The following is a 141275-nucleotide window of genomic DNA, read 5'->3' on the forward strand; positions in this document are numbered from 1 at the left end:
TCGATTCTAGTGTAAGGGGGTTGAAAGGGTTAAAATCCACCCCTGTAATATTACGTTCAAAAAAATCACGAAAACACCTTCTTTAATTTATAAAAATGATTTATAATTAAATTTTTTTCAAAATTTGGGTTTTGAAGGGGTTGAAAGACCAGCTGATCGCTTTAATTTCTCGTTCGAATGAAAACTTTACAGTGGAAAATCCAGATTAAAGTCCTCTCTACGAATTCACTCGCGATACGTTCAAGGTCCACTATTAATCCGCTCAAGTATTATTCCACTTAGCTCAATTCATACGTGCCGGGTCAGAGCGTAACCCGTCCACGATCTAAAATAAATGGAGTAATATTTAAGTGGAGCATCAATGAACTGTGACCGGATCTACAATGTGAATTTGTCCTAATGAAACTGATCTACCAAAAAAAAAAAAAAAGAGAAAGAATATTTTCAAGTCTCGTTCCTCGCGTTTCTCCTCTTCCTCTTCATCTTCGTGACACACGCAACACGCATGCACACATACATACACGCAGACACACAAATAGATATATTGCGTATTTGAGCCTCGTCGGTGTCTGCCAAAATTAACCTCGAGATCCTTACATATTCTATCGATAGTTTCTTCATAATCATTAACCCTAGGAGCTTTTTTTATTCATCTTTCGTTAAATCGTAAATCTTACAAGTCTATTCGACGAAAGGAGTGATCGAACGAATCGAAAAGGCTGCACATCTTCTTCGACATACCACGTGCGTGTTTTATGTCATTCTCTTTTTTTTTTTTTTTGGAAACAAGCGAAACACACGGCAGTACAGCAAAACGTAGGTCTCTATCGAAAGAGACTCTTCGATCGTCGACAGCCTGATCGCTTTTTCTCCTTTTTTTAGCTTTATTTTTTCCTTTTTTTGGGGAGGTAATTTTTGCATGAAAAAGCTCGTCGTGATGGCCTGACAGTTTCATTATCGTTCGAGAATCTTAGAGGAATTTTGATATTTCATTTTTCATTTGGAATTTAATTGACACTTAAAATTCAGAAAAATTCGTATTGTATAATTTTTGACGAATTTAAGACGCCTCTAGGGAGCAAAGGGTTATTAAAATTAATGTGAAATCGTGAATTCTAATTTCATTCCAAATGATAAAAATATCCGTGGTTAACGGAAAATTATTTTTCTTCCTCGTTTAAAGAATACACTCAAGCTTGCACGATTCACTTTTCCACCTCGTTCAGAAGAATTTGCAGAAAAGATAGATATCGCTTGAGATACAGTCAAACATTTACCGCTAAGCTAAGACGTACTTGAACGCGAATGAGAAAGAAACCCGAAGAAGAAGAAGAAGAAGAAGAAGGATCAGGAACGCAACAGAAGGTACAGGTTGGTGGAGTTAAGAATCAAAATAGGGGGATCGTTCAGCACATTTATGATCACTCAATCATTATAGAATCACTCTCATGATTCCTCGAATCGGTCGGATATCGAAAGCGTTTCCTTTTCATTGATTCTTCCGGTTAGGATGCTTCAATCAACCACGTGACTCGAGCATAAATGGCTGAAAATCGATACGGAAACCGAGCTGCTACGTTAACCCTTTCATAAGGAAAAAAACTTATGAACAAATCTTATGACACAGTTTCAATGTTAATCCATTCGAAGAGATTAGATTTCTTCTGGAATTATTTAAAAAATTTGGATTTTTAAATTGTTAAAAAGTCTTCACTTTAAAATTTTACGTTTGATTCATATTAAAAGATGGAATAATTTTATTCGTCTCATCGACGAATTCTCAAGACTTTCAGAGGAGGCAATTATTCAGCTCGGTTTTCGTTTAACTAAAACATGTGGTTCAGTTCTCAGTCTTCAAAGTCTTGATAGGAGCGTTCGTTATCGTACGAAAATAAAGTGGCCGAAGGTGAGTGTCACACGGAAATCGTTCGATTGCATTGAGAAATCGGAAACGGATCGAGTTTTCCTTGGCCTTCGTTACCGCTAAACGCCCTTTTGAAACCTCGGACACCCTTAATTTGTACTTTTAACATGAGGATATACCTGGTTGCCATGAATGACGGGCTCGTGCAACGCGTTCGGTGCCTTGGCGAGCAATGATATGTTCCATTATTTTTATCACTTTCACGTCTACAGCTTGTTTAAGCGGCGAGAAAGTAGCCTCTCGTCTAGGAAGGATCCAGGAAGTATGTAAGAATAGCTCAACTTATTGTTAGACATTTCTTCCCCTGTACTTCCTATGGGAAACAAAGTTGCACTACAAAAAGTTAATTAAACGAAAAAAAATCAATAATTTCCTAAGGCTACATTTTCAAAAGATTAAAATTAACTTAGAAAAAATTAATACAATTTCTAGCTATTGAAAATATTACAATTTAACCCTTGAACAGCGGAGCCTGGGTCACTTATAACCCACACAAGGATATTTAAAATTAAACATATAATTTTTAAACCAAACGATTTCATATATCAAAAGAATAATTTTTAAAGAAATATTATAAAATATAGAAAATGATAATGAAGTACCAAGTTGAATTAAACTTGGGACTCTCTCCATGGTCCGCCATCCGAGGGTTAACAAAATAATACCTCTCTTCCCTACAGTGTCATTTTCTTTAGGGAAACCTTCCATGCTCGGTACTGTACTACCTTAACAATGTCAAAAATAAACATTCTAAAGTAATCAATTAATAAACAATACATTCCTTAATTAAATATACCTCCCATAGAGCTATCTAGATACCTTTAGCGCGTGTAGGAATGCTCTCAGCTGAATCGAGCGACGCGTAGCCGTAGAACGTGATGGTTTATTCAACCGGAAGTTCTTCGTTCGAGTCACGTGTCTCGCCATCAGCACGAAACGCGTTTCTCGTACAAGCCTCGTATCAGAATCAATCCGCAGCCCTCGGGGTTGTGTTCGAGCACGGATCTGCCACGCTTCGTCTGAATGCTGGCTCGAGAGACGATTCATCCTTACGTTCCCCTGAGTTTGATTTCAACGTGAACATATCACTCTCACTCCCTCATTCTCACCGTTCGCTAACTCAATCATTCGCTCGTACACACGTGCACACGCAATCTTTCTGTTTTTTTTTTGTTTCTCTCTGTACGTGTTTTTTTTCTTTTTTTTTTTTAATTTCTTTACGAATCACCGCGGGGGGAAAAAGGGAGGAGAACTGTCTGCAAAATAGACGATGCGGGAGAACGGGGAGAATGCGAGCAGGGTGTTCGAATCTCTTATCAGCCGGCGTTAGTCTAGCGAGCGGATTTCCCGAAGAGAGAAGCTTTTCCCGGAAGCTCTTTCGATGGATTAACACGCTGACTGCCTTGACTGTTGGAAGTTTCCTTAGGTGGTATCTTTATTTACCAAGAAATTCTTTGAAAATAATTTTTCACTAATTAGGCGAGTCAAAAAATGAATTTCTATGGAAATTTAAGCGTCACTTCCGCATCAGGGGTGAGACGACAGTCAACGTGTTAAATACTACCCCATTTGAAATGGGGATGGGGGGGGTAAATTGAATTTGAATCCCATTAGAAATTCCAAGATTGAACTTTCTGTATTATTCTCAAACCATTTTTCATTGCTCGTTCAAATATACTGGCTTAACGCTAAACACTAATTTACCTCTAATTTAAAATCAATTTAAGTACTCTCATAGTCTAAATAAATATTGAATTCCATCAGGAATTTCAAGATTCAATTTTCCTGTACCACTTACAAATTCAGATATTAACTTAACGCTACGTGCTAATTAAAAGGAATTATGTACTCGTTAATTCTAAACTAGATACTCCAATATTGAATTTTCTATCAATTTTCTTTCTTCCTTTTTAAATTCGAGGATTAGATTTGATGTTTAAGATCAATGAGGTAGAGAGCTCGACCCGCAAGATTGTATATTTGATAAAAGAAAATCGAAGGAAAACCTTCGTCCCCATTCATCCCCATTCACCTGTCGCTCGCAAGAGAAATACTCGCTGGCAACGAAACGAAAACCCTCGTTTATGTGCCCGTGTACACGATAGATTGTGTACGCGTACGCATATATGAGAATATATCATATACATATCATATATATTATATTTATATATATATAGATGAATGTATAAAGAAGTAAACTCGTCAGACTTATGATTTTATGCATAGGTCAGAGGTTCGTCGTCAACAAAGGAATTAGCGTCCTCTTGCCCATCGCAAAATGGCATCAGCCAATACGTCAAGGTGAGCTTTCGTCTGTAACAAAGAAAAGGAAAAAAACGTTTGCTTCTGATCCTTCGATTAAAACAGGAAAATGGCATATCACTTCTTAAACGGGTGCATCGCCCCGGGGGACCTAAAAATAACCAAAGCTCAGAAATATGTATATATATATATATATTTTTTTTTTCTCTTCAATTTTCGTCTGGATTTATTGAACTGTCAAAGGGTTGATGCAAGGTAGTCGGATAGAGGATGGCAATCGTGTTTCGACGACACCAGAGGATGGCTCGAGTGGCTGAGCCCGACCAGCCGGAAGGAAAAGAAGCGAATATCGATTTCAAAGAGGCGGTAGACCGGGTCTGGAATCAGCCGGAGAGAAAGGTCAACAGTTCGCCGGATGTGAAGAATGATAAATCCGCGAGAGGGCGAGACGGGACTCAGATTTCCCTCTAGCTGTTTCTTTTCCCTCGCTTACCTTTTTTTTTTTCTTTACTACCATCCCTTTCCTTCATATTTCCTTTTTTCTCTCTCTTTCTCTCTCACCGTGAACCGACGTTAAAGAGTGTACAAGGTATTTCTGGGAAATGGTCCCTTTAAAGGGAGGTGATAAAATCTTGCGGAAAGAGCGATATAACATGAACGAGAGGGAAATGTGTATTACCTGACGTTAAAATGTAGAGTGGAGTTATTTAAAATGCCGTTGCTGTGGTTTATACTGAGCTTATTTTAGTCAAATTTTGAGAATGAGAGTAAAATTGTGGCTCTCTTCATGGTCCGCCATCCGAGAATCCAGAAATCTTAGAAATAACTCAATTGATCTATCTTAAATTGATAGAATCTTCAATAAAATTGTGGCTTTCTCCATGGTCCGCCATCTGAGAATCAAGAAATCTTAGAAATAACTCAATTGATCTATCTTAAATTGATAGATTCTTCAATAAAGTTGTGGCTCTCTCCATGAATTAGGAAATCTTAGAAATAGCTCAATTGATCTATCTTAAATTGATAGAATCTTCAATAAAATTGTGGCTTTCTCCATGGTCCGCCATCCGAGAATCAAGAAATCATAGAAATAACTCAATTGATCTATCTTAAATTGATAGAATCTTCAATAAAATTGTGGCTCTCTCCATGGTCCGTCATTCGAGAATTCAGAAATCTTGGAAATAACTCAATTGATTTATTTTAAATTGATAGATTCTTCAATAAAATTGTGGCTCTCTCCATGATTCGCCATCCGAGAATTGAGAAATCTTAGAAATAGCTCAATTGATCTCTCTTAAATTGATAGATTCTTCAATAAAATTGTGGCTCTCTCCAAGAATTGAGAAATCTTAGAAATAGCTCAATTGATCTATCTTAAACTGATAGAATCTTCAATAAAATCGTGGCTCTCTCCATGGTCCGCCATCCGAGAATCAAGAAATCTTAGAAATAGCTCAATTAATCCGTCTCGGATTGATGAATCCTTCAATAAAGAATGATTGAAAATAAAATAAAAGATTGTATATCCTCTTATAAATCACAATGGATATTCTAAAACTCCGGCATCGTATTTTGTCGCTTTAATCTCTTCTTTCCTCTTCTCTTTGTGTCTTATTCAACAAAAGAGAGATTCTCGCGGAGGAACTGAAAGGAAATTGTTTTCACATCTCTCTTTTCGCACGCGAGAAAGTTTCTCAACGTTCTATCTTTTGGTCGTTGTTTTTCACACGATGGGAGAAACGAAAGGATTAAGGAGGCGGCAGGCTTTTTTCGAGATTTACACTCGAGTCAGACACGGCAGTGTGTAAATTGAGATTCCCAGCCCTGGAGATTAGTTCCCTGTGGCTTTCGAGTATTTGCGAGCTCGAGGGGTGGCTGAATGTCGCAGAACAGAGATAATTGAGCGTGAAATTAGGCGAACATAACGGTGAATACTTTCTTGCTCTATGTTCATCCACCATGAATTGTGTTATCTCATAGGATTCACGAGATGATACGAGTTTGATGAGGAAGAAAGTTCGTTGGGTAATCGAGCGAAGAGAAGAAGAATCTTCTGCTTAAAAATAATTAATCTTTCATAATAAAAAAAAAATATATAGATTAAAAATAAGAAAATTTTTAAATTAAATGAAATTTCTTCAATCTACTTTGAAGCTAAAAAATAAAAAAAAAAATAGAAAGGATATGGATGTGAAAATTATGGTAGATTCTAGGTTGCTGATCCGAGTTATTTATGGAATACCTACTTTATCAAAGGAAAGGATTGATTAAAGACTTACAGTTTTGTAAAACATGCAGGCTTGTCTGTCCTCGTCTTCGCCTGTAGGACAGTCTATGAAACCGTCGCACAAGGCGTGATCGTCGATGCAGTGATATCTACCCATTCTGTCTGCAGTGGGACACGCGAACCTTTCCATCCCATCTTCTGACATTGGACATTCTGTAAAAAAAGAAAAAGGAACAAAATTTGAGTAATTGGAAAATTTTTAGCCATTTAATTTACCAGAAGCATTAGATTGGCAATTGGTAGTTTCCTATCTTGAGAATTTTCTATTTTGTTATTTTATAATTTTAGATAATTTTCTATTTTGAAAATTTTTATTTTGCTATTCTATAATTTCCTATTTTGCTATTTTTCTATTTTGAGGATTTCCTAATTTAGTATTTTACTATTTTAAGAATTTCCTAATTTGCTATTTTAGTTTTCATAATTTTTTCTTTTGTTATTTTACTATTTTAGAAATTTTCTAGTTTGCTATTTTACACTTTCGATATTATTCTACTTTGCTATTTTATAATTTTGATAACTTTCTATTTTGCTATTTTCCTATTTTAGGGATTTTCTATTTTAATATTTCAGAATTCTGATACTCTGCAATATCATCAATTTCCATTTTCAACATTCTACTGTTTTAACAACCTGGATTCTTAATATTCTTCAATTTAGGTGCTTTTCAATTTCCCCGCCCTTATTCTTTCCTACATCAGCGTTCCATTATTCCTTACTGCAAGCATTTTAAAATCCTGCTACATCATTATTTTACTACATCGTTATTTTCCAACTTCATTATTTTTCTTCTATATCATTTAGAACTTCATTACCCGTTTGTCTCTCTTCTATCATGTTATTTAATACTATCGTGTATCGCCACTTTCAATCACAGTATTATTTTTATCATTATTTCTATGGCGGTCCGTGTAACTTTTCTATTACATTGTTCACACTATTGATCGTTACTATTTTTATGCAAAAATCGTCACGACCCTCCAAGGATCACTGGCACCATTTTTGACGTGAAATTTCTTACAAGGTTGCAATTTAAAAGTTGCATATTGCATGAAATTCAAAGCCATCATGAAAATATCAAGGTTCTTGTTAACATTTTTATTTTATTGATTTACACGATACCTTATTATCTTTAAAAGAATTAATTAAAAATAATTTTTAGGGTTCTAAATAAATTTATTAAAACTTAATTCCACGTCAATTAATCCAATGTGAATGCTAATCATCACAGTGTTAATTAATTGTGATTATGATAAACAATGAAAAAAATCTGCATTGTTATATTATATCAGATTTTTCGCTTTCAAATCATATTTCTTACTTCGCAATATTCATTCAAATTCATTCTCCCTCCACCCAAGCATCAGCAACTTATTTGTTCAAGATCGATTAGGGTGGAACAACCTTGAATATGACATCATACCCGAAAGCTCGAGGCTGGTGGATAAAAAAAGAAGAAAGCAGGGTGAAACTTGTAGGAAAGAAAAAACCTCTGGATCCATCAGTTTTAAGAATTCCATTAGCATTTCCTTACCAACCGATACATTCATCACCAACCAACCCCTCCGAAAGTGTAAAAGAGAATGGAAATAAACGTCACCACCCCCGCGTTTCCAACACTTTACATTCACCCGGCCACCTTTATTTCCATATCCCAATTTTTCTATTTTTTCAATACCATTATTCTATGTTTATTTATTTATAACCCTGTAAATGTACGAAAATCCCACCCTTCAATTTTAAGATAAAAATAAATGAAACATATATATTTGTTTTTCTTTAAATATTATTTTGGAATTTTTAGTATTAATTCTTTTAAAAAAGGAAAAATGTCTCCCATTGAAATTCACCCAGTTCCATTACCTAGTCGTTCCACGATCTCTCCCCAAAAAAATGCAATCCTCTCACCCCTTCTTCATCAAAATGCTAATTGACCGCGTGCATACGAGATTTCCATTAATTCTCCTCGCGCGCCCGATCGATTACTAATGAAGCTTTTGTTGGCCCTGGGACAATGGTCGAATAAAAAGGGGGTAGGTACGTCTTTCCTTTTACCTTGTCCGACGATATTTCCACCTAGTAATCCAGCAGGGTTCTAGACTACCAACAATGCACGACTATTTCCGACAGCACCCACCGGTTGCAACAGAATGCCACACCCTTCCTTTCGTGTGTGTGTTTGTACACTCGAAACGAATCGACGGAAATATCGCAGGTTACTTCGTGGCAAGGTCGTCTTTCATTCTTTCTCCGATTCCTCATTTTTATTTATTTATTTATTTTTTTTATTTATCAAATTTGGTTAACACGACTGTCGTGGTCGTTGGAGACCTGTGCCACGAATCTTTTATAAGGGGATGATTAGTAAGGGAAAAGAAAGGGTTAACAGCGTTAATTTTAGTAGAAATAATGCAAGATTAATTTGCATTTTAGCATTAATGAAAATTGCAGCTTGAATTTAGAAATTAACTTTTGAATGACGGACCATGGAGAGAGCCCCGAGACCAGGGATCAATTTTAATTTAATTTTCTAAATTTTACGCTTTCACACTTTAGGTTAATATCCTTTTATATATTCTGTAAATTTGGGTTTATATTGACCCAGGCTTTGCTATTCAAGAGTTAATCATTTCCACGATGGCAATTAACGCGTTAATCCTTTATTAATTAACGAATAAATAATTTCCAAGCTTTATTCTCTTCGCACCGAGATCTCAACAGGTGACTATCAATCTCGTTTAATTCTCAGTTTGATGGAAGGGGGTGGGTCGAAAGGGGTAGAGTTTCGATCGGGCCAATTTTAACACGTACTCTGCAATCAAACTATCCAACCCGGTGAGTCGGTTACGAAATAATAAAAGTCAGCGATAAAATCGGGGCCAATCGTGACGAGGAAATAAAAAAAGGACTTAAAACCCGGCTCCTCAAACTTTTACCCCTTTCCGGATAGAAGAACGCATACAAAATGAATAATGTAATAATTTCACTTTCGATACTGGTATTTTTCTATTTTTGCTTGACACCGATTACCAAGCTGTTGGCCCACATAGGCGTGTAAAACTGCAACAGGTGCGAGTAACATCCATCGATAATAATAACTCGGTAATCGTCATCATTTCAACCTCTACGAGTGATTACCGGCTCAATGGATCTACCTTCTGACATGGAATCACCCCACTACCGTGATAATACAAGGAAGGTTCAATATAGGACATTAAATCTCCGTTAGAAAAGGAATTATACTTTCTAAAAGACAATTACTATAATAATTAAATAATCAAAGCACACCCACATTGTAAAACTCATCGTTAAAAAAACGACATTTTATTTTGTAACATATCTTTCCTTTTTGTTCCAAATATAAAATCAATTTCTACAATTAATAAATAATCAAAGTACGACCATATTGCAAATCCCACCAATAAAAAAATGAAACGTTACTTTGAAAGTCAATCCCCACAATTAATAAATAATCAAAGTACATCGATATCAAAACACCCACTCTTAAAAAAATGACGTTTCCCTTTGTGACATATTCTTTTTTCTTTATTTCAAATATCACAGTCAAAGTCAATCCGTACAATTGATGAATAATCAAAGTACATCGATATCAAAACCCACTTTTAAAAAAAACTGACATGTTACTTTATAACATATTCTTTTTCTATTCTAAATATCACAGTAAAAATCAATCCCTACAATTAAAGAATAATCAAAGTACAGCCACATCCTAAAATTCACCCCTTAAAAAAATGACACGACAGTTTATGACGTATCTCTTTTCTTTATCCCAGATATCACAGTAAAAGTCAATTCTACTAATTAATAACTGTCAAATGTAACAGCTGGACTGAAAAAGTTAGCCAAATAAAAATCCCTCGATTCCAAACATGTGACGGGACAAACTCGCGCGCCTGGTCACATTAATTACTGTAATTAATCGCGCGACCTTTCACGCTTCGAGCACGTTTAACGTTTCTCGTTAGGAATGTTAATTAGCCCGGAACGCAAAAAGGTGGAAGGAATAAAAAATGAAAAGAAAAGGGAGAACTGATCATTTAATCACCCCCGTTTGTCGTACAGGTGGTCAAGCGGTAATTAAAAGGGAACTCGATCGAAACGGACCCTCTTTAAAGGTCACACTAAAAGGCAATTAATCTCGCCGGCGAGTTATATGGCACGTTTATCATTTCTCGATTGTTTTTCGTGGAAAATGTTGGCCTGCAACGTGTTACCGCGATTAAAACTGTTACTTCGTCGTAATCCGTCCCGAACATCAGCGGGGCGTGCCATCGTGATCAGTGAGTATGATAAAAGTCATTAAAAAGCGAGCAGAAGGCTGCCCCTCTGTCGCGGCGTTAAGAATCGATAGATGCTAATGAGCAAAAAATGTTTACGGTAATTACGCGACTACGCTGTTAATTAACGTTAATGAAGAACAACTGTCAAACCGTGTGTTCATCCCGGTACGATCTTCGGGTGTTTAAATCGTCGATGATTCGGTCTGTTAGATATATAGGGTAGAGAAAAAGAGAATTCAAAATTTCAAGGGTACTGGAACAATAGAATTCGAATTTCACCCTTAATTATTTAATTAAATAAATGAACTATCGTTGGGGTGATCAGTGCAAATTGCAAATTACACATTCTACAGTAATAAAAAAAATAAAAAATAGAAAATAATGGGAGATGGCAATCATAAAATTCGAAATTTAAAATCTGAAGTCTGGAAATCCTGTTCTAAATCATTCGATCTGGAAATGAGGTTTTGATTGCAGATCAGGGATGCCATTTATCAAGGATGTTATATATCATAATCCGAAAGCATTTGAGAAATTTTTTGCGGTGATAAGGTACACCTTAAAATTGGTCCTAGAAGGGATGACAACTAAAGGACACTCGTGGGCATCGAGAAGAAATTGCTCTCCATTTTTCCCCCGCGTCGTCTCTTTTTCAACCCCTCGATTTTTCATGCCAATGAAAAATTACTCGTTCTAGGTTCAAGGTGAGATGTCCATTCAATTAGTTGCTCCTATCAAATTCGAGAGTTCGTCAAACACAGTTCAAAATATACCTATCGATCGGGTCTTGAATTTTTAATCAAATTTGAATGGCGTTGAACGGTTATCAAACTACCCAGCGTCGAATCAGAATGAATGGATCCATGGAAATTTTAATTTTGAATAATTATTAATGAAAATATAGAAATAGATATTTGAAAAATACCAAAAAAATGGGTATCCAAAACAGAGCGTTGCAATATTTTTAGGAGAATATAAAAAATTGTTGAAGGAAAAAGAGAAACGGATACACGAGTATCCGGTTACCCATTCAAGGATTAAATAAACTGGTTCAAAGGTATACTCTCGAGAACGAGAAAGTTAAAAAAGGGCGTCGAGGAAATTGCGATCTCAGTCGCGGACTCGTGCAACGAAAACGAGGTAAATTTTATGGTGAACAGGTGAGAAGAACAGGTAAAACGCGAGTTTTCAAATTAGTTTCCCGGCAACGACGTTGAGCGAACGATGAAAATTCTCGCAATTGAACGAGGGAGGGATTTCGAGGGACAGAAGTTAAACCCTTGAGCGAGCTACCGTAATGAGGGATTATTACGCGTGTCAGAATTCACTTTTTCTAATTAGCTTTCAGATCCCTTAATCGTTACCAGAGACAAAAGCATTAATCATAACGTTATAATAAAAATGATTATTTAATGGCAAGTTGCAATTTTCGATTTTCTATTATTAATCCTTGAATAGGGTAAAATTTAGAAAATAAAAATAAGGCTTTCTCCATGGTCCGCCGTCTAATTTATAATTGATCCATTATTTATAAGTAGCCCCTGGTAAACTTATTAATTTATTTTACAGTAGACTCTCATACTGTCAAAAAGGGAGCTGTGGAAGTGGAAAATTTGTCAAACTACCAAACTCTTATTTAAAAAGAAGACAGCAGTGTATCATCTTCTTAGACTATGACAGTATAAACTGTACAATTAAATCTAATTGAAAATCCATATTGCGATATAACGAGGGTCAACCGTATTCCTAAATATTTTACACATTACAATAACATTTCACCCAATCATAATAGATTCTCTTTAAATCCCACCCTACCCGAAATAATGAAATATAAATGACATTAGCTCACCGATCTGCGGCACGTCGTACTGTATGCTACCTCTGGTCGATCTGAGCATAAGTTGAGAAGCAACGGTGTTCCCTGGGGATGACGGAGGTTGAGCTTGATGCTGGGCGGCTTCACCGGGTAGGTCGATGGAGCGTCGTCCGACCGGCATTTGGCTTCTCTTTCCAGGAAGCTTGTTGCCGTCCAACGGAAACGGTGGCCTGGCTATGAAACCCGGGCTCTGATAGTCCCTAGGTTTCTCCGTCCGTGGTATCGGATCAGTCTTCAGGTTCGCAGCAGCGTTGAATTTCTTCTGCTCGAATAGATCGTCGTAGTTGGATTGTCTGGTATCCTGGAAGGTCTTTCGTCCTGTCTCGTCGTCGCACACCCTGATAGGCAAACTGACCGTGTTCCTCGAGTGTCTGCAATCGATTCGTATCTTCTTCACGCGTTGCTGCCCTATATGGCCGTTCGGTTGATCCTCGACCGGGTGAATCAACTGTTCGCCGTTCTGCGGAACGTTGTTCATGTACTCCGAGTAGAGTACGTTCAGCATCGCCGGCGACAGAGCGAAGAAGACAGTCTGAAGCTCTCGTGGCTCTCTGATCATATCGTCGATCAATATACCGGCCGGTGTCCACGACGAGATCCGTGGCTCGTCGTTCAACAGCAACCAATTGGACAGGTCGTCCCGGTGAGACGTATCGGGAGGATATATCCTGAAGTGCAACAGGTTATTGCCAACCGACGAGCTGAGCTCGCTCTTCTTTCGTATTCCGCCGCTACCGTGACGGTAGTCCTGTTCCTGTTGCGCCCCTTGCATGACGATCACCGGTCGATTGCCCACAGCGAGATCCAAACCTTGTCCCACGTACGTGAGAAGCCAGAACATGCACACCGCCATCATATATGTGTCCTACGTTGCGTCGTCCAACCGTATATGGTTGACGACGACTGACGGAGGCTTGATACTAGTCACCCGCGCCCCTTCTGACCAGGCAGATCTACCCTTCGTTGGCGAATCGAAAGGCACGACGCACTGTTTCTTTTATTTTCCACGCGGTTTAGGCCGACTACTTCTTCACGTATCTTTGTTTACAGGCTGGACGGGGAAAGGGAACGAGCGAGCGGGGGCGCGACTCGAGGGAAGAAAACGCGGACGATGAGCGATGACCGGCGATCAATCGATAACCCTTGTCGGCAAGCAGCGTCACATGGGGAGATGACGTTTCTTAAAAGCTCGGTGTACAAGCAGCACTCTTAATACTCTTCGTGAATTAAGGAACACGAGATGATGATTCCGGATAGTCTTCTCACTCTCTACACCCGCGTGTCGAGCGTTCCTTTCCTTTTCTAACCGTAACGTTTCCTGGTCCTGAAATCATGTGGTTAAGTAAAGAACAAGCTGACGATCGGTGGCCAGAGTGGGATTTTGAATGTGGTGTCGGAGGTGCCGTGATCAGAGGTGCTGGTGCTGATGCTTTTTAAGGTGCTCGACGTTACATGGGCAACAATGAAACCCGATCGATCGGTCACAGTTACGTACTCGTAATCGAACTATCTTTCTCCTGGGTCTTCCGTTCGCTCGCTTACCCCTGCTTCTTCCGATCCTCGCTCCCATAGCTTCCAACGATTCAACGATCTTTTACTTAACTTCTTCGTTACGACAGTTCCCTCTTCCCTCTCTCGGATCCTCTACGTTTCTTTAAACGGAACTTACGACTCCGGTCCCGGTTGGTCGCTCGACTTCCGGTCTGATGGTGCTAGAGTGCCGTCGAGAACACCCGGTTTCTACGTGCTGTGACGACAACGGCGTGCAGCGACCACATCGAACTTCCCCCCCGAACGACTTTAGAGTGCGGAAAACTGGCTATGTAGGACGAGTGAGAGATCAACAGGTGCCCGAAAAATGTGCAAAACCGTGCTCCCAATATAACATAGGGGGGTGGTGGGTGTGAAGATGGGAATTAATTAGACACCAGGTAACAGGGCGAGAGTGCGTGTCGAAGAATTGGTGAAGAATAAGAGGTACAACACAGGTGTTACACACATCGATCATAACAGAGAGAACAATAAAGTGTGACACACAGAGAGAGAGAGAGAGAGATAGAGACAGATATAATTACAGGAGATAATTATCGGGCAAAAAGAGGTGCAGTTGCGATACACGCGCGCGTGTGCGTAATTGTGCGTATCTTATTTTTTTTTTTTTTTTTTTTTTTGGTTTGGTTTGTGCGAAATACTTGCTTCTGTGACTGGGTGCTCTGTCGAGGGTTCCTCTCCTTATTTCCAACCAGGAATCTTTCTCATGCGTTACGATCAACGGATAACCTTCCCTGTCAGTTCAAAGGAATCCCGTCCAGTCGCACATGCTCTTCGTCAAGGACAGAGTCGAGGCGTCGTGGGTGCTGGTAGAAGCTGGTATCCGCGGTCCAGTTTCACGGGAAAACGGGAACGTTTAGTGTCCCTCGTTCTATCACGCGAACACAAAATGGTGCGAACTAGTCGGCTAGCATTGTTGCTGGTGTTCGGTGTGCGGCTGCGACGACGGTCGGGCGAAAACAACGCTCGGGTCGATCGACGTCCAACGGCAAGGTGTGCTGCTGCTCGTATACTCCTCGAGTGTCCGAGCGTCGTGTGGTTTTCGCTTACGTAGAAGTCGGGCCACTTGCGTCGAGGTCCGGGCTTTAATCTCGCATGCTCTCGTCGTTCGAGCTTCGCGACGCGTCCGGCGTCTCTCGCTTCCGATGAAACAAGGTGTTACCCAGCGTAACGGCTGCGATCTCACTACGTCTGTGTTCCTCTTCCCCTTTCGCCACGGGGCCACGTAACTGGCGGATGAGGTGGCGTTTTCGGAAAAAAAAAAAAAAGTGAACAACGTCTACACGGAGTCGGTGTGAAAGGAGGTTGCGGCCGTGGATGTTGCTTTGCTGGCCGAAGGTCGAGGGATGGAGGATCGAAGGGTTGGGACGGGTTAGTTTAGCGAGTGAGCTGGCTGGCGCCCTCACCAGAACTAACTCCCACGCTGCGCGGCAAGAGTCACCGGGTTTAATACAACGCGCATCGTCTCCCACCATCGGCTGAGTCGCCGATGCCGTCGTCGTCGTCGTCGCCGTCGACGTTTCCCCTTTTCGCGCCCCCCGCGCCTCCGCTGCCAACCCCCGGATAGACCCTGGCCGCTACGTGCATCGTTCACGCTTCCGTTCCGCATACAACACACGCACGCACTCACACCACTCTTCTGCCAAGCACTTTTTTACTTTTTCCCATTTCTTTTTCCTTTTTTTTTTTCTTTTTCATGGTTTTTGAACGTCAGACACCCCTGCTGCACGGGGCGCGTTTGAACTACGGACAGAGAGGATTTGAGGGTTTGATGCTTGCTGAATAATGGCTGGATAGAAAGGCTGGACAATATTTTTTCGCTTTTCTTTTTTCACTTCAACCCTTCAGCAGTGAAGCCTGGGTCAATCGACGCTGGAACTAAAAGGAATAATTTTTAAATAAAAGAGTTTTATGTATTGGGGAAATAAAGGAACAGTTTGAAGTTTAGAAAATGAGAATAATATGAAATACTGAACTGAATTGAAATTAGGACTCTCTCCGTAGTCCGTCATCCGAAAGTTTAATGAGTTCACTTGCAGTGGGTGTCATCTATGGTTGGTTATTCTGTAACAAATATTTGTTACCGTTAGCGAAAACTTTTATTCCCCACGTAATATTAATGCTAGATGTAAGCTACGTTCTGTTTACATCTCGTTAATTATTTAATTCAATTAAACCCGTGACGTAGGCAAGGGTGACATGATAATCAACACGTTAACGGCTATCTTAACAAGCTTTTATAAGAATATCTTGCCCACGCATTCGTGTGTTATTGCAATTAGCTACTAATTATGATAATTATATAAATTCCATCTAAATTTTCATTACTTTCAGAAATTATTAAGCTGTTCCTTTTAGAACATACATATTGATAATTTATTGCCAATTTAAAAAGTGTCGACTGTCTTTAATTAAAGATTCTTTGATTCTAACTCGAAGCTTCAAGGAATTTTACAAATATTCTTCTCTCTTTCATAAACACCTTATTATGAATAGGTTTCTCGGTTTCTCTAGTTCACAGAAACTTTTGTACTTCACGATAGAGCACGTGTCAATGGGCTTCGAAGAACTTTCTCAATTCAATGATAATTAGAACAGTTTGATAAAGTTTCCTTATCGGTGCATCTTCGCGCTTTTCTATTATGATAGTGCTGTTAAAATGCAGAAACATGATAATTATTTGAAACTTTAACAAGCTTCTTGGAGTTCACTTTATAATCACTAGACTCTGAATATTTATACCATCCAAACATCTTCCTTTCTTTTTTCTTTTCTATCGAAGAATAACCAAAATCATTCTATCGATGAAACGTTAGAAAATATATAGAAACGTAGAACATCTTTTCTTCGCTTATACCTTGAACGCAGTTCTATGGCTGAAAGCTTATGCTAAGGTGTTCGCTCGAAAGCAATCACTTTACCTACTTTTCTTCGTTTTTTATGCTTTTCAGGTACTTTTACTTTGACACTCGACTTCCTGTCGTTTCCATATTTTATCGCAAGCTGTAAAGGTGGTTTCAATACTGCCCTCGAGTTTCTCTTTCCAAACGAAACCTGAAAAATTTTGAATAGTTTCAGAAATAAACTGTCAGTGATTCTGAAATAAATCACAGGAAATTATATAACAAAGATCGGTGAAATTCTCTCGTGTCTGACCATACGCTGACCTTTTCCCCTTAATTTCATCAAACTCCCTCTTTACCATTCTGTTTCTTTAAAATGCTTTAAATAATAACATTTGTAGCACTAAAATTATTTAATTATTTCAAAATTCATAAAACTAAAGGTTATTGTAAAGTTGAAGAAATTTATATTGATTTAGGTTCCACGTGGGTGAAATCAATACTTGCCAATCAACTTGTTAATGCAATACAACGGACAAAAAAGAATCTACGTTTTACAGAATTTTCATTCCGGTAAAACTGAAATGCCCATGATATTTTGAAACAGAATGCAATCGCGCGTGTCTTGCAGATCAAAGGTCAGAGTTTGAACGTTCACGGTGAAATTTTTCATCGAAAAGGATATTACATTTCTAATGGAAAGATTATAAATTTTCTCGTCTTTCCATCGAATCAAATTAAAGAAGCTAGCAAATTACCTCCACTTAGACAAGACTCGTATATTTTCTTGAAAGATTATTAGTTTATGCGATACATAGTTATATATATTTCAAGGTAAATTCGGATCAAACACGTATCTGATTAAATGCAAACTTAATCAGAAAATTGTTTCGTACACATCTCATTACAGATTCAACGACATTTCAAAATTCAATCCACTGTCGTTATTTATTTACCATCGAATCGTACAGAGAGCATATTTTATACAAATAATCCCCTGTTTGCCAATGTTTCACGCAAATTATTATTGCACGAACCTCTGCTCGTTTAAATGCACTTTGCACTCTGCGAAATGTTCGGTTAAAAAAATTTGCAAAAATATTGTATTGCTCCAAAATTTCAAGAAGATTAAATAAAAAAAAAAAAAAATATACTCTATGCAATATTTTTCACCCGCCCTGTACATTAACGAGTACATAATTTACACGTCTAACAACTTTTCCGTCGTTTGGAAGCTCATTTACGAAAGATCCCTGATAAAATAAACCGGCAGCTTCGCGAATCATAAAACGTGCGTGTAAAAAAAGGACAAGTTCAACACGTGGAAAGTAAAATCGTATCGGAACACGGGTTCTTACCTATCGATTCCACCAAGACATTCGCTCTGAAAGTGGCCTCCATAACCATAAAGATGGTGTCCAGTAAAAAAAAGAGAGAGAGAGAAAGAAGAAAGAAAAAACGCAGACCGCATCGACAACGTCATTAAAGCTGTTTTATAGCGTGCCAGGCTGTTGAATGTCACTTCCTGTTGCCACCGGGTGAAAACAAATTTCGAGATTAACCGAAACAACCTTCGCGTTCAGCCACGATCGTCATCGATCGCGTCATCACGGGTAAGTGGGCGTTTTATGGCGTTCAACGTTACCCTTAAACACCGCCCTTTCACCATAACGTGGAACGGAAAGCAAGTTACACGCGATGGATGAGGTATGGCTTTTGTACCCACGTTTCAACACTCGATACTGGGTCAATGGTGAGAGCCTGTTATGCTTGTAAATTGGAGGTGGAATAATTAAAAAATTATGTCAGGGTGAATTATTTAAAGAAAGTTTTGGGTTTTTCAATCGTGAACCAGACATACAAATCGAAGGTGTAATAATTAAAATTGCAGCGATATAATTTGCGAAAGGAAAGTTTTGCAGTGGAAGAGGGTGGTAATTTGGGGCGGTTTTTCTAGGTTTCTAGTTAATACTTGAATGATGGGGTCTGGGCAATCGTGACTCGGACAAATTGTGGGTGTAATAATTAAAATTACAGTGATCTAAATTATGAGACGAAAGTTTTAGAGTGAAAAGGGGTAGTTTTTAGAGATTTAGGGTTAACCCTTGAATAGTAGGATCCTGGGTCAATAATGACTTACAAATAAGTGTAATAATTAAAATTACAATCATCTAAATTACGAAACAAAAATTCTGGAGTGAAAGGGGTGATTTGTCTAGGCTTGGAATTAGCCTTTAAATGGTGAATCCAGGGTCAATAATGACTTAAACTTACAATTAGGTGCAATAATTAAAATTACAATAATCTAAGTTACGAAACAAAAATCCTGGAGTGGAAGGATAGCTTCTCTTGATTTAGGATTAACCCTTGAATGCTGAAGCCTGGGTCAATAATGACTTGGACTTACAAACAGGTATAATAATTAAAATTACAATAATCCAAATTACAAACCAGTTTTGAAGTGGAAAAGGTGGTAATTATGATTGGTCTTCCTAGGTTTCAGATTAACCCTTGAATGATAGGGAATCAATCGTGACCCGGCCTTACAAAACGTATGCAATAGTTGCTAAATTACAATAACAATATAACACTTAATCAAGTGTCCCTCCCTTCTTTCCTGAATATTCATTCTCCCCCTGAATTTTCGGCAAAGAACATTATCCACTGTTATTAATTAAGCTCGGAGTGACAGAGAATGTCGTTAACTAATCAATCGACTTCACAGACGCCACTAATGTTCAATAGCACAATTGATTGATCCTTTGTTTCGCGTATAATTGGTCGATTAAGGAGCAACACGAGCCACGACAATCGTTTCTCATTAGTCCTGTTGGAATTTTCGGATTAAATTCCGGTAAGTGACGCAACTGATATCCTCGTATTGTCTTTTCTTCTTCCCCTGTTATTATTAATATCTCATTATTTTGAAGGAAAGAAAATTTCCTTTTTATTTTTTTTTAGGTTGCAATCTGTGCTCCGCGTGAAATATTAGAAGACACTTGTTGCTCGAAACAAACAACTACAATCTTTCCGATCATAAAACCAGCTGAATCATCGCGTCTTTAAACATAACACCGTTTACATAACACAATGCCTCGACAACGAACTCACTGATCCGATTGTTCGATGTCTTTAAATGGAATCGAGCTGGTTATCGAATACTCCCGAGCGAACCAAGGAACTACTGTTTATTGTGACTTATGGAAATTCAAAACATTGTCGGAAAGAAGATGAAATTCTATAACTCGAACAGATGAATTTGACGGTCAGAGAATGTTATTATTACAGCTAGTAAATTCCTCAATTTCATATGAATTTTACTTAAATACCGTCTGAATTTTATCTCGAGATAGCTAAGGATTGTTTCGATGAATAATCTCTTTCTTATATTTCTGGCAATGCAGAACGTTTATGGAATGATTTTCACAGAACCTTTGGAAATTAATTCCGGCGTCTGTATTTCATATGATTTATTCCTGAATCCAGTTTGCAAAAATTAATCATTGTCTTTCCTTACAATTAGTCAATTACGCGTGAATGCTAGGAAGCGGAGGGAACATTTTACATAAGCCGGATGTCTGACATATAACGGACATATTCTACTGCGCGCAAGGAATTCGTTTATTTTCGCGACATCGTCTGTATTAGCTCTCGAATCGAGAAGCCCGGGACAATCGTGATCCAAATTTACCGAACATACGCAAGGATACTAATTTAAACAGTGAAAAATGTTTTCACGAATTAAATTAAACCTGCGGCTCTCTCCGTGGTCCGCCGTCTTGAGCCTCTCTCCATGGTCCGTCATCCGAATGTAAAAATCTCGTTTGAAGCTTTCAACTACATTTCAACTATCTTTTTCATTTGTACAAAGGAAAATGCAACCATTTAAACCTTCCCGGAAACAAAATATTTCTGTAGCCTTTTTCAACGTGCTCCAGTTTGAAAAGGTTTGAAAAAAGAAAAAACTATCACGACCATTATTTCCAGGAAGGCATTAATCTAACGCGAAGGTGCAAAGTGAAAAATCATCAACTTCCTCCGGAATATTTCAAGGCGATGAATGGTGACGTAATCTTTCACCTCCTATCGATAAAAAAAAAAACGTGTGCAAACTCTTGAAATGGATTTTAAAAAAAAGGGGAAGAAGAAAGAAGTAAGAAGAAGCAGAGGGCGAAGGAAACCGTCAGACCGATCCTTCGACGTGCAACACGAGGCCAGGCTACAGTATGGCCGCGTCTGCGATCGATTCAGCTTCCAGAATATTTCGCAGAGAAGCGGCGTCACGAGCACATAATCCACGAGAGCGTCATTATGCACGGAAACCGCACACGAACGCTGCTCAGCCGCCACTTCCGTGCAACAGATTACACTCTACATACACTGGTCGAGACGACCGAAACTTTTCCCTCGACGATCCATCATCCCCGAATTGTATAAACCTTCCCAAACAATTTTCTTTCGAAAATTCTATCGAAAAACGACTTCTTTCTGAGGAATTATTTGTAAGTATATCGTGTCCGAAGGATTGCGGTTGTTTCTTTAATAACCGAGCAGACACGTGCGAGGAACCTACAGGGCGTGGCTCCAGGGTGCTCCAAGGTGTTCTGCAGCTGTACCTGCTGGTAATTTTGAATTATTACCATTCTTTTCCATTGTCAATTATGTATTCATGATTTTGTCGGCCTTCGAATAAAATGCATACTACTGGAAGTATACTGGAAGTCCGGAGGTCTTTATTATTCTATACTATTCACAATATATAATAATTACTTTTTTTTTCATAAATTGTCACCTCTAATATATAATATTAATAAAAGATTACTTGTTTAACACTAGAATTACCAAAGAGGTCAAAATGACAGGTTTCAAATTTGTTAAAATATTTTTGTTTAGACAAAGAATTATTGTATATTCTAATTTAGCTTTTAGTATTTTTCCATTTTATTTTCAATTTAAAATTCAATACATATTGCACGCCAGTAATTCTGGTGTTAATCAGAAAACCTGTTTAGTTGCATGTTTCCCAACTCGCCCCAAGCAGTTAATAATAAAAACTTTTAATGATTTTCAATTTTCAATTATTTTCAATGATAGATTTCAATTAATAATTAAAATTTTCTAAACAAGACTTTTAAGAATCTATGGATAAAAGAAAATCTACCAGTATATGCAGTTAATACTTAAACGACCTTTGACATTAATTACATAATTACCCCTAAGCCACCAATTCTGTGTTCAATGTAAAAACACGAGCTCGACATGTTTCTGATCTTACTAAATCCAGTCTCGTCATTCGCTAACCACAAGTTCGTACTCCTTTTTTTTTTTTTTTTCATTTAACTTAAACCACCTTCATTTCTGCCACGTTATCAGTGTGGGTGAACGGGTCTTCCTAAGACTGCGGTGATAACGAAGGCAAGCTCTTTTCAGAGTCTACGGAGATTGTTGTTGTTTGCATTTTTATGGACCTTGAGTAGATAAGGTGGGTGTGTAATCGGACCTGCTGATCGTCGTTGCTAATACTCGAAATCGTGCACACGTGTCTGAACTTCTTCTTTAAGGAAGAAAAAAAGGGGTGATTTCTTTTGGAAGGTAATTGCAAAAAGTTTATTGGATCTTATTTTTAGGCAAAATCAAGAATTTAGAAACCTACGGGAGGAGAGGGGAAGACCAGGAAGGGGGCATTGCTATACTCTTTGGAAGAGCCTACCTATATAAATATAATAATTAACATTTTTGGTTAATTATAATTTCATCATTGGAATTCGTATTTCGAGCTTAGGAATAATTCTTTCATAAATGGCCTTATGAATTTTTAAACGTTCATTTAAAGAATCACTGTAATGCTTTTCGTTTTGACGCGAGAATAATACACGCAAATATTTGCAAAAGCGTAAAGAATAATACCAGCAAGGTTGGATGCTTCGTTTTCTTTCTCGTTAGAATGCTCCTTTGTGAATTTTTCCTCTTACACGGTCGTTTTTCGAGGAGGGTAAATAAAATAGAGCGGGGGCTTCTCTTTGAGCGAACTTGATCATAATTACTTTCGTGGGAAATTCCTCGTTCTCGAGCAGAATTTTAACGCGAATATTACCGAGCTTGTGTTGCAAAAATCTATTATGCTGTGTTGTACAATTTAAGCACAACACTTTGTATTTCCATTCCTCTGAATACCGGTCTTTATATAATGATTAACCCTTTTCTTAAAAAAGTAAGAAATATAATATAAACGCCTTTCTTAATCCTCGGACGACGGACCATGGAGAGAGCCCGGAGACGACGGACCATGAAGAAAGCCACAATTTTAATTACCCTACTGTAATAAAGTAAAACTTGAGTAAGAAAGATGTTAAAACGAAAAAATTCAATTTTAATGATATTTTCCTTTCGTTTCTACTGTTTTTTTTTCTCCAACAATTTTACCTTCGAATTTTTCCTCCCCTTCTCGCCCCGCGTTATTGAGATAATAATGAATAATAGTCTCGCTGAAACTCCCACGGGGAAAATATCATCGAAAGTTTACAGAGACCCCTCTCGTTTCAGAGCAGAGTATTACGGAGATAATTTTTGCCTGGAAATGAACAGCTTGGCCGGATCTTAAATCAACGCATAACCCGGCAACCTTTCCTCCCTCGATAATAGAGTACACGCGTTATCGAAACGGTGTACTCACAATTCTAACGAAAATTATCGACGAACTGATCGATAGAGAAGCGAGCACGAACCGATGTGGTATAAAATACTTGTTCGCTCGAAACTCCAGCGTCGTGGATCCCGAAAAGTTTTCTCATGAAACTCCCGGGTTTAAATAAGATTCTTCCTCGGTTGGAAGTCTCCCGTTTCGTCAACTTTCGTCTCTATAATTAATATACGAATGTTTATACGCTCGAGACACATGTGAAAATACGCAAGAGCGAATATGTGAAATATGCAAATATAATGCATGTAGAAACACAACGAGATACGCGAATGGTGTTAGATCGTTGCATATCAAGTAGCGGATTTTTAAGGGTAGAAAGTCCGCCTGGATTTCATGACATAAAAGTACCATCAAACACCACTTACGGCACATCGATTTAAAGTTTAAGATTTATTGAAAATTACTATAAAATCGTTCCATCAATTTGTGAGACTTTTATGTCATCAAATTATACTTATACTTCAATGCTTCAAAACCTGTCATTGCTTGCTATAAATTACAATCCCCTATTTTGTATAAAGAATATTTTTACAGTTATTTTTATTAGACTTTAAACTTTAAATTGATGTGTCATAAGTTCCGTTTCGCGATGCTTTTATGTCATGAAATTTCGCTAAAAGCTGTCTTTGCTTTCTTTTCCTCGAAAGTCCTGCGTTCGAAGTTTCGATATGACAACGTGGGCGTTTTAGCACCGTATGCTTGTTTTTCTTCAATTCTCTTCTTCTTTGTCGGTGCATCAAGCTTTCGAGAGCCGTTTGCATAGCGCGAAGTGATTGAAAAAAGAAAAATACACAATCGATGTCCTGACCGCCTTCGCAACAACCTCTGACATTTCAGGATTGTTTAAAGCAAGAACGCAGGATACGCGTACTTAATAACATAAATCGTCATTTATAATAATTAATCCCATCGGCGATCATGATTTTCAGCCGTAGGGAAGTGTTAAACAGGTTCGCTGTAACAGCTGCCACAATTTCGTTGCACTGATACATCCTGAAGATCAAATGTCCAGGAAATTCGCGTTAAACGATCATCGGGTTTGCGTGTTCTGATTACGATACGCGGTGTCAGCCGCACGACATTCGAATCACCGTTGGAAATTAATTGTTAGATACATCGGGAGCTGCGAAACGATTCAATTTTAGCAAATGTTTGACGAGTCCGTGGAATGTGGTCGTCGGGTATAATTGAATGGTTAATATTTAACGAGGGTGGACTTTAATGGCAAAGTTCCCTCGATCTCCAACGCTTTTCTATTTTCATTAAATAGAAGGAAAATTTTGACTTCCCCAAACAACGAACCGTTAATCCCTCGATGGAGAATTCTGGATCGTTCGAGACCCAAAAGTTTTGCAATTAAGACATTGACAATAAAATAAGATTTTTATTCCAAGGAGAATAGTGTTATAGATGGTAGTTTTTGATTAGGAATACTAATGGGGGAGTAATAATGAAAATAATAGAATAGTAATAATAATAGCAGTAACAGTAATAATAACAGAGTAGTACTAATTAAAATAATAGAATAGTATTAGTAAAAATAGAAGGATAGTACTTAATAGAAATAGAATAGTACTAGTTAAAATAGTAGAATAGTGATAGTAATAGAGGAGAACTAGCAAAAATAGTAGAATAGTAATAGTAATAAAATAGTATTAGTAAAAATAGTAGGATAGTAAAAGTAATAGAGTAGTGATAGTAATAGAGAAGAACTAGCAAAAATAGTAGAATAGTAATAGTAATAGAATAGTACTAGTAAAAATAGTAGGATAGTACTTGATAGAAATAGAAGAGTAATAATAACAGTAATAATTCCAAATAGTACAATTATCTTGGAGTTTTAATTTTGAAAAAATTTCGTTCAATCGAAGGTGTATTGATTTAATATATAATTGCAAATGAAACAATTGTTAAAGGCACTTCTATGAAATCGATGAATGTGTATTGTGAAACGACTGAGATTTATGCAAATTTTCCTTCTATGTTGATTTTAATTTAAAGCTCCAGGGTTTCGAGGACGAAAGTTGAAGGGTATCAATATTTCCCAAAGCCTAAGGAGCTTAAGGATTAAGAGAGAAAAGGATTTGACGGTTGAAAAACTTAAAAGCATCTTTGTGCATTGTGTTATCTCTGTAGATAATAAGTAAGAAACAATTGAAGAAATAATAGAATATAGGGTATACGTCAGAAAGAAATTTTCCAAACGACCGCATTACGTTTCATTGCACCAATAATAGTCAGACATTCAGATAAATAAAACTTATTACAATAATTATTGATAAACGGCACGCTTGCTTTGCAACCGATCCCCCTTCGCACGTGTTCCACTCGTTAGATCTTATCAAACGTTTTCCTTCCCTTCTTTGTCATTACATATACTGACCGTTCACGATACAAATAACCTTTGTGTTGACAATTACTTTTATGCAATTGAACTATACCATGTTAAGATATTCCCGGCAAGTGTATAGTTCGATTAAATAAAAGGCTATTTATTGCGTTTGCTCTTGTTCATTTTCTTAGTCACTCGATCGATCTTAGTCATTCTCTAATTAGTCAGTCAATGTTATCGGTTGTTACGATTGTTCCGAGAAATAATAAAAATAAGACATTTGTTTCAGGGAGAATAGTATTATAAATACTTGTTTTTGAAAGGAACCCTAATTGGATAATATAGTAGAAATAATAATATTAGAGTAGTAATAATGAAAGTAATAGAATAAGAATTATAATATTAATAGCAATAGAGTAGTAATAGTAAAAATAATAAAATATAAATAATAATATTAATAGTAATAGAGTAGTAATAGTAAAAATAATAAAATAGAAATAATAATATTAGCAGTAATAGAGTAGTAATAATAAAAGTGATAGAATAGAAATAATAACAGTAAAAATAACAAAATAGTAATACTAATAGTAATAGTACAAATAATAAAATAGTGATACTAAAAGTAATAGTAACATTTTTCAAACTGAATACTAATAGCATTACTCTAAGAAAATAAAACTTATCTCTGAATTTCTTTCTTTTATCCTACAGATCTTTTATTCTTTAACGTTTGATTATTTGCATAACGAAAATACTGTTGCTTTGTACAACTCACAGCTGAAAAGGGGGAAACATTATTTGAGAAAGAATATAGCTGTTTTCCTTACATTTTACCACTACAAAGGAATTCTACGAGAACGGAAACGAGTCGATACTTTTTATTAAAAGAAGTGTCCTTTTAACAGCGGAGATATGTACTCAACAGGTGGAAACAGGACGTTTCTTTTCAGCCATAGCTTATTTCTACATACAGTTAGAGAATTGCTTTTCCTCGAGAAAGGTGAAACGCTTTTAAACGGACAAACACTAAAGTTGTATTCGAAATTTACTTATCCAACAAGATAAATGAAATTTCACTTGGAGAATCGTTTGAAAGAATATTAACTGGAGGGAAAAGAGCATTACTTTAATTCGAGGAGATGAAATATGTATTTTAAAATCTGAAATAGAGTAACGTATACAGTTATCAACCCTTATATAACGATACCCTTTTCCAAAAAAAGTAGAAAATGCATTTCTTACATAACAAACTATAATTCTATTCGGAACAAAAAATATTCAGGCTAAGAAAGATAATTATATTTTATTATTTAACCCTTTAACTTAAAATTAAATGTATCATTATCAAACGAAAGAATTTCATATACTGGAACAGTGATTTTTAAAGAAACAGTGGAAAATTTAGAAAATAAAAATAATATGAAGTAGAGAATTAAATTAGAACTGTGGCTCTCTCCATGGTCCGCCGTCCGAGGGTTTAGAAATGCCTTATTATATTATATTTTTTACTTTTTTAGGAAAAGGGTAAATAACTGTATCACTCCAGAAATTTTTCCAACAAAATATTCGGAAATCTAAATTAATATTATCAGAATTATTGTCGCAATATGAAAAGTTTATTCGCGAATAGTTTACTCGATTTAATATCCAAAATATTCATCGTTAGTTGGATGAGCACGTACATAGGTAGATACAAAACGCTTGATATTTCAGAGAAATATTCGTATCACGAATGTTCGATTACGTCACACTTTGATATCGTTCATATAGATTTATGCGAGCAATGACGTCAGTTCGTATATCGTGACTGGAATACGTTTCGGAACGAAATCATACGAATTTTAAGGATACCCTCTAGGACAGTCGTATTCCATCTATGGGACACCTTTATCCTCAAAGAACGAAAAAGTATTATATCCTCTTTTACTTTCCCCCCGAATCAAATTCGAAATAATAATAAAAGAATAATAAAGAATATTCCACGTATTACAATCTAAAGTGGGACAATTAATCCCTAATTATTACCTGAAATATTCTCCTCAAATTAGCATCGATCGATGATAATTAATATTCAAAAGGACATAAAGCATGGAGGATCAGTTTGAATTAATGAAGATCGACGATAATTAGTTTCCTACAATTAGTAATTAAAGGAAGTTTAATTTTACAAATGGTAATTCGAAAGGGTCATAAAATTCGATTGCGTTAGTAGATGACCATAATTAGCTTTCTACAGATGATAATACGATAGATTTCAGTCGATGAAGTCATCTGTTCTACAGAATTAATAAATAAATCATTTTCTTCGTAGAATTAATAAACAAAATGCTGTGCAGAACAGTGAATTAAAGGATTGCATAATTATCTACTGATGCACGTGACAAATTAATGCAACACGAAAGCAGAATAATTTCTTTTAATAAAATAAATTTTCAAATTCATAATTTGGTATAAAAAAAATGTAATAAAATAGAGTAAATTTAAGACTGCAACGAACAGAAAATTCCAAAATTTGTTACATGTTAAATTAAATAAAATACAGTTCAAAAGGTTGAATGATTCGATCAATTTTTAATTCGAATTATAATAGAAAATTGTAAAATTCAAACAAGGTAAGTTAAACATTGAAAATTAATTAAGGATAGAAGTACTATTATTAGTTAATTAAAAAAAAAAAAGAATGTAATGATGTAACGAGAGCAATGTAAACGATGCTCGTGTACTCAGTAACTTGCAACATATCAGAAGTGATGATATCCGATACGCGATGAAAATTTCCGTGTTCCAGGACTGTTACTTGATCAATATAAATTGCTGACTGAAAATGTCGCGACATATTACGTAAAGCTGCACTATTTACAGGACGAAATATGCACATGCAGCATTTTCGAGTCTCTCGTTAAACAGAGACCATCGAATTACAGATGATGTTTCCCCGAATAAAATGGAATTAATCCTTCGTAGTTCGGATCGTTTACGGTATCAAATGAAATTGAACCTTCCCTTGAATTTCGATTCTTAAAACGTTTTAAACATTGTATAAAATATTTTGATAAATAGCTTAGAATTTTATTAAACTTTTTTGGAAAAGGAACGATACGAACAACCCAGTTTTTCTGTAAAAAATTAAGTCAGGATAAAACGACGAAACGAATCATAAAGGGAACTGAATTGAAAAGCATTTAAATTTCCTCTTTTTTCATCCACCACGCTGGACAACTTTTCGTTTATCCATAAATGCGACTGACAAATTGAATTCCAATTTCTTTTTATATATGAAGCCATTAATCAGGACAAACCTGTTGCTTTCGAATGAAAAAATAAATATAAAGACAATAACGATAAATTCAATTGGTGGAACTTTTACTTTGTTTCAAGGGATGGAAAAATGGATTGTGTTAAATGGGAAATATCTTTAAAATTTTGCAAAAATAAATAGGGGAAGGTATAGTTGGTTGCAATGAAGATTTTTTGATTTGCTTTTAATTTGGAGTTTTAAGGAAAACCTGGGGAGAACCTAGGGAGAATTTGAAGATAACTGTAGGAGAATCTAAAGAGAACTTAGGAAGTACTATGGGGGAATCTAGGGAAAACTTAGGGAGAACTTAGGGGGGACCTAGGGAGAATTTAAAGATAACTTTGGGGGAACTTAGGGAGAACCTACAGATAACCCTGGGGAAATCTAGAGAAAAGCTAAGGGGAAGCTAGGGAAAACTTAAAAATAACTCTGGTGGAACCTAATGATAACCTAGGTAAATCCTAGGGGGACCTTAGGGAGCACTCTTGGCAAATCTAAAGAGAAGTTAGGAGGAACCTATGCAGAGCCTAGAGAGAACTTAGGGAACCCTAACACAGAACTTCCTCTCTTCGTAAATAAACGTTACCGCATTTTTCTTCAAGAAGGATCATTCCCTTTATTATACTAGGAAATATAATACACCTTACAATACAGCTTATAATAAATATAGTACAGTTGTTCCAATAATCGGTTCCCCTATAAGGGACATTTCCAACCACCCTAAGAATCCATTATTCCACAAAATATAGAGAAACGCGTACGTGCCAAATTGAAGAAAAAGGGGAGACTGTACCTTGGATCACTTTAAATTGCTCATACTTCTTTAGAGATCCTCTGGTCAAAACATTTGATAAGCTTTTGTTTTATAATTTTTTAATGTAAACCACAGATGGTTTTATTTATTTTTAGATTAGTTTCCTTATAATGAATAAACTTTAAGCTTCGATTATGCTACCACTTCGTTACTTTTTCATGTGCAGTTTATTTTGAAACAGTTCGTTTCTTCAAACAGCGATCGTGGACTTCGTCCATTCATAGTCATTTGTTTGTTTGTAACGTTGGCCGATAGTGGAAGGACCCCGGTTAAGTTCGATTAACGATCGTCTTGTTCCAATTAACGACCGCTTATCAGAAATCAACTGCATTTTGTTAAAATAGAAACAATGTGACGGAAATTCGCGTGGATAAATTCAGAAAATTTAATTTTTTTCAAATTTTGAATAAAACTTTTCTAAACAAAAAGAGATGAAATGAAAAGTAAATAAAACACTTTACTTGTTCTTGTATCATGAAAGTTATAGAGGAACTGCAATTTCTGCTGATTGCATTAAAAGAATAAGTATGTTCGATAAGATTTTTCCTCGAATCAAGGATAACCAGCGCAACGATGCGACATTTTCTCGAAGTTTGCACTGTATTGTTTGCGATTCGTTAATCAATCGGAAGAAACGATGAATCGGATAGGAATATATTGAAATGGAGAAGAATAAAAATCGGGTCGGCATTTTCCTTTGCCGATAAGTCTGACACAACGCGACGATTGTTTAGCAATCTTTGTTTAACAAAGCTTCATCGTTCCCAAGTTTAATTGTTGTTCGATCGTAGATGACAATGGTATTTATTTGCAGATAGAGGAAAAAGAAGAAAGAAAATTTTTTTATAAATTCCATACGTAGTGATATAAAAATATTGGAATATTCTATTTTATTTAAAAAATGATATAGCAAAATCGTAAAAGCTAGCCATGAAAGTTTCTTTTATTTATTCTGTTTGTTAATTAATCTTTTAGTGTCAACCGTATTATCTGCTGTTACCTAACAGCATCGTAATGTTGCTACAATGTTTACAAGAATTCATAACTTTTGGAAGATAACGCACAACGAGGTTAAAAGGAAAGCGAGAATACGAATTTAGCGAAAAATAGCACGCGTTAGAATTTATCTACGCAAGAAAATTAAAAAAGTAATAGAAAAATTGTAGATCCTAACAATCTTTAGCTGTAACAACTGTAGAAGCATTCGTAAAGTGTACAGACATTGGAAATATATCCTTGCTTACAATACTCTGGAAACACCACAGTGTCCCTTTTCTTTCGTCCTTTTAAAGTTGACACAAGGATAACCGAGTTACTATGTGGACGCGTATAAAGTAATCAAAGGTACAAAGGAGGAGCACCTTGTTTGTTTTGTCCTCCTCTCGAAAACACACAGGACCTGTAACAGGATTTTGAACGATACATCCCATGCAATCCTTTGATCTCCAAAACAAGCTGCACGCTATGAACATCCACATGGGTGGCAGCACGTTCGACCTCCCATGGAAGGATTATCAAACTTAACATCTAGTAGAATTCGAGAAGTTTTTGGACTAAACAATGTCATGAAATGACATATTTAGGAACCTGTACTTTTGATTAAATGACCTGGTGAAAAGGATTGATTTTTTTTGAAGAAAATTAATTCTAAAGGAGGATGCCCCATTATACCCAAGATCCAATATCGAAATTTGAATAATTCTGAATCTAAATAATTTCTATGAGAATGATTTTCATTGGAAATTATATCTGGGTGTCTGTATCCTTGATTTAATGATGTTTTAGTAAAGAAGGTTGATTTTTCCCAAAGAAATTTAATTCCAAAGGAAGATGCCCCGTCAGATTCAAGATCCAAGATCAAAATTTGAATAATTCTGAATCTAAATAATTTCTATGAGAATAATTTTAATTGGAAATAATATCTAGAAACCTGTACTATCGATTAAATGATCTTTTAGCGAAAAGGATTGATTTTTTCCAAAGAAATTTAATTCTAAAGGGGCACACCCTATCAGACTCAAGACCCCCCATAGAAATTTGAACAATTCTTGATCCAAATAATTTCTATGAGAATGATTTTCATTGGAAATGATATCTAGGAACCTGTACCCTCAATTAAATAACATTTTAACAAAAAGGGTTGATTTTTCCCAAAGAAATTTGAACAATTCTTGATCCAAATAATTTCTATGAGAATGATTTTCATTGGAAATGATATCTAGAAACCTATATTCTTGATTAAATAATATTTTAACAAAAAGGGTTGATTTTTCCCAAAGAAATTTAATTTCAAAAGAGACCACCCCATGATATTCGAGACCCACCATAGAAATTTGAATAATTCTTGATTCAAATAATTTCTATGGGAATGATTTTCATTAGAAATGATATCTAGAAACCTATATTCTTGATTAAATAATATTTTAACAAAGAAGATTGATTTTTCTCAAAGAAATTTAATTTCAAAAGAGAACACCCCATGATATTCGAGACCCACCATAGAAATTTGAATAATCCTTTTCCAAATAATATCTACGAGAATAATTTTCATTGGAAATGATATCTAAGAACCTGTACCCTCAATTAAATAACATTTTTCAAGAAGAAAATAATTTTTTCCAAAGAAATCCAACGAAGAGCGAACCAAGTATGGTCGCTTCGCTATGCCTGGACTCTCGACTCGATGATTTTTTACTTTTTCCATGGAGCAACGGTCACGGTGTTATCGCGACCGTGCTGCTTGGCTACAAGACTCGTCGATGACGTTCTGGTCGAATATCGCTGCTTCCATTGATTTTCATATTCCATCGTGCCCGCCTACTACGTAAACACCCACTTGCGACAGCAATGTTTGGGAACACGGTTGTTTCGTGTCGAAGCGAAAAATGAATGGCCATCTGTTAATTTATCTATCGATATGCGTTCCCGATTAGACAAAACAATTATTTTCTTTTGTATTTACCGACCATTCAATGGCGAATCTGCTAAACTGGCGTTATCAAAACAATATTCTGAATAACAGCGAGGGTCGAGTCGGGACGAGATGCGGCACACGATCCGTTTCCGGTACGGACCCCCTATCCGCTAGCCGGAATATGTTAATAACGCGTCGACCGGCTAAGGAATCCACCGACCGTACACGGTACCATTTCTTGAATGGGCTATAAAAAATGGACCGTATATCATCCAATTTAAACAGATACCGCTATGTAATATTTTTCCTCATACAAAAAGTCACCAAGTGATATCACGATGTGTTTGCCAGTTAAAGTCCGTGTTACTTTCCACACTGCACTAGTCGCCATTGTAAACAGATGATTAATCCATTGCCGTACAATTTTCCATTCAAATCTCTCTTATCTGACTCGACCAATTCGTCGTGATTGTCGCGACTAATTGCGGGAACTGATTTTCAATTGTTCCTCGAGATAACACGTTGTATCCTAAGACAATACCAGATGACATATCACTTCTTCAATTCAGAAGGAAAAGAAAAGAATGTATTTTTCAGGACTTATCTACGCATGTTTTATTTATTGTTATTTTATGAAATATGTAGTTTCGTGCAAAATCAATGTTGTACTGATAAGAGATATCGATATGCTCCTTCAAATTATAATTAGTATGAATGGATACCAAGTGTCAGGCATGTGATGTTAATAAACAAATGAGATAAAGTGTAAATCGGTGGGGGATTTGTAATGCATAAACACTTTTGATATCTAAACGGATATGATAATTCATTAGAAATCCGAGGTTATCAAGAGCTATAGTTTTGCTTTGGTCGCGTGTACAAGGTATTTTTAAATTTATAGTTTCCTTTAGCAACTGCAACCGAGACCTCTGTGTTTCAATCACGTTTCAAAGTGTCAAATAAATAAGAAAACATGAAGATAAAGTGTATAAATTAATACAGTAATTTTTATACTTTAAAATAAGATAGAGGAATTTTTTTTTTTATTTTATAATGAATGAGGGCAAGGTAGCTTCGCCCAGAAAATGTACAACTCGTGAGCGAAAGCCCACTTACTAACAAAAGAAAGTATGGTGGCATTACCTACATGAAATAATGATTGAGGATGAAATTTTCACAGAAAAATAAATAAGATAGAGGAAAGTTCTAATGTTAAGAAACTTAACCCTCGGCGGACCATGGAGAGCGCCCCAACTTTAATTTAATTTCAATCTATTTTCACAAGGAATTTTAAATTATTCATACTCCACAAAGTTTAATGAGAAATTAATTTCGATGGAGTTCCCCTTTATAATTTTCTAAATATTTACTTTACCTAAAAAAAAAAAAAAAGAGGTCAATTCGAAATTATCAGAATACTTTAAAACACGAACCTAGCCTCTCAAGCTTCGGACTAATCTATTTTTTTTCCGGTATGCAGTAATTAAAGCGTCACGGTTCGAGCGAAGCCACGAAGGAAAAAAAAGGAGAAACAGCACGGAAGAGGAAAAAAAAATCGCTTGGCCCGATAAGCCGCGTAGAGAAATAAAAGACGGATCATGATTGCACGCGACACAGGAGCGCCATAAATCGATTTATCTTTAATTCTCGACTAAAAACTACGAAATTCGGTATATTGCGTCTCTTTAAAAAATAATCCCGAATTATATCGACCTCGCAATTCAGAGCTGGAGCTTCCGGGAATCCTCTTTTTTCCGGAACTTTAACTTGCCTCTCCATCATGTCTATGTTATCGTTTTAATTCCTCGGAAGAATGAAAAACATAGTGAAACATAATCAAAGTTAAATCAACTTCCTTTTCTCTCTCTTCTGAGCATAATTGAGAATAAAAATGATAAATGATAAAACTGAAACGCTATGGACTATTAACATTTACCATCTTTACTAATTTAGAAATGAAAATGAACATTTATTAAAATATTAATTAATAATCATGCGATTGACTTACTTTCAAGTTTAAGCTTTCAATTTTGCATCATATATTATTAGTACAATAGCAATTCCACCTGATTTATTTATTTCCTTCCCTTTTATCATTTTTTCAATCACGTCACATTTGAAGAATGGCAATCAACGTGGTAAATTAATTTTGTTTTCCATTATTTTTTGGAGCTTTCTAACTTTATATAAAATTTTGAGAAAATCCATGAATTAGCCAACAGCTAAAATAAATTATATTTCAGCATCGTATTCCTCGAAAGATTCGCTTTCATTTCTTATCATTTCGGCACTTACATCGGTCACCATTTGAACTCTTCAATTAATGAAATCATCAATTGGACGAATGCAAGGAACGAAGAAGAGATAATTAATGAAAATATCAAGAAAAATTGTAATTGATCGATCGAGAGGAATAACGAGAAGCAGAAATGTATGGCGAAGGAAGAGATTGAATTTTATTCGAGTTCATTAGACATTCATTGTACGGTGAACGCACGGAAAACGAGCTGTTTCAAGAGAAATGATAATACTCACTATCGGTGCTACAATTAATCATGCAGCTTGAAATAAATCGGTTGTCCGTGGACAACTGTAACGCCATTCAACTCGACAGAATGTTTCTAACCGCATCAATTATTTACTACGAGACTTGAACTAAGTGAAGCATAGAAATGAAATTTTCTTTCTAAATTTCCAAAATCAGGAATAGAAGAATTTTCTAAGAAAAAAAATTTCAAAAAATCAACAGGGACTTTTATAAGATATAATCGTTTACAGGACCGAAGAAGAAATACTCTTAGCGAAAGACAGGATAAATACAAGTTAGGTGCTTTCTTTCCCCATCTTTTTTCCAGTTCATTTAAGTAGCAACGCACCGTGAATATCTTCCTGCTGGAAAAGGAAGAGAGAATGGAAACAGTTAAACAGAGTCGCTGGTAAATTAAATTAATTAAAGTCGAATTGTGTGAAAAGGTTCGTTTGCTGGGCGAAAGTTAACGAGGTTCCTTCGACAATTCCCTGCCTTTTCCAGCCCATTGCAATGCAATTACACGTTCGAAGTTGGATGGAACTCGCTAGAGAATTGTCACCTTACAACATTTTGGTTAGTTTCGTGGGGGGAAAAAAAAACAGAGAAAAAAGAAGAGTCGTACACGAAAGCAGCATTACAGGAAACGTCGTTACGTCAAGGGAAAAGGTCAAAGAAAATATATGTTGCTCTACGGGTCAGTGTCATGTCAGTGGACTGTGAAATTAAACAATTGCACGTGCTCTGGCTATAATTGGACACGGTAAAAATAGAGTAAATTTGAAAGAAAATTTATCGTTGATACAATATTACATTAATTAGTAAGGTAGTAAGAGGGGAATTTATGTTGCAAAATGGCACTGTTATATTCTTTAAATTTTTTAATTACTAATTAGGTAATTAAAAAGTTCCTGAAAATATAGATGATGGATTTATACACGAAATTCAAGTGCCTCTTAGATATTAATTCTGTGATTTTGGAAATTTCTGAATGCCAAATTTCTATTATACAAGATTTCAAGTGCTCTAATTAGATGATTAGGTAATTAAAAGAATTCCTAATGATATGGGTGGTGGACTTTTAACAAAATTCAAGTGGACCCCAAATTTTAATTCAAAATTTCAAGTATCCTAGATAGGTAATTAAAGAATGAAGAAAAGTAATTAGGCAATTAAAATAATTCCTATTAATATGAGCAATGATCTTCATAAAATTCAAGTGCCAAATATTAATTCTCCAATTTTTGAAAATTCCTATTATCAAATTTGCGAGTACCCATATTAAATAATTAAAAAATAAGGCAAAGTAATTAAGTAATTAACAGAATACCTATTAATATGAGCAATGGACCTTCATAAAATTCAAGTGCCAAATATTAATTCTCCAATTTTTGAAAATTCCTATTATCAAACTTGCAAGTATCCAAATTAATTAATTAAAAAATAAGGCAAAGTAATTAAGTAATTAACAGAATTCCTATTAATATGAGCAATGGACCTTTATAAAATTCAAGTGCCAAATATTAATTCTCCAATTTTTGAAAATTCTTATTATCAAATTTGCAAGTACCCAAATTAATTAATTAAAAAATAAGACTAACTAATTAAGTAATTAAAAGAATTCCTATCAATATAAATATTGGACCTTTACAAAAATCCAAATACCCCCCAAATCTAATGTTATTTCTTTTCCTTCGAACAAAAGCGTGAACAGCAAGTGCTCGTAATCAAAATCACGAGCAAACCAGTGACGAATGAATGACGAACGAAACGTGCCAAGTATCTTTGAATCGGGAAAGGTATCTCGGTAATCAGCTGGTAGGTAAACGTTCAAGGAGAGTTCCTGGATGGTCCGCGTACCCTGATTGTCTCGTTGTTTCCCTCTGTTCTTTTCTATGGCTCGCGATCTGTCTCGTTATCTCAGCGTCAGCGTGATGAATAGAGTACACAAGAACCGTATGCCAATGTCCAGCAGCCATGAGGACAGGCTGATGACGAGTCGAAAGAGGGGGTCCACGAGAGCATAAAAGCAGCCACGAAGAAAAGCATCGGTGCTTTTGTGGTGTTTCTCTCGTGGTCGCATCGTGTTCCAGCTGATATTATAATTTATTGTGCGGCAAGTGTTTAAGAAAACCCAAGACTTCTGGCTATAAGGGGTCGCCATGGGGCATCCACCTCGACTGTCGAGGACCACCCTCGCCTGTCTATTACTTTTATTCGTCACCGTTGAATCAGCCAGTAAGTACTTTCTTACTTTATATTAAAAAAATAAAAACAGTGACGAGTCATTCACGGTTCCACGTGAATTACATTTGACCCAGAAACAAATGGGATACATGGGTCCAAAATATTTCTCATCTTCTGTCGAGAAGAAAAATATTCGTTCGAGGATTTGATGCTAGGAAAAATGAAATGTCATCTTTCTACGAGACAAACGATAAGAGGATAAATGGTTAAAGGAATGACAGATTTGCGTCACCGGAAGTTTCTAATGGTTTTCACGTCAAAAGGAAAGGAACAACGTTTCCTCTTACGTTTCATAGATGAAATACAAAAAAGAAAACACACATCTCGCTTTTTTAAAGCATTAAAGCTTCTTCTTCTCGGGCTAGATTATTTTTTGCAAAGTGAAATAAATAAAGAAATAATAACGTGTCTACGAACAAAAAGTCCAAGAGGTCGTTTTATACATTTTTTACGTGGCCGACCTTTTTTCATTTCTGTGAACCTTCGAGAGGGATAAACTGTGTCTTATTCGGGAAAAATATTTTTTTTTTTTTTCGTGGGGGAAAAAAGGAACTGAAGGACAGAATATTCTTATTCTCTGGAGACACTTGCGGTGTTCGCGTGTATTAGGGTAATAGTATAATAAAATTTCGTGGAATTCAGATATACCCAGTATTTCTTTCTCTTATGTAAAGTAGTTTTAATTAAAATAAAAATCGTTTCGTTCAAAAGATAAAAAATCGAAGAGAAGACAATTTTTCGATCATCCAATTACAACACTTGCGAAATAATTTGTGAAAAGTTTCGTAACTTTTATCTCCTTCGAAGATTAAAAACATTTGGAAACTTCTTCTGATTCTCTTTAACAAAAGTGAAAGAATAGAATTTTAATTGAAAAAAGATCTAAAAATTTTCTTACCATTAATAATTATATCGATAATTAAAATCAAAATTAATTAATTACGAAACTGTTATCGAAATTTCTGAAACAATTTACATACACTGGGTCAAAATCACCCCCGATTCCTGATAGAAGGATTTCAGTGAAGGGGTTGACAAATTCTTTTTTAATTAAAATAAGAAGTCTCGCGGTGACGATACAACGAAGAAAACTTGCCGCTCGATTTTGAAAGTTTCTAAGCCGTCAACGCGAAGGAAATATATTTTTAACGGGCTGATAAATTCAATTTTCCACGGGAAAAGCATCGAGCAAGCACAATGGGGCGAGAAGTAACCCCACGCAGCAACAAATTTTCCTTCAAGTTTCTTCAGCCTGTGTAAAATGCATGGAACTACCCCTTTCGCAGTCTCCCAGGGATTCTGTGTGTGGACCGAGTAAATAACTTCCACCCCCGCAGATACGTACGCCGTAGAAAAATTTTCGTATATCGCTTCTTCGAGACTCTATCAAGAGGTCAATGCTGAGATACCTTCTATTCGTTGTCAATTGAAAAAAAAAAAAAAAAAAGGCGGAATGTTTATTAACACTTTGACAGCCATCGTGTATTTGTGACTCTGATATATGATTTTTTTTTGTTACAATATCCTGAAATTTATTTCTGTTTAATCTATTATATAATAATTCCATATTAAAAGCTCGATAATTCAGTGACGTTAATTGTGAAAATTCTTTGATATAATTCATTTCAGTAATCTGTTTATAAATAATAAAAATAAAATAACGTGAGCCTTCATTTCATACGGTATCTTGCTTGATTATTGAAATAAAAAGTATGAAACATTGATAAAAGGAAATATAAAGTCATTGATTCCATAAATTATGCGAGTTACAAAAGTGTTTTAATATAAATTGTTGCACATCAACGTGGCTTATTTCGAAATGCAAAAAAAAACTCTGACACGATTTGATAATATAAAAGTATCGTAAAATGAGGCTTATGTCACATCGATTTTTTGCTTAAATCTCGTTGAAAATAATTACACGAATTATTTGTTGATGTTTTTAACAGAAAATTGCTGATGGTCAATTATAACTAACAATAGTCCAGAATGAGATTCGTGTATTGTGTTGCATTTCAAGATTTCAATCAAGGATATTTCGTAACAGGAGGTTACTGGTAATTTAATTAGGATATTACAGAAATAATACGAAGTTGATTTAAGAAATTTCAATTTCGACTAATCAAATGTGTACCTACAATATTTCAGGATTTCTTGATTTTTAAAAATAGAGATTTATTTGAGACACGTTTTGATCGATAAATATTATTTCTCATTGAAATATAGCTACTGAACATTCTGGGAATTTGAAAGAAATTTATATTTAACAATTTATGCTTTTCGATCTCTATGTTAATATTTTCTCTAGAAATTTTTCTAATGAGAATATTTTAGTTATATTTTCTCTTTTAAACATAGCTTATGCCTGAATGCTTTGAATAATAATAATAATAATAGTAATAGTGATAGTAAACATAATAGAATACTAATAACAACAGTAGTAGTAGGAATAGTAATAGAAACAGGAATCGAGTAATGATAGTAAATATAATAGAATAGTAATAATAATAGTAAAATGATAAATTGGTAAAATGGTAAATTGCAATTTTTCCTAAAACTTCCAAATATTTTTCACAAAGAATTTATCAGGAAAGCGCACACTTGTTGCAAAACGAGAATTCTCGTTTCCCGATGCGAATGGGTTGATAAAAATTTCTTCTTTTCTACCAACGTGTACCTCGTCGTTTGTTCAAACGAGCAGTACAAACGAATTCGACGGATTATTATCGTTCATTTAACGCGAATTTCTCGCTCAACAACAGTGTGCATGATAGAAAGGGTCAACGAGCCCGGGTCTGGATGGTTCTTCGTGTCAAAAGGTTATTCCTCGTGTCAAGGATGAAGAGATTAGACGACGCGACGGACGGATGTCGAAATCAGAGATTAATTCCTCATGATACGATTGGCAGCGATTGTTACTAAAAAATTTCTCCCAATTAATTTTTCCTCTCTTTTCTTCATTCTTTAACGCGCGACATTATTTCAAGTTCAAAGCTTGAATTATTTTCCTTATCCCTTGAAGAGCGAAGCCTGGGGTCAATCTTGACCCGAACTTACAGAAAATATACAAGGATATTAACCTAAGGTTAAATGTATAAATTTAAGAAGAAAGAATTTCATATTTCGGAGGAATAATTTTTAAAGGAATAGATGAAACATAAAATTGAATTAAAATTGGGGCTCTCTCCATGGTCCGCCGTCCGAACGGATGCACAAGAGAGTATAATTCTAAAAGCAGCAGAAGATAGCTGCTCGATTCGTTGACGATTATCTTTGACCCTCGTTAACTCGCGACTTGTTTCTTCCTTGGATACACAGTACGAATCATTGAGATCACATGTGAACTTTGTAATCTAATTCCTTCTTGGAAAGAAAAGTAGAAACGCAAGTAAACAGCTAGTGTTTCATACGAAGAAAATAGATAATTCAGGAATGACAGAATAAATTTGTTAAAAAACACCCCTGCAATATTTTTTAACAAAGCTTATTTGTTTCGAATAAAAAGAAATTCCTTTATTTAAAGATATATTATAATTTTTAACATTTCTTTTTCTGGTTTAGTTAGATTTTAAAATTCTAAATTAAATTGTTCTTATGACATTTAATACACAATCGTGTTCCGTGTAAACGTTCGTCTGGCAAACATTAAGAGATCATTAGAGAACATCAAGGAGGAAAAAATAAACTGTTCCAGTGTGTTTTCGCTCAGTCATGAATCATCAACGTTGCGTGTTCGTTATCTTCAACCCCCCCGTTGGTCAGAAAACAGTGCATAAACCAATTTATCAGATGGTAGTATCGGAAATGAAGTCAATAATTCCCAGTCGTAGCTCTAAAATAACGGCTAACTTGTGTTTAATTAACCCTTCGTGGATAATTGCATGGAATAACGAGCATACTGCATTTGACTATTATTACTAAACGAATTACAATGCTACTAATTGCTCTTTAATAATTAAAAGAGGATTCGTTGGATTTATAAAATAATAATCAAACATTATTTATTACGTTAAGAAAATTGATAAAGAAGAAGAAATCTAGAAATTATTTTCTTCTAAGCTATTGAATTTTTTTTCCAAAAAAGAATTGCTCATTTTTTGAAACAATCAAGTTTGAATTTCTTGCAAAAGAAAAAGAGGAATCGGTATAACAAAATTTTCAATGAATTTCTAAGTAGAACAATAATTTCCAAGGCCGCCTACATTTTCTGTCTCGCGAAGAAAATGAAAAAGAAGAAAGTGTAGCCTCGATTTTGAATGAATTTTACGAAGGTCCACATAAAAAATTACTAGGAAATGGGTTGAATCTCAAAGGACCCATGTAACTCGATTCGCGTTCGATAAGAGCCGAAGGTTATCGTTTATTCGAAAAATAAACAATTTTCTCCAAAATTGAAGGAATAAAAATTTGTTCGATAGTAAAACTGTTACGACGGAACAACGAGATCAATGATCCACCGAGACTTCCTCCACTTTGCAGGCACCCATTGTCGACGGAGTTAGATGGACGATGATGGACAATGATTAGCTCGCGAGTTCTACGAATCATTATAAACCATCAGTCTCCGTTATTGTTGTCCCACTTCCGCGAGCTAGACGCAATGTTTAGAACTCATTCGTAGTTTCAAAATAATGCAACGATAACTAAAATATTTTTGCAAAACTACTTCCTTTCTTTAATTGAACCAATTAACCGCGAAAAGCATTAAAAGGAAATATTTCACAGCGCGATATTTCTGGAATTAGAATCTTGCATAGTTGAAATATTTTTTGACATATTGCTGAGGAAAGGGTTGCAGCCGACTACAGGGGTGGAAATTTGTCAAGCTTCCAAACTTTCAGTTGGAAGGGAAAAGGAAGATAAAAATGTATCATTTCCACAGGCTACTGTTATAAACATTTTCATAGTATTTAGCCTTTTATTTTAAGTTTTAATATTTTCAAATTTAAATAGCACGAAAATATGATAATAAGAATTATTTAAATAATTGGAGCTATCGTGGCTTTAAAAAAATAAAAGGCACAGAATTAATTTGCACGCCTCTCGCAGCCAAAGGGTAAAATAAAATAGAAAAAGAGAAAATTTCATGAATTTCTTTGAATAATTATTCCAGCTCCTAAAAAATTTTAAATGAATTTCACTGAACAGCTATCTCATATTTTCTTCTTTTCCCTTCGAAGCTGCGCAAGACGGTGTGCAGATGAAATTCGAGTTAATCAGAATTTCATTTTCCTCCTACGAGGTGTAGCTGTGGAAAATTAGAAAGATCAGTTTCGAAGCAATTCCAGATAAAAATTGAACGCTATTGTTTGAACGCCGGTCGAGATTAGCCTAGCTTACCCATGTTGATCCTACAAGATTTATCGTTGAACAATGAAAATACTCTTCTTATCGCTCGTTAGGGGCAGATACACTTAGAATCACTTGGTAAACAATGTTCGTTCATCTGTCATGTATCGCTAACTTCGTTGCACACGATATCCAAGTTCAGGGAAATTCTGGTAAAGGGTTTTTCTTTTTCGATAACAGGAATCTTCTCAAATTTAAAATCGCAGTTAAGAATATTACACTCGATTTTCTACCTTCTATTATTACCCAAAGAAATATTTAACACTGAAATACTAAACGCAAGACCGAGGGTTCCTTGGGAAAATGAACATTTAATTTATGGGACACTAGGGGTTGCAAAAGTTTTCGACATCGAGCAAACGAAAAAATATACAGCATTACAGGACATTACATAGATCCTTGTTTGTTTAATTCAATGTTATAGTGTGATAAAAAAAAAACTCTGCTTCTAAATATACTTCTAACCCTTGAAAAGCAGAGCTTAGGTCAATCGTGACCCAAAGTTAAATATATAATTTCTAAACGAAGGAATTTTATATATTAAGAAAAAATAATTTTTAAAGGACTACTGTAAAAATTAAAAAATTAAAATAGTTATATGATATGCGAAATTAAATTAGAATCGGGGATCTCTCCATGGTCCGCCGTTTTGGGACACTCCATAATTCGCCGTCCAAGGGTTAAAGACGATAAAATGTATAATCTTTATTACACAAAGAAACTGTTCCTTTTTAATTAACGTCTACACGAACTTGGAGCAAAGTTTCTTTCGTTTCCATCGTTTTCAAAGGAATCATTAAAGAACAACAAGGAAATCAACTGAAAGGTTGAATAATTGCCGAAGAGCAACGCGAACAAGCGGGGAAAATGAATTTTCAATGGAACTACAGACAAGTAACAAATCTGGGATAATTAGTGCCGTGATAAACGAACGTGCACCCGTGTAGTTTTCCACGCGATCAGCACGCAAAAAGCTCGCTGCTCGAAACAATGCATCACGGTGAAATATAAGCTTTGCTTTCGAACGACTATAATTCCGGTAATGAAGACATATCGCAGGGAATAGGGAATCGATAATGCGGCCAGCCTCGAAAATGATAACCCCAAGTAGATTTCATATACGGATGAATATAAATGGTTACTCCTATGGAGATTGAAGAAACTTTACGTTAAAATTTTATTATTCCTTGAAACGACATTAAAATTACTCGAAATTCTTTTCGTCCCTTTAATACACGTATATCTTATGGTACATAACCAGCTGGAACAAGGTCTGTATCATTGAAATGATTACAGGTCCCCCATGTTAAACCGGACATTTGGTAAATTGATCTAACGTCCCTACTTCCCAATAAAATAGATCAGATACGATACTCTGGTCGTTGCATATATTTTTTTGCTCCCAATTTTCAGATTTTGAATATCAAACTTCAAATAAAAAATTCGTATTGAGGCAGGGAATTTGAAAATTGAAAATGAAATTTCTTAAAGAACCAGAAGTGTTAGAATAAAAAAATTGCAAATTTCTAATTAATACAAAAAATTTGGAATATCAAACTTCAAGTACAAAATTAGCATTAAGACAGAGAACTTTTTTAAAGTTAAGAAAATTAAATTTCTCAAAGAACTAGAAGGGTTAGAATAAAACAATTGCAAATTTCTAATTAATACAAAAAATTTGGAATATCAAACTTCAAGTACAAAATTAGCATTAAGACAGAGAACTTTTTTAAAGTTAAGAAAATTAAATTTCTCAAAGAACTAGAAGGGTTAGAATAAAGAAATTGCAAATTTCTATTTGGTACAAAAAGATGTGAAAAATAACACTTTAGATACTTTTATGCTCTATCAATGATACAGCTGTGAACAGATTTATCTGATTCTTAAATTTCATCGCAGTGACATTTTCGATGCAATCGTCAAGAAATTCGTGAAACGAGTGAAATTTCAAACGAGATTGTGATTTTCACGCGTAACCCTGCACCGATTACGCGTCGCGACGCTGCAGCGAATCTCTGATAATCGGATAATGGAAGGGTGGAGATGCTAGAATTGCGGTCGAAGCTATTAATTTCTCGCTTCATCCTGCAATCCCTTGAATCTGTGTTACTCCATTGTTAACGAGACACTTTGAAGGATTGCAGGAAATGGAATTTATCAACACTGAAGATCGTTCTAATAATAAATAAGAAAGCAAATGAGAAATTCGTAAAATTTCCAAACTATTCTCTGTAATTCTATTTTCATACAAAACTGAGAGATAATTATTATTGAAGGAAAAAAATTTTATTTGCCAATTTTCTGCCTTTTTTTACCGTTTAGACGATGCCTTGAAATCGGTAATAATTTCAATTTCCTACGACCAGCGATCACCATTCTGGGTAAATCCAATCTGGATCCAGTAAAACGGAAAAATGGCACAAGCGTACGTGACAGGAAATACATCGAATTCCCGGCGACTCTTTTATTATAATTTATCATGACCTTTCTTACAAAAGAGTGCGGACATTGCGGTATTTCGCTTCGTGACTATTCTTACCGCATTCTGCTATTAAAATGATCTCTCAAAAGGATTTTAATAAAATGGAAAACATTTACTTCCAGATTACTCTTGTCCACTTTTATTGCGATTATGTTTCAATTTAAATTTTCCTTTCGCTTCCTACTTCAAAAGTGAATATAACATTACCCTTTATAAAGAACGAAAGTAATATGAAATAGAAGATTAAACTAAAATTGGGTCTCTCTCCATGGTCCGTCATCCAAAAGTTAATACTACTTAGCACGTTCCGAATTTCTTTCTTCTTTAAATTATTTAATTACGTTAAATTATCAACAATTTTCGAATTTTTCCAAAGAAATGGCTCGAGAAATTTTCCTTACAATTTTCTGAAACGCCGAATTTCGCGTTCGAGCACGCTCGAGAATCGATCGACTAAAAATAAGCGTTTCAAGATCGAGGGTCAACCGAGTCAGCGATTATCGCGTTATCGATGCGACCTTACTTTACGAGGTTCAGCCTCCCTTGCACAAATATGCCTCTTCTTTCTCTCTTTTTCTCCCTTTCTCTACGGCCGGTAATCAACGCGGTGAATAAAAATGTAATCGATTACAACGGGGAGTCAATAAGATTTTGTATCGTATTTTTGTTTGGTGGATTTACCCGGTGCATATCGTGCACCATTGCTGGAATAAACGATTAATCCGTACGTTGTTATCGCGGTGTTCGAGTGGTTGGAAACAAACGACAACTGTTCGATCGTTGTTTAATATTCTAGCGACTGATTGAACGAGAAAACGTCTTGATTATAAAAAACGCTCTTCAGGATTTTGCAATCGTTTCGCGACAACACTTTAATCGTTCCTGTATTATTAACACGTTGAATATCATCTCACCCATATTTGAGTGACACTTGAATTGTCAAAAGAAACCATTATCTATATTATTAGAAATTTGGAAACAATGGAAATAACAAAATATCCGGAAAATAATAAATAAGATTTTTAAAAAATAAAAATATCTAATGAAAGTTTCAATAGCGTTTGCTTGGCAGTCAACGTGTTAAACTATTCAATTAATTATTGGGACCATTTCACCTAAATTATATTCTATAAAAATATAAATGATGCGTTACCCTTTCACGAAAGAAATAAATAAATCATGCCGTGGGAGGTGAGAAAGATTTTCTCGAGGACACTGATATTCCGGTGAAAAGGCAAAAATATTCGATCCTCTAGGAATAATGCCGAGCAAACACTGAATTTCGAGCGCGTGATTGCCCTACGGGTGAAAACGTGGACCATTTTCCTTTTCTTCTTTTTTTTTTCGCGGTCAATTTATCAAAGGCCATTCGAAAAAGGGGATCACGGTTTCCAGTCACGTCGAGAAATCCTTCAACGACGGGAAACTTTCATTCTGTACGGGGTCGGAAAGGAACGAAGGTATCTCGAGGGAGTCTCGTGACGATTAAATACCGACGGAACGAAACGGATTAACACCCACACTGTCCCGCATTGCTGCCATTTATATACCTGGGCGAAATTAATATATTTTTCTGCGCCGATTATTTCGAGATATTTATACGTACTCGTCTGTTAATTGAATGTAAAAGACAGACGTGAAAAGTTTCCTCTCGACCGGTCGAAAGATGACAACGTCATCCATAAGGCTTTTGTTGTCTTCGTTATCATATTGCCGTCGATTACGATACGATTAGCGTGGTTATTATGTTGTTACAACGTCGTTGACAATGATTCTCTCGGTTATTATGCTGTTACACATTATCATGGGACGTTGAAACAAATCTCGATGGGGACCAACTATCGGGCCCCCTTAATGACGAATTCAAGTGGCCGATTTAAGGACTCGGTCCCCGTCCCTCGCTCCATTCACAGTAAATTGTTACCAAAATTGATGGCAGGTCGAATAATCGGTCAACGAGACGAGTTGGAGTAATTAATGTTAAAAAGAAACATTATTCACTGCGACTTAATTATCTTTAAAATTAATGACGCACCGTGTGCGTCTTATGTTAAGCTAAAATTAATATATCTATTCCTTGATTTCTATGCTTTTGTGATATTAATTCTTGTTTCTATTGTTTCAGGCAAATGCACAGTCGGCTGTCATGGAAGTAAGTGTCCAATTTTTATTTTTTTTTTTTCTATTAATCTTTGCTTCTGATTTCGATCGACCGATGTGTAATACTGTTTTTCTCTTACCTTTTCCTCAGTGCACCCGAGCAAAGCATACCAAGAAGGTCACACGTACGTCTACGATCTGCATGGTATGTCGGTGACGTCCGTCACCGAAGCAGAAGGGGATGCCACCCTTAAATTGTCCGCCACCGTGGAACTGTCTGTCAAACCAAACTGCGTCCATCAGTTGCGGCTGAAGAACGTCCGGTTCAATGGAGCGGTAAATACGTTTCTTTGATCTTCGAACTGAAAGTTGATAGAGATAGAAGATAAAATAAAGTATCGAATTCGATTCAACGATAGAAAAACCAAGTCGGATTTCAGATTTTCTATTAAGTTCCTATGGACTTCGAATGGGATTTGATCGAAAAATTGATGGAAATGTACGTACGCGATATTGGTTGTCGAAGGAATGTCTTTTTTCAGCCTGCATCCACGCCGGACGTTGAACAGTACGCGGTTCAATTCAATTATCACGATGGACACATTGACACGGAGCTGTGCACCGAGCCAGGTGACTCCCAAGGATCTCTTAACATCAAAAGAGCAGTTGTCTCGCTGTTCCAGTCGGCTGTTATGCAAGAAAGTGGTACGACGACTCACCACGAGGTTGGTATACCTGAAACAGAATAATTAATTGGTCAGATCAAATGTAATAATGAGTTCAAATTTACTTAATTTATTTAAATTGTCATTGCAAAATAATAGATAATAAATGTTTAAGTTATAGGGTAATATATATAGTTGTTAACCCTTATACAATAATTGGTCCTTTTCTTGAAAAGTTTCTGTTCAATTTGTGGAATTGGTGGTCGGAAAGGCGTTTGGTCTAAGGACTGTGTGCCAGACTCATTAGTAGGGTTGACGACACATCCCTGCCCCAGACGCCTACGATACTGATTTTTGGATCACATGCCGGTCGACCGCCAGCGAGAAAGAAGCAGTCTCGTAGCCACCTGGCGGCCGCCGGCCGAACTTTAGGCGTCCAGGGAGAAGAGCGCACCTCCCTTCCCCACTAGCCGCCTACAAATGTGTTAATTTTCCAGACCGACGTGATGGGAGCTTGCCCGACCGACTTCTCCTTCCACAAGGAGGGTGACACCATGGTGGTCCGGAAGAACAGGAACCTTGTACAGTGCGCCTACCGCGAGAACATCAATCAGGGTCTGATTTCAGCCAGCGTCGACACGGCGGCGGGGATCAAGTCATCTCCTCTGCTCGCGTCTCAGCAAGGTGTCGTTCAACGCTTCAAACGCGGTGTTCTGACCGAGGCAGTGTCCAAAGAGGCCTACGAATTAAGGCCATTCAGTAATGGTAACGCGGGTGCCAAGACCGCCATGGAGACCAGACTAGCCCTGAAGAGCGAGAAGGCTGACAACCCGACCGCGGCAGTGTCCCAACCTAAATCTCTGATCTTCGAAGCGCCTCATCCGGTGTTGCAATCATCCGCAGATGCCATCAGTAACGCGCTAAAAGCTGCTAAGGCTGAAGTGGCCGCAGGAGTGAAACCAGAAGCAGCTAGCAAATTCACTGAGCTGGTCAAGGTTCTCAGACTGAGCAACAAAAATGACATTCTATCGGTTTACCAAAAGATGAAACAAGGCGCTGGTTTCAACAAGGAGGACCAGAAGCTGTTCCTGAACACTCTGTTCCGAGCTGGAAGCGGCGAAGCAGCGGAGGTTGGAGTGGAACTGGTGAAGAACAAGGAGATCTCCGGCATCGATGAGCTCTTCTTCTACGCGAGTTTGGCTTTGGTACATCACGTGAATCTGCCTTCGGTGACGGCCGTCTCTACTCTGTTGGACCAACCTAATCTACCTCGACTCGGCTACCTGGGAATTGGACAGCTGATAGGCAAGTACTGTCAGGACCACTCGTGCGAGAACGTACCCGAAGTGAAGGAGGCTGTGCACAAGATTCGCGAGAAGGTGGGCAACGGCAAGGCTAAGACCAGGGAGCAGGAGAACCTCGTCGTATCCGCCCTGAAGGCACTGGGTAACACTCGCTTCCTGGATGACGCTACGCTGCAGAAGTTGGCCAACATCGCAGCCGACAAGAACGTCCGCAATCGCGTCCGAGTGGCTGCCCTAGACGCTCTGCCCAATAGATGCTCGATGAAATGGAAGAATACCGTGTTCAAGGTACTGGCCGATCGCGAGGAGGACAGCGAGGTCAGGATCAGGACGTATCTTGCTCTAGTCGCCTGTCCTTGTCCCCACGTAGCTAATCACCTTAAAGAGGTGCTGGACAAAGAGACAGTTAACCAAGTGGGATCCTTCATCCAGACTCACCTAAGGAACCTAAGAGCTTCCACCGATCCCAACAAACAGGAAGCTAAGAATCAACTAGGACTGATCAAACCACGAACCAAGTTCCCTGAAGATTTCCGGAAATACTCCTTCAACAATGAACTCTCCTACAAGATCGACGCCTTTGGTGTTGGATCCAGCCTGGAGAGCAACGTGATCTACAGTCAGAACAGCTTCGTGCCACGCTCGACGAACTTGAACATGACGATGGAACTGTTCGGACGCAGCTTCAACTTCCTGGAGCTGGAGACTCGTGTGGAGAACCTGGACCGAGTGCTCGAACGTTACCTGGGACCTAAGGGAAAGCTCTGGGAGAAGGACCTGGAGGATCTGAAGGCCAGCGGCACCGACACGGTCAAAGACCTTGGAAAATACATCAAGGAACGATTCGCGAAGACCGTGCGAGGAAAGCGAGAGGTGAAACAAGGAGAATTGGACAAATTCGCGAAGAACGTTCACCTGAGAGGCAACGAGGTCGACCAGGACTTGGATCTTGATCTCTCGGTTAAGTTATTCGGCGTTGAGCTCGCTTATCTTAGCTACCAAGGCGACAGCAACAAGTTGAACCCAGAAGTTATCGTCGACAAGGTCTTCGAACGCTTGGAGAAGGGTTTCGACATCGCCAAGAACTTGAACTACGACCTTGAAAACTATATGCAGTTCCTGGACGCCGAATTGGTATATCCAACTGGTTTGGGAACTCCCTTGAACCTTGGTGTAACCGGAAGCAGTGTGGTCCGCATGAAGACCAACGGAAAGCTCGACATCCCAGCTATCCTGAAGGACCCGAAGAACGCCAACTTCAGAATCGCCCTCGACCCCAGCGTGTCCGTCAACATCGTTGGAAACATGATCGTCCAAGGTCTAGGAGCTGAAGCTGGAATGAAAATCGTCAGCACCCTTCACACGGCCAGCAGCACGGACGTAACCGTCTCCGTACTGGACGGCAAGGGCGTCGACGTCAACTTTGGCATACCAAAGAGGAAGCAGGAACTCATCAGCGTCAGCAGCGAGGTGTTGCTCAGTTCTGGAGCGAAAGGTGACAAATACGTGGCTCCCAAATTTGGAAAGGGTAAATCGCACTCGGACTGCTTCGATCAATTCTCCACCATCCTTGGTCTTACGGTCTGTGGACAGATCTCCTACCCGTATGAAGATCTCGCCACCATCCAACAGAAACCATTCTTCCCATTGAGCGGACCAGCTAAATTCGCAGTCACCGTTGAAAACAACGATGTGAACAGCTACCACTTCAAGGTCTACCTGAATACTCAGGATCCGAAGAAAAAATCCTTCGAGATCCTCCTGGATACACCCAACAGCAAGACCAACAGACACGTGTCACTGAACCTGGAGGCTGGTCTCGAACCCCACAAGTACGTCAAGGTCTCCGTCGACTCGCCCATCAAGAAGGCTTCCTTGGAACTGATACACAAGGACACACCTCAGGAACGCAGCCTCACCCTTACCGCGTTCCACGATCAGATGGAATACTACGCTCGCATTGGAGTGTTGGCCTCCGGAAGCAAATACAAACCGGTGCTGGAGTACAGAGTACCCGAACACATCGAGAAACTGGCCAGCGCGAAGACTGGTCTGAAGTCGGGACAACATTACAACGTCGAAGGTACGGTAGATGTTTCCGACTACCAAGGTGGTCAGAAATACGTTCTCGACAAGGTCGCCCTGGTGGTCGGCGGTCAGAAATTGATCGTCATCGACGGTTCAGCTATAATGACACCCACAGCTGTCAACGTCGACACGAATCTTGGCTACGGCGATAAGAATCTAGCTCTGAAACTGGACGGAAAGAAGGTGGCTGACAACAACTACGCTCTGTCCGTGTCTGCCATGCCATCGACCGACCCCAACATAGGATTCAACTTGAACTGGGAATTCAAGAGGGGAAAGAACGACCTGACGAACAAGTTGGTCTTCGTCCATGGGGCTGATCCAAACTCCCAGACCAATCGTTTGTCGTTGAACCAGAACGCCGTTTACAAGCTGGACCCTAAGAACCTACTTCTGTCCACGTCCAACGAGCTCACTTATCCAGCGCTGAACATGAAGCTGAAGTTGGATGGCAAATTATCTCGTAAATCGATCAGCACCGATATCGAGGTCAAATACGAGACTTTCAAATTTGGCACTGAGCTATCTGCCAAGAAGGACATGGAGAAACCAGGTGACTACGAGATCGAGCTGGAGGCTGAGTTGATGCAGAACGCTGTGGAGCTAAAGTCCAAGCGTACCGTCCTCGATCCCCAGAAGAGCAAATTCACGAACTCTCTGGAGCTGAAACCAGGTGGTAAATACGAAGCTGACGTGACGGTGACCCACGACGTGAGCAAGAACAACGTGAACGTCCAACTGGACGGCGACGTGAACCTGAACGGGAAGAAGGTGAAGGTCGACACTGGCCTGGAAACTAATCGTGAATCCATCAACTCTCGCGTCTTCGTGAAAGTGGATGGCGTTAAGTACGTGGAATTCTTGTTGAAGACCAGACGATCGCCGCATCCTCACGGTACCTTGACCTTGAATCTGAAGAACTACCTGACCGCCAGTGGTCAGTACGTCTTACAGAACCATAAAGGAAACGCCAACCTGAACATCGACATCCCTAAGATCAATCGCAAGATCAAGGTCAACAGTGACCTTGCCATATCCGGCTCCGAACACGTGGCCAACTTTGAGGTCCTCTATGACGCCGAGAAGGACCCAACGAAACGCGTCAAACTCTCCACCATCTCTGACATCTCTGTTGTCACGAGCTCGAATAGATACTCGATAGATACTAAGAACGTTTTAGAAGTCCTCACTTACAAACTGGAACTGAACGCTAAAGGCAAGCTACAGGGAACCGTGTCCGATGGTCACCTGCAGTTGGACGTGGACACCACCCTGCCGAATGGACGTTACCTGGTCTACAAGCTCAAACGGAATTCCGCGAAGAAGAACAACAAATACGACATCCAAGTGGACTCAGAGCTGATAGACAGCGAGAAAAAAGGTGGACAGTCGAGGAAACTCGCTTACATAGCTGACGTCAAGGACCTGAATTTCCAAGATCTTACCCACGGGAAGAGCTCCGCTCAACTGAAGTACGTGAACACGGAGGGTAAGGATACGCAGATCACCTGGGGCGGACAAGACGTCGTCCAACCGGACAAGACCAGAATGAGGGAATTGTCCGTCGAAGTGAGTGGAGCTAATATTCCAAAGAAGTTCCAGCTTGAAGCGAGTTCGAGCTGCGGTGATAACGAGGCAGCTTACAAAGCGAAATCCTCCTTGGGTGATGACTTCTCACTGATGGTGAGTAATTAACGATCCCAAATGATTCTTTGGGTCTATCTGACCTAGTTAACACTTAATTTTATTTACAGAGCAGTGGAACAGTGAACCAGGGCAACAAAGTCGACAAACCTTCCAAGCTGGAAGGAGTCCTGGACATGAAACTGCCCAGCGACAAGCTAAGCAACTTGAAACTTGAAATTTCTTCAAGTATACTGGAGGCTATAGAAAAGAACTTGCTCGAATACACCGAATCCCTGAAATTGACATACAACAATGACAAAACTATCCAAGGAGAGTCGTACTTGAAACTTCAGATCCCTGACAAGGATCCTAACGCGGCTAGCTCTGGTACTGGAAAGCTAACGTTGAACGTTCTCCAGCATCCACCACTGAAACTAGAAGGTAACTACGAATACGTTCCCACCCCTGAAAAGCAGACAGCTATGGTTGATCTGAATGCCAGTTACGGAGACAAGAAACTGTCCCTTCGAAGTGACAACGAGTACCTTCCTAAAGTCGCAACGGTCAATCTGAAAGCCAAAGGCAATGCACTTCTGGAGAAATTACACAATGTTGCCTTGGACCTCAAATACAAGGTAGTATTTCAAGAATACCTTCGTATACAATGTAATCTATCCTCAACTGATCTTCTATTTTAATTTACAGAGATTCAAAGAAGAGAACAGGATGCTAGTGGACAGTGTCCTCACTGCTGATGGTAACAAGTATACTTTGAACAGCGAAGTCCAGCATCAGCCTACCAACAACGTGTTCCATCTGACAGCTGGTTGTCCATCAGGCAAGACTGAGGTACTCTCGAAATTCCAGAAACTTGGAGACAAAGAATACAAAGGTAATTAACCTGGAATCCTTAGATCAGCTTAGATAGAGTGGAGTATTATTGGGAATTTCATTACAGGTGAATGGAAAGTGAACACCCCCAAGGGATTCGTGGTTGCTGACACCCACGTGGACCTGGAGAGCGTCGACAACTTCGTGATCAACGCTAACTTCGACAGTGACAAGCTGAAACACCGCAAGATCCACGCTGAGATCGCCAACAAACCAACTGCCAAGGCTGGAAAGAGGATCGCCATCACTGTAACCAGTGATGGTCAGAACATCGTGACTGGAAGGTATATCAGTGACAATTGTATAAATAAGATCTGGCAAGGTTTCTTCAAACAGACAATACTTGTCTCATCGAACCAATGTCTTTGTTGATTATTTCAACGATGATCACTTGGGGGACTAAGCTTCTACTGTCTATTCAGCACGAGTTACAAGAAGCGAGACGAGGATGGCAAGATCGTGGTGGAAGGAAACGGAAATCTGAAGGTTGGCGACGATACCAAGAGCTCGTCCTTCAAGTACACTCGTCAACAGCTGACAAAGGAGAAGGATGGAGAGGTTGGTGTCGCGATGGTGTTGAACGCTAACTTTGGACCATCGGCAATCGTTGGTGAATTGAAGTTGTCGAACAAGGAGGTGCATGTTTTCAACAGCTACTGCGAGCAGAACAAGGACTGTGCTCACTTCAAGCTTCAATCGACCCTTGATGTAGAACGTAAGTAGTTCCTTTATTTCTCAACTCTTCTTTTAATACAGTGGTCCAATATCCCTTTTTTGATACATTCTCAGATAAAGCTCTACTGAAACACCAAATAACTGTGGAAGTCGACCTGAAGAAGTTCAACGTACCTGCTGAATTTGGTTTGAAGACCAGCACAGAGTTCAAGAAACCTATCTTCGACCATACTACCAACCTTTATCTTCACTCCACCAAAGACAAAACTGAATACACCTACCAAGTGTACATTCATCCTAAGGAAGCAGGTAAGGATCATAAAATGATGTTAGAAATATTTGGTAATTACTGTTAGATGACTTTGCTAGCTTGCTATATCACTTGACACTGGTAAAACTTAGAGTGATGTTAAATTTTGATTACAGCTACCATCCTGACCCTGCCATCTCGTGAAATGGCTGTTATCCTGACATACGACTTGCCAAAGACCAAGCAAACTGGTGCATACAAGGTGGATCTGTCACTTTATCTGGACAGGAAGAACAAGCCATCAGATAAGACCAGCCTGTCAGCCACTGGGGACATAAACGTCGACAAGAACAGCCTGTCTTTTAGTGGAGAGACCAAGTTCACTTATCCTACACAACCTAAGGTATTAATAAAATTAATAACTTTAGATTTTTAAATTATGAAATTGAAGAGGTCGCAATTAGAAAATTTTAATTAGACTTGTTAGATACCTCCAGGAAAAAATGAAAATAAAAATCACTATTAATCTTTTTTAGGACATGGTAGTGAAAGGAAAGCTCCATACCGGCGGAGACCATCTGTTGGACGCCAATCTGGACATCGACGTGTTCGCCAAGAAATCTCAAAAGATCTCTATCGTGGCTAACGTTCAACGTCAGCCGATTGCAGAGGGTACAAATGTGACCGGAGTGGTCGAAGTGAACAGCCGTGGACAGCAATTGAAACTCGATCTGAAGTCTCATCTGACTCTGTCGAAACAACAAGCAGGATTTGGTACCTTCTTCACTTACAACGACGTCAATCAAAAACCAAAGACGATGGGTGTGCTCTCTTCGGTGGATATCAATCATGCTTTCTTCCTGGTTACTTTGCCTGACAAGGAACTGTTGAAAGACGACTGGAAGATGGAGTTCTCTAAGAACGTGCAAAAGGTCGACAGGGAATTATCTGTACTGGGTGAACCACCACATGTAATGAACTTCGAAGCCAACGATTTGAATCGTTTCAAGCTCCAGGTGTATTCGAAAGGTGAGATTATTATTTTGAGGAATGTAGAAAAATTTGTTTAGATTGAAAAATGATTTTTTTTGGATTTCGCTTTTCAGACAAACCTAATAATAAATTGAGCGTGAATGGTCAAGTAGTACTCGGTCAGTTAGCCGAAATCCACGCAGATTTGTTCAAGAATGGTGGAAAGAAGGATCTGTTCCACGTTTTGATTCATCTTGATGAGAAACAATTTTTGAAACCTGACTTTGGTTACAACAAGGACAACGTAGCTGAACTTTTGGTAAGTAAATGGATACAGTTTTATCGATCGTTGAGAGAATAGGGTGCCAAGGACATCACGTTCTACCCCTCGTTGAAATATTCCAGGAATTATATAAAAATAGAAACATCGAATTGGCTAAGAGGAAGAAGGAGCTTCTTGATTACGTGGTCGAGGAAGTAAAAGCGGAGGGTACAGACTTACTGGATCACCTGAAGAAGGCCCAACCTAACATAAAGCCCCTCATGGACTATTATCAGGGAGAGTTGAATAAGATGAAGGATGAGGTCTACGCTGATGAGACTGTTAAAGAAATCCAGGCTACCTTGTAAGTATTCCTATGGGGTACTTTCTGTTTTTAATGGAAGTATCGTGGAAGAAATTTCTTATGGAAAGTTTATGTTCAGGTAATTTAACACTGATGCTCGAGCAAGGTGATTGAGGAAATTTATTATCTTATATATTTCTTTGTTTTCATCCTTGAGTGGGTTAAACAATATCTCTATATTTCTATACTTGCAAGTTTCCAAATTTCTAAATTCTCAAGTTCCTAAATTTCTAAATTCCCAAATTCCTAAATTTCCAAGTTTCCAAGTTCTTAAATTTCTAAATTTCCAAATTATTATACTAAATCCCCAAATTCTCAAACTTCCAAATTCCCAAACTCCCAAATTCCCAAATTGCCAAGTTCCTAAATTTCTAAATTTCTAGCTCCCCAAATTTCTAAATTTCTAAATTCCCAAATTCCTAAATTTCCAAGTTTCCAAGTTCTTAAATTTCTAAATTTCCAAATTACTAAATCCCCAAATTCTCAAACTTCCAAATCCCCAAACTCCCAAATTCCCAAATTGCCAAGTTCCTAAATTTCTAAATTTCCAAATCCCAAATTCCCAAGTTCCTAAACTTCTAAATTTCTAGCTCGCCAAATTCTGAAATTCCCAAGTTCCTAAATTTCTAAATTCCACTTCGAGATTAATATAAGAATTACTAAACATTATTATTTCTTTCAAAGGGACAAATATTTCGGTGCACTGGTCGCAATCGTTGCGGATACCATGAAGCAGATCGCCCAAGGTTTAGAAAAATTGCAACAACAGTTGAACGGTATCATAACGAACGTAAGGGAAGCCATCAAGGCGACTTATCCTCAGCTGAAGGCGTCTTACGACAAGATTTTCCATGAATTTATGGAAATCCTCGACGCCGTGGCGAAACTCGCGAACACTTATCTTAAAGCGATCTTGAATCTCATCAACGAGCATCAAAAGGAGATACAAGACGTTATGAGCGTTGTATCAGGAATGACTCAAGACTTCGCGAAGATCGTTACCAAGGGATTAGAACAGATCAAGCAGAATCTCGAGGAATTTGGTGCCATGTTGATTAATCAGTTGAAGGCTCTTCCGATTTACGAGATGGCCAAAGAGAAATATCAAGAATTACAACAGTTCCAAATACCGGAAATGATTGTTAGCCCTATCGAGGAATTCTGTAAGGTCATGAACACTGCCCTACCTACGGAAGAACTTCGTCAGTTCACCGATGCCACCTGTCAATACTTCCTCAAACACGTCAAACACGAAAAGGTAATTGTGAGAATTATTTAAATTTCACGTAATTATTTAAAAGATGATCTAATATTGATTAGCGAAAAATTTTAACCAATTATTATGATTACATAATTTTTTCTTCTGAAATACTCACCAGATTGACGAGATGGCCGAGCTAAAGAAATTGTACTCTCACGCAGTGACTGCGCTCCAATCAGTTCTGGCTCTTCTACAGAAACAGGCAACATTCGATAACGTGTTAAACTTCGTTCAAATCCAGGCACCCATTGATTTCAGCCTTTTGTCCAAACTCCCTGGCATTTCCACTCTAAGGGTGTCTGTTTTGAACCTCTTGCGCAACAGGGAACTACCATCGCCTCTGGATCTGTACTACACTTATAGGTAAAACGATTTCGATAAATGAATTTTCCATAAACTACGTTCAACTTTCCCTTTGTCTATTTCAGCCCTTACCTTAGCCGAGACTCTAACGAGAATCTCTGTCTCAATATTAATTACTATTATATATTCGCCACAAAGCCGGTTAAATTAAAGTGACAGATATAAATTGCACTGTATCCTCAAAGCGATCCAGACATCGGGTTATTTCCTTCGATTTCGAGATTCAATCTGGAAAATATACAGGGTGTTAGAAAAAAGAAGTGAAATTTTAAAGAAGTTTCTTAATTATTGGATAATTAATGCCATCTGAAATATTTTTATCATTCTAACGGCGGACCATGGAGAGAGTCATAATTTCAATATAATTATGTATTTCATATTATTTTCATTTTCTAAATTTTACACTGTTCCTTTAAAAATTATTTTTCACCTTAGCTTCTTTAATTTTTCTAGAATTAAGCAATAACCATTCTACTTAATAATTACAATTAAAACTTGTCTGACTTTATATGGATATTTTCACTGTGCCACTGAATGTGTCAACTCTCGAACGGCGGACCATGGAGAGAACCCCAATTTTAATTTTTCTAAAAATTATTCTTTCATGTAAAACACTATTGTTTAAAAATTAGATTAACTTTAGATTAATATTCTTGCATATATTTTGTAAGTTTGGGTCAGGAATATCCCAGGCTCCGCTGTTGGCTATGTTTCAAGATTTCTATGTTTACTAAATTGTTTAAAATTATGTTTATACAGACCAACCCTTTACCCAAGCGACATCCTGCCACCATTCAGCAAATCAGGAGTCGTCACCGATGGAGGACACTTCTTCACTTTCGACGGACGTCATCTGACGATGCCTGGAACGTGCACCTACATCCTGGCGCAGGATATGCAGGACGGAAACTTCTCGGTAGTGGCGAACTACAACAATGGAAATTTAATCAGTGTCACCATCACCGAACCTAAGGAAAGCATCACGCTCAAGAACAATGGAAATGTAAGGGAACATGCATATACTTCCTTCGCAGAATACAGAGTCTTAGGGGTGAATCTGAATAAAATTGAAGATATTTTTCAACTACTCCTGAAGAATTACTATTTTTATAATTTTTTATTAATAATATAATCAGAAAAAAATTAAGATTTCTGAGATCGTTTTGATTTTATTCTAACAATAAGTTAAATTAAACAAAATTAAAAAAGCAACAGTAAAAACAGATTTCATTCAATATTTTTTGAAATAGTAAATGGAATACTCAGAAGGGGGCCCCCTGAAAAGTGAAGCCCAGGGCTGTAGTCCCCCTTAAAATTTTTAAGTAATTTTTACTCTGCTAATTTTTCATTTCAAATATTTTTTATTTACAAGAAATCACCTCGTTGCTGTGTACGTGCAATTAAATTATAATTAATTCAATTGCTTCTTTCAGATTTTGGTGAACAACAAACCGGCCGATTATCCGGCAAGCACGAAGAACTTGCACGCCTATCTCGTTCCGCCGTTCGCCAATGTGAAATCCGATTACGGTGTACGCGTTACCTGTACCAACAAGGTGCCTATGGTTTGCGCCGTCCACGTTTCCGGTTTCTACTTGGGCAAACTACGCGGTCTCCTCGGCGATGGCAACAATGAACCGTACGACGACTATACTTTGCCCTCCGGAAAGGTATGTGTCTCGTGTCACGAAGTTTCTAAAGCGTTCTAACTCACGGAAGTCGAAGTTTTCGTGGAAATAGCGAGGAGGTGGTTGCCTCTCGTGCCGACTCGAATATCGTACGATCTTCAAAGGGCAACGATCCTTCGACCCCTGTGCTCAATCTTTTAGGACACTAGACTATTTTTGTACCACTACTTTCATGAAACAATCAATTAATTCGCTTCTCCAAATTTAAAAATATTAATATCACTATCGGTATTAATTTAATATTCCTCCTTAGATCACCGAGAGCGGAAGCGAATTCGGAAATGCGTACAAATTGAAGGGCGACTGTCCGGATGCAGCTGCAGTCGAGCACAAAGATCGTGCTCCACTCTGCACTGATTATTTCACTAGCCAAAGTTCATCATTGAAGTAAGTAATTCTGTTTGCTTCAATAAATGACCTCCGAAGGTTTCAAATATTTTATTTTTAAAAAAGATCTTGGTGACAGAAAATCAGTAAAATAATCTACGATTACAGATCGTGCTTTAATTACGTGAATCCAGCTAATTACCGTGATGCTTGCGACCACGCGGTTGCCGCAGGTACACCTGAGGGTGCTTGCGTAATCGCCACAGCTTATCATTACGCTTGTTACGCGCAAGGTGTTATGAGTACTCGTGTCCCTTCAACCTGTGGTAAGTCATCAGATTTTTCTCTCATTAATTTCCTCTGAAATCTATAGACTAATATTTCTTCTTACGTTTTAGGAAGCTGCAAAGTAGGAGGAAATAAGATCAACATCGGTGACACGTTCAGTGTGAAGGTACCAAAGAAAGAGGCTGACATAGTGTTCGTGGTGGAACAACAGCATCCAAACGAGAAGGTTTTCAAGGAAATGATTACCCCTTTGATGGCTGAGCTCAGAGAGGAATTGAAGCAACAAGGAATTACGTGAGTAATTTGTTTCTTTGTTGTAATTCGAGGAATATTATTTATTTCTAATTAAACGATGCTTATATTTGAACAACAGGGACGTGCACATCGGTCTGATTGGATTCAGCGAGAACACCAAGTGGCCACAGCACTACACTATAAATGGCAATCCTAACATCGATGGTGAAGTGAAGAACATCAAATTCAGTGAGAAGAAACCTAGCGTCAGTCTGGAGGTAATTATTTTTTCAACATTATTTGTCTACTTGGAAGTACCATTGGTGTAATTAGAATTTTGGGAGTGGACCAGGTTTCTTGGAAATTTTGGATTTATAGAATTTTTTAATTTTGAATTTGTGGAATTTTTAAATTTTGGATTTCTGGAATTTTGGAACTAAAATTTTAAAAAGTCTATCTTGGGAATTTTTAAATTTTGGAACTGTAAAATTTTAAAAAGCTTATCTTGGGAATTTTTAAATTTTGGATTTCTGGAATTTTGGAACTGTAAAATTTTAAAAAGTCTATCTTGGGAATTTTTAAATTTTGGATTTCTGGAATTTTAGAACTGTAAAATTTTAAAAAGCCCATCTTGGTCCCTACCTAATAACACCAATGGAAAATACCACTTGCAGGATCGAATTAAGATTTCTGAGACCCCGGGGCTATTGAACTTCCAACCGAATGAATACTGTGTCGAGAGTGACTGTAAGTCAGCTGAGAGTAATTCTCGGTACATTGTCCTCTTGCAAAACAAGTATTTCATTTCCCAATGAATGTTAATTGAGAGTTCATTCACACATCTAATGATTCCCTAATACGGAATAAAATGCCTTTTTTCCTTATCATTCACCGACGACATTAACATTCTTATCTACACGAGACAATGTCGCTAGAGCCGGTGCAACACGTGTTATCACTAATGAACCTGACTCATCAGCTACGATACACTTTTTCTTATCTCTGACGTGATTCAGAATCGATCACGTGTAACAAGATTATGTTTTTCCTTTCCTTTTTCTGTCAAGATAAATATTCATTCCATTCCAGTGACTAATTGACTATGCTAATTCAAAGATGATTCGATATCAGAGTCACTTCAAATAAATTTCAAACAGATAAGGATTGTTATAAATTACCACAGATCAAAATGAAAAAATAGGATGATTATTTTGTATTTTACAAAATAAAATGAAAATCAGGGTGAATGATAATTAATAGCAACGAGAGTCATTAATCTTTACCCGAGTCTTTCAAGAAACATAAAATTTCTTCGAATTGTACATTAAACGCGTATCAAGTTTTTGCTGCTTGTTTGCGTGCGTTAAACGAGAAAATAACAAATTGCTTCCAGGAAGCAAAGGAAGGCGACACGGAAAAGAAGATAACCTACTTGCACCAGAAGTTGGACGTTGAACTGGGAACGTTCAGATTGACCGATGCCTACGAGGAAGCTATTCGATATCCATTCAGACCTGGTGCAGCCAAAGTAGTAATTGGTGTGATCGCAAATCCATGCGAGAAGAGTCCATTCCCTATTTCTGTGAGCATCATTTTCAGCCCACTAATTAGCTAACAAATTAATTCGAGTCAATTTCATTTCATAGAATTTGAGTTCTATTTATAAAGAATTAATTTTGTAATAGGGTAAGGTATAAATGATTGACCCCATTCCTAAAAAAAATAAGAAATATAATATAAATTTTTAACCCTCGGACGGCGGACCATGAAGAAAGCCCAAATTTTATATTCTAAATTTTACATTGTTTCAATATATCAAACGATTTCATTTAAAATCCCTATAGCAGATGGAAAGTTTAGAGATTCTCAGATATAATTTTCATCTTTCAGCTGCAACAAATAAGGCTTCTGTTGGGCATGAAAATCTACCGCGATCTCGGTCTTACCTATCATCACATATCATACCCGAACGAGCTGCTTGTATCGGGTAAACCCCAGAAGAATATCGTCGGCTACGATCAAGATAACGCGTACACGTTTGCTGATAGCAAGAAGAAGCCTCTCAGCGGAAGCAGCGACATGAAGAACAACCTCGTCGCGACGACCAACGACGTCTGCGCTGATTTCGCAGTTTCCGTAAGTGCTCGATCAACAAGCGAAATTTCATAAGATTTATTTCTCATTGCAAATCTGAAAATTTCCACGTGTTTTTACTTATTACAGTCTGGAGGAGCAGCGTTCAGTTCGGACAACTTCCTGGACGCGAAACCGAACCAGAAGAAGCAATTCATTCAAGTGGCTGCGAAGAGGGTCGTCGATGGTTTGGTTAGCGTAGAACTCGAGAAAGATTGCTCGTGCGATTATCAATTCGGTTTCGTCGGGCGTACTCAATGCAAAATCGTCGGTCGCAAGGAGGCACCCGCGGTAAGTGAACAATTTCAACATTTTCAAAAATTAATTTTCAAATTAAAAATTTCTAGGCTTGCTATTTCAAAATATAAATTTATAGTAATGCCCCGATAGTAGACGCATTTTTATCCCAGTAATAGACGCCTCCCCCGTTAGTAGACGCATTTTTTCCCTCATAATCTAAAAATTGCTCCAATTTAAAAACTAATTAAGTCATCATTAAGAGTGGTCCATAGACGCCTCCCCCGTTAGCAGACGCATTTTTTCCCCCATAATAAACGCCTCCCCCGTTAGTAGACGCATTTTTGCCCCCGTAATAGACGCTTCTCCCGTTAATAGATGCATTTTTTCCCCCATAATCTCAAAATTGCCCCAATTTAAAAACTAATTAGATCATCATTAAGAGTGATCCATAGACGCCTCCCCCGTTAGTAGACGCATTTTTCCCCCATAATAGACGCTTCTCCCGTTAATAGATGCATTTTTTCCCCCATAATCTCAAAATTGCTCCAATTTAAAAACTAATTAGGTCATCATTAAGAGTGGTCCATAGACGCCTCCCTCGTTAATAGACACGACGTGATCCCAAATTTTGCGTCTACTATAGAGGCATTAATTAAAAAAAAAATGAATTATCTTTTCCTATATTTCAGAGATCCACCAAGGGAGTGAAAGGTTAAGATAGGAGCTCACCGCGCAGACTAATTACCAATTAATTTAGCTATAATTGTATTTGTTACTTTGTTATAACACAACAGGCGTCTTTTTTGATACTTGTAAGCGAATTAAAACGTTCATCAGACCTTACAAAGCAAAACGGGGTCGAAAGAATCACGAGGACTGAGTGTTAATTCATACACAGTCCTTATCTTATTTTCTTCACGCGTACGTAACATCGTGGACGTGAGAGAAAACGTGAATCGTCGTTTATTTAGCCGAAAACTTTGTGTACATCGAAGAGAAGAAACGCGTAGGTATTAAAATTGCGTGACGATCAAAGTAATCATAGAGAAAGATGTAAGAGGGTGAGGAAATAAAAAAAAAATGTAAGACGACGAGTAAACAGGGGATGGATATCGATTCGATTTTACGGTACGATTTGTACGGCTTACCTTTATTAAATTAAGATACCGATGCTGTACGACTCGAGCCTGTTAATCTGAATTCAATACCTAACCGACGTATCGTTTATCCTCGATACTAGATGCTATGTCTGACTTGTGAAGAAATATACATTACATTGTTCTTATGTGTACCATCGACCATCTTTATTATTTCAAAACCCTGAACCTCTCCCACCGTTTACCTTCACGCGATATCGCGTGCTCGATTATCAATGTCTAAAATTAAACTTATAATTTATAAACGAAAGAGTTTCATGAGTTGGGGCTCTCTCCATGGTCCGCCATCTAAAAGTGAACCCTCCTTCCAGGCTTTGACAGAAGGGAAAGTTCAAAAATGATTTGAAAATTTAATCTGAAAAAATCTAGCCCAGAGTAACGAACGCGTTAAAATCAACCCTTCCTCCACCCTCGCTGAAAGAAAGATAGCTGATCAAAAACCACTGTGTTTAATTTTAAACGGTGGAGAAAATAAAGGAAAGAAATTGAACAGTGTCGAATGAAAGTATAGGCGTCATGAAGTTCCAAAATTCCTTTTCCTTCTTTTAGAACTACCCCTTATCGACAAGTTGTTTTTTTTAAGTATCTCCCTATCGCGATGACGTGAATGTTACGCTAACGTTAGATCGGTCACGTTAGCAGGGTGTGCATGCACACGGTTCACATTCACCGGCCTCTGTATCTGTGTTTAAAATCAAAATTCCTTGCCAGGTTAATAAGGGAGGTTCATCAGATAACGCTTGTCCGGCGAGCAACGTGCTTATTTTTAAAATGTTTCCCTTAATTACGGCGAAGATTTGGAAAGATTAAGCCCGCTTCGTTTCAAACTATTTAATCACTATTAATTATTATTCAATCTCTAATCCATCTTCCTTACGTGTCGAACGATAACACGGCTCTCTGTATTCAAATTTTCTTTTCTAATTTTATTTACCTATTAAATCTCTCCTCTCCTATTAAAAGTCTTAACCGATAAGTCTTATCAATGAATTAGAAATCGAGAATTGGAGCGTAACTTCGTCTGTACAATTCAATTCGCGAAACCTTACGTACGGTCGTCTACGGTAAATCGAATTATTTGCAAATCTTTATTACATTTTCCTTCCTCTACATTTGCTTTTGCATCGGGGAACCTATACCAATGGATCTGTCTAGGCATCTTGGAAATGAATAGAAAATTCAAACGTTAATTATCAAAGTTATTCTGATATGTTGTAAATGAAGAAAATTCACGTAGAAGATTCTGGATGAAACTGAAAATTGTATAATCAGCAGCAGACGTTTCTACTTCACTGACCTACTTGGCTGATGCTAGACTACTTAACCCTTTGACGACCGCCTTCGTGTAAAAACACTCGTTCCACGAGTGTCGTCGACATCGCGGAGCTATGCGACTATTTCTGTGTCAATTTTCATTTCATAAGACTGCTGGCAACTCGGCCGATCTTGGTACTCGTGTATGATCGTTCTACGCAGAACCGGATTAAGATTTCTAAGGCCTTGAGGCTATGAAACCTTCGAGAATCTTCTTTAGTTTATAAGCTTGGTTAAAAAATTGAAATTTATTCAAAAAAAAAATTAATTCGATATTTTTTTAATTGGCTTAGGAGGGGACCCTTGGATATGGAAGACTTAGAAGGGGGCCCTTGGATATAGAAGGGTTAGAAGGTGGTTTTTGAATATGAAAGGCTTAGAAAAGGGTGCCTTTAGATATGGAAGGCTGAGAATATGGAAAGCTTAGAAGGGAGCTTAGAAAGTTTGGAAAGTAGGGCCCAGGGCCTTAAACCTCACCATAAACCACCCCTTAATCCGGTGCTGATTTTAGAAAAACTTAGAATTTTCATTCCATAAATAACAATAAAAAAAAGGTCATGATCATTTTCAATTTTCACGGTAAATCAACAACGCGGAAATTCATGTTCCTCTTATATAAATGCTTGAATCATTGCAGCAAAAAAAGGAGATATAATGCTCTTACGTTCTTTCTTTTTCCTCCGTCTCCGAGCGTTCCTCTTATCAAAGAAAACCAGGAAAACTCGACGAAACAGCCTCGACGAATCTGCAAATAATATAATAATTTGTAAAGATGTCTGGGATACATTTTTCTTTAATGAACGTCGTTTTTATTTCACGGGTGTTTGTGACAAAAAACTATGAATATCTCGTTGTACGAAAGCAACAAACGATTTTTGCCCGCCGCGGAATCGGCATCGTCTGACCACTACACCTGAACACAATACTTTGTTCGTCCAACAAAAGTGAAAGGAACATGTTTGTACAACAAGGAATAATATAAACACATTACACGTTCCTTGTTCTCTGCTTTTTGTAATAATAATACAGTGGACCCAAATGTAATGCAATAAATTATACAAAGTGTATCAAAAAATGAGACCAAAATGAAAAGAAAAGTCATAAGACAAGAGTAAAGTCATTATATCAAGTGAAACGTATAAAAAAAAAATTATCTAATTTATACCAAGCTTTACATGAGGGTTCACTGTAATTAATATTCCTCTAAGTCGACGAGAAAAAAAAAAAGAAAGAAATTTTTATTGTGGACGTAGAAACCAATAATTTAACGATACGCTGCTCGAAGACAAAGGTGCGTCTACTAATAATATTTAAATAATTATTTATTGAATATCATAGGTAATATGAATTAGCAAAGATCATACCCACAGCGGTTTTTCGTTTAAATAAAGAACAATAACTGTTCGTAAACACTGATCATATATACCTGCACATGTTCTGTGTGTATCCTCTCCACATAAGCTTCACCCACACATTCTCTCTATCTCTCGTTTCCGTTCTTCAGCTTAAATTTTCTTCAACGAAGTCATTCTCTCCCACTCGTTCCGTCGGCCACATTCTCGCTCTCTCACTCTCAGCATCGGCTTAATTAATTGTCTTAATTAACACTTTTTATACGGTACTTAGAGAGCTGGCGCATTCGTGTACGTACACTCACACGCATTTTGTATCACGCCTATACATTGTGTGTTACAGGATATTGCAAAGTTAAAACGATCAGGAATTACACTATTTAATAGTGAAATATTGAAAGATTATCGTTTAAATAAATTAAGATCTATTTGTGGCCTTGCCATTGCCAATTATAACTTAGTTAATTTTATTTAGAATAGAAGACTGATTGCTCAACTTTGAAACACCCTGTATATACAGGCTGTATCGAGCATCATGTTTCAAACGAAAAAAAGGGCTGATTCCTAGTGTAAAAATAAGTAAAAAATGTAGAATAAAATTTCTTCCTAGAGAGCTTCATATTTTAGAAAATTAATTTTGAAAATTTCATTCTGAAGAACCTAATATTTTTGTTACAGTTACTAATTTTTCGTTTCTATTTCAAAGAATAATTTATAAAATTAAGGATCGCTAATTATACAATTATAAGATAAAGCGTTAATTTATAAATACTTGATGAATATTTAGAATCAATTTTCTCGAAAACGACTGGTGATAAGAAAATAATTCATTCTACGTAATCGACTTGTTTCTCCATCAAGAATCATCTTCCTCTCATTCGTACCATGATTCCCTGATATATCCTGTATAATTTAATATGAACGACAGCTGCAGCTGCGTCTCACGCCCGTCTGCACCTAGAAATTACCATTTATAATTACGTGATTGTATCTAACAAGCAATGAACTTTCCACGATCACCACGAGCCGCTGTCTCGTGGTTTCACTTACGATTAGGAAGTATCCTGAAACCAAAGGGGGTCCTCTACACGGTTCGTTAAGCTGCTAGTTAAATTAAAACGTGCGTACAAATCGTATCGGTGACATTTGTACCCGCAAGAATTCAAGTTTTCATCGACGACGTTACACGTGGTCTCCTTGCGAACCACGAAGAGTGCACTTCTTCGTATATACCTTTGAGAAAATTATATATCATTCTATAAATTAACCCCTAACTGTTCCCACATAATCAAGCATAAATTGCCAATTACATGTATCGATAATCTAAATATCCTATCACCTTTTTGTTCGATCGTTTAAATAATATTTACAAGGGTTAAATATATACAATTTGAAGGATCGTTAAAAGGGAATTTGCACGAGATGTCCACCTTACAGGTGTTCTTTTACAAAGTAACTAAGCTCGTGCAAGGAACGTGTTCATTTTGGTTCCATACACCTCCACTTTAATGAAGGTATCAAATTAGCTATTATATTCTGAACAATTATAATTATAGCATGCATTCAATTGCTTTAACAAAGAGGAGAACGATGATATACAAAGAATGCACTCGGTGATTCTCTTTCGATTCATAAAATAAAAGGGAAAAAAAACCACCCTTTCAGGGATTTCATAGTTGCCATACAGTCCTTATTTCATAGAAATCTTAAATAAATCTCGGTAAGGCAGTGCCAGCTCGGTGGTACATGTACGGTGGAGGAGGCGGTCCGGAGTAGTGCCTCTGATGTGGATGAGGAAGCGAAGACCTATGGGAACCCATGGTACCGCTCGACGGTGAAACATGCTGCAGAAGATGGGACGTACCATCGCCCAGGTCTAACTCTAACTCTTGTTCCTCTATCAATTGCAAAGCCCCGAACGAAGCTGTCGCCATCGCCACATCCGGCATCACGCCTGACAATTGTCCATCGCTACATGAATTATTTTCTTGTTGCTGAAACATGGAGTGACGTTGCGTTTTATTTAAAATTATACGATAAACAAATGGTCTATGGTGAACGAGTATCCAATCGAGTGCTTCCAATTCCTGATGAAATTAAAATAATTGTAGCTGCTGATGTGAAATAAGCCTGTGCATTGATATCTGCACCTACTGCAAACGTATGGTGTGCTCGTGTAATAATTTGCATCGAATCACTGATCAATTCTATCTGATTACAAAGTAGGTCAATAGAATTGAGATTAGTTGACTGAGGGGTGAATCAAGTGTTCTCTCTGCTCTCTGATTTAGAACATTGGTTGAACATGTCAGAAATTAAATTTATAAAGATAGGAAATTATTTGAATTACTCTCAAATGACAGATTAGCGATGGGGTTTTTCAGGGTTCTCCTACCTCAGCGAGAAGCCTACAGCTTTCACCCTCGGTCACTATGGCCGGAAGCTCGTGTCTGTGGGCACAGGACGAGGCTGGCCGGGGGAATGTCATGTTTCTTCCGTAACACAACGGCGGAACTGTCCTCGTGTTCATACCGATCCCTGGTGAATCCATGTCCTCGATATCGGTCAGCCTTTCGTTCTGATCTTTCATACTGTACGCGGCAGTGTTCTGCGAAAATATGCGGATAGATATCTATGGTTAGACATAAGATTCGTGACATAAAAGTGTCGTAAAATTTCACTTATGCCATACCAATTTAAAGCTTAAAATCTAAGGAAAATAATCACATAAAGCTTTCGTTAATATTTTTAATACAAAGTGGCTGGTCGTCGATTAAAACTGACAATGGATCAAAGTGCAATTCATCTATTGTTCAAAAAAACAATTTCGACACATACGAAGTCTAATATAAATTCATGACATAAAAGTGTCGTAAAATCCCACTTATGCCATATCAATTTAAAGCTTAAAATCTAAGGAAAATAATTACATAAAGCTTTCGTTAATATTTTTAATACAAAATGGCTGGTCGTCGATTAAAGTTGACAATGGATCAAACATAAATCTAACATAAATTCATGACATAAAAATGTCGTAAAATCCTACTTATGCCATATCAAATTAAAGCTTAAAATCTAAGGAAAATAATTACATAAAGCTTTCGTTAATATTTTTAATATAAAATGGCTGGTCGTCGATTAAAGTTGACAATGGATCAAACATAAATCCAACATAAATTCATGACATAAAAGTATTGTAAAATCCCACTTATGCCATATCAATTTAAAGCTCAAAGTCTAAGGAAAATAATTACACATATGGGAATAATTATACTATTACTGACACTGTGTTATTAGTACTTTTTTGCAATCTCTTCTCGAATTCTCATTTAACTGTTCTAATACTAGACATTAGCAAATACTTGCACAATCGCAAGTCGTCCCGAAATACTCATCCATTCCCAGAATGGAACACCGTTGTATAACAAGGCGTTCGTTGATTCTAAACAGATACAACGCGCGTCTGTAAACTTTTCTCGCTTATTTTTCAACCTAATTCCTCGTTGCTTTCTCACGTTACGAAACGCTCTATATAATTGAACAAGTAATTAAACGCAATCACTCGGTGAATCACGGTAAACAATAATCTTAAACAGAATTCGAGACACAGTTCCCCAGAAATCCGCTAAATCAACTTTCAACTGCAACAAGAATCTATCGCCTAATTGAAACACGACTTTCACGTCCGTTACTCAAACTCCGACCGCACGATTGCAAGCAAATCGATGAAACTACAACAGCGCGGAGAATTAAGGTCCAAACCCGTTTAGATCAAATGCAAGTTTAATTCCAATAGAAACGCTTAACAAACTTCGCGAGTAGAAGCCTCGAAACAGGGCTGGAATAATAAACGCCTACCTGATTTAATCGTCAAGATCTACTAGTATTTACTAGTATTAACTCTTTGACGATAGTTATAAAATCAATGGCTCTTGTAATTTATATTCAGAAAGATATATAATAAATTCCTGTACTGTAGAATTTATTGATAACCAATATTACAATATAATAATAGACGAAAAGCTCAACCCTCGGATGGCGGACCATGGAGAGAGCCCCAATTTTAATTCATTTCTATTCCTTTAAAAATCATTCTTCTAATAAACCAAATCTTTTCGTTGCAAAAATTATATGTTTAACTTTGAATTAATATTTCTTTACGCGTTTTTATTGAAGAGTTGAATTAAAAATAATTAATTTTTCGACAGGACGCTTTATCACCGTGACAGGTGTCGAAAGGCTTCTCTAGAGCTTCGCTCCGACAGAAATGCCTCTCCTACCGTGAATCTACGTGTAAGTAACTTCCTCTAACGCGTATTATTTCACGCTAATTCGTATCGAAGTTAAAAGATGGGGATAACATGAATGAGCGACGAAAAGAGGGAGAAATAGGGGTCAAAGTCAAACGGTAACGAAGCTCGGCTCAGTTGTCATTGCTTCGCTGTGCCAGCCAGCTGCATTCATCGTCGATCGGCCACGTTCGACTGCTATTTCCGATTATTCGACGCTGCAGCAACAGGTATATCTCGATAACGATTCTAACACCGTCGGCTTTTAATAATAACGCCGCGAAAGTCCAATATCCGTGCCAGAGTTCTCGTGAATTCGCGAATTTCGTGAACTGGGTCGCGTTTGATTGGATACCATTTCGGTGATTCTTCGTAGGTGCCAGAGGAATATTAATGAATTTCCGCTGATCGAAATGGTAGAGAATTTTTGATGAGCTTCGAAATGAAAACTTTAATCATCTCTTCGAAAAGGAAACTTTAAATTGAAGATTCTCGGAAGCTCGAATCTTTTCACGGATACTTCGATGCTTTTTAATTATTCATTTTTTCTTTCAATCTTCCACACTTATGGTCAAAGCTTCGAGAGACTCTACAGATTTTTCTTGCCATTTTTCAACCGAGTTTTCATTCAATTTTATAGTCGACAAAAATTTTTCCACGAATCCCCGATAAAAGATTCTAAACGAATCGAAATAAAATTTTCGAGGGTTTGTTTTTTCAGATGAAACCTCACAAGTGTTCCAGCAAAAATTCTATCGGACGGTTTCAATATTATTCGAAGCTTTCAAAGTTTTATAGATCCTGAAATAAACGCGATCGCGGGCGTGATCTGTGTTAGCCAGTTGTGTGACCGGGATCGTGTAATTGCGAAATTGACCAGCAACAGGAACAGGTGACCGATCGATTGGAAAACTACCGGGCAATAGTATCGAAAAGATTTCCTGCATTTTCGTTGATAACAAAGCGGCATCTCGAGTGAACCTCTGACACCTCGACGCGTCAGCTGTTTAACATGCATAAGTTAATTAACGACGCTGTAATGCTTGCTGTTTACCGAGACACTGCTCCGAGCGATAAAGAGAGGATAATCTTTTGTTGTCTCTTATCCATAGAATCTTGAGAAAAAGTCGTCTAATATTTAAGAAGCAGTAAAACTATATAAAAGAAGATTGAAGGTGTTAGGAATTGTAATTAGAATCTAATTAAAATTTTAATTATTTTAGGGCATCGTAACCTTTTCTATAAATTCAGATACCGAATGTAAAATTTATTAGACAAAAGAAAATGATAAAAATCGAAACGTTTCTTGAATTAAAAAAAAGAGAAGGTACAACGTCCTCAATTCATTAAAACGTTATCGAAAGGAAAAGAAAAACAGCTGACAGGTATCAGAAAAACGACGAGTCAGATTAGACGGTATAATGCGTTCGCGACTCAATTATTCAGTAATAAAATCGTGTATCGATATTGGAACAGGTATAAGGAAAAAGTTCGCGAGTAAAGAGTGAAACGTTTGCTTTTCATGAAAAGTTATTTCCCATGGAAAGCAAGCAACCAGGCGAAATGTCAAGTCGTCTAAAGTAAATAAACTCGATCGTCTGGATTCGTTTAGGACACCGAAATTGAGTTTCGTTTCCACTAGATACAACGTTCCAATATCCAGCGAATCGATGGGCGGAAACGGTTCGAGGGAAAACTTTCAATCCTTCCGCGACCTTTTTCTTTTCCGAATCTTTTTAAATTTATGATCAAAGTTTCGAGATGTTGCTGGAAGAGACGAGCACCGACCGAAGGATTTCGTGTCGAACGAACGATCAAGGAACATCGATCGGGTTAATGAAAATAAAAGGAAATAGATCCTACGTAACGGACTCTTAGGTTCCCGACACTTTCTCTCGATCAAATGTTCTTCGTAATCGGGCAATTGCAACGGAAAGGAAGTCAGTGAGTCAGTTCTTTTTGTTTTTTTTTTACCTTCGAGCAAAGAGTTGCATAGAACGGTGTTGTTTCTTCTATTATTCTTTTAAAGCGCCATTTCGTCACGATCGTTCCTCGGCTATTGTGTTTTTAAAATGTCGACTGTGTCCCTGTGAAAATGACCGTGTGCGGCGCGATGGCGATTGCAATTATTCAGAATACAATTGTCTTAATTTTCAATTTAATCATGCTGACCGATGACTCAAATTGGCAACATTTAACGCGTAAATGCGTTTAATACGGTAGAAATGGAAGTAGGTGGTAGACTAGAAAATGGCGATAGAGGGGAGGCAGAAATTCTCAATTTTATCTTAATTTTGACGATATTAACGCTAGAATTACAGACGTTTGATGCACGCTTATTTTTAAGTTGAAAATAATGTAAAGAATGGAACATAATTCATTCTTTATCTTGACAATAGCCAAAATACATTCCGACAAAAGTACCTTGATAAAATTTATAATTTAAAATAAGAAACTTTTTGACTGGCTTGGTAATTCTAGTGTAAATATTAAAGGCAATTTAAACCAAAAAATAATTTTTGATTATTAAATAATAAAATTTATATCAATTCAAATTTTCACTTCAATTCAATTCACAGACCTATAGGTGGTTCCTTTTGCTATATTGTCATTTTCCCAGGGGATGCCCATGGGGAGGGGCGAAAACCCAGGACCATTACCGGATTTCATTTTTCCTAAGAAAACTTAATTTCATCTTGAATTTAGTCATTTGCTATGAAATTTTATTTTTAATTTGATCGTCCAAATTAAAATAAAGTTGAGAATGTTCAATTCACTTTGGGGTCAATTTTCACACCCTGAAACAAGACTGAAATATTTCATTATTTTTATCCTGAATCGTTCTATAAATCCTCAAAATTTTATTCAAGTGGTATATCTTAGTGCACAAGGATCGAAGGATCTATTTCCACCCGACCTCCCAAAGTACTTATTGTTTTCCTTTTTTCGACATAACCGATAGAGACAAATTACGCGCGATTAGAGTTTTCCGGCCTGTGTGCGACAGTTATCGCATTACGTTAGATTTCTTGATGTGCCTCGCAAACTATAAATAGAGTCCGCTTCTAGCAGCCTTAGAGTGTCGTCCAAACGACGGCTTGTTTAACAGTGTTTTTACAACGCTTCTCGCGACTGCATTTCGCTCCTCGATCCCCGTGGAATCGTGCAAGGAATTCAGGACATACAGTCAGAGAGAATCCTGAGGAAGGCTGACTTTTAATGCGACCTTGATTTTCAAGGTATTTCTGATAAGCAAACCTACTGGTGGAATTAATTATAGACACTTTGAATAAAAATATTCTTTATTTTATATTTGTGCAGAAAACGTATATTTTGCTATGCTAAATTGATACTGTAATATTTATATTGTAATCTATAATGTTTATACTTAATATTTTCACATGGTTTTTTTTGTAAATGTTTGGAAATTTTAATTTAAAAAAATTTTAACTGTGTTGTTATTTTTGTTTTTGCGCCTGACAACACGGTGTGAAATAGCCAATAACAGGACGAAAGGATATCCAACGTAATATTAATTTTTTTCTACCCCTTTGATGTACTAAAATTGTAATTTTTATTATAATCTTTTAGTATGATCTTTTTATATAAGTGACGTCCTAAAATTAGAATACAATGATTAGAATATAAAATATAAATAATTGTGTATTAAATAATTTGAATAAATGTGAAATTTAAGTAAAAGAATTTTAAAGTGTCCAGAATTAATTCCACTAGTGTACGTGTTTCGTTTCAAAAGCTTGTTTTAGTGATAACAAATCATTTGAGAACAGGAAGAGGTACTAAAGAGGGGTGTCGAATCCGCTAATTAAAAACTACTGAAAATATATCATTTTTTCATCTGAAAACTTTTCAAAAAATTATAAAGTTTTACTTGTGTCTTCAAGATTACTACTGGAGGAGTGATTTTGGCTTATGATATTATTGAAACAATGAAAGCATTAGAAATGAATTGAAACTCGCTCGCTCTGGAGTTAACCCCTAATTGTTAAGATAAGGTCTAATTATCTTTTCTTTAACCCTAAATAGTGGAGCTACAAACTTAAAAATATGTACAAAGTTAAATATATTCTATATATTAAAAGAATAATTTTTAAAGAAACAGTGTAAAATTTAGAAAATGAAAATAATATGAAATAGAAAATTACATTAAAATTGAGGCTCTCTCCATGGTCCGCCGTCCAATGGTTAATAGAAATTGACTAAGTTTTGAGGGAATATTTAATTAAAAAATGAATAATCCAATGGTTTTGCAACAGGATTAAATCTCGTTTAAATTAGAAAATGAGGGGATAATAATCATCAGCTCTGGATTTCTCTTTTTTTCCCCCTTCTAATGGCTTGTATAATATCAAACAATGGGTTCTCTTAATGAAAGACAAATTGATCGTTGTTCGTGATAAACGATGAATTGAAATGCCAGTCGGCAAATAAATATTAATGAGGGAAATGTAATCAAACCAATAGGTAGTTGATGTATTTGATTTCGATTATAGCCTGTCACACATAATGTGATAAAAGTCAAGGCTAAAAATCGTATCATATTTTCGCCCGACAATAAACAACATTACAAGGTATATGCAAAGAATGATGATATCGACGAATTCGTACATTTTTTTGCATTATCACGTTCCTTTTGACTCGTCATCAAGATTAAAGATTCCATCTGAAACCGTTTCCTGTCATTAGAAACAATTTTTCCATTTATGTTCGACCGGTATCTGACGAGCGCCATCAAAATTTCTCGCATCCTCTTACGAAACGAGATTCCACCTATTTTTTTTTCTCTTTCAAAATACGTACGAATATTTTTCACTGTTAATCTCTTATAAAGAACCAAGACTTTCCAACAGCTCCGAGACTATCAGTGTAATCAAAACTTTCGAAATCGTAATTTTCATTGCGAGTGATTACGGTGGCTCATCGCCGGTCGCAATTACACGCGTTACGCAAGAAATATTTCACGGTACAATAGAGTCGTCTTGACGGAGATCAAACGTTTCCCTGTAATTTACATATTCGGATGTGCCACGGTCTCCTCCTACTCGCGTGCGAAAACGCCGTTCACAGAATCACCACCGCGGAAGTCGTTCAAGAGATAATATCGCCGTTGTAAATAATTTGTCGCGAGCACGTTGCATTAAAAAACACCGCTCGTGCGACTTCCTACCGCGATTATCTCTCTTTCAGCGATCTTTGTCCAAGAATTCGGTGGAACGAAATGAAAGATGAATATGGAAAGAAAAATTCTTATGCGGAAAGGTTTGAAGTTCCTTTCAGAATCGGGGCACTCTCCATGGTCCGCCATCCGCGGATTGATACTTTCTATTATAAATAAACATAGAAACCAGTAGGTACTTAAAGCAGATATTAATTTATAATTCTAAAATTATAATAGAGATTTCAGGTATCTTTTTAAGATAACTAGATAAGAAATTTGTGATAACGAAGGAGCGTAATAAAAAGTTGCGAAACTTGGGTATTAACGGGTTAATCACTGTGAGTATTTCAGGTAGCAGCTTCTTTCATTAAACAAATGAATTTCCTAAACACAGATACTGATAGACGATGAACGCGGGTTTGTTTTTGCCTCGGTAAACTGTTTAATTAACGGCTTAACAGGTACGCGATAACATCGGATTTGTTTGCCCGCTCCGAATTATGTATGCGCAAATATTGAAGTTGTTAACATTCCTGCGGCTAACGATCAATTTATTAATATCCACCGTAATGAAACTGTTAATAACGCTAAGAAAATTGTTGAACGTTTCGATGATTTTCTATTTGAAACCGATAAAAGATTTGCAATTAAGAATCTATATTATTGCGATTATAAAATCAATAACTCGTTTCACTTCATAGAACTCCTCGATGACATGCGATCGACAGTTGAATAGATAATCAAATGCATCGAACACTATTAAAATCGTCCTCGAGGCGTTGGTTTCTTATCAACTCTGCATCAAAACCTTTCGAACATAACGACGGAAAAATGTTAATTCTTGGGTAATTTACGTTGCAAATAAAAAAAAATGAATTTACAATACGTAGAGATGTAGTAAATTTGTCTAAATTTTAATATTTGAGGGAATGCAAAAATTCCAAATCGCCCCTAATGATATCGTTGTAATAGAATGAAAGTACTCATAGTTTTTCGCGAATATCTCGCAAACTAATCGAGTCCGACACAGAGCTTAGAGGAAAAAAAATTGCTTAAAATGACGAATTTTACAACATATTTAAAAATCATCGAAATCGGAGGGGGAGTAGCTTTTCTACAAGTTCAAAACCTCTCAACCAGGGCCGGCCCTGGGCCTAGGCAGACTAGGCGGCCGCCTAGGGCCCCCATGAGACGATTTTGCGTCTAAGAATGCAAGATGTTTACTTCAATATTAATCGATGTAAATGCAAATCTAAATTAGTTATACAAACTCTAGTGTTAATTTTATAAATTTTATTTGAAGTACTCTTTTATGTCATATATCTGAAGAAACTCTTTTTCGGAACCCCCGAAATTTCAGGGCCGGCCCTGCTCTCAACCTTCATCCAAACGGATGAATATACAAAAGCTTGCCAATATTTCAGGCGTAACGACGAATTACCACAAATCGATGCATTTCCGTTTGTCGTGCGGCAACCTACTTATGTCGTCGGAAATTATAAACGATTCGCTTAAACCAACGCGCCACGAAGCACGTGTTTATTATGGTAATTCGATGATGCAATTTTTTTGAAAATTACTATCACGCAGCCAGCACACGCAGTACAATTTTATCCGACATGATCGGACAACTCGAACTACGATGCAGCCGATTTGCATTCCGGAGACAATGAGCGAGCGTTAATTAGATTCCTTGAAACGATTTCGAGCCAGAGTACGAAACAAGCGAAAACACTAAAATGCAGTACGATGGAGCCTGTAATCGGTGAATTGCAAATGATACGGATGTTAAAAAAAAAACAAGAAAACAAAAAATGAGCACTTACGATAAGTGTTATCGCCGTTGGCCGGCTGGCTTTAAACGTCTGTGAAGGCATTTTACGTTCATATCTTCGATACGTAGCTCTATATCGACAGTTTGCCTCTATATAAACTATATGAATTTAGATCGTTAGCTAAAACGACTTGTGAACAGCGATTCAAGCTCTGGTGCGTAAATATCATCGACGAATAATCTTCCTTAGGGTGAGTTATTGGAAAAGAATTTCGATAGATTTTTCCTATTATTTTAGCTAATTTCATTGCAAAATTTGAAAGAAATGTTGGAAAATATTTTTTTCATATATTAATAGTAGAATTTGAAAATAAACAATAGATAAATTTAATATTTTTATCGCATTAGAAAAAGTCTTAGATTTTGTTATTTCTAAGTATTCACCTAAAGTTAGGTGTATAATTTGTAAATTAAAGTTTCATATATTAAAAAAATAATTTGAAAAAAAATAGTGTACAATTTAGAAAATGATAGTAAATTAAATAAAAATTGGAGCTCTCTCCATGGTCCGCCACCCGAGAGTTAATAAGAATATTCCTAATTAAGTAAGGAAATTCAAGCATCACTCACACATGAATAACTTGATAGTCGCTACGTTAACACGTAGGGAACGACGGTGTCACATAAGAATTGAAATTATGCAATTCCTGAACGCAATTACGTCGCAAATAATGGGCAGAAGATATGACTAATGAAACGTGTAACATTGTTTATAAATAGTTTTCTAACACCGATGATTTTGTGTACACGTGTGATATGGCAAAGATAACCCGAGGATTCCACGAACAACCTCTATTTACAAACACGATTCTAACAGTCTGAGTAAAATTTATTACAAGTTCTAAGAGAAAACAGCAAGTAATTTCATTATCTTTACGTAAGACTGTGACAAGACCGTTTGAAGAAAAAAGAATCATCTCTAAGAGGGGGCCTTTATTTCTTTTATAATTATAATTAAAGAGACAGTTGTTTCACTGTCAAAATATAAAAAGGAAAAATAATTTACAATAACAGCAAAAATATTTTTCCAGGCAAACGATAATGTCACCGTCGATAGAACCATTCCCGGTTGAAAACTTAAACGAGCTTCTGGCTCAGAGTCTGGGCAAGGACATACAAGTGAATCAGATAGAATGGAGGCCGCTAACAGCTCCAGGGGAGAACTTTGGAAGCTTAATGTTGGCCATCAACGTCACTTTGACCCGTCTCAACAAAACGGACACTCTGCATCTAGTTGGCAAACTGCCGCCCACATCCGCCTATCTGTTGGACCTGTTTAACAGTCCTGTAACATTCAAGAAGGAGCTTCGATTCTACAGCGCAATGGCTAAGGAGTTCACGAAACTTCAATTAGAAAGCGGTATCAACGAGAAGGACATAAGCAACCTGGCACCGGAATACTTTGGTGGTAGAATGGGCCTGAAAGATTCTGAAACGTTCGATCAACAGGCAGCTATCATCTTAGAAAATCTCAAGTACAATGGATACGACACAGAGGATAGAATCTATGGACTGGATAAAATCCACACAGAGTTTGCTCTTGAAGGATTGGCCAGGTTGCACGCCCTCACGATAGCCCTGAAGATCAAGAAACCTCAATTGTTTCAGAGAATGGCAGCTGAAGTGTTGACCGATGTGCTGAACGAAACAACCGAGAAGTGTGTGATCGATATGATCAGAAAAGCTCAGGCGGACGTCAACGACATAGCAGAATTAAAGCCATACTTGGACCGTGTGAATAAAACCATAGAGTATGGTATTCAAATGAACAAAGACATGGGGCAACCCGAAGAACCATGGGCCACCTTGGTGCACAATGATTTCTGGGTGAACAACATGATGTTCAGACACGATCAACGCGGTGAATTGATCGACATGAAGATCGTAGACTTCCAATTGTGCGTGTACGATTACGGGGTGAACGACCTGATCTTCTTCCTGATATCCAGCGCGAAGAAGGACATCCTGGATAACAAGCTGAACGACATGATTGATTTCTATTATTCCTGTTTCGTCAGGTTCTTGAAGACACTGAAAGTGGACACAGACAGTTTCGCCAAGCAGAAATTCGACGAGATTGTGAACCGTTGTGCCACCCTCAAGTTTAATCAATGCATGATGATGGCCCAAGTGATCCAGGCCCCTCGAGGATCCACGCCGGAGATCAAGGAGACGAAGGGTGATGATATATTCCTGAATCGAGTCGGTGATGATGTTTACAAACAGAAATTGGCGCACAACGTGCAGATCTTCGATAAGATGGGTTGGTTAGTCAAATAATTATGACGAGTGTAGATATTTTTATACAAGGACGAAAAGTACAAAAAAGATAGAAGACAACTTTAGAAGGAATGATGATTTAGAATGAATTATATATTGAATAGACTTGTTGTTAGTTAAGGATTTACACCAGCTGCTTATTTTAAAAATATTGTAAATCTACATTTTCTTGTACAGAGATATCATTTGTCCTTCGATTCTTTCAAAAATATCGATAAGAACTGATAAATAATGGATTTATCGATTTACAACATTTTTAAAATGAAACAGCTCATATACTCTTAAGGAACCACCAAATGCGTAATATTCATAATGTTCACGCTTCATTGATGAAGCTTTAATAATTAGATAGATTTTTGTAACAAAAGATTATTATACTTGTACTTTGAAATGTTGTACATTGCACAAAACTGTTTTTATGAAATAAAAAGTTTATTTTATTATTGAAAAAAAAATTCATTCTGGTCAATAATTGTTTGAATTCTCTTTGTGGTCACACGAAATAGAGTATCTTGTCTCGTGTTGCTTTGACGGATATCGTGCAACCCGATAATGACAAGTATTTTATATAACACGACATTGAAACGCACTTTAAACTACATTTTCATTCTCGATTAATTAAGTGTACTGTTTCGAGACAATAGTCAATTACCGCGGCTCAGACTTCTAAATAACACGAAAACATTGAACAGTCCATAGTCGTTGCAATACGGAAGCTGTATTTCAACCGCTTTGCATGTTAAACGCTCCATTGATGTAATGGAAAAGTTTTAACAACGTTTAAAGAAAATTTCTAGATAATACCATCAACTGAGCTGATAAAGTAGTAAGTACATATTTACTTACTGCACTCGCTGCTAAATTATTATTATCATATAATAGTACACAAGTACCAGAAGTGCAAAATATTAACGAGTCAGTGGAAAACAGTTTAAAAATAATAAGTGTGGAAACGGCTACCCATTAAAGCGCAGGTTAAAAATATGAAAAAATATGGAATGCACTTACCTCCAGGAGATCAGCCACAGTGTCAGGTAAGTTGAACTCCCTGACAACGCGTAGTCGCACCTGCCTGTTGATTTCATGACGCGACGAGAGTGGTAAACTGATGGCCCTCTGACAACTGGGCGACTGCCTTAATTTCTGTTCTCGTTTCAACATAGCTGCCAAGGTTGCTGAATCTGGAACTTAAATGGAACGCATACCAAACGACCGAATTTTTTGAGAAACCTTCGCGTCACGTTGGAAACGCAATGAAATAACGCAAAGGTCTGAATTAAATTACCTGGAAACGCTGCAGCGAGAACGTCAACACCCGCTGTACCCATTGGTCTTGGTTTCTCGTCAACCATGTACAAGGCATCGGGAATATCCGCCACGTATCGCGGCCTTCGTAATCTTACTAAATCTGCTTCTTGGACCATTTGTTCCTCGACTAAAGACTGCAAACCGAGTAGCGTTTAGAGAACAATGAAACGATGAAAAGTTTCTTCGATACGTACCTTTATTTCTTCGTAATAAGGCATGAATAGGCGCGGCCTGACAAAAAATCCATTTTTCTTTCCACCCCTTATCCAAGCATTCATGCGTAAATTCTCCCTTTCATCCCCTATCATATGACTCGGTGGAGTTGAAACTAATCCCCTTCTAATAGCCTAAATAATTTATAAAAGCTCGATTGAATTCCTCGTACCAAATATTTTGAATAAATTCAAATGATATCGATCCGAGTTTCTGTACCTGTGCCAAGGCTTCGCTATTAGGCGGTAGTATATGATCCATTCTGACAAGCGGTAAAAGTTCGCTAAGTATCTCTCGCAGTTCTATATCACTTAAATCCCTTTTCTTCAGTCCTTTTCTCGTAACCGAATGTACAGTATGACTGAGCAAATTTGGTTCCCGATCCTCCATGCGACGCACCAATTCTTGTTCCCCCCACTTGAGTACCGCCTGCAGTATTTCAAGTTCGCTAGCTTGCAAGAAGTGGCTTTGCAAAACATTCGCTAAATGTGCGTGATCCAGTTGATGAAGAATGGAAGAAGAGGCGACCGGTTGAAATTCCTCCCTCAAATAATGCAACGCTTGTCTGTGTACCCAGGCAGAACCATGAGGTTGACTGCCCCATCTGGAAGAAAATTAATCGCAGGATAATTAAAAAAATAATTAATCGAAATCTATTCGTAGGATCGTTGAAGATTTACTTTAAAACAGCCGGAAGCGATTCCAATGTAAGGTATTCTAAAATAAGATCTTCACAACCCTGTGATAATATATCTAGCTCCAAAAATCGGCCGATTTGGTACAATTCCATTGCTTCCTCTAAGGGACTTGGTCGAACCCGTCCAGTATGTGTAAGGGCTTGAACCTGGGAACAGACGTGTAGGAAATAGTCTATTTAAAAAGAAATAAATTTTTCTTTAATACAGGATCTTCATCGATTAAAGAGGTCCTATTATCGCACACTTTAGACACAGCGAATTAGAAGGAAATGATATAATTACCTCTCCAAGACTACCAGCGCTGTTCCCGCAACCATTACCTCTCATTATTAACGATAAATCAACGGTATCTAAATACACTGCATGTAATAATACTCTGGCGTATCGTTTGGGTATTACACTCTCGTCCAAAACTATTCTAGTAGGTATATGAAGCGCCCTTTCTGTGTGATCTTCCCCCGATCTAGTCCGTCTTTGTATTAAGTTCCTGAAGAACGGGGATCTCGCAGAAAGTATCGCTTTATGACATGGCAGTTCTAACTTTGGCCGGAATCCGTATTCTGAACTTCCACTATCTGGTCTCTGGTAATCACTGTCCGACGTGAACACTAATGCGGCGTCCGCGTAATCACCGGTGTCGAGCAAGTATCTGAGATCGTGTTCCAAGGGGTTCGGCGTGCCGAATTCCTCTCCCAGTCGTCGCAACAGATTCGCCTCCAGAGCAGCATCGTGCGGACAAATATCACCAGTGTAGAGATAGCGCAGTAGAGCCGAAAACATTTGTACTTCGAGATTCGGTGTTCTCAGTTCCAGGCATATCCTAGCACCATACCCTACGATCAAAGACATCCTTTCAGTCTACGCTGTGTCCCAATTCACAGTGACCCACGTATATTTGTTTCTAATAAAATAAATAACAATGTACAAAAAAATATAAGTGAGTCACTGTATACAAACACGTTTGTTTATTTTTTAAAGTGAAACCTGTTTTAAGTTAAGTTTACATTGATGTAGTTATTGCTCTATTATCTGACCTCATTAATACTATTATAATCTGTTACTTTGCCCTGCAAACTACTTCCCTCATTCTAATAATAAAATTTCATATGAAATAAATTTTTGTGATCTTGAAATAAATTATTTCGATATTAGAATAATAATAAGCTATTAAAATTAATTCCAATGTGCCCTATTCCTTAACCATGCCCAATGCAGCTCGACTTGAATGATTCAATGAAAATCGGTCAATCCTACACGGCTAAGATTACTGGCATAAATAAAATCAATTTACTACACCAATGTAAACCCAACTCCAGAGTATACAGAAGACGAAATGTACCCGGACATCCAGCTAGCAAGTCCCTGAAGTATGGACAACGCGCGGACAAAAGAGCCCTATGAACGGGGAAGCACGCTCCTCGGTAGACGAGATCCACGTCGGAACAATGTTTGTAATCGTACAGCTTCGACAAATCTTGTTTGTACGTGGCAGCCGGTGGTCTGGCTAATTCGGCTTGGACATGGAGATCCTTTAACGCGGCCAACGCCTCGTATTCTTCCAAGAGAGCGGTCGCTTCCAAGTGGCTCCAGGTTGAGACCAGATCTCGGATAATCCTACCATGGTCGCAAGCCTTCGAAGAACGACGCCTTCGAATGAATTTCTTCCTCAATGTCGCGAACCCCGTCATTTTCTTCTTCTTTTCCCTGTAAAAATTTCAACATGCTATTCAGCATCGGGTTCGACTTGATCAATTTCATGATCTAAAGATCAAAGACACGTTAAGACTCTGATACGTTTAATGAAAGTATATCATTTAGAGATCTAGGGGATAGAAGAGACGACGAGTACACAAGATAACGTCTGATGGTAAATATTGAAATACCTGATAGCAATGCCATGTTGATCAGGAGGATTACCGGAGGATGAGAGTCTAGCTGCTTGGACCGAATCTCCACCTACATTGGTGATGCTTGACGATGCAGAAGCACCCATTCTATGTATCATGTACGAAGCATCTCCGCGCCGTCTTTTAACGAACCAGCAATCCCTTTTATCGGAATTATCTGCCTCCTTTGGTCGTCTACGTTGCAATACACACGGTGTCAAAATTCGGAATACATTCATTGCTCACCCAGACGACACAGCCTGTAATCATCGTGCATCAATTATATAAAACGAATCCAATTTAATCCATTTGTAAAACGCGTTAAACAACGTTCGAGCATTTTTCAACGATTAAACTGAATTCGATTGTACAATTTCATCGGGATATTATTTTACACAAACAAATATAACGAACGAAAAACTGAACGTCCAAATTGGGGACCAAAAGAGCCAAAACGAACAATCCTCGAGGGGATAATTAAATAACTCGCATGCATTCGATTCTATATTCGCCAGGATGGAAAAAGAAAATTTATTTTGCGAAAACAAACGTTTACCACGAGTATACTTTAACGAGCTATTTTCGCGCCTCTACGTTTCGGGGGTTTAAACACCCTCCGTTTCGCTGAACGGAATTTTTCTGCGCAAAGTGTTTCGCAAACGGCGAAAATGATTTTTACGTAAAAATAAACGAAAGTATACCGATCGCATCTGAAACTTTCACTTTAGCCAACGTACGATATTTACCTAGAAAGTGTACTGCATTGATTCGGAAGCGCCTTTTAAACGGATACGTTTCAATTGTTGAAACTTTTTTCACCCATTTCCAACGATATTATCGAGGCTTGAAAGGAAGAAATTTTATCAATATGATCACATGTTCATTAAATTATTATTAATGATCTTATATGGACTATGTCTGACTGCTCCAACTAATGATTTCTTTACAGAGCTCTTCGATTCTCTGATCTAAGCGGAAGCTATAAATAAGCACTAATTTCTATTTAAGAAAAAGAAAAGTTCTTGCAGACGAGTGTAGCTAAACAAACGCTTTTGCGCGATTCAACAGCAGAAAAATGATAACAGTGATTTATGTCCGACCTGCTCTGAAAGATTTTTTTATCACTGAAAGTCGCAAGCGTAATAGTGGAGCTTTAAGGCACGATGTGTTCAAGGAAAACTGACTATAATAAAGAAATATAAAGGTTGGAGGTTTTATTATAGGAACATTATCAATATACGCTTAAAACAATCTATTAAACGCAGACATCTTCATAGAAATAACAGAAGCGATACTAACAAGCATAATTCTAAGGACAAAAATAATACAGAATAACAAAATTATTTTAAAACAATCATAAATCAAATAATAATCAGCAGATATGAATATACTGTACATATGATGCATAGATATATATATGTATAGTATTCTTCAGATATATTTGCACCAGAGAATGAAACACTTATCATAAGAAGCACAACCAAATTTAATTGCACAACAACACTATTCGCAAAATCCACTAAAAATCACTAATCCTGCAAGGGAAAAGAAATAAAGAGCACAGCATCCAGCAACTCCATTACAAAACAGCTCGAACAACTGACAGCAACACATCAATAGGTCAATAGTAGTCAGCTGAGCTATGATTGCGATCGCGTTACGTGGTTAACACTGCGTGTGACGTATGCCTGGCGAAGTTCAATCACCTTCGCGATTACGCGGGGAAGGAATAGAGAAAAATAAATGAAAACAAACGAGACGTATATCTAATAACGAGCGTGCAGGTACGTGCACGATAAAACCGAGATGCATGATCGACAAGCGAGCCGCGGTTTGATACCGAGGCATCGAGATGATCCAGGATGCGCAATCTGTTTCGTTACCTGGATATCTCGGCTACACGCGTTCCGTCCATTATTTCCATTCTCTCCGGACATCCTTCGATTCAAACTGGCACGAGTAATCATCACAAAGCGCGACGGCCATGTTTATACTCGTCAGCTTTAGTCTGCATGTAAATAAAACTTGGTCACGGCACTATGCGTACGATCCGTAACCCCTTTACCTCCATATCGTCGAAACTTGCGAAAGGAAAAAAAGCTCTACGACAAACAACTGTTCAGCCACGTTAAGTAAATAGAGCCGTGCAAACGACGATGCATAATTACGGTCGCAGCGAACCGTCTGGTCGTAGGAAAACAAACCCCGACGGTGGTAGACATGCTAACTGCCAACGGATCGAAGATAAATGAAACGAAAATAACGGGAAACGTTAAAAATAGCGTGTGAAATAGTTCGTTTGTATTTCGCGAAGCTTTCACAGATAAGAGTATCAATTAAAGGGATATAAACAGCGACAAAATTTTTCTATAACACGACAAGATTTATATGTTATATAGATTTCGGTCTGATCATGCGCGAATACACACAATTCAAGAATTCCTGTAACCAATCTCGTACTAGTTTCGAATGATAAAGAGGTTAGGTTTACTGATCGCTGATAGCAATGAGAAAAATTTCTTCGATGTCGCTGAACAATGACGAGTTCTTTTTTGTTTAAACAAATTGCATGACCAAAACGATTGTTCGGAACTGTTATCCTGCGTTTCTATGGAACTAATAAATTCTTTGCCCTAAAGGTGGAGCCACAATGAAGACGCTCGAGGCGTCATCTGCATACGAGAAATATCGCGTTGGAACTAAATCTGTTTAGAACTTGGTAAGAATGGATTGGTAAAGCTGGTAGTACACAGGTCGGGATTCAATCGTGTATGATCGTATATTAAAAAACGGGAGGGAAAGTGAGAGGTACGCGTGTTGAGCTGGTCAACTTCGACAAGAGTACTGAATAGAATTTCGATTTTCATTGTACAGATCCGCGGAGAGAGTACTACCGATCTGTAAGATGCAGTGAGTTTCAAATTATTTCTCGTTGAATCGTCATAAATGCGCGTAAAGTGAACGATGTTTTTCTCTGTCACGTAGCTGTCACTTTCAATTTTGCAACAATCGTATATTCGACAATAGAATTACTTTTCCGTGCACGTATTTATCGATTCGACAAACGTAATCGCCAACTTGCGATCCACAAATACATGCTCACTCGCGCGCATCGGATACGTTTTGTTTGCACACACTTTTGTTTTCGTTTTCGTTGTGTCGCGTGATGTTACATACACGTACAGCTGTTAAAGCGTATTGTGGCGGATTTGGCGCGCTCGATTATTTTACAACTTGTCGTCCTTCTAAATGTATTTCAAGTTTGCCAAACCTTGAAATCTGCATAAATATGAATTAATCCCAGAACGAGAAAATGATCTATATACTCTAAGATTGACGCGATCTGAAAGTATTGAATCAATCCTGACGCAATATCGCTATATATTGATCCAATATAGAAAACGATGTTAATAACAATATAAAATCATTGTTTATACATTTTTTAATTGATAATTATTGATTCTAGGTAATTTAAATGCGCTACTGTTTTCTTTGTTAAAGTGATTCCTAAAATATTAATTTTTTAAGTTAAAAAAAAAAAAATTTTGCAATCTGCACAATACGTGTAATTTATAATATTTGAATATGATGTAATGCTATTGCACAACTCGCGATTAATGAACTAGATTTCATTCAGAATTGTTGGCTACAATAGCAGAAAAATATTGCTACTTTTAATAGTCTGAGCTTTCAAAATAGGTTTTGTTGCATTATAATTCATATATTATTAGTTGCTCTGATCACTTGGAACAATTATACTTCTAATTGTTTGCAGATATGGAGTCTTTCTTCGAATTGTTTGATCCAAATAATGGTAAGAACGCAAGAAAGGAATCTTGGAATGACTCAGAAAATGAAGGGAATGGGATATCTGATTGTGAAAATTCGAGCATCGAGGATGATCAGGAAGAAAGACTACCACCAGAACCTGAAGAGGGCAACATTGAATATAAGCTAAAGTTGATCAATCCATCCAGTCAGAAATTTGAACATCTTGTAACGCAAATGAAATGGAGACTTAGGGAGGGTCATGGGGAAGCTATTTACCAAATTGGTAATTAAACAAATGTCCCTAAATCATTGTAGATGTATTCCACTGATGTTAATAAAAACTTTATCTGTTCTCAGGTGTAGAGGACAATGGAAAGTTAACAGGCTTAACAAGGGAAGATATGAAAGCATCTCTAAAAACCCTAAATGATATGGCAGCTAGATTAGGTGCTACAACAAGTATATTGCGTGAAAGGCTTGCCAATTCTAAAAATAAAGACATGTCCATGCACGGTAACAACAAAGAAGAAAGGCGGGTAGCCGAGGTCTTAGTGAGAAAGTTAAGAAAAGGAGACAGGGAGGATCAGGATAGTATAATTGATTTAAGGCTCGCTGTCACTGGTGCGCAGGATGCTGGAAAGTCAACTCTCTTAGGTGAGAGGATTAGCAGAGGACATTTAAGGTAGAGAAATATACTTAGAGTTTACTCTGCTATACCCATTGTTTGTCCATTTCATACGATTCCAAGTAAAATACAAATTTTAATGCATCCACGATTCTATGCAGGTGTATTAACCCAGGGTGAATTAGATAACGGTAGAGGAAGAGCAAGACTCAACATGTTGCGGCACCTGCACGAGATAAAAACGGGTCGTACGTCATCGATATCGCACGAAATTATTGGCTTTGATAACGACGGACATGTATTGAACTATGCGGAAATGGCAACTGCCGAAGAGATATGCGAGCACGCCTCGAAAGTAGTCACGTTTATAGATCTAGCTGGGCATAGGAAATATTTGAGGACAACTGTACTCGGTCTCACAGGTATAGGAATCAGAATTACCTGATTAAAAAATTTGCCGACCCGTCGAGACTGATATGCGACTCCATCCTTTAGGATATTCACCTCATCACGTGATGCTAGTCGTAGCACCCCCCATGAACGAGGCGTCACAGGAACATATGGCTCTGTGCCTCACACTGGGACTTCCATTCTTCGTAGTTGTAAACAAAATCGACCTTGGCTTTTATAGCATTCCAGAAACAATAAATCAATTAGAGAATGCTATTAACGCGCAGGGATATTCTAAGCAACTGGTGACGTACAATAATAGTCAAATGACGTGGGATTACGAGTCGAATATAGTACCAGTATTTAACGTCAGCTGTGTTACCGGGGAGGGTTTGGAAAATCTGACAAACTTCATCAAGAATTTATCACCCCACGATGTGAATTCCATAGAGTCAGATTCTGAATCCTGTTTATTTCAAATTGATGAAACATTCAGGTATATACGCACAAAATAATCAATTAATCTTCTTCAGGTATTTTATAAACGCAACGTGCTTTGTTTTATAGGGTGGCAGGTTTGAACGAGCCCGTTTTAGGAGGATTACTCGTGAAAGGAGCAATCGCTCCTGGTACCCGACTGTTAGTCGGACCTCTACCAGATGGTGAATTTAGTCCAGTCAAAGTTGTCAGTCTGCATCGTAATAAGGCTCCATGTTGTTTAGTAAGAGCCTCACAGAGTGCTAGTTTAACCCTAGCACCACCGACGAACCGAAGTCCCCCCTTACCTCATCTTCGCCCTGGGATGGTTTTAGTCTCTGTATGGGACCACCCACATGCAACACTTTTCTTCCAAGTGCGTCTCAATATTTTCACGTTCCTTTTGAAGTACATTAACCCTTTCGGTGCCACGCGAATTTCTGAACTTACACCAATGGACCAGGATACAAATTTCATATTAAAAATTTTATAATGGCAAAGAACTGCGAAATATATTAAAATAACGGTACAATCTTGCCAATAGCACATTTTTCTTAATGGTGGCCCCATGACGCAGTTTATCAAATTCATGGTGACCACCATGGCCCAAATGAAAAAACAAGCGCCGGTCCCATAGGACCACCGTGGCAGCGAAAGGGTTAACCATGAAACAAATCAGTAATTGATATTTTATTAACTTTCTTAGGCAACTGTGTTAATAGTGTATCATGCAACCGCAATATACTCTGGATTTCAAACAACCGTACACATAGGAAATGTAAGGCAGACGTGTATTATTAAAGGGATAATGGATGCTAAAGACAGAGGCTTGCAAACAAACGACACAGCATCCGTGTTGTTTAGGTTTGTTAATCATCCGGAATACCTGCACGTTGGTATGCGACTTCTGTTGCGAGAGGGTCGCACTAAGGGGATCGGTAAAATCACACAGATATTTCCTCTAATTGGTCAACAGAACAGTATGCAATAAACCTGATAAACTTTTGTGTGTAAAAAGTATTAAATATTGCAAATTGTTTGCAAAGGAAAATTTACTTGTCGCGTGCCTAGTATAAGTATCTTTTGAAGACTTTATCTTTATAGAATACAAGAATATAGTACTTTTTTTTTTACCAGGTCTTCGATAGATTTTATAGTTTTTTGAATGAAAAAACAAGATGGAGTTTTCTGTTGGTTTTCTGTACGTGTATATTATTTTAGTTTTCTGTACTTTTGCGACAAAGATTTTTTTACTTGTTAAAGTGAAGGGTTAGGCGACCTGGATAGTTTCTTGTCTTTATTATTAGAGGATATATTTTGGGCTGTTAAGAATTGCAACCCAATAGACGAGGCAATACAAAACGAATGAAATACACAATAAATACTTTGGGTACGTGAAAGGCAAAGAGATTCTAAAGAGAAAATGGTCTAACGATCGTAAATCTCATTGACATTCATCGCCGTACCTTCTATCATAGTCTTTATGACCATTTTATTTCGTGTTACGAAATGAATGAACGTTTTAAATGGTTGATGTCATCATTTTGCGTATGACGCTATAATTAAAAAATTCATTGTGAGAACAATCATTATAATAATGTAATGTTTCTCTGTCAGATTTAAATAAATTTATCCTTGAGTTTCTGCTAATGTCGTTTGAAAAAGAGAGAAAGAAAAACATGAAAAAATGAAGAATATATTTAAAATCGATTAACACAAGATAAATATTTTCGTAGTTATTATTATCAAATAATAATGATGCCGAATGTAATATTATTTAGTTTGTAAGATTTTTCAGAGAGAAAACGAAAAGAAAAATCTATGTAAGACGGTTGTATTTGCGAACTACTTAGAATTATATCTCTTTCAATATCATCCAAAGATACATATCGCGTAAAACGTTTAACGTTCAGTTATGTAAATTATTATACAGCCGTCCTCGAGAGAAAAAAAAAGAAATTTGATTTATTTATGTTAAATCTGGATTGTACCGATTCATTATAAACTGTAAAATACCTTGAATAAAACAGAACAAAATGAAACATTCTCTTCTTTTTCTTAATTGTGCCTTTTCGTTGATGCATGTCGAATATGAATTAGAGAGAAAGATTTTATCAGATGTTGATAAGTTAAAAAATAAAACATATATTTATTTATCGCGATTAATAAAAAATAATTCTTAGAATAACTTAATACAGCACTATCTATACCTAGATGCAACTGAATGCAACGTTCAAGCACTTAGAGCACTATACGACAGCATTTAATTCTGTGAAAATACTGTTTAGTCAGGAATACAGATTTATCATCTATAAATTCTTACAGCACGCGATTATGCTCGTACTTAACAAGCATTGCTAAGGAAAACGATAGAAGTAAATTGTACCAGGAACATACCTCTGCCATCGACCTCCTATCCAATGCAAGAGGAAGACTGCATTGTTCTACTCCCAGGAAACAGGTCTCGTTTAACCCATTTTCATGTAATTACTGGATGGATGGCCATCGATGGAAACAAATGCAAGTCGAGCGAGAAGCTGTGATAAATGGTATCGTTTAAAAAGCTAAGGTTTCTGAATGCAATCACTGCCTCGAGCAGCAGTAATCCAACTGCTTGCCTTATCACGAATGTTCACATTGCAGGTTTATTAACAGAATAATTTGGAGTAGGAGTGTTCAGAGTGCCCCAGAAAAGTACGAGCCTCGTAGGATGGTGCCTGATGAAGAAAATAAATGGTCTGTCAGCTATCAGCCTCTTCTGACTTCCATCGCGTTCCAGAACCACCGCAGTCGTGGCTGCAGCCTCTGTACCCTTCTCAGTGATATCAATCTCTACTTTATGTAACACGTTGGAGGCAAACAGATGAGGATTCACCAGATTGGCGCTATTTCTTAGCTTATCCAAACCGAATGATGGGAAATTCTTTTGCTTCACAAACTCTAGAAAGTCCTGATCAATTGGCCTGCTCTGTCGCCTGCTCCTCTCTTTCTGTACTTTCTCCTGGAAACGGTACTTGTTCCCCTCGAGTTTTACAAATTTTGTACTATTATTTAATTCAGATCCCTCCACCGAGTAAGAGTTTTCGTTTGTAGATTTTAACGTTTCTTGGTTTTTAGACTGACGACGACCACGGGACTTTTTGATGCTGAACCCATTGGTCCATTGTTCCACGGTGAAACCACGGGCTTTATCCTCGTATGTGAAGTAATTTCGCTTAACCAAGTGGCCCATGTTTTCTTCACCACCGCGAGAGAAAATCAGCACGTTGTTGGTGCTTGGTGGTACGTTTTGAGGAATCGTGTTGCTCTTGCCTGGACGAGAAGGAGTAGTCATCGTAGGACCTGCGGTCATTGGTTGCATTTCCGGGACGGCACCGAATCCTTGAGACATCAGACTCAAGTCTGCAGTCATTGGATCGAACAAGGAACTCAGACCCATAGCAGCCAGGGTTGTTTTTAATTCTAGGCTACTGGTCAACTTCATTCGAGGTAGACCGATGATGCAGGTCTCGTTCTTCATGTTACCGATCAGTTTTTCGATTATGTCAACTGTTAGCTGATTTTTGAAATTTCGCAGTGCCTTTGCACCCTTGGCCGTTGGGAGAAGAACGTACATGGAGATCTAAGAGAAATTGGAAACAAAACAATTGCTAGGAGATGCTAGAAGAATTTCATTTTCTTTGGTAATGCTATGTTAATTTGCTAGGATTTCACTGTAATTAATTCAGTTACTCACTTCGTGTCCTTTGTAAGGTAGGCCCAGAATCTTCACACCCAATTGCTTGTCTTCATAGAAGGGAAACGGGCCTCCATTGTACATCATATCAACTTCAATAGGTTCATTAGGTTCAACGAAGAATTGTTTTCTAAATGAACAAAAATGATGTAAGTGAAATAATCTTAATTTTAATTTGTTTCCCCCAAAGGGTTATATACTGTAAGTGAAATGTCTATACCTACTTTAACAATATCAATACAATTCAAATAAACCTTTATTTTCTTTTAAGGAAACGAATACAAACCTTCTGGTGGACTTATCCAAGAAGTGTTGATTCCACTCTCCATTGAAATAAAGCGCTGACAAGAGGATGACCGTAGTTTCCGGTCCTGGTACATCATTCAGGATGCTCGTGATTTTCCCCATCGTTTTCTCTTTTACCCATGCGTTTATCATCTGTTGGGCTAATTTCCCGTTTCTGATGAAGTCTGTGTTTATCACTTCGTTCTGGTACACGTTCGTACTGAGAGCCTTGAACTGCGACCGTATTGGATATCCATCCTGCACATACGAGGCGGTAGCAAAATCTACACGAGGCCCAGGACTTCCCGCTATCTTGCTATGAAGTTGGGTCAACAGTATGCCGAACATCTGATGAACGATCTCAGAATTTCTCGATATATCCACGCCAGACTCCAGTCCAAGTACCCTGGACACTTCGTCGAAGGTTCTGCCGGCAGAACCTGCCAGGACTATCGCCAACGTCACCGTCAGACTGATCGGCGAGAAAACGATATTGTCTCGTTGATCGATCAAGGATGTGCCTCGGGTTCTGTAGATCTCCCTTTCCATGTCCAGAGCGAACTTCAATACCCCGTTAACTATTATGTCGTTCACCTGGAATTGTTTAAAAGAAGAAATGATAAATTTATACATCCATCATTTGTGACACAAGAAACTATATACAGTTGTTAAATAGTTATGTACTTAAAAATGAATTTCTGTGATTCTTATGCAACGCAAAGAAGAGATGAGTTGTTAACAACCAATTAACACCTTTCACTAGACATTCTCAGCATTTTTGGTACTCACATGATCGCTCCATTCTTGCAACGCGTTCTCAGTGAATGTTGAAACTACTGGAGGCGATGAGAATACTTGTGCTGGCCCAAAACCCAAATTATTCTGTGGTAATCTAGTGCCTTGTGCTTGCGGCTGTCTAGTGCTATATGGATAGGGAGCTGCTACTTTTCTGTTAGTCGAAGGATTCATTTTACTATTTAGGGGTGTAGAAGGAAAAGGAGGAACAGTCGTTCTCCTTGTTAAGATGGAGTCATCAGGATATATCAGCTGAGCGTAACTGCAGGCCAACAGGCCCAGGAACATCAGTGTAGTCGTCATTTCTGAAATCATAATAATGGCATTTTGTCAGTGTACTTAATTTTTATCATTGTTTATCCATTAATCGGTGGAATTAAAAGCGTAAAATTGATAAAGGTTGACTTTCAATTTCTTATCTTCTTCCAAAGCCTAATACAAATATTTTGACGATTTCAAAAAACTGTGTATCCAACAAATTATAAATTGAATTCTACAGCAATAATACTACTTTTTTTTAGATTTAAAAAATTAATTTGATGATAGGAGATTCGAGCTCGTGGCACTCGCTTTTTTGCAAAAGATAACGCGTCAACTTCAATCATTTACATATTACGTTTAATTATTGCGTCAATATTTGTTCACCAGTTTCGTCGATCCTCGAACGTGTACCGTTTGCTCGTACAGTCTGTGTGAATTTATTAAAAATATGGAAATAAGGAAGCAAAAGTTACGCTCGATAAAACGGGACATTGTTTGATAAAAAAGCTTCATCGTTGATTTTAATTAATCGTTTTCCGGTAACGATACGCAGTGTCTGGGGTCTTTATTATCGTACTTTTGTGGGAAACACATGGCCGTATGAAATCTATTATTTTGCATACGTTATTCCGATTTTCTATGCGGGTTACTATCTCTATTTTTACCAGTGAAATTTATTTTTTTTATTTTTCGAGGATGCTTTTGTTCTACGACAATGAATCAGCTTTGCATTTCTTTGTTGTACACACTATCGGAATAACAATTAATGGCAAGACACGTTCAGCCTTCGGAATTGACCTCCATTTTCGAAGGCATTTAAATACACGGCTTCCGTAAATGACTTCCTTTTGCAATTAAGAGAATTAATTTAGTTGGTCACATCGAAAATAAGAATCCTCTTGGACATAATGATCATTTCTGGTAAAATTCGTTTAATAAACAAAGTGTGCATACTAATTGATAAATTAGTATGTGCATACATCGACGAGTATGCACACATGTACATTCACTAAATTAACACACGTATGTTTAATGGTTTTACCAGGTAATAAATAAAATTAATTTCCAAACTTTTACGCAATGATAATCATCATCAAATTTTTTTGCAATACCATGAAAAAAACTATATTTTCATACAGGACACCTTCTTCGAGCCTTCGACTATACTCGAAGAAAATAACGACGTGGATAATTATTATAATCACCAACGATTGTGAAAGTAATGACGTTAATCATCGATCGAAGACAATCGTAATGTATTCTTTTTCTTCTTGTTCAATGAACACGAAGAATGAGTGCCTAACAACCTTACGTTACCGTGAAATTAATTGCTCGCATCATTAAATGATGAGAGACGAAGATCTACCAGTGTCGATCCAGTGGGGAAAACCATGTCGCCCGGAATTGACTCGAAGATTGTATGAGAATGCACACGATGTTTGCGACTGTTTAAGGTGCATCAAACGAAGCACGGATACGTCGTAAAGTCGTGTTAACGAGCAGGAAGAATATTTATGGGTGAAACAAATGTCTTACAGCTGCGATGAAGCGTCATTGGAAATGATAAATATGATCAATTGCGAGTGTAAGATGGAGATCTAGGACAAAGTTGATCAATTTTTATATAAATAATGTGTAATAACTTGGATGGAGGACAAGATTAAAATTTCTGGGGTTAAAATAGTCTAGGGCTATCGAGAATCTTAGAGCTTTCTGATTAAAAATTTGAAATTTATTTTTAAAAAATTTTTAGAGATAATAAATGGAAGGGTTGAAGGGAGGATCATTAGAGCCCCCCTAGATCTCCCCTTGATTCAACGCTGCTTGGATGTTATTTCTGGAACTTGAGGCTATTAGGTAATAGGGGTCTAGGGCTATCGAGAATCTTTGAGACCTTTTGGTTAAAAATTTGAAATTTATTTTTAAAAAATTGCCTTCAATATTTTTAGAGATATTAAATGGAAGGGTTGAAGGAAGGATCATTAGAGACCCCCTAGATCTCCCCTTCATCCAACGCTGCTTGGATCTTAATAAACTAACTATGAAAATAAATAATTTTCAATAAGACATCATGAGAATTTCTCCAAATTTCGATGGGTGCTCTGTGACCCTGTTTGCAGAGTTCAATGATCCCCGATAAAAACAATATCTCAAGACACCTTAATTGGAAATTCCAACTTCGAGATGCAAGTTCCGAGACGTTTCCTAGATCCCTAACGGTATTTCGATCAAGGTAAGGCCTCAAGACACAAGAAAGACAATACAGGATAATTAATTAAAGAATCCTAAGGTGGGTCAGGATGGGCTTACTTACTATAAATTCGAATAAGGAAAAAGAACCGTCGATTCCTAGAATCCTTCAGCAAAAATCAACGAACGCGTCTGCATACAGGAATTTCTTCAAGATTACAAGCTCGATGACCCTACGCGATTAATCATCGTAGCTATTCAGCAATGATCTTCGAACAGGATTCACCTGTTTCTTGAGGATAGTAGAAAATGAAACAACTAATTAAATGGATCCTCGAGGCATTTTATTAAAACCGACGTATGTAATGACCTTATCACGAGCTGTCATCGAAAGGATCCTGCTAGATCAAAGAATCCATCCCGCGGATAAATATAGTCACCACTTTCAATGATTACTCATCGAAGAACAATTTACTGGAAAATTATGTATGTAGAGGAAAGAGTATTTTACGCTTTGGAATAATCATCGATGAAAGATAAACAATTGAATGGTTCCAAATTATGCTGCCATTAGGTGCGTCACCCTTCGAACGAAACGAGTAACAATCGTGATTACGTGTTTCCTAGCTGAAAATTACGATTGTCGTTGAAACGAGGGGAATCGAAGTGAGGAACACCCACCTAAAACTGGTTCCACGATTTTGCGAAATTCGCGGCCGAAATTTGCATTTACACTACGCAAATTGCATCTATTCAGAAATATTAAATAGCTTAAGTACATCGACATTGATCCGAAAAAAAAAAGAAAAACAAAGCCACCAATATTCTTGAATCAAAATCTACAAAATGGATTTCGAATTTCTTATTTTAAATCACAGAAATGATTCGAATGCACACTGATTTCTCTTAAGCTAAGAATTCATTGTATATGCAATTTTATTTTCCATCCTGCGTTCGTTTATTATTCGAAATTATTTTCAATTTCGAAGCAATTATAATACCGGTTGTTCTACTATTGAAAGTGCCTATTCGAATTGATGAGTCACTGTTAATAAACAACAAAATTAATTTTCGATATTTCAAAATGGCATTCAAAGCTCCGTTGATCAGCAAGATTTCGATCTAACCCGTAGGATCAAAGCGATTATAAATTGATTACAATCATCGAGTCGCTTTAAAATTCCTCTCCTCTCCGCACGATCACGTCTGGTTTACCTTCTTCAGCCTGATCTTCTCGCGTGGCTAATCACGTTCAGGTGTATTTTTTAAATACCGCGTCCAAGGATGCGTCTTCGTTGCAGCCTGCGCAATCGAAGTTTAGAGTTCACGGTGCTCGTTCACAGCATCGTCCGAGAGAAATCGAACACTATAGCGATGATCACCGATCGAGGATCTTCGTGTAAAATGCGCGATGTTAACCGGCAAGAATGATCGAGACTCGGGACCGTGGTTCGAATCGATCAACAGTCACGACTCGACTGACTCACGCTGGCCTCGGTTGTGCTCTGTTGTATTTACCGGATTTCTCTCCACCACTTCCCCGTACGACGATCATCCGGGTCGTGTACGAAAGCAATGCTATACAGGTCGCATCGCGGACCTCGCGATACACTATCTCTAGCCACTAATCAATTTGAGTCACTTTGGATTTTACGGGGTGTCTCCGTTGATGTAAGTAACACGTTTGGATGGGATTAGCCGAGTGTCAAATATTGGCATTGGTATAATTTAGATTTTTTTTAGCGTGGGCAATTAATTACACTAATTAGAATTGCCTAATTTGAATATTATCTTCAGTCATTTTTTGTAATAAGAATATTGTCTATTTTCGTCCAAATTCTTTTTTATTTATTTGAGTAATTTTTGATGATGTGGGTGGAAAGAATAAGCAGGACTGGATTAAGATTTCTGGGGCCCGGGGCTGTTAAACTTTTAAGAGCCCCATTGAAATTTTTGCTCTTTCAATGGTAAAATTGAAATTTATTCTAAAATGAAATAACATTTAATTACTCAATGGAAGGATTATAATGGCTCCCCTTTAAACCTTCCTCTAGCCCTGGGAACAGACCCCCCTCGGACCCTTGCTTAATTGATTAATAATAATATTTAGAGCAGATTATAAATGACCAAATATGGTTTGTCTGCAGAGGAAAATTCGCGTGAAACATTGATCAACGGGTTTTCCGGCTTCCAGGGTTTCAAGAACCAAAAGATTTGTGGATCATTGTTTGACTTGTAGTCGGATATCGGTAACTTCCGGCGAAACACATCGGATGTTTGTTTTTTCAACATTTAACTTTTTTACTGATTTTCAAGCACCGTTGACAAGTGGATTGCATGTAACATCTGCTGAATGATGATACATATTCCTTTAGTGGATAACGAGGAAGGGTAGGAAGACGAATTGCGGGTTTTCCCGTTCTTAGGACAAGGGGTCAACGATGTGCAATTAATTTCTTAATTGTAAATTTACTTCGCACTTGGAATTCCTTGATTACGATTACATTTTATCGAGACACATACGCGTATTTTGCATGCATTCATTGCGACGGTGAAAACGATCACGTATGATGTAATACATTATAATGATCACTGAAAAAAACAGTGACTCATTTTGTAATCAATTATTGTCAAAATAAAACTTCTTGAGCAAATGTAAATCATTTCTCCGAATGAAATATTTGGTTAATAATAAAGATATTGAAAAACAGATTTCAGTTGGAGCCAATGGGTTTTCCCTTTGGATTTAGGATCAAGGAATACCTAATCACAGAAGTGATTCTATGAAATTCAAATGAATTTTCAATTTCTATTCAATCCCTGCTACGTTGTTCAAAATAATTAGAGAATTAATTGAAATAATTGAAACATTATTAATGACTGAATTTCGATTAATAAATTCTCGGAATCAATCACTGTTTGAGTTTGATAGATACAGTATCAGCTACTTCTAAGGTATAGATACAAGTTGTTTGTAATAGTTGACGCATTCGACAAGAACAGTAAGAATCTAGGTTTTCCCAAGGGTGGCTGTTGGGAGAAGGGTTTAAGGAGGAATTGCACTATCATCCAGTAACGACGAATAAATTCCTGAGCTGCACACTCATGTTACTATAAATTTATCAGATAACATCTACTGAATTGAAGAGGGATTTGTTTGAACAATGACATATCTAAAAAACCACTTAACTTTGAGGATGAATGAATTTCTTAGAACGATGCATTTCGAAAATTTTTATTTTTGCTGACGAATCGAATTTGAACCTTGTATAGTAGTGATGCAAACTTACGAAATTGAATTAAAATAAATGAAACTGATTCAAATATTTTACAATGACACTGTTGCAATAGTTTCATAGGATAAAAATAGAATTGCACTTTGTGAACATATGGCTCTAGGCATCGAAATAAAAAAGTAAAAAGGGAACTGATGGCAGAAAGATAAACATTATTGTAGCATTTAACACACGCCAGCCCAGGACCGGATTAAGATTTCTAGGGCCTTTGGTTCAAAAATTCAAATTAATTCTAAACCACAATATTTTTTGAAATAGTAAATGGAAGGCTTGGAAACCCCTTGGAAAATGGGACCCAACTCTACAAACCCTTTGAGGACACCCTTGGATGATAATCTTAATTCAAAAATTGAAATTAATTTTAAATGAAATAATATTTAATCGTGAAGAAAATAGACAACAATATTTTTTGAAATAGTAAATGAAAGATTTATAAGGAAGCCCCTTGGAAAATGGGACCCAGAATTATAGCCCCCCTTGATCCGGCGCTAAGTCAGCCCCGTAAAAGTTCCCTATCTTCATCAAACATAGAACATGCCATAATTGCAAACGTTCGATAAACCTGCAATATTAATTCATTCTGGACACAATGATCAAGTCATCCTCAAACAGAACGTTCAGTCCAGTCACCGTGTAATAAAAGTGATAAGGATCAACGGTGGCCGAATAAAGATCCTGCTGACAATGTAGGTATAAATGGAAAATCGATTAATCACCTGCTTTCCATAAAACTGTGTGGTCTATTGCTAACGACAAGTATGCAAATGAATATATTTCCAGCATTGTTTCCTTGAATTTCAAGAATTTCGAATCTCGATTTTTCTTTTGTTTTATTGGAATTTAAACGTTTATTTTAAAAGCGTCGGATCGACGAACATCCAATTGAATTTTAAAACAGTGGCTTTGTAATATTTCGTCTTTCAGAGAAACCTAGATGAGGAAAATTATTTTTGAGAATTGAATATGGAACGATCGTTATTGTTTGCTCTTATGCTGTTTATTTTTTAATTATTATAGAGTTATATTTTAATGGGAAATTCTGGTGTATGGGTTACAAACCAGAGAAGAATGCGATCACTTTTGCAGAAGGAAACAAAATGATGTACTACATATGGACAAACGATCGATGACGCAAAAGGAAAACCATTACATCGCTAGGATAAAAGGCGTTCAACTCATGCAAATGAGTTGTTAATACCAATCTATCGCTTACATTACTTTGCATTTTCATCCAAACAAACACTTGGGAATACCGAATTGCATTATTGTTACAGAATACATGATGACTAGCCAGTGTCATACTCTATATGAAAACATTTTGTTCTTCATTCGGAATCTTATCCATCAAAGTAGAATAATTTTAAATAATTCTTTGTGGCAGAATAACAATAGGGAATTTTAATAATTTATTCATGATGCGTAGGCGAAATGAATTGAAACCATTGCCGAATGTTATTTCGAAGATATTTGGGTCATTGAACAATTTCAGCATCGATATTTTGATTATCAAAATAATCTATAATTAAATCATTAATCATTGCCAAATATTGTTCTGAAATATTTGGGTCATTAAGAAATTTCAGTTCTAGTATTTAAAATTAATTTAGAAGTTTATATTCTAAAAATAATACATTAAATTTTATATATCATGAACAATTAGATAGACTTCGTCTAGTTTTGGAGAGAATTATTAAACATAAGTGAAGAAACTAACAGAATTTGGAAAAAAAGCTAACAATAAATTTCCCCCTCCTTACTTTTGTTCTGGAAAGATGCGTACGCCATCGATCCGTGTACTGATTGACGTTTCCCAGGGGGCACCTTTATAACCTCGCTTAGATCTACCCCCACCACGTATCCCTCTGGAGTGGGGGTAAAAGTCTATATATAAACACTATCAACTGCAGTGTGAAGTAATCTGCAAATTGAGAGCGGGGAGGGGGGGCTTCGCTCATGTAAACGAAAAATTATTAAATAATTATTAATAAATTTCATTTTTAAATGTCTAATATTTCAGTTATTGTTACCGTTAGTTTATTATCCGAACATTTAATGTTATTTCCGCAATTTCAGTTTCATCATCATCCTTTTTAACAACAAGAAAGGAAGATTTTGAGAGAAATTGAACGATGATGCAAGACTTAAAAATAAAAAAAGATTTTTGGATATATTAATGATATTATATCGAATTATATTAGCAAAATTGTTATCTGCTTTTGATAACATATCAGCAGAAATGATTAGGTTTTGAAATAGAAAAGATAGGCTCAAAAATAAAATAAAAAATATGGCACTTTAATTGTGTTGTTATCCAAACTAAATATTAAGTAAAATTGTTACATTTTAACGAAAAAATTATTTCTGAATACTGCAGAAAACTTGTGGTTGATTTTCAAGTATACTTCCACCGCTTGTAACTATCTTCACAGTGCTCCTTTTCATTCTTTTCATGAATGTGTGCCTTTAGGTCCGATAAATATACCACACTCTCGAATTTATTGATTTCTGCAGCCGTGACACGATTGGACGAGGCGTTGTGCGTAGTGTTCCACAAAAGAATCGACCAATGAGCGTTCACCTTTTGTATGTGTTGCCTGCGACGTGTATATTTAGAAGCGGAAACAGTGCTCAGTCTCCCATTTCCGTCTTCCCAGTGCCTGCCTGCCATTGCCGCTCTGCTTGCCGGGTCTTGCAGGGTAAGTTCATCTGGATATTCTTGCTTCTCGATTACAAGAATCTTTTCGTCATTTTCCACAGAATTATTATGCAAAAGGTTCATTTGCTCACACATTCGTTATAAATAGTTTCTTTAACGGGATATTCTTGATTACAGGTGTAACTGGTACATCTGACATAGTTTCTCGAAAAAACTGAAGTTCGTTCCTGCATAACGGTTATTGTGTCAGCAGATTTTTCCGAATATTCATCAAGATGTATAACAACAGTTATTCCAATCATACCAGGTACGTTGCATTAATTTGTACCGTTAAAATTTTTAATATGTTAAGATGAAAAGCTGTTAGCTGATGAAATGGGAGAAACTTTTTTCATACATCATCATATCCGCCATTTTGTTCGTAAATCTTCTCCACTGCAGATATTGGATCATTTTATGCTTCTGATTAAAGATTCGCTATTCGATAAAGAATGAAGATTTTATAATGTTTTACTACTTTTAAATCTAATAAAATATAATTTATCTGCTTTTTAAATAAATGAAATGCAAATATCTCTGAACGGAATTAGAGACACGTAAAAAAAGCAAAATGGCGAAGCGATTATCCAATGGAAAGTTACTGACAGACCTAAAAATTGAAGCCTTAACATTATTTAACTGCTTCAAATGATGTTGATTATTTTGATATTTTGCTGATAAATATATGGAATATTGTTTTATTATTTATACCGTATATATTATTAACAAGAATAATTCAATAAATGCATATATGTATAGAGTGTGAGGGGAGGGGGAGTGTATGTGTATGTGGGAGAAGGGTGTGTACATGAGTACATGTATGAGTGTATAGTGTATACTTATGTATGCTTGCAGGTATGTACGTATATGATTGCTATCCTTTCCAACTTATTTAATCTTAGAATATAAGAACATTTCATTAATTGTAAACGATTTTAATGCTAACATTAATCATTTCTATTCAAATTTAAAATGTTCCTCAGAGGAAGAGCATTTTTATCATTGTCATACTAATTATTTTTGTACTCCTAATTAAGTATAACACTTTAATATTTTATTGTAATATTGTTTCTTTAATAAATATGTTGATTTGATTTTATAGTAATGAATGTTTGTATGCTGACAGTTTGTCAACAGCATTTTCTGAAAACAGTTACAGACCTAGGGGGAACAGAGACTCTAACAGTCGTAATGGGAGTGGAACATTCTGGAATAGTCAACAACACACACAGAAGGAGAAGACGCTTAAGAAGCAAGCTCAGAGGAGAACACCTGGAGATTCATTGAAGAAGCCTAGTTGGGATTTAGCCAAATTACCCGTGATCGCTAAGAATTTATATATCCCACATATCAACGTCCTGAAACGTTCGATCGATGAGGTCACCAAATATCACATTGGCAAAGAAATCACAGTAAAAGGAAATAACACCCCGTCTCCGATTCAAGCATTCGAAGAAAGTAACTTCCCTGATTATGTAATGAAAGAAATTAGAAAACAAGGATTTGCTGAACCAACTGCTATTCAAGCACAGGGTTGGCCAATTGCGCTTAGTGGACGTGATTTAGTTGGAATTGCTCAAACAGGATCTGGAAAAACGTTAGCTGTACGTATTTAAGTTCATTATAATTTATACAATAAATATCCTTTTTTAGAAGAAGAAATAATATATGTTCTGAATACTTTTCAGTATATTTTACCAGCGACGGTACACATCAATAGTCAACCACAATTGAGCCGAGGAGACGGTCCGATTGTTTTAATTCTTGCTCCAACGAGGGAGTTGGCTCAGCAAATTCAATCCGTCGCCAGGGACTTCGGATCATCTTCGTGTATCCGTAATACTTGTATCTTCGGTGGTTCTCCAAAAGGGCCTCAGGCTCGCGACTTAGAACGTGGCGTTGAAATATGCATCGCCACTCCCGGCAGACTGATCGATTTTCTCGAGAAGGGAACGACGAATCTGCGCAGGTGCACGTACCTTGTACTCGATGAGGCGGATAGAATGTTAGACATGGGATTCGAGCCGCAGATTCGTAAAATCATCGAACAAATAAGACCCGACAGGCAGGTGCTAATGTGGTCCGCAACGTGGCCCAAGGAAGTGCAGGCTCTAGCTGAAGACTTTCTGACAGACTACATTCAGATAAACATTGGTTCTCTGACATTGGCTGCTAACCACAACATACGTCAGATAATCGAGATTTGCCAGGAACACGAGAAGGAATCGAAGCTTTCGGGTTTGCTACGAGAAATTGGCAAAGACCGAGGAGGCAAAATGATCATTTTCGTTGAAACGAAGAAGAAAGTAGACGACATAACTAAAGCTATTAAACGGGAGGGTTGGTCGGCCATCTCTATTCACGGCGATAAGTCTCAACCTGAAAGGGATTACGTTCTGTCCGAGTTCAGGAACGGAAAGACGATGATACTTGTCGCTACCGACGTGGCTGCTCGCGGTTTGGACGTGGAGGACGTGAAATACGTGATCAACTTCGATTACCCTAACAGCTCTGAGGATTACATTCACAGAATAGGAAGGACCGGACGTTGTCAAAGTGCTGGCACCGCGTATGCGTACTTCACACCTAACAACGCAAGACAAGCGAAAGAATTGATCTCAGTTCTAGAGGAAGCTGGCCAAGTGATAAACCCGCAATTAGCAGATCTGGCAAACTCGATGAAGAATTCCTACGGCAAGGGTCGTCAACGCTGGAGTCACTCTCGTTCCAACAAAGATAACAATCCTGGAAGCCCGCGAAACAATAGTAGCCCGACGAATAATTGGCAAAATCAACATTCTCAAAGTATTCAACACAACGGCGTTAACGGCCAAGAAAGAACCGTTGCGCGCCAACAGAATGGATACCAGAACAGTCGTCAGAATAGTTTTCAGCCTAACTACCAACAACAGCAGCAGCAGCAACAACAACAGCAGCAACAACAGCAACACCAGAGACAGCCTAATGCTTATACCACCAGTTGTCAGACTAGTAGCAGCTACCAAACTGGTTATCAGAATGCAAATATACCTAGATACCACGGGAGGACGGGAAGTTTTCAAGGGAACCGTTACCACAACCGTCAGAACACCTACAGTACCAACCAAACAGCTGGGGGACAGAACGTATACTCTATGCCACCTCCGTTCATGATGCCATCCGGTGGTCATACCGACTCTGGGATGCAAAGCCTTGTTAATAACAAATTCTTCCAGACAAATCGGCCACCGCCAAACACTGGAGCCTGCGCTTATCAATCGATGGGATACGGTCAGTTCCAAGCTGTGCCACCGTATAGTTACCCTTATCCGCCCACTCCAGTGCAGCAGTGACGCTTTTCAAAGAATAAGTCGGTAAGAGTGCAGGCTAAATAAGAGATCGAATTTTTTCTTTTTCTCCTGTCTAATATCGGACCCATTTAATATTTACGGTTTGTGTAGAGGATACAATTGGGTCTCCCTTTGAATATATACGTAACGTAATGTTTCTTCTTTTCTTTGTCGTTTATTATTTTCTGGAATGGTGCCGGTTCGACGGTTGGTATATACAGAACAAAATCGTTTGAGTTTATTCGTTCGTTGAACAAACACGAGTGACGGAGATGTCGGAAATGGTGTGTAGTATCGTTTTGCATCGGTCAAGCCAAGTACAATATTTCATTATTCGTTCTATAGGAAATGAAACAAAACCGAAAAAAAAAGGAAAAAAAAAAAACATGAAATTGATTGTTGCGCATTATTAAATCTTCGAGGCACATTCCAGTCGAGTTTTTTGAAGTAGTGGTAGTTGTTTAGCAATGATACATTGATATAATCGTTACTGGATGTAGAGTATGACCAGAAATGTAGGCTTTTAATAACCATAATTGGTCGTATCCCTAAGGAAACACACGTACACACACAACCACACATAAGTGAATACACAAAGCAAACTAATTAATCTTTTTGCGATAACTATGTAAACGTCATTTAATGCTTTTCGAAATGCACGAAACGTATAGAAGGGGGGTGGGTTAAACGTTTTCATATTTGATAATTTATTTATATTTTGCATATATATATATATATACACACACATACGTATGTACAGGCAACGCTCTTCAAAATGTAAGGCCTTTTGCATAAAAATTAAGCCGTACCACCCGTTTTTTATAAAAAAAAAAAAAAAAAAACAAAAGAAAAAAGAGCACACGACGTACGCCATCGTGTCGACGTCTGTTTTATAAACTGGACAGACGAAGGGTGAAAAAGGTATAATCTCATCAAAACTAGAGAACTTTGATGGAGGATATCCAGCATAATAATTATAGCGTACAAAAGAAATAAGAAAAAAAAAAAATAAGAAGTGAACAAAGCGAAGTACTTCGAGACTATGCCGGACACGCCAAGCCGGAATCGTTTCGAACGATTCTCTTGAAGCCACCCGGGTTATGATCCCCGGGGCAGAGAGACGAGTAGAAGGGGAGAAAAACTTGGGCTCTAGGGGACAACTTAAAATTTAAGCATGTAGTCACAATGGCTGTGTACCTCGGCGCAAAGTTTGATACCTTATTTTTATAATATATATCGAAAGTAATTTGTTGTTAAACCAACGAATGATTATACGAAGAGAGAAAGAGGATAGAGCGAGAGAAAGATAACAAAAAAAAGAAGAAACGCGAGTTAATAAGCGAAACATTGTTTGATGTTTATGCAATTGGCCACTGAGTGGTCTTGTCTTTGCGCGTCCGTGTCAAAATGGGTGTATATTTTGGTGAAAACGCGCATTGCTGGCCGCGATCGAACGAATTTCAGTTCTTGTATGTACCTGCTTTTTAGTTTCGCGCTCATTAATGAAAATTCTTGCTGATTTTTGTTCTTTTTTTTTTTACTATATATTATTTTTCTTTTTTTTTTTCTCTTTATTAGGATAAACGATCGTCGAGATTTATCCGTGTGACATTTATCGAAATGAAAAACGTTCGAATGCGCTGCCGTGAACGTTGTGTACGAAAAAAAAAGAAAAAATAACGCGTGAGAGGAACACGAGCCAAATAATGTCATTATGGCGACGATTAATCCACGTGTTATATATATATATATATATATATATATTATTGCGGCCATTCTAAAAGCGACTCTCGAGGGAACTTTTTCAAGCGATAGAGATTCGAACACGAAACATATATTTATATTACATATGTATTATACCGTTTAACGACAGCGCATAGCGATTATTTGCGGGCCTCCAGATTTAACTCTGTACACGTCACTTACTCGAAATGTAAAACGTATCGGCAAAAAAAAAGAAACGAAGACGCAAGAGAGATATAGAGAGAAAAAGTAAGAACCAACAGAGATGAATTTAGGTCTCGAATATTATATTTATATCGTGACTCGAGCAAGGGTTCTCCTTTTAGCGAACGCGACATTATTGTGATAATTAATACGTAACGCTTTTCGTGAAACGGTCTCACAGTTCGTTACTTAATTACGCACAGTAGAAAATGTTGTGAAGCAGTACGTGTGCACACTAATCCATTCTCGGTCGGTTTCGAACCGCGTGTCACACGCGTTTACAAGCGGATGTTGCTCGATAAGAAAAAAAGAGATATATTTGTCCAGAAACTTTGTCGATTCGTTTCTAGGTTCACGTGTGTGTGTGTGTTGTCGTAATTTTTGTATTTTCTTCTTTCGCCGAGCCCTGGATTAAATCGAACTTCAAAACGCGTGTGGATCGCGAGAGGGATAAAAAAAAAATGAGAGCAAGTGTCGTCGGATATTCGCCGATTGTCTTCGCCACTTTGATAAAACATGGTTTAAAACGCTCCTACTGTGTTGTAAATCAGACCGCGCGTTGCCGTAGCGGAGTGAATAGTTATATAAAATAATAGGAAGCGTATGCTACCGAGTATTGAACGATTCTGAATACTCATATATTGCGTACGCCCTCTATACAATCGTCTTATTGTTTCAGATCTGCATTCCAGTTCCTTTGGGATCTTCATAGAAATTCTCTCTCTGGTTAGCTTTTGTATTTGGTACAGAAAATCTTCTGGTATTCTTCTAATAATTGTTTAAATATTTCATTGAATTTCTCTTATTCTGCCGAACAGCTGACCTATTGTTCTAGTATCATATTCATTATCTTCGTTCATTTTCCTTTGCAGATAGAGGATATTTCACCGCTATTGCTGATTACTGAGGCTTTTCTGGACGCGCGAAACGTTCAGTGGTGTCGATCGATTGGAAATCACGTTCCCACGTATGGGGAATCCAGTGACTAGTTTCTGAAGGCCTTGGAATAAGATAACCCTTTGGGCTCTCTGTTTCTTCGCATCAATGACGATAAACGCATATCTGTCCTCAAGAGTGTGAATCTCTCAAGGTGGTCGTATAATTTTTAGAAATCTTTACACACACACGCAAATCGTATTCTGGCTGGGATTAACACAGAGATGAAATGGGGTGGCGAGACCCGAACGTGTTAGGGCAGCAAAGGGTTAACACAAACAGGTTCTTATATAGTTTTCTTCGTTTCGAAACGGAACCGCTTGAGTTGTCAGCAAAAAACGTGATCCTTCGTCAAAAGTGCAAGACGCCTATTGCACGTTTTCTCGAATGCCGTTGATAGCGGGGTGTACGCGTAGCTCTGTGATATGTAAAACGTAGCATATTTATAGATCTACCAATCGTGCATCATGATTAAAAAATAAGGGAAACGTATCTTATCAGTTTTATAACACGTGGTATTACGAATCATGTGATCCTAAATGACGTGTACTGCGGGAGGAGATCGCTGTCTACTTTAAGGGGAGAGAAACGAGAGTTGTTAAAGCGAAAGATCAGTATTTTCCGTTTATTCGTTTTGTTTTTTTCTTTTTCATTTTTCGTTTTCTATATTCTGTTCGCCGCGCGAATTCGTCTTGTTGTCGTCCTCGTCGTAAAGGGGTTTCAATGAACAAAGAGAAAAAGAGGAGGAGAGGGAATCGAGAGATGATACTTGTATTTATTTTCTGCTCTTGCGTTCTTTTCTTCTGTTCCCTCGGCGTGACCGTGTTGTTCTATCATCCGTATTATACTTTCTACTTAACGTGACAAATTTTTCATTTACCCGAGCGAGTTATATAAATCCGTGTATCGCGAATCCGTTCATTTTGTACGTTTGTCTGTTTGTTAGGATGGTGTATAGTCTTCTAGTAGTTTGCGTGTTTGTTCGCTAACAAAGGAGTGTTTCAGTACTGCAATGATATGTACGAAATTGTTTTATCTAATTACTTTTTTTTATTTTTCTTCTTGTACTTGTGTTAACGAACACTTGTAAATCCTACGTTCATTTACAATGGTATTTAGGTACAATCTCGTGGAGAACTGTTAAACTTAGATATATTTTTTCATGTAACAAGACTCACTGTGGTGGTGCCACAATCTCGTACTAACACAATGAAATTCATAAGTAATACCTAGGTTTTCGCACCTGGTTACTGTTACGTTTTTTTTTTCCTTTGATCGTTTAATGATCTTCTCTGAGGCATATTAAATACTCGTACTAAAGATATACTGGACTAGTGCACGTTATGGTGTAGCCAGGTGGCTTATATGTTCTAGCGTTTATAATTTCATTATCTAATGCCGTCTTGGTTCCTAGTAAATTTTATTAATCGCTTAACGATATCCGTACCTGGTCAATTTTCTAATTCGTTCGTACTCTTTTTAACCGTTTGCAAACTTCTGCATATCTGAATACCAAAATTGCATTTCTTTTTCTACGACAATTTCCAAATATCCGTAATGTAATATAACATTAATTCATAGCGATTCGACAAATTTCCAACATCTTCTCATTCCTTCTCATTAATGCTCGACGAATTTAATGAATTTTTCGAGCCAGCCTAGTTTCCCCGTTAAAATTCTACTCTTCAATTGGTGTTTCTATGATGGCAAACATCGAATAGAGCAGGGATAGTTTTTCATGATATTCGTGACACGCCTTCCGCGTCTATTTTATCGAATGATCCAACCGAAAGCAAATCAATCTTCTTACGCTTGTATCAAGCACTGTCCATTGTACATTTCTTCTTTTTGCGTCCTGTGTCCGTTGTTTTGCCTCCGAGGAAGCGTAAAAAAAAAAAAGAAAGAAAGAAAGAAATGACGAGGGAAAATATAATGCAAATAATTGGCACAGTTCTCCGCGCTTCAGCCGAGTCAATGATTCAAAGGAAAATAAAAAGAGATATCTTCCGGTGCGTGTCGATCGTTCGCGTGCTGAGATGAAAACTTAAAAAAAAAAAAAAGAAAGAAATCGTTGACTAAATAATATTTATATAGCCTCCGGGAACCACGAGTACCTTTTTAATCATTAATGCTGAACGCTGTGATATCGCGTACATTAAACAATTTTTATTATATTATAAACGTAAAGTGTGCATATTGTAATGTTAACGAGAAAAAGAGCGAAAAAAACGAAACGATAGAGAGAGAGAGAGAGAAAAAAAAGATAGAGTACATATTTCTCCTTTATATGTGAAGACTGAAAAAAAAAAAAAATAATAAAATCTCGCCAACTTATATACACTGGTTTATAGAGCAGCCGACAGAATACGTTCGTATACTGTAGACCTACAGATAGACTATTTGTACATTATTAATTATAAAACAATATGTTTTTTACGTGGGTAGTGCCGTCGCGGTTGAGACCACGGTACTATTTATGTTTCTAGTTCGATAAACAACGGGTGCGTGTTCGTATTGTGCATTTTTTATTGAGAAAACGAGAGAATGAGGATGAGAGAAAGCTCATTAAATATCTTGTTAATCCACGAGCAGAGAAATTTGCCTAGATTCTCGCGTTTCATTTCTCTTATACTTTTTCCGTTCCGGGTTGGAATTAGTCTCGCGGATCCCGTTTCCATTGTTTTCTTTTCCGCAATTTCTCGACAGATTTTCCTTCGTTTCATTTTTCGCTATTTTTCGATTCGTCCGTTTTCCCGGTCTTTCGTGCTAAAAGTAGGGTAAATTTAACAACAACCAGTTTCATATCATAGTTCCTACGTTCTTCTCGATACCGTGTGAATGAATTTGCAGCTGATCATTTTCATACGTTGACTCGATAGGTTTCTTCGTTCATTCTCCTGGCTTTTATATTTCGATGCAAATTCCGTGTATCTTTCTATGGGAATATTCCTAGATATTCATCATGGTTTATTCGGCAAATTGTGAAACAAGGTTTTCTCTCATGCCGGGTACAAATATAAGAGAAAATTCGATGTTTGGGACGGAGAAGCGAATACGACATATTGAGATTAATCTTAGGAGTGATTTAGTTTTCAACACTTTTTAATTGTTCTTCTTGTTGACTCGTAATAACGTTCCACTATTTCATTTATTTCCTTCAGTCTGCGCGATAGACACGTGGAAAAAAACGTTTTCCCTGTTTTAATGGAATACCATTCGAATCAGTTAGCGTTCCATTGTTAAGAGAGAAAAGAAAATACTGACACGATGTTGTTATCCGATTTCGTTCCTTCGTGAATTTTTATCGAACGTAGACTCGTTAGTGTATGCACGAATGTCGAACACTGCACACTGTACGACAACAAAATTTACTGTGCAAACTTTTCACGGAACTGTGCGAATTCAACTGTAACGATGCAGTTTTAACGCGATTCAGAATAATTTCTTATTTTTACGCGATTATATACATATGCGTCTCTTGAAACCGATATGGGTACATGCGTAAAGCCCTGGGCTATTTAACGTAAGAAAAAATGATACGGCGGGTACCTTTTTATTAATCCAACTTAACGTGTGCTGAGACCTTCGAATCCACAGAAATATTGTAAAAAAAAAAGAGAGAGAGAGAGAGAGAGAGAGAGATCGTTCAATCGATGAAACTCGACACGTATCGAATCGATGAAACACACGAAATAACGTTTCGAACAATTGCGTACGAACGATTTGTAAAAGTTTCTTCTTTAGATCTGCGTACACCTGTTTCATTTTTTTCTATATTATATGATTTACGTTCAGTCATTATAAAAGCAGTTCTTTTTTTTTGTTCCTCTTCTGTACAACTTTAACCCTTTCGCTGAAGACTTCCAATTACAAACGATTAATATTGTAATTAATACTCTGACGTCCGCGCGTTTCATGGAATCTACGCGGTTCTTCAAAACTTCACGTTCCTTTTTATATCTAAAGCAAGATTGTTCATAGAATTAATACGTAAGGGTTCTTCGTAATCGACGCAGCAAAATTACCGTACGACGAATTGTAATTAACGCGTGATTAAGATAGATAGAAATAAGGTGAAGAACAATGAAATATAAAACAAATGTTATGCATCAAAGTTGTAATACCCAGCGGACGTCAAATTAATAATTAATTATTCGATCGTCGAACGATAAGCAATGATTCTAATAATATCTTATCGATTAGCTGTTAACATTAATAATCTTACTCTCGCTAACGCACGTACTTTTAAACAACCCCCGTGCGATAATCCTGAATTGTGCCTTAAAATGGCACTTGGAAAAAAAAAGAGAATATTTAAGAACGCGTACGTTTTTCATTGCTGAGAGAAATTTCCTTTTATTAGAATCTCTAGAGTCGAACGAAAGGGTTGAAGAAACAAAGCTATACCGAATATTATTATATGTATAAAATAGGAGACAGAAATGTTCCACGGGTTTTTTCCTTTACGCGATTTTTCTCAGAGAAACAATGTGCAGAACACACGAATCCGTCGTATTTCGTCCTTCTGAGAGAGCGCAATTAATATTTATATCCGAGAGTAACTTCGAACGTATTTTTCGAGTCATCGAGGTTGTATTCTAGCGACAATTCGATCTGTAAACAGGTGACTAGCTAAGCGCTTATTATCCTGTAACGATTACTTATCGACGTCGTTTCTCGTATGCTCTCGACGGCATAGAAAGAAAAACGAGGATGTTTGAAACGTTCAAGCATCGAGGGCGAAGTAACAATCGTATAGAACGGGAGATTGTGTCTCCCGAGAAAAGGGTGCTTTCCTTAAAGGAAGATCAACACAGCGGCGGTAAAAATGAATCGAGTAGAAAAAGGATGAAAGATGTTCCATCAACGTTAGGGTAGAAAACTAATAATCGATCAGTGATTACACGTAGTGTATCTGAAGTAAGAAATAATGATTTCTGTAAACGCTAATTGCTTCACCCCGAAGAAGATAATCAGGTGATCGAGAAGACCAAGTTTCCAAGTGGTTATCCCATCGCTCTGGATAAATTAAGTACCATGGTACCATAGTCTCTGACTGGAATGACTGAACGTGCCAAGGAATACCTTTCTGTTGGAGCAACATTGTTCTCATTTCCGGTGGGGAGTGTCTTCCAAATATCATTGAAAGGTGATTTGTTGAGGATCAAAGGTACGATTTGAAAATCCCATGCTGATAGGATATTTTCTTTTCACCGTCTCATCGACTATGACTTCCTTAACGAGACCATCTTTTTCAGAGACTCAGATCCCGTAGGAATTACATTGATCGTCACGGGGGAAACGCAGTTTACAGCACGGTAGACTTCCTGTTGTTGTAATAGTTCAGATTTGTTGATGGCGTTTGCTCGGAGAACGCTCGTTAGGAAGCGAATACACGAGATGGATCGCAGATGGTTAGAAAACGCTATAAAAGATGTATCGATAGTAAGAAAAAATTGCAAGAGACTCGAGGATGTCTTGCAAATGAATTTAAAATATCGGACCGCCGCTAAGTGTCGAAGGGGGGGAAAAAATATGGTGTACAATTATACAAAGGACACAAATAGGTATTCTATTGTTAAATACGGCTTCATTGATTCATCACGCCTTACAATATGAAAGAGCTCGGCCAGTTTCTCAAGAAGCAATGCAAGATTGCGAAACAACGCTCTTAGACTCTTGATAAAATCAACCGCTCCTTGGTCGTCTTTGAAATGAAAATTTTTCACCAGCGTTTGCAAAATCGTCTGAACTGCAGCACACATACGGCGTTACGCGATTCTTGTTGAATAAACGGAAAAATGTATGCGAAGAGATACGCTTCAGAGATGCATGTACGTTCGCGTCGATGTGCCGTTTAGAATACAGTTATATCGATTCATTGCATGTATGTATACATTTAAACGTGTCTGTAGAAGGTAAAAGAAGAATATTCCGTTGGGAACGGTGCTATTCGCGCGAATAGAAGCTTTTTTAATTGCAGTCGTAAAAATGAAAATCAGAAAATTCTTATGAAGAGCAATCAAAAGAAACAATAATTAGTATCCTCTGTGTAATCTGAATTTTAAACAATACAAATCACACAGGATATTTATTGCTAAATAAAAAAATTGTTCATCGCATTAACTCTTGAACAGTGGAACCAGGGTCAATCATGACCCAAACCTGCAAAACATGTACAAGGATATTAACTTAAAGTTAAATATATTATTCTTAATATGGAAGAACAATTTTGAAGGAAAATTTTGTAAATTTTAGAGAATGAACGTAACGTGAATTGAATTAAAATTGGGGCTCTCTCCATGGTCCGCCATTCGAGAGTTAACAGAGAAACACTTTTCCCTAACGTTTCATGGTTTTAGGATTTGATTAAAATAAAAGCACCGTTTCCACGATAAACTTGGCAGTGAGTATGTTAAGGATAAAAAGTAATCTAGTCGAAATTGTTCTACTGTTGATTGTCACCCTTGATGGGTCGTATACTGAAAGGAATATCTGTTTTATAGAGTACAACCAATATTCGATACCTTTCAAGCATTATCGTTGTATGTAATGCTTCAATGAAGAAAATGTTTTCAATTAATCGAGGCACTTTAAGGATTTTGACGCGGAATTGAGAAAGATCTCTGATATTTTGCATTGAAAAATGTTCGAACTGAACACGACCATGTTATTTACAAGTACGGAAGAGCAGTATTAGCATGTGTAACCGGAAAGACGATTGAGTGAATAATACACGTCGTCGTCCTTCAATTTTCCTGTTTCGGATAAATTTTCATTAACGCGAATACGAAATTAAATCGTGTCGAGCCGTTTTACTGCAGTATACCGTTAGTTTTTTACGACCAATGAGAGGATAACGTGAAAAAAATGGCTTGTTTTGTCTTCTTTGACCATGACATGATTTTTCAAAATCGAATTGTAAATCGATGGTATGCACTATGCGAATACTTTAAAGCAATCTTTGCTAATGATATATAGGAGAAACAAAGTGACAAGCGTTTAATTAAAAGTACCTTAGAATTAATTAATTTACGACTCGCTCCTGTTTGATCACGTTTTACGGTTTCTTTTAACGATGTAGAGGAAAGAAATACGAGCATACACAAATTATTTATATAAGGCAGCGTACAAGACGAACGATTTAAAAGTGGAAAAAAAAAAGTGGCGTAAACGATGTTAATATTTCTGTATTTCAGATTCTCTTCTGTAGGTTTCATTAAAGTGCATTTCTTGTATGTTACACAGTATTATGGTAGAATATAAGAGAATAAATACTGCAATAGCAGCCTGGTCCTACTTCAATTATTTTCCAAAATTTGTTCCAATAATTCACAATGCGAAAATTATCCTAGCGTTACTTTACTGTTTCAAATTGTTTTTTTTGTTATAACATATTCCTAATACAGATAATTATATAATTCCCGAGTCCTCTTTAATTGTTTAAATGTCAAGTCTCATTAGAATGTTCATTAAGTGAAATAAATATGAAATAAATCATTTAAATTTAATATTCTATAGTAGTTTCATTTTATTATTAAGGTACTATTAAATAAATGTAATTTTAAAGTAAAGTCAGTTCTTATTTTTTTAGATTTATATTACACCAATTTTTTTATCCTTATATTTGCATTTACCCGGATATGTTCATATTATGGTAAACGTAGAATATTTCCCACCATTTTAATTTATATTAAGTACTAGTGATAATTTGAAAAAGTTACCAAATTTATTTACCAACTGGACATGATAGGCTTCCTCGGGTTCACCGGACCCTCTCCATGGGTTTCCATGGGTCTTCAGGTTCTGGGGTTCCTAGCCCTCGCCGTAGACCTCTTCTCCACGTCCCCATAATGCAAACATTAAACAAAAAAAACATGGCAAAGATAAAATAAAAAAGCAAAACAAATCTCGCAGCCAATTCGCTCGTATTATTTGCTGCATAATTAATAAGTGTACCATAGAAATAATGATACAGTTATTAATTAGTCATCAAATAATAACGATTGCCCAGGTCTCACCACGGGGAGGTTGCTGCGGGTGGAGACCCGCCCTACCTCGTCCCATCCACCCTCCATTTATACAAATTGTTAATATCATTCATTATCATCCTCTTGATGTACATTTGCAAAACGTTTCGATTGTTGTGCAAACGAACAACAAAAGGAGCATTATCTTTATTCACTACCTAACTACTTATAGTTTTCTTTCTTAATTCTACAATACAATTTTTGCATTTTTATTACAGATCTGTAATTAGTAATATGCAATTGCATATTTCTCTTACATCTAAATACTAAGAATACGAGCGCTCGTATAATGGCAAAATTTCACTTAAATCTAAAATTTGCTAATTAAACACTGCAGTGTTTAAACTTAATTATATACTTATTCAATTACTTAACTTTAGGGTACTTAAGATATAATTCTCTTATCTAACCATTAACTTATAACATATCTCTAAAGAGATATAAACAAACACCTATTGTTGATTTGGTTGTCTTTACCACAATAGTTCCTGAAATAAACTAAAAAGATTTAAACATAATTAAAAAAGAAATAAGTAAAATTTATATTGCCTTAGATCATAGACTTACCACCTGCCTTTATAAAAATCTAAAGGAATATAAAGAAATACCTCTAATAAATTTGTTGGTTCGATGATTCTTACCAGAATATTTCCTGGATTAGGTACAATTTTAAATAATTTTTACATCACCTTGGTTATAACTAAATACCTTAACTTCATACTTCCTATAAAGATATTTCTCTGTAACAGAAACTGATTAATTGAATCCAGATAAAGACAAAAAGAAATTAATAGCTGGAAAGAAGATACATTAGTAACAATAAAATTTTACAAAAGTCAGAGTGGTTGTTAATAACTCAAAATCAATTTGATACGAAATATGAATTAAAAGCAAATTTCAGTACCAAAATAAAGAGGAAAAGATTTAGAAAAATATATATTTAAATTAAGTGATTTAAGTTAAGAACATTAATTATTTCATTTTATTGTATTAAATATTCGCTCATTTCGCGACAAATAGTACACAATATTTTAATTGAAACAACTGTCTTTTACTGCAATGAACGTACAACTATGATTCTACTTAACTTTATTACATTATATTATTCAATACACTTTTTTAGTGCAAGTTTTATGTAATTTGTAAAATTAAAAAAAAAAGGATCGCGGGTGGACTTTACTTACGAAAAAGAATTTGAAAATTTATAAAAGTACACTACATTAATTAGCTTCTCCGTAAGCTTGAAACTAAATATCGCGATTAAAAATTAAAATTGAACAACCTTAACAACGATCATCCACTATTTTGGTTTAAATAAAGTAGAATTAAAACTTAACAAGCTATTTCAAATGAACAAATATTCCTTGAAATAATTTATCACCAATCATCACAAAATAAAATAAATTTCCATTTTAAATAAAACTTTGAATAAAGTTCTATTTAAAACTTTATCATATTTAATAATATTCTGAAAACATTAAATTCATATATTATTTAACAGTATTTCCAATAACCGAATGCTCAAAATTTTCAAAATTAAAAAAAGGGAAGAAAAAAGAATGGGGGTGGGGCAGTGGGAGGGAGGGTACAGGGGAACCTGAAAAGAAAAGTTTGACTGCCCATAAGAGCAATCCCTAAGCAAACCCTATAAAACAAACCGAAATCACACGCAACACTAATTTTAAAATTACAAACATTCTGAACTATGACAAAACATCGGCTGGCAACGAAGGGTCTCACGCCCCCTAGACTTACGCCAGACGCTACATACCACCCACCCCGCCTGGACGTCGTAACGCCAGGACAGAGTGCACCCCTTCGCTAAGAGCGCTACCCGCCCGTCCAACACGTTGCATCCAACGGTGTCAGATTGACGGACGCCCATAGTATAGACAAAAGGACTGCAGTTTAGAATATGGTAACATATTTTCATATGTTCCGTATTCTAAAACTGCGCCTGCAAAGGCCTAGTAATGCATGGGTATATCTCCCAGAGATGGTGTTCACGGTCTTAGGCCGCGGAATCCAATGGATTCCCACCGAATGTGAGTCATAGTTACTTCCACTAATTTAATAAATGCAAAAAATGAAAAAATTTAATAACAATCGCGAATTCATTCGCAACACTAATTTCATTAATTATATAATATGTACAAAAGCGTACGCGTGAAGGCTGCTTTATTATACGCAACGCTAAGCTGAAAAAAAGAAAAAAAGAGAAAACGCGAACTGTAACGCAACACTACTCACATCTACCGAATTTTGTAAGACGCAACACTAATCTAAAAAAGGGGTACAGCCAATCGAAGGCTGTACCACGGCAGCTGGTCCATAGCTGCCTTATGGACCATGGCAACTCCACTGGATCGTTTTTGGGCATTTCTAATGCAAAACGCGAATATTCATTACCGCAACACTAATTAGGAGGGAACTCTATAAATTAATGCAAAGCAATCGCGTATTTATAAGTCGCAACACTGGGAAACAATCGCGCTAATGTCTATCGCAACACTATCTTTAACAGACATGCAATTAAAATGCAGAAAAGGGGGATTCTCAAACCGTGAATTTTTTACTCGCAACACTAATTTCATTAATTATATAATATGTACAAAAGCGTACGCGTGAAGGCTGCTCCATTATACGCAACGCTAAGCTGAAAAAAAGAAAAAAGAGAAAACGCGAACTTTAACGCAACACTACTCAAATCTACCGAATTTTGTAAGACGCAACACTAATCTAAAAAAGGGGTACAGCCAATCCAAGGCAATCCATAGTTGCCTTATGGACCATGGCAACTCCACTGGATCGTTTTTGGGCATTTCATCATATATCGCAACACTAATGCAAAACGCGAATATTCATTACCGCAACACTAATTAGCAGGGAACTCTATAAACTAATGCAAAGCAATCGCGTATTTATAAGTCGCAACACTGGGAAACAATCGCGCTAATGTCATTCGCAACACTATCTTTAACAGACATGCAATTAAAATGAAAAAAAAGGGGATTCTCAAACCGTAAATCTTTCACTCGCAACACTACAGCAATGAACATTAAAAAGCAAAACTCTCAAAAATCTTAAAGCAATCAACATTGAAAAGTTAAATTCTAATTTAAAGCAATGCAAGAAAGAAACGCGATATTTAAAGTTCGCAACACTAAATGAAAATCGCGATAATCATGCATACGCAACATTAAATTGAACCGTGATCGATATTTATTCGCAACACTAAATTGAACCGTGGTTAATATTCGCAACACTAAATTGAAAACGCGATTTGCCCAAAATCATGGGGGTCACGGGCCCCCTCTTCTCCTGCAATTACAAAACTACAACTACAAGCGAGCACAGTGACAAAGTAGTAACGATAATGATTTCCCATCCTTTTTTGCAAAAGGATGCAAAATCATTAGTAGTTCCCCTCTTGAAAGACAGTTTGTCGGGGCGCTTCGGCATATAGCCTTTTCTTTCTTCGGGCCGTCCACCCACCTGAAACTTATATCTAAAGCTCGAGACTTGCAAATTCGCAAAACAAAAGAAAACAATCAACAAAAAAGAAAAATCGCGAAATTCTAATTGACACGTGGACGAAAAAGGACTTTATATAAGTCGTTGTTCGTGCACACGTGCCGTGCTCGAGCAGAACTTGTGCGTTTCGTGCCATCACGATCGCGTATGACGACTTATGAAGTCGCCAAAAATTTGAAAAATTGTACAGATAGAATCGAAGGCGAACGACATACTCCGTTCGTATCGATAGTATCGTCAATTCATCAAATATATTCCAGGTACAGGTTGATCACGCGAAATCGCGCCTACCCGACCAAGAGACTGTGACAACCTGTCCCGGCCCTACCTACTTACAATCTATCACACACACCAGAAGGTATACTACCTACCTACCTAACGCTATATTTAAAAAAGGCAAAATCACATTCTCACAAAAATTCATCCCACGACCCCCATACACTCCACCCGGGCGCAAGAGCCTAAACTAGGGAGAACGTCCCGGGACGCCTCCGTCACCCGAGTTTCATCTCACATCACACTCTACGGTACGTACCATTTTTCACTGAAATCGTCTGGCAAGGCTAGCAATCATTGCGTATAATGATAATTACAAAATTTAATTAACTACTTTGATATAGAATATTTCATAATAATGGTAATAATCATGGTAATAGTAATGGCAATATAGTAATAGTAATGGTAATAAAATAGTATTTGATTTGTACATTCATCGTATAACTTGTTGAATAAAATATTATTTCAAATTAAAAGTTAAATGAAAAAGTTATTAAACCGACGCAATTCCACAGCCTAAAAACACACACACCATATGTGGAGATTACGTCGTGCACGATATACTAACACAATGCCAGCCGCTTATTAATTATCATTCTTATGAACTAGGTCATCGTGCCCATTGCCTCTACCCATCCAAGTAGCACCTGGGCACGTGAATGGGCTTTGGCAATAAACACGGAAGGGGTTAAACCTGAAAATCCTGATCTAGAAACATGATTAATACATAAACATCTAACGGGCTAATATTTCACTATTTTAATAAAAGTGACTCGACTTTGTAAATATAAAGCTTTAAGAACAAATACTGAAAAGAAAATAGAGCAACTATGACGCAAACATGGTGCACTGCTAATATCAGCTGGCAACGAAGGGTCTCACGCCCCCTAGACTTACGCCAGACGCTACATACCACCCACCCCGCCTGGACGTCGTAACGCCAGGACAGAGTGCACCCCTTCGCTAAGAGCGCTACCCGCCCGTCCAACACGTTGCATCCAACGGTGTCAGATTGACGGACGCCCATAGTATAGACAAAAGGACTACAATTTAGAATATGGTAACATATTTTCATATGTTCCGTATTCTAAAACTGCGCCTGCAAAGGCCTAGTAATGCATGGGTATATCTCCCAGAGATGGTGTTCACGGTCTTATGCCGCGGAATCCTTGTAACTAATTTGATTAATTAAATAATACATAGGATTGAGATTAAAAACCAAAAGGATTCCCACCGAATACTAGTCAGTGCATCGTCATTATTACTCCCGCGCTGGAAATTTTTCGCAACACTAATTTAAGAAATGCAAAATTCTAATAAAAAAGAATTTAATGTCTCTAATTAAGAATTCTTTGTAGTGAAAAAAGAATTTATTGTGAAAATTAATAAAACATCCTCGGGCGACTCCCTCCTCAGAGCAAATTTTCAATAATACGCAAAATGTGTTGAAATAGATCACTCTGACTTAGAAATCTACCCGTCACGAATTGTCTTCTTGCACAGAAATTGTTCATTTTTTCATAATTTTACTACCCGTAAAAAATTCTCAAATTATATTTGAATTTATAATGTACAAAATGTAATTAAATCAATGTAATAGCATCATTAATATATATATCCAGTATACATATTATACATATTGCTTTGAACCTTCGCAATAACTAAGTCAGATAATATTTGACTTCTCTGTTACAGACAAACTAAATAAAATTGTTTCGGTATTAAAATATTTCATATTCCACATTTAAGAACATTTAAGAGCATTCATATATTTCATAAATATCTATTGGAATATGTGGAATTGAAATGATATTAAAACGCGAAGTACAAGAAGACCTAGCCTGAACTAAATAAAATGAAACACAATAAAAATGTTACTACTCATGAGTATAATTATACTCATGGTCACTATGCTCGCTAACCACGTATACAACCGGTAACCCGTGTCGATTCGGACCATTCGTCCTACGACATGATTGGGCACCGGAGGAACCATAAAACATGCGACTCACCGTTCGCAGATATACTCTTCTTCCGACAGTCAAGTAGGAGGATGCAAACACCAGGTAGGAGAAGACGGAAGTCGTGAAGAAAGCCATCTGTAACAAAAAAAGAAGAATTACGGTTAATTTTGAAAATGATCAATTCTTATTGTAATAAAATTATATATAAATTTGGATTTTATAAAATATTAGCAATTAAAAAGAAATCTCAATTATCAAGTGTTGAAATTGTAAATTATTCTATTTTAATAAAAAGCAATTAACTAACGTACCAAAACGGAAGTCGTGAAGAAAGCCATCATCAGGATATCCAGGAACTCGGCTAAATCAAAAAATTCATCTGTAACAAAACAAAAAAGTATTACGGTTAATTTTGCAAATTATCAATTTTTATTCTAATAAAATTATATATGAATTTGGATTTTATAGCAATTAAAAAGAACTCTCAATTATTAAACGTCGAAATTGTAAATTATTCTATTTGAATTAAAATTAATTAAATAAAGTAATAAGATACTTACACTCTTTCCTTATGGAGCAACGCCCAAGACTCCTCTTCAGTGGTGCACTGACTCTAATACCGAATATATCGAGCAATTAAACAAAAAAAATTAAAAATAAAGATAAAGATATAAAGTACTGGTAACGCGACCGTGAATAATTTCCGGCGAACAAATGTAGAGACTCTATTTTCGCGATTGAAAAAGAAAAATCAGAGCCACGATGCTCTAGAAAATATTTTATAATACGTAGCAAACACTGACTCTACTATCGCGTGATTCCTAATCGTACAAACGCAACTCTATTCAGGGTCAGTTCACCCTTGTCAAAATCAAAACATTGGAAGTATTACGTGCAAACACTGACTCTACCGACCGCCTTGCGCGCGGCCACAACAATTCCTGGAAGAAAAGCTTAGTGAGCAGGGATGGGCTGGGTGGAAATATACAGAAAAAAAAACAAAACATTCTTTCTATTAAGCATTCTTTTAAGAAATACTGTTATGTGTAAATGGAAATATCAGTGTTCGTGAAATATTTTCAACGAACACGAATATTATTTGAGTTGAATACGGATCCTAGATAACATCGTAATAATGAAATATATTTAATAATTGTTGATAATTATTTCAATGAATATTGCATGGGAAAAAGATCATTGTTTAATAAATATGATAGACTATTTTATTAAAGTAGAAGATTTTCGTTGTTAAAATTGTAAGCATAGTAAAAATTGTTGGAAGCTCTATTACGTTGTGATTTATAAATTGTCTAAATTCTTTTCAATAAATCAAGTCCAATAATTAATCATGCTTAAACAGCATGTGATTTAATAACGTGATTCTATTTTGATATAAACTTGCACCAAAAACTGTATATTATAATATAATTACTGTTTAACAAAAGCAGATTGTTTAAAATAATCAAATAATTGCAGAAGAGAAGCAATCATGTGCAGTAGAATAAAAATTGTTGCAATTATGTTCTAATTTAAAAGACATGTATTAAATTAATAGTCGAAATTATTTAATAAAATGAAATATTAGTTATCCTTTTTTCTGTTAATTAATCAAGGAACAAAAATTAATCTTTTTTTCTTTAACCTTAGTACCAATAATTAATTATCAAAGATGCTTACAATTAACAACGTTTTAATAAAAGAAAAAGTAATAATAAATGTTGATAATTGATTATACTAAATCGAAATGTTACCAATTCTTTGCGAAATTGTATCTCATTGTCAAACCAATATCCAGTGTGGTGGCGTCTTTTCAATATTAACCAAACATCTGTAACAAATAAGAAATACAAATTCATGTTAATAAAATTTAACTAACAGCAACGAAATTATTATTAACGAACGATCGAGCTTTATAATTTGTGCAAAATATTTGAATAGGTAACCTACGCATACCAATCTATTGTTGGTACGGAAGGATGCCTTCAACACGTCTTAACACCTCGCCGTTCGCGAGAGCAATGGCGCGACGTTCCTGCGAAGATCATTCGGGGCCTCTTGGCATGGAACCGAAGAAGGCCGAAGAAGGCCGAAGAACCGATCTTAAAGTATTACGATTCTCAAAGAAGAACGTTATTAAATTCTCTCGTGAATATGAATTTTCACAGTTTAAAACAATAAATTATGGAAAAAGGTCCCAAAAATATGAGAAAATTCAATAATGTTTACGAAATTATCGATATAGAAGGGAAATAATTAAGATAATACTGTTCACGACAAGAGTAAAAAATTTCATCTTACGTATTTCTGAAGACTATATGGAATCGATGTCAGAAATCACAAATCCGAACTTCCCTTCGGCTGATCCTTCTGTTCTTCTTACTTTTGACACCAAATATACAATTTAATATAATATTTTAATACAATTTATTCTCCGTTATCAGAAACGCGTGCAATCAGAACGAAGCGTCGAAGAGTAGTGACGTAAGGGGGCAGACTTGCGTACATCGCCAACAACGACGATTCTGATTGGTCGAAATAGGAACGCCAATCACCGCCAGTGATAGAAACGAAAAATTGCGAACTTCAATACCTTAATACTAACTATGTTCACATATAAAGTTCCAAAGTAAAAACGAATAATATATTTTTTTTGCCACACCTCTCTTATTTTCATTTTTAGTTACTTATAATTAGTAATAAATAAATGGAAATATTGCTGTAATAATAGTTCCCTATGCACTGATTCTGCTAAGAAATATTTTATAAAATATCATTTTTATATACAATGTATCAACCAATATAATACGAGTAAGCGAAAAACGAATATATCAAGGGACATGCTAATTGAAATCAGAGAATATTATACCCATAACTGTGGATGGGTATTTTAACTTACGAATAGATAACCTCAACTAAGTTGAAACAACTAAATCATTTTTCAAAGTTTAAAACGATAATATATGAAAACAAAGTAAGAAATTGTCGATATAGAGAACAAATAACTAAGATAATATTACGTCCATTTGAATCTGAATTCAGGGCATGAGTAAAACATTTCATCTTACGTATTTCTGAAGACGATGTTGAATTGATGTCAGAAGTGATGAATCTAGACTTCCCTCTCACTGTTTCTTCTGTTTTTGGTACTTTTGATGCCAAGAATACGATTTAATATAATATTTTAATACTATTTAATGTCACTTTGCTACGAACGCGTGCACTCGCGACAAAGCTTCGAAGGGAAGTGACGTATGAATCAGACCTGCGCAGTAGTCCTTATCGACGATTCTCATTAGTCGAACTTGGATGGTAAGTAATTCCTATTGGTGGAAATTTACAATTATGTAGTTCAAGACTTCAATACTATTGTAGCTACCTTACCTTATCTTATTTTAAGCTTTATTATAATGAACTATTAATTTAATAAAGTAATTTGTGATATATGGATAAAGTAGGTTTCATATTTATTCATCAATGGCACACTTTACGTATAGTGTCGCCTCTGGTATTGAAAAGAACTACAAATCGATGGGTTTTTTGCGCTCCCTATCGGAAAAGTAAAAAAACTTATTTATAGCACCTGAGAATAGATGACACCACATGTTCATGGCGATTTTTAAAAAGATAAAGGTTTCAATGAATGTTCAACATCAACTTATATTAAAATAAAGCCTCTTTCGAAAAAGTATCATTCTACACTTTTGATATATTGTTTTATATAAATTCATCCCCTGTACGGTTATACGGCCAACATGCACAAGATCAAAAACACTCTGTAGTTAAAAAAATATAACTAATAAGAAAGACGACTTTTGTTCTCCTGTACTTTTCTGTAATTAATTACAAAAATGTCCTAAGTCCCACTAGACTGTATCCAATTCACGCTTTGTATACAATCTAAACCATAACAAGGCTGTTTTGGCGGTCGATTACGATCTCTTCAGCTCGTACGATTCTCTTCATCCCTGTCCCTAGTACGTCTTGGTCGGTGGTCAGTATAAATGGGTTTGCTGTCCACAGGAGTCCGATAATTTGGCAGCGGAGAGGGTTGTAAGAGGGCTTTGACCAGTTTGTCAGCCACCGATGTACCTAAGAGAGGGTCCTCCGCTCCTCAAGCTCCGCTACGTCGATTTGTCTTCGGCTGCGATGGATAAACTCCCTACGATTTGTCACTGTGACGATTCTCTCATTGAAAATCAATCGATGAACGCCTGCTTTAAATATCCCAGTCCCAACGTTGACGTTAATATATCCTGCTCGTTCGAATTGCCCGAAATTCAAAGTGGAATAAAGCTTCTAAGGATCTTAAAAGAAGGGCTGGATTTTGTCGGTGAATGTTAATGTTAAAGAGATCGGATCGTTTAAGCCGGCAACAATATGGCCGAACGAATAGAAGAGAAGAGAACGGAATGGAGTGAAACGTGCAAGGCTGTCGGGATGGAGTGAGTACGGTCGACAGTAGTTGGTGGGCTATAATAACGTATAAAGTAATTAAGGACATCGGGCGACAGCCAGGAAAAGGGTAGGGCAAGGAGGGTGAAGAGGTGGCGGGGAGAGAGGAAAACGGACAGTTTAGGGAATGCGACATTTACATAGTAATTAAATCGCGGGAGCAAGTGGGACCGTTGGGGAAGATACTGGTGCTCGAGCAATTACAGACGCATTAGATTGCGGTAAGCACTTGTTTATGGCCTTACCCGGCCTCGCTTCACTCTACTCGATTCTGTTCACTCGTTCACCTCGCAGTTACATTATGCTACGCCTTCCCTTTTTTCTTCTTCTACCGATCGTTTTCTACTGTTTCGATTCCAATGGTGAGCTGCCTAATTACCAATTACTAACATTAGATTTACAGTTAGCAGAGAAATTCAAACAACTTGGGATAATTGCTTAGAAACATTGCTTGGAGTTGCTACTGAATTGCAATATAAGGATGATTAAACTGATCAATAGATATATGTATAGAATATAATAAACCTAAACTTAATTACCAATTACTAACATTAGATTTATAATTACCAGAGAAATTCAGATAACTTGGTGTAATTGCTTAGAAATTTGGAGTTGTAACTGAATTGCAATATGAGGATGATCAAACTAATCAAATGATCAAATAGGTATATCTGCAGAATATAGTAAGCTTAATTACCAATTACTGATATTAGATTTACAATTACCACAGGAATTCAGACAACTTGTGGTAATTGCTTAGAAATTTGGAGTTGCTACTGAATTGCAATATGAGGATGATTAAATTGATCAATAGACATATGTACAGAATATAATAAACCTAAACCTAATTACCAATTACTAACATCAGATTTACAATTACCACAGAAATTCAAACGACTTGGGATAATTGCTTAGAAATTTGGAGTTGCTACTGAATTGCAATATGAGGATGATTAAATTGATCAATAGGTATATGTACAGAATATAGTAAACCTACTGCATCTAATGTACCTAGAGTACCTAGTGCACTTGGTACATCTCCAAGTGTACCTAGTGTACCTAATGCACCTGGAATATCTTCTAACGTATGTGCACAGTGTACCTAGTGTACGTAACATGTCGTTTAATATCTGCTAACAATTGTTTACCCGTTTATAAATCAAATGATCCGTGCAATTATCACTAAATCATCATCGTCCCACTTGTTTAATCCCGTTTCAATTTCATTAAGTAATTCTTGGTGCAATAAAGATACATTTTCGAGCAAACAAAACGGTCGATTAACGTTCCGGATGCACTGTACGCTTCATTCGTCCTCCTTCCGTCTCTCAATTAACTAATTGAAACGATTGCTGTAGTTCGTTTCGATCGTAAACAAAACGAGCACGCCCGGGTTCGCGAAGCTCGCATCTATGGAAATGAAATTTTACTTAAAAGCAGTAGCAGCAGCAGCAGCATCGCCGCGAGATGGAAACGGGGCCATATAAGGGTGCGATATTCAATTAGCGAGCGGCGACAACGATGACACATAGTTGTCTTCGTCGGATGTTAAACGAAGCAGAACGGACCCTTGGGGATGGCCAGCTGTTAGCATAACTCGTCGGCAAGTGCTGCGAGCTACATCGCGAACGAATGAGCTTTTTTCTTCATCCGAAAACAATAAATTCTTTTCCTACCGAAATAATCCTTTTAATACGAATCTTGAGACTTAATTGAAATACGAAAAATATTTTATCAAGTGCAGTGGAAAATTTTTGAAAAATTTAATACCTATCCACCCCCTGCATTTTTTCTTTATCCGAAAACAATAAATTTTATTCCTCCCGAAATAATCCTTTTAATACGAATCTTGAGACTTAATTGAAATACGAAAAATTTTTGAAAAATTTAATACCTGTCCATCCCCTGCATTTTTTCTTTATCCGAAAACAATAAATTTTATTCCTCTCGAAATAATCCTTTTAATATGAATCTTGAGACTTAATTGAAATACGAAAAATACTTTATCAAGTGCAGGGGAAAATTTTGGAAAAATTGAACACCCCTGCGTTGCAGAAAATTTGAATTTCGTGAACTAACGTTTCGGTGAAGCTGTTTGAAATTTGTCCGAGCCAGTTCTCGTCTCACAGTGAGTTTCCTTTTCAAATAAATATTTCCATCTATTTGTACAAGGGGGAGGGAAGAAGGGATGTACACGATCAAAGGAAGGGAGACAAGCTTATTGTTAGTCTATTTTGTACCCCTGCTGCTCGCTGCCACTGGGATACGTTTCAACCAACAGCCGAATTGGAGTCAATAAACGAAGGTATGATAGTCGTTACAATAACAAAAGCATCGAAACTTACATTGTCAACTATGTATGTACGTTCAAAGACGTGAAACGTGTAATTCGATTTTAATCACGTTTCACCGAGAGGATCGTTTTACGGTTGTACATTAATTTTCGTTGCCTTTGAATCGCTCGTTCTTTTTCTCTATTCATCTTAATGCGAATAAAAATGCGCTAAAAAAAAATAGAGGAAGAGAGTACCAGGCAATATTTCATTTCGTGTATTAGCAAAAGAAGAGGATTTATCATAGGAAGGTAGACACCTCCAGCGTAACTAGGAAGCTAAATTTCATGTACATCATTTCAACAACGGTAATGGTATTTATTATATGAAACAGGTGTACACTCAAGATTACTAGATTCAAATTAACCCTCTATTGCATTCCGTTCCCAATCGGGAACTTAAATTTCAAATGTCCTATAGTAAATTAAATAGACAATACTGAAGACTGAGTTGGTTCCAATTGGGAACATTGCGCAATTTTCTAATAAAATTTTATTATTTGTATATTTTTCACCTCGTCATAAAAATTCATTTCTACTCCTACTCTCTAAATCAAAAACAAAACACCAGGAATAAAACTACTCAACCCTGAACAATCAAACCTTTGAACAATCAAAGCTCTGCGAAAAGATATTCGTCCTTAAAAAGACAGCAAGGTACTTCTCTGCGGTCTGACCCAAAAAAAAGGAGTATCCAGCTCATGAAAGCGGGGGTGAAAAAGGGTACAATCGAATCGTGGTGTTAAAAAGAGGGTACCAAAAGAGCAACTAAAATTGAATAAAGACAAGCAGAGGAGAGAACAGTGTGTTGCAGTAAGGGATAGAAGAAGAGGAGGGGATTTCTCTGTGGCAGGCTCGAATGACTTTGCAGGCAACAATCGAGGGAGAAAGGTAGACGCATAATGGTCGGAGATCAAGAACCATAATAGACCGTAGGGTATACGCTACAGGGTACCAACTGACTGACTGACTGACTGACTTATTTGTATTATGGTATTATAGAAGGCAACCCTATATCCGGGGCCCGTGAATCCGGTGCCCCCCTCGGTCCCCCCAGTTCGACGCCTAGAATTCAGCCGACACGTCGAAGGGACGACGCCCATCCAGTTGACCTGCACCGCCTAATTTGACGCTTTAACCTATTGTCGGTGCACGAAGGGCCCTTTCAATCGAGGAGAGACGTGAAAAGCGCGTGGGTCGTTTGTCCTGTCCCGAAAAATGCGGACAGGATGCGGAGCTGGTGGCGGAAAATATCGTAACAATCGTCCGTGCTCGTTTCCTCGAAACGTTCGTTCGGAAGATCGAAATTATTCGACGAGATACGAAGACCGAGTGTTTGGTAATTTGTCCATCTTTCAATGGAACGGGATGGAGGGGCGATTTCAGAGAAGTCGATGCGGTTTTCAACCCCTTCGGTGGTTTATTCGAAACTGTAACCCTATCAATTAGGATATTTTCAGAAAATAATTTTAATTAGTATAATAAATTTTTTTGCTAAATTGCTGTGAAGTTGGTTTAGAAATAATAGATTATTTAGTTTGGAAAGATTTCATTGTAAGAAAATTATTATTTGTATTCAATCTGAAAATATATTATTTTTTATAAAGAAATCAATCACTGTAATTAAAAAAAAAAAATAGAATGTTACTTGGTTCCGTTTAGAGTCTACGTTTAGACCCATTACCGTCTAGTTCAGAAATATTGCTAAATACAATCTGAATTTCTGTCTTCCCGTGAAACGTCAGCGAGGATTTTATAACGCGTAATAAAAGAATAAATCGCAGCTTATCGTTTCCATTTAAATGCGAAACAGAAAATCTATGTTATCTGCAATGCGTATTATCTCTAATAAACCGATACGCTCTACGTAAATATCCTCGCAAATTGTATTCGCGCCGGGGTAAACGCTTTTCATGATCTCTGTTATTGCTCTCGATAGCGATACCTGTATCATCTATAATCAAGGAATCACCTTTATAATTATATTTTAATCAATTCCTGATGACGAATGAAAGATATCATTTCCAATTGTAAATATTAACACGTTGATACCATTTTCCCAGAGTTCTATTTTTTTATCTCCATTATCCAGAATTTTTAATTAGCTAAGTCTAAGAATTTTTAATTCTAGTAGAAATTTAAAATTTTAGAAAATGGGTCCAGTTCTCATTTTGCAATAGGGTCATCCCGACCCTTACCCAGTTACGCCACTGCAAAATCAACCCGGGACCATGTCCATGGAACCGCTGGAAAAACGTATTTGGAAAGCATGGTACAGCTCCTAATTGTCCTTGAATGAAAAATATCATTCCAATTGTAAATATTAACACGTTGATACTATTTTCCCAAAGTTCTATTTTTTTATCTCCATTATCCAGAATTTTTAATTACCTAAGTCTAAGAATTTTTAATTCTAGTAGAAATTTAAAATTTTAGAAAATGGGTTCAGTTTTCATTTTGCAATGGGGTCATCCCGACCCTTACCCAGTTACGCCACTGCAAAATCAACCCGGGACCATGTCCATGGAACCGCTGGAAAAACGTATTTGGAAAGCATGGTACGGCTCCTAATTGTCCTTGAACGATCCCTCCCTAAAGCGGGTGCAATAAGTAACGCCGGCCTAAAGATGAGGTCCAATGCATCAATGTCATCGCGAACAACATTGTTCCCGGTTACGAGCCGAGGACTTTACCTCTAACGACATATTTATGGCGTCAAGTTGCGGCTTAAATAATAACCAGTCGATGATGGATGGTACGGGCCACGCACGCAGAAAATCGACATCATTATTGTTGTTACGGGGTTTTGTAACATCTAGCCAAGATATTTTCTCGATCGGCAACAATTCTGCCTGGACGTGAGCTACGAGACGCGGCAGATGCGTATAATCTCTCTTGTATTAACGATACCACGATCCTCGCCCTATCGCTTTATCTCGCAAATCAGCCCTGGGAACAAAGTACCACTACACCGATTTACTTTTTTCCTTCCCGACCCAACAAGAAAATAGGGAAATCTGGGAACGTTTTCATTTCGGATTTGGATTTCGAATCGAAATAAGCATTTGAGAACATTTCAAAGTAATTAAAATAATTTTAATTACAGTCAATGACAGAGAATCTTCCTTTTTTAATTGAAGAAGTAAAATTCTAAACAGGTAAAATTTATGAAAAATTGAAGTTTTCTAAAGAAATTTTATTATAATTTGAAAGAACAAAGAAAAAAAGCGATGAAGATAATTGAATTTCTTGGGTAATTGAAGAAAGAAAACCATTTGAAGAAATTTTCATTGCAAAGAGATGGAAAATCATCCCCTAAAATACAGGGCTAAGAAATTCAAGAAATCACGAGATATTCGAATTGATTTTCTGTCCGCAGGATGCTTCGTTTATGAAAACGAACGATCTTGAATCAATTTCGATTGAAGGATCGTCCAAACAATTACGCGGGTGGTTTATTAACATTCACGCTAATATAGCAATAAATTAGTGCGAAGTAGCCAGCCAGGTGGATCGATACACGCTTTGTATATCGTTTCGAACCGTTCGCGATAGTATATTATGCAAATATTTAGCTATTAATGTTTTCTTTATGACAGGTCGCAAGTAATTTGTTTCGTAATTAGTATTTAGCGTAAGAGTTATTCGTTTGGTAATTACGCGAACGGGATACTCTTGCTGTCGATGAGAATCCGACAGTTTTGCATACAATTTTCATTAGTCCATCGTGGTGCATTAGAGGTTAATGTGATCGGTTAAATATTGGAATTTACACGTGCTAAACTCGCGACGGAAAAGTGCATTCTCTGCATTTCTGGTCCAACCAAATATAATCACAATATTTCAATCACATTTCAAATCAAATTTACAAATCCAAATACTAATTTTTTTCAAGGGTCTTATTATAATATTTGACAATTTCCAACCCCTGAAAATCACAAATTTTAATTAACCCTTGAACAGTGACGTTTAGGTCAATCGAGATCCATAAGGATATTGGGGCTCTCTCCATGGTCCGCCGTCCGAGGGTTAAACAATTTAATTCCAGCTCTCCCTCTTCATCTATCTTTTATACTTCAATGATTTATTATTCCTTTATAAATAACTTTTGTAAAAATCTTCTATCAATGATTTTTAACATTTCCAATTTTTTATTCATAAATTATTCTTCGAAATCTCCATTCACTTTCACATTTTCAATCCACAAAATTAATCAGTGGAATAAAAATTGAAAGGAACGCAATTTTTAAGTTCACACCATCTTCATATACAAAAATGAATTTTCTTGGAAAGATGAAACTCTGTTGATGTTGTTTCAAGAGAGAAAAAGGAGCCATGTATGGCGCGGAATGAATGTAAAAATAAACGAGATCGGGAACAAAGTAAACAGGGTTGTTCAGGATAGTCTCGAGTGAAATATGCAAATGTCGGTGTGTGTAGTAACACGAGGGATAAAGAGGGTTGCCCGCGTGATTCCGGACAATTCAAATCTTTCGTTGTAGGCGTCGCGAGGGTGGCCCTTCTCGAATACGTGATTTACCATCAAATTTTACGGGAGAACGAAAAAGAAGAGGGTTAAGGAGACTCTTTTCTCGGCATTCATTGAAATGAAGACATCCTTTGAAACATGAAGACGTTTTTAAACCTTTTACCAAAGAAATTTCAAGTCAGATTTAAAAGAATAATTTTCACGTACACTAAAAAAACAATATCTAAAATAAAATAAATTAGGTTCCTGAAGTCTATCACTTAAAAAATATTGAAAATAAGTATTTTTCTTCCCAAAAAATTTCCCCAATATTAATACACAGACGAGAAATCCTTCTCGGAAGGCATCGAGATCAGTGGGATGAATTTGAAAGAAAAAAGAGGAAGCAAGAAAAACAGTGTTCGGTCCGTGAACTTCTTTATTTTACGGATCGGTGACAAATGAATGTCTCTTTTCTCTCGGAGGAACTTCTCTCGTCTATCACAGAACGAAGAAGAAGAAGCTTGACAAATGATAAGCGCATGCAGAGCGAGGTAAAAGCAGATTTTGAGTAGAGTAAACGTCGCCACCGGTCACCAGATATCCCCGGTGTGAATGGATCCGCCGGCATAATGTTCGAACCTGTAGTCGTCTCTCTCTCTGTTCCCTCAACCGAATGATTGTTGGTAGAAAAAAGGACGGAAAGTTAAGCCTGTTTGTCGGGGTCTTCACGAATCGAAGGCAGCTGTGCCTTTGGGCCGCGTAGGCCCCTTTATGGGGGACCCAACAAAGCCGGCTGTCGTATTTGGACAGTATTAGCGTTAAATTTGGTCAATGAAATAGTTTCACTGGTACGTGAAGGGTGTGTAACACCGGGAACGCGGATCCTTCATCAACGATCGACCGTGTTCGACTTTCAGACGTGTCGAGGACATTGGCGTAACTGGCGTTTCTACAGGAGGGTGGTTAAAGTACCTTAATTTACAGTGAAAATATCAATCGTTCAACGATGCTTGATATTTGGTGAAATTTTTATTTTAAACCCTCAGATTCGACAAATAAAAATTGTGATTATTTTCAAAATAATTCAAATATTAGATCGTCCTTTTATTAATTATAATCAAAATGGTTATTTTGATTATTTTTATTATTTCTAATAGAGTGTCCGAGGTAGTTCAGTTACGCCACTGGTTCAGAGAGTCCTTCTAGCTTGTAGTAGTCCTTTCGTTGTCGGTGAACTTCTTTTGCGTCTTTAGCCGGAGAAGAGCATCGTTATTAATCATCCATTCAACTCCCTCTGTTTCCGGCTTAACTCCGATCTCAGAATAGCAGGTAGCGGGTCTCTCGCGACGGTAATTATAATTAGCCTATTATCCAGCCGGTTGGAATTTTCTTTCCTTCTTTTTTCTCGTCTGGCCAGAGTTCTTCTTTGTTGTTCGACAACGAGTTTAAGAGTCGTTGGTCATCTCGAGCCCACGGGCTGGCTTCTGGGTACAGATTTCTAGGGATCATCAGTACGTTTTTCGATGATTTAATGCGACATTCAAAACGGATGATTTATGATCGTCGAAAATTGTTGCGAATGGATTTTTCGAATCGAATTTAAGAGTATTTCTGTTCGTTTACTTAACCCTTTTTCTAGATTACACCGAATAAAATGATTTCCGTATTAGATAGAGTTTCATTAACACGTTGAACGTGTTAACTTACACATGCCTAAATAATTAAAAGAAAACAATAGAAAAATATTATTTTAAGTAATATTGCTATGATACAAATAATGGGAAATGGCAAATAGAGAGCATGAAATTTGGAAATTAATTATATATTAATTAATACGTCCTACAAAAGATGCTCAGTTTCACTATGGCGTTCAACGTGTTAATATTGTCCCAGAATGATCATCGCATTATCGGGGTTCACAGTGGTGTCACCCGTTTCGTTACGCATCGGTACTTCCTTCGGAACGGTCCCATTAAACCCGCCTCTGTGAACGCTGAAATGTCTCAATTCTTTCCTTCTAATTCAATACGAAAACTATATAAAAATCAATGACTTTTTCCATTGAATAATTTATCATTGACTTATCATTATCAAAATATTTACCCTAGAAAATTAATACTTCACTTTCCTTTCATAAAATATTTTTAATAAAGCAATAATAATATTTTAACCAAAGCAAAATCATTTTAATACCAATCTCGTAGACATAATTTTTAATATTTTTTAACCAGTGGGCCCCTTCTTTGGCCTTTTATATTTTTATTAAATTTACCCTAGAAAATTAATACTTCACTTTCTTTTTATGAAAATATTTTTAACAAAGCAATAATAATATTTTTACCAAAGCAAAATCTCAAAGACATCATTTTTAATATTTCTAACCGGTGGGCCCCTTCTTTGGTCTTTTATATTTTTATTAAATTTACCCTAGAAAATTAATACTTCACTTTCTTTTTATGAAAATATTTTTAATAAAGCAATAATAATATTTTAACCAAAGCAAAATCATTTTAATACCAATCTCGAAGACATAATTTTTAATATTTTCTAACTTCTTCTTTTTTTCTAATCTCTTCATTTCACGAATTTCAATAAGCATTTGACGACCAATCATCCCCTCAGCTCCGAAGCGGAACCTGAACGCGCATACGATTATACGATTTAAATACGACGAACGTATAGTAAGCGTGACACAAAGAGGAGAGGAGAGAATGAAAAAGAGAAAAGAACGTAGTGAAAATTAGAGAGGGATAGGGAACGAGTGGCTAACTGTATGGTTATCCCATCATCTGCTGTGGAACACGATGACACGGATCACCGGCGGGCAAAAGGATCTCCGCTGCATGGCTAATATAATGCAATCATCGGCGTGTAATGATCGGGTGACAATGGCCGCCGGTCGGATTCCCCTGTAAACTGATTTCAGCCACGACACTTTCGTTTGCTCCTTTTTTTTTTTCCGTCGCGCTTACGACACTCTGCGGCCGTTAATAAAAGCCGATGATCCGTGAAATTAGCGAGCATTTATCACCGTGCCGAACCACCCCATAAGCTGGCTCAATTATCGCTTTATGTCCCGTAAAACGAAACGCTACCGAGAGGAACGGTAGGTTAACGAAAATTTTCGAAACTTCTTCCTTCGGCTGATTGAATTTTTATTCTAATGAAACATTATTCGTTGCGATTAATTTTATCTGCGATTAAATAATTTTATTCGTCATTCAGAGAACTTCTATTCACCCCAGAAACGATGCTTTAAACGTCTTTCGTTTGTTCACGCTTGAACGGAGGAACATCGGCTAAACGGATGTCATCGAAATAGTCAGGTCTCCCTATTTTCCTGCAATTGGTAGCTCGACTAACGTTCCTGAAATGGCATCGAGGGCCGCGTGAAAAATTAGCACCGAAAATGCTGAGCAGGGAATAAAGCGAGTCCCGAAGACAGGGAATACATAACTATAACAGATGCGTCCACCGGCAGTGGAATATTCAGAGGGAATATATGGAGAAATTTATATTCGACCCGCGATTACGAGTCTCATGATCACGTCATAGGCGTTGGAAAGTTTTTCTTTTATAGTTGTAACTTGGAGGACGCCCCCGATTCCACGACTTCGAAACAAATATATTTTCGGAAAGGTATAAGGGGGTGACGATGTACCTCGTATGGGGTTAGTTGGGAAAAGGGAGATCCTTTGGTGAATCAAGGGACAACCTTTACTATCGTCGTTTTTAAGCCTCCACCGAGACTGATTTATCGTCTACCTTGTTGTTTAACCGGAAGGGTTGTTCTTGTAGCAAGGTTTATTATTATTCATGCGATTGCGACTGCGTTTTGAATACAACCTAGTAGATAATTCCTTTGAAAATTAAATCAGATATAATTATTCTAATATTTAAACATTTTTAAATTAAGAAATTTCAAGCAATACCACCAAGTAAATAAAAATCTCTACTGAGAAATTCATGATGTTCTTGTAACAAGGTTTATTATTATTCATGAGATTATGCTTTGAATCCTAGTAGCTAATTCTTTTGAAAACTAAATTATTTCATTGTCTAAATTTTATTAAATTAAGAAATTTCAAGACTTTTACTCCAAGCAATACTACTTCTATTAAATCCAAAAGAATAATACCAAGAAAATAAAAATCTCCACTAAAAAATTCATGATATTCTTGTAAGAAGCTTTGAATCCTGGTGGCTGATTTCTTTGAAAACTAAACTAAGTATCATAATTATTCTAATGTCTACTAAATTAAGAAATTTTAAAATTTCAACTCCAAGCAATACTACCCCTATTAAATCCAAAAGAATACCAAATAAATAAAAATCTGTACTGAAAAAAGCTTTGAATGCCAGTAGCTAATTCCTTTGAAAACTAAACCAAATATCATAATTATTCAAATGTCGAAACTTGTTTAAATAAAGAAATTTTAAAATTTCAACTCGAAGAAATACTACCCCTATTAAATCCAAAAGAATAATACCAAATAAATAAATATCTCTACCAAAAAATACACGATGGAGATCTGTTAACGTTCAATTGACAATTGAATTTGCTAATTCGGAATTCGTTAAGCGTTTCAATTGCCCTGGAAGACCTAATACCAGCAGTCCATTAATCGCGCCGACGAGCTGGAGAGCTTTATTGCCGACTGATCAACGCGACGATGTAATTTGCACGATTTTATTGGACGGTCCAGCCTCGCGGGTAATAATTTCACTGTAAACAGGAAGGCTCGGTGCCAATGGGGAGTATACAGAATAGAACAGAGGTGTTAGGCCCCACACGGGTAATCGTAGGAAAGGAGATAAAACCGAACGCTGGGACTAGTCCTTAACGAGAAATTTATGCTTCACGTTTGCCACCTCGTACGAACGATTACGACGGCAGAAACGTGATTTTTTTCGAATTACAAAGGACACGGAACGGATGTTAGGTTACATACGTGCGTGAGTGAACAACGATCCGGCAAATGGATTTTAAATTGCGGCTCGGAGCTTGGAATGAACTGTTTAAGGGATGAGAAAGTTCTGCGAAGCCGTTCGCGCTATTCATTGCTCGTTCGACGATGGAAATTTTGATGATTTCGTGAACAGATGGCGTCCGTTGAACAGAGACGATTATTTGATTAATAATTTATTAATCTCTTAGTCTTGCTTCTATAATTATTCTATGTTTCATTAAAAATTTTGCAAGCGAATAGCTTTTGAATTTTCATATTGAAATTTGCTATTTTCTATGAAATAAAAAAACTAGAAGAAGATTTCTTTTAAAAACACTACGCTTCCCGACGGCTACCACCTTTTCTGATATTTGAAAATTATTTTCTTTCTAAACAAATAATAATTTCACCTGTGTACAAAAACACTTAAATCCATCCCTAACTGACACGTGTATTGAAAAAAATAATAAATCAATGTTATTACGATGACGAGTTGATACCCCAAGTGTATCGAGCGTCGTATAATAAAACTTGTCTTATTTAAACAGAGGATCAACAGATTATTTTCCGTAATTCAAACGTCGCTATCGAGGAGCATCGTAAAACCTGCCATATGCCGCGTCCTCACGAAGCATCAAGTCGCGCTTTTATCGCCTATCATTGTCTCTATATTATTATATCGTGCTGTACCGCGGCCGTTTAATACGGATTATTACGATAACCGTTCGCTAAATAGATTCTCATCGATTTCGATTGAAATTTTCCATTCGAATCCTGGCTACACAACATTTTCGATAACGCGTTTAACATTCGAACGAATATTAATTATAATTAAAACAAGTAACCTAACAAACGAAAAAAAAAAAAAATCATTAATTAAAAGGTAATAATTGAAAAGCTAATAAAACGAAGAATCTGAAATTTGAAATAATAAAAAGTACAGTTCGTCATAGTTCCCACTGTTTCGGATCCAGCAATAAAGAACGAACCTAAATGCAAACAATGATCCCCGTACTCTTTGTTCATAACAAACTCCAGAAGACTCCATAGAAAGGGGTTGAACCGATCGAAGGGAAAAGAACAGCTTCCTCTCTCATCCCCGATGCATTTAGTCGACGTAAAGTTGGATGAAGGACGACGCGGAAGAAAGAGAAGCTCGAGTAACCGGGCGAACGAGCGGCTAAGAGTGGCATAAATTATTCATCCTGCCGGCGGAAAAGAGCGAAAGGTTTGCCGTGGCGATCATTAGATCGGTGGAACTCGAGCCAGGCCGGTCTGGCAGACGTGGTAAGTTCATCCGACATTAGTTACGTCATCCGCGAAGCAATGGTTTAGCCGGACGAAGTAACCGAATTCTCGTTGACACGTGCATCGCCATACGTAGAACGGCGAGGAACAAGCCAAATGGACCATCGGGAGCAAATAACTCGATTTGCTCCGGGCTACGCGTACTTGACTGGTCGCGAGGATCGCTGTAGAGACTGGGTGGCTGGGAGGTGGGGGAGGGGGGGATTGAAGTAAGAGAGAAAGAGGTAGACCAGAGGGATGGGGTTGGAAGAGTGAAAGGGGGATGAGAGAGCGTA

General features: G+C 37.0%; 7 protein-coding genes and 2 long non-coding RNA genes across 20 annotated transcripts; 5 read left to right on the forward strand and 4 right to left on the reverse strand.

Moving 5' to 3' along the window:
- Positions 1-761: 761 nt before the first annotated feature.
- On the reverse strand, positions 762-30604 carry jeb (low-density lipoprotein receptor domain-containing jelly belly protein). Of its 3 annotated transcripts, none has more exons than XR_013062170.1 (7): positions 30171-30604; positions 17130-17258; positions 14850-16268; positions 12627-13977; positions 6469-6629; positions 2744-4237; positions 762-2237 (listed from the first exon to the last, which is right to left on the reverse strand). XR_013062170.1 is itself a non-coding variant. In XM_076688268.1 (7 exons), the coding sequence occupies exons 5-7, from the start codon at positions 13507-13509 to the stop codon at positions 4178-4180; spliced, it is 1104 nt and encodes a 367-aa protein (XP_076544383.1). In that variant the 5' UTR covers positions 13510-13977; positions 14850-16082; positions 16181-16268; positions 17130-17258; positions 30171-30604; the 3' UTR covers positions 762-4177. The 3 variants fall into 3 exon arrangements, 1 of the variants encoding a protein (XP_076544383.1); XR_013062169.1 differs by having other exon boundaries at positions 762-2257; XM_076688268.1 differs by having other exon boundaries at positions 762-4237; positions 14850-16082; positions 16181-16268.
- Positions 30605-37670: 7066 nt separating this feature from the next.
- apolpp (retinoid- and fatty-acid binding glycoprotein apolipophorin) lies at positions 37671-64737 on the forward strand. The gene is made up of 26 exons (XM_034332076.2): positions 37671-37870; positions 47836-47862; positions 47962-48146; positions 48353-48535; positions 48973-53550; positions 53622-54128; positions 54199-54385; positions 54452-54668; positions 54807-55099; positions 55174-55368; positions 55486-55712; positions 55846-56338; positions 56416-56600; positions 56687-56907; positions 57592-58165; positions 58287-58531; positions 59291-59534; positions 59965-60201; positions 60473-60606; positions 60715-60872; positions 60945-61128; positions 61208-61346; positions 62462-62650; positions 62959-63204; positions 63292-63492; positions 64131-64737. The coding sequence occupies exons 1-26, from the start codon at positions 37795-37797 to the stop codon at positions 64155-64157; spliced, it is 10152 nt and encodes a 3383-aa protein (XP_034187967.2). The 5' UTR covers positions 37671-37794; the 3' UTR covers positions 64158-64737.
- Positions 64468-87650, reverse strand: LOC117607919 (BTB/POZ domain-containing protein 7). Of its 4 annotated transcripts, XM_034332173.2 has the most exons (13): positions 87381-87640; positions 86835-86959; positions 85698-85794; positions 84949-85211; positions 84405-84769; positions 83348-83898; positions 83048-83211; positions 82587-82971; positions 82349-82501; positions 82132-82288; positions 81855-82033; positions 69660-69872; positions 64468-69258 (listed from the first exon to the last, which is right to left on the reverse strand). In XM_034332173.2, exons 4-13 carry the CDS (start codon positions 85188-85190, stop codon positions 68971-68973), a joined length of 2697 nt encoding a protein of 898 aa, XP_034188064.1. In that variant the 5' UTR covers positions 85191-85211; positions 85698-85794; positions 86835-86959; positions 87381-87640; the 3' UTR covers positions 64468-68970. The 4 variants fall into 4 exon arrangements, with proteins under 4 accessions (XP_034188064.1, XP_034188066.1, XP_076544381.1 ...); XM_034332175.2 differs by having other exon boundaries at positions 81855-82027; positions 86835-87650; XM_076688266.1 differs by lacking the exon at positions 85698-85794 and having other exon boundaries at positions 87381-87639.
- LOC117607922 (uncharacterized) lies at positions 71653-81281 on the forward strand. Of its 3 annotated transcripts, none has more exons than XM_034332184.2 (2): positions 71653-71783; positions 79598-81281. In XM_034332184.2, the coding sequence occupies exon 2, from the start codon at positions 79608-79610 to the stop codon at positions 80844-80846; it is 1239 nt and encodes a 412-aa protein (XP_034188075.2). In that variant the 5' UTR covers positions 71653-71783; positions 79598-79607; the 3' UTR covers positions 80847-81281. The 3 variants fall into 3 exon arrangements, with proteins under 3 accessions (XP_034188075.2, XP_034188076.2, XP_034188074.2); XM_034332185.2 differs by lacking the exon at positions 71653-71783 and adding an exon at positions 74085-74792; XM_034332183.2 differs by lacking the exon at positions 71653-71783 and adding an exon at positions 78233-78757.
- Positions 81357-83820, forward strand: LOC143305302 (uncharacterized). The gene is made up of 2 exons (XR_013062167.1): positions 81357-81880; positions 82010-83820. It is a non-coding gene; the product is annotated as an uncharacterized LOC143305302 (long non-coding RNA).
- Positions 87651-87676: 26 nt separating the features above from the next.
- Positions 87677-93043, forward strand: LOC117607921 (GTP-binding protein 2). 3 transcript variants are annotated; one of them, XM_034332178.2, is made up of 7 exons: positions 87677-87861; positions 88727-89005; positions 89080-89376; positions 89509-89769; positions 89843-90233; positions 90305-90590; positions 90921-93043. In XM_034332178.2, the coding sequence occupies exons 2-7, from the start codon at positions 88729-88731 to the stop codon at positions 91203-91205; spliced, it is 1797 nt and encodes a 598-aa protein (XP_034188069.2). In that variant the 5' UTR covers positions 87677-87861; positions 88727-88728; the 3' UTR covers positions 91206-93043. The 3 variants fall into 3 exon arrangements, with proteins under 3 accessions (XP_034188069.2, XP_034188072.2, XP_034188071.2); XM_034332181.2 differs by having other exon boundaries at positions 87687-87704; XM_034332180.2 differs by lacking the exon at positions 87677-87861 and adding an exon at positions 87920-88417.
- On the reverse strand, positions 92161-98981 carry LOC117607920 (serine protease inhibitor 28Dc). Its single transcript, XM_034332177.2, has 5 exons — positions 98697-98981; positions 95025-95335; positions 94237-94829; positions 93951-94080; positions 92161-93836 (listed from the first exon to the last, which is right to left on the reverse strand). Exons 2-5 carry the CDS (start codon positions 95331-95333, stop codon positions 92847-92849), a joined length of 2022 nt encoding a protein of 673 aa, XP_034188068.2. The 5' UTR covers positions 95334-95335; positions 98697-98981; the 3' UTR covers positions 92161-92846.
- A 4338-nt stretch (positions 98982-103319) lies between these two features.
- LOC117607918 (uncharacterized) lies at positions 103320-112005 on the forward strand. Of its 3 annotated transcripts, none has more exons than XM_034332170.2 (4): positions 103320-103473; positions 103611-103740; positions 104626-105076; positions 105161-112005. In XM_034332170.2, exons 2-4 carry the CDS (start codon positions 103709-103711, stop codon positions 106802-106804), a joined length of 2127 nt encoding a protein of 708 aa, XP_034188061.1. In that variant the 5' UTR covers positions 103320-103473; positions 103611-103708; the 3' UTR covers positions 106805-112005. The 3 variants fall into 3 exon arrangements, with proteins under 3 accessions (XP_034188061.1, XP_034188060.1, XP_076544503.1); XM_034332169.2 differs by having other exon boundaries at positions 103321-103473; positions 104599-105076; XM_076688388.1 differs by having other exon boundaries at positions 103453-103550; positions 104599-105076.
- Positions 112006-122992: 10987 nt separating this feature from the next.
- On the reverse strand, positions 122993-124633 carry LOC143305320 (uncharacterized). Its single transcript, XR_013062203.1, has 3 exons — positions 124049-124633; positions 123800-123867; positions 122993-123623 (listed from the first exon to the last, which is right to left on the reverse strand). It is a non-coding gene; the product is annotated as an uncharacterized LOC143305320 (long non-coding RNA).
- Between the last annotated feature and the right edge of the window lie 16642 nt (positions 124634-141275).

The sequence above is a fragment of the Osmia lignaria genome, chromosome 5 (assembly GCF_051020975.1).
Source record: "Osmia lignaria lignaria isolate PbOS001 chromosome 5, iyOsmLign1, whole genome shotgun sequence".
In the NCBI taxonomy this organism is placed as follows: Eukaryota; Metazoa; Arthropoda; class Insecta; order Hymenoptera; family Megachilidae; genus Osmia; species Osmia lignaria.

Excerpts from the sequence above, each read along its gene's own strand:
- LOC117607918 (XM_034332169.2), top strand. The coding sequence starts at position 103,709 with ATGTATAACAACAGTTATTCCAATCATACCAG. Across the intron at positions 103,741-104,598 it reads AGTTATTCCAATCATACCAG|TTTGTCAACAGCATTTTCTG; the intron begins GTACGTTGCATT and ends GTATGCTGACAG. Across the intron at positions 105,077-105,160 it reads GATCTGGAAAAACGTTAGCT|TATATTTTACCAGCGACGGT; the intron begins GTACGTATTTAA and ends AATACTTTTCAG.
- LOC117607919 (XM_034332173.2), bottom strand. The coding sequence starts at position 85,190 with ATGAATGTATTCCGAATTTTGACACCGTGTGTATTGCAACGTAGACGA. Across the intron at positions 82,502-82,586 it reads ATAGCGAAGCCTTGGCACAG|GCTATTAGAAGGGGATTAGT; the intron begins GTACAGAAACTC and ends TAAATTATTTAG. Across the intron at positions 69,259-69,659 it reads GCTGTAGGCTTCTCGCTGAG|CAACAAGAAAATAATTCATG; the intron begins GTAGGAGAACCC and ends TCCATGTTTCAG.
- LOC117607920 (XM_034332177.2), bottom strand. The coding sequence starts at position 95,333 with ATGACGACTACACTGATGTTCCTGGGCCTGTTGGCCTGCAGTTACGCT. Across the intron at positions 94,081-94,236 it reads TTGGATAAGTCCACCAGAAG|AAAACAATTCTTCGTTGAAC; the intron begins GTTTGTATTCGT and ends TTGTTCATTTAG. Across the intron at positions 93,837-93,950 it reads TACCTTACAAAGGACACGAA|ATCTCCATGTACGTTCTTCT; the intron begins GTGAGTAACTGA and ends AATTTCTCTTAG.
- LOC117607921 (XM_034332178.2), top strand. The coding sequence starts at position 88,729 with ATGGAGTCTTTCTTCGAATTGTTTGATCCAAATAATGGTAAGAACGCA. Across the intron at positions 89,006-89,079 it reads GGAAGCTATTTACCAAATTG|GTGTAGAGGACAATGGAAAG; the intron begins GTAATTAAACAA and ends ATCTGTTCTCAG. Across the intron at positions 90,591-90,920 it reads ATGCAACACTTTTCTTCCAA|GCAACTGTGTTAATAGTGTA; the intron begins GTGCGTCTCAAT and ends TAACTTTCTTAG.
- LOC117607922 (XM_034332184.2), top strand. The coding sequence starts at position 79,608 with ATGTCACCGTCGATAGAACCATTCCCGGTTGAAAACTTAAACGAGCTT.
- apolpp (XM_034332076.2), top strand. The coding sequence starts at position 37,795 with ATGGGGCATCCACCTCGACTGTCGAGGACCACCCTCGCCTGTCTATTA. Across the intron at positions 58,166-58,286 it reads AACACGTCAAACACGAAAAG|ATTGACGAGATGGCCGAGCT; the intron begins GTAATTGTGAGA and ends AATACTCACCAG. Across the intron at positions 62,651-62,958 it reads AGAGTCCATTCCCTATTTCT|CTGCAACAAATAAGGCTTCT; the intron begins GTGAGCATCATT and ends TTCATCTTTCAG.
- jeb (XM_076688268.1), bottom strand. The coding sequence starts at position 13,509 with ATGATGGCGGTGTGCATGTTCTGGCTTCTCACGTACGTGGGACAAGGT. Across the intron at positions 6,630-12,626 it reads GTACGACGTGCCGCAGATCG|AATGTCCAATGTCAGAAGAT; the intron begins GTGAGCTAATGT and ends CTTTTTTTACAG. Across the intron at positions 4,238-6,468 it reads CCTGCATGTTTTACAAAACT|ACGAAAGCTCACCTTGACGT; the intron begins GTAAGTCTTTAA and ends TCTTTGTTACAG.